The sequence below is a fragment of the Hetaerina americana genome, unplaced genomic scaffold (genome assembly GCF_022747635.1).
Source record: "Hetaerina americana unplaced genomic scaffold, ioHetAmer1.1.p SCAF_57, whole genome shotgun sequence".
Classification (NCBI taxonomy): domain Eukaryota; kingdom Metazoa; phylum Arthropoda; class Insecta; order Odonata; family Calopterygidae; genus Hetaerina; species Hetaerina americana.
In genome coordinates, this window is record NW_027287172.1 from 1912798 (window position 1) to 2018213 (window position 105416).

At 37.1% G+C, this 105416-nt stretch overlaps 2 protein-coding genes across 4 annotated transcripts; both read left to right on the forward strand.

The window, feature by feature from the left end:
- The first annotated feature begins 364 nt into the window (after positions 1–364).
- On the forward strand, positions 365–49059 carry LOC139694844 (serine-rich adhesin for platelets-like). 3 transcript variants are annotated; one of them, XM_071593366.1, is made up of 20 exons: positions 365–704; positions 2149–2310; positions 4113–4163; positions 5049–5117; positions 5210–5302; positions 6053–6121; positions 6214–6306; positions 8474–8587; positions 8751–8867; positions 13360–13440; positions 20291–20422; positions 21165–21275; positions 29670–30119; positions 33079–33195; positions 36987–37097; positions 38446–38523; positions 40254–40364; positions 41606–41716; positions 48103–48528; positions 49011–49059. In XM_071593366.1, the coding sequence occupies exons 1-20, from the start codon at positions 576–578 to the stop codon at positions 49026–49028; spliced, it is 2643 nt and encodes an 880-aa protein (XP_071449467.1). In that variant the 5' UTR covers positions 365–575; the 3' UTR covers positions 49029–49059. The 3 variants fall into 3 exon arrangements, with proteins under 3 accessions (XP_071449467.1, XP_071449469.1, XP_071449470.1); XM_071593368.1 differs by lacking the exons at positions 365–704; positions 2149–2310; positions 5049–5117 and having other exon boundaries at positions 4148–4163; positions 5284–5302; XM_071593369.1 differs by lacking the exons at positions 365–704; positions 2149–2310; positions 4113–4163; positions 5049–5117 and having other exon boundaries at positions 5272–5302; positions 6041–6121.
- Positions 49060–49309: 250 nt separating this feature from the next.
- Positions 49310–104762, forward strand: LOC139694847 (zinc finger protein 91-like). Its single transcript, XM_071593372.1, has 19 exons — positions 49310–49686; positions 60685–60810; positions 64737–65573; positions 69724–69918; positions 70931–70951; positions 71363–71524; positions 74182–74232; positions 79645–79713; positions 79806–79898; positions 80648–80716; positions 80809–80901; positions 83174–83287; positions 83452–83568; positions 84535–84666; positions 85356–85436; positions 89401–89532; positions 93963–94388; positions 98484–98600; positions 103722–104762. The coding sequence occupies exons 1-19, from the start codon at positions 49417–49419 to the stop codon at positions 104556–104558; spliced, it is 3942 nt and encodes a 1313-aa protein (XP_071449473.1). The 5' UTR covers positions 49310–49416; the 3' UTR covers positions 104559–104762.
- Positions 104763–105416: the final 654 nt, after the last annotated feature.

The window sequence follows — 105416 nt, forward strand, 5'->3', positions numbered from 1 at the left end:
TAAATGATATATCTTATATTTTATCATTGCGAAATAACGATATGAAATCATATAAAATAATGCTGTTCACTGTAAATTAGTCAGGTCGATTCACTTGTTACATTTAAAATTTGAAGAACTAAAGTAACTGCAGGCACAGGAAATATTGTCGCAAAACTATTTTAAGTGTCAAGCGAAAGCGGACTCGAAACATATTTCATTGACACGTTTTAGCCAAAGCAGAATATCAATTCCATCTCCAGTAGTTTCAAATATCAACTTGAATGTTCATTGGTCCAATCGGAACACGATATCCTTATTCGATTGGTCATTCGGAAAAACAGAGAGGCATGGGTTGTGCGCTTCTAATTCAGTTGCAAAACAAAACAGCTTCATTACCCATTTCAAAGTTATTTTCGGTAGACGCATAATTAATATAAAGCTGGTTTCGATTGCATGAGTTTTTTAGTCATTTGAATGTTTTTTGCGGCACGACATTGATACAAGACACTTAATTACTTCGAAATATGAGCCGATGGCCGTGAAGTGTACGTTTTATCCTGTTTCAATGTTTTATTTGGCGCTCAAGAAGTGAAATGGAAGATGACAAGAGATTTACTGTTTGTCGGCTTTGTTTGTGTCCTAGTGACTCGTTGATTAATATCTATGAATATTATGATGGATACACCCCGGCGGATGTAATCTCTGAATTGCTGGAATTCGAAGTGAGTAAAAAGCGTAATTAGAACGCTTTTTTCATTTATATGTAAAGTGATTACACTTCATACATAATATTCATAGTGTCTGGCCTATTTTAGTACTTATTTTCCAAGTCTGTGTATTGGTCAAAAACTTTCCAAAAAATAATGGAATATTTCTCTGGAGTAGACGAACCACCTTACTACTTCCAGAAATATTTTCTCTAAAAACAAAAACGCATTAGTGGTAGCTGTCTGAAATGAGATGAATACTGTCAACTTAGGCCAAAGTTTGTTTATTTGCTTCATGTCATTCATACCTTGTACAATAAAACTTGATGTAACAGTGACGCACAACTACAATTACAACTTCAGCTGTGAATAAATTATTAAATCATTATGAATTCACATCAGTCAAGTGTACTATTCAAAATTATGGAATAGTACATTGGGATATTGAGAGAGGGGGATCTTTTGAGTAAGTTAAGGGTGAAAATTGGTTGAATGTTAATGTGTTGGTGGACTAGACGATTCTCTGGACGAGTTTATTCTTTCTAATAGTCATCATCCTATTGGGCATGTACTAGTATACTGATTTCAGTGAATAGGAAAGTGGTAGAAGTAATGATAAATAATAAAAAGCTGTGAAAATTGTAAAAATCTGTAAAATTGTTAAAAAAATTGTTGTTGGTAGGTATAGAATATTTTCTAACTGCAATAACGTGGATATGTAGCAAAATCGCCATGCTACAGTTACTATTAAAAGAATCAAGGACAGCAGCACTGGTCCTTTCTCAACCATGTAAGTAATCCTTATAGGTGTGCCATTCTTTGAAGAAATCAGTTTTCACTCTGAATGAGTAAATAGTAGTTCTGGCCCCAGAATTAATAGAAGATGTGCAAAGCTTTTAATGCAAATGTATTTTCACACTGAGGTTAACTATCAAAAATTTAACATTTTGAGTGAGTGAAATGTATTAATGCTCCCTATCTTTTTTCTTATGTATGTTAGAATATCAATTTTTTTCTTCTGATTACAGATAGTGAATTGGATACCAAAGATTTGTTTAATCTGTTACTGTCATGGAAAATATGGATGATGTATCTTTTGAAAGTCAGATTTCTATAAAAAGTATACACATCTCCACCCTGTTGTGAGCTAAAGTTTTTTTAATCACTTAATGTTTTGTATCACGATAGTTGCTTATGAAAAGTTCAACATCATCTTTGTGAGGATACCATTAGAGTGTTCCAAACCCCACTTAAATATGTTACCCCTGCATGGTATTTTTGACATTTTGTTGTTGCTGAGTACTGACTGAAACTTACCAGGTGTGCCATAAGTGATAACTGAAATGCTTTGTATGGGGATCACTAAGGATGTCTTTGTAAATGCATATTGATTGGTCTGGTTCAACTGTGGAGGAAATGTACATTTTTGAAGTTTGTAAGAGACATTTTAAAATTACAGGTGTCAACCGGAGACATATACCCTCAATGTGTTTGTGAGATATGCATGAGAAAACTGAAGGACTTCAAGGTATTCAAAGAACTCTGTAAGGTCTTCAAGGCATCAATAGACCGTGCATATGCTGCCAGACGTGTTTGTCCTCCTGAAAGCACTCCAATTGTGGTAAGGAAAATGTTGAGATTCAGCTTATTGAGAAGTTTCAGGCCACTTGGTAAACCATCTGTGCACTTGGGTTGGGGTCCTCCCAAGTTAGGCATATGTGGATTGTCTTTGGTACAATTTTTTAATGGTAGAACAAATTAAGGTTTGCACATGCTGGGCAAGGACCTAGCCACATTGACAAACTGATTCCACTTGGATCACTGAAATTAAGCAATGATGGGCTTGTGCGGACCCTGGATGGGTGACCTCCATGCTATTACAGTGATGTGCTTGTCCCATGTCGGTATCTGGAAGCCAGGTGTTAAACCTGGGTTGGTACAATGGTCCAAGAGATCTTATTGCCCAGGGTTACTGTCAGTTGGTAGAACATCTAGGGATTATGGGGGATATGTAGGGGAGATGATGTTGTAGTTATATGATTTCATAGTCATGTATCATTTATTGCTGATCCTCTATAAATTGTAATTAATATTTGTTTACACTCTGTTGTCTTCCCTAAAGTCATGAAATATGAGTTGTTCCCATCTACATAAAGGATGAAAAATGCAACCCCTCAGAGCTATTTTCCTTACGATCATGCCTGATTTAGGTAATTTTTAAAAAATTATGATGAAATTACTGTTTACAATTTCCTGGAAAGCAATAACCTGCTTAGTTCCTTACGAAAGGGCTTTTGCTCAGGTAGCCCTATAACACAGACTTAACATCATGTTATCAGCATCATACTAAATGTTTTCGATAATTAGTCTAACATTTCATTGGTACTCTGTGACTTGACTAAGGCTTTTAATTGTGTTTACCATCCAGTTCTTTTGGAAAAACTAAAGTATCATGGATTTAATGGAGCAGGACTTATTATTTCAGTCTTAGCTATTGGGATGCTCACAGTGTGTTGCACTGGAAGTTTTGCAGTCTTTCTTGCGTCTAATACAATATGGTGTCCCTCAGGGCTCAGTTCTTGGTCTCAATCTCCAATGCTATTTTTTATGATGACTAATGACCTTCCCTGTAACACTGAGACCACTTACATCTTGTGTGCAGATGATGCAACCTTTGTACACGAAGACCCTAATCTAGAGGAATCAATTGGATATATGAATAATGGAATCAATGGATTTATGATTTACCCAAGGTCCATATGCTATGTTTTTTTTAACAGTTATCTTCGTTATGACCTGGAAATCTGAGGCCATGCTACATTTATGAAATGTCTTCATCCAACAAAAAAAGCCATCATGATAATTGCTAAAATTCTGCAACAGAACACTGCTCACCATTTTTTATAATAATGATTATTTTGATTGTGAAAAGCATGTACATCTATAAATTGTAAAATTATGTGAAATATAATTTACATTTATTTCCTACAAGATGTGAAATAATGATTATAACACCAGAGAAAAAATGATCTCTCCATGCGTAACTGGAAATGGAAAGAGGGTAAGGATCTTTGATGGAAGAGGGTTTGTATCTGTAGCAGTATTTGTGAATTTTATTTACCAAGAAAGGATGCTAGGTACCTATGTTAGAGAAGGGAGTGGTAAAGGTTATTGAAAAATTAATGTGGGTAATTAGGATTGCCCTCCCTATGTAGCACCGTGATGTTGCTAGATTTGTTAAAACGTTCTTATGATTATACTGAATGAATTGAATGTGGTTTTGGATAAAGTCAAATAGAAAAATCTCACTCCTTTGATGGGTAGATTGAGTCATGAAGTTATAACAAGAGAAATGTCAGAAATCACATGTATCTTTGTGTGTATATTTATATATCTACTCATGGTATGTTTTCTCTATTTCAGGCTGACCTAAGTCCTGTACCTTGCAGTATTGAAAAAATCCTTCCCATAGAGGTACTGTTGAATGTGTGTGTAAAATAGACAATTATTGCAGAATAACATGTGTTGATAGTTTTATTAATAATGTCCTTTGTTAATAGTTATAATTAGGATAAATACTTAATATGTGATCAGTTTTATTGTTAAATTAAAACCATGCATTTGATGGCATTCCATGATTTTTCCTTATCCTCTTTACAAATGAATTATTTTCTTGTCCTACTTAAAGTTTGGGTTCTTAGGGGGCTATTACGAACTGCACACTGCCGGTCGAGTTTGCCTGTCTGTGGTATGATAACGTTCGAACGGAGTCTCACTGACCAAAACAGTAACAAAAGGCAGAGTGACTCTGCCTGCTGGTTATACCATGCCATAATTGAGTCTCAGTGTGCAAAGCGATTATGAAGTAAGTTGTGAATGTTAGTCTATTTTTTCTCGTCTAAGAATTCAGTGCATTTTACTCTCTTCACCTTTGCATCCATTAATCAACAATTTTACACATTTTAATTCAGTATTCGTGTCACTTTAATGATTTTTGCCTAATAAATGTGTGTGCCTCTTTCTATGAAGGTTCCTGAATACCATTCCTCTGCTAATGAATGGGTAAAATCATTTTTGGGCCTAATGATTACGATAATTTTCATGCCTATAAAGCTTCCAGTTGCTCATAAAACTCTGATTCCTAGAGTAAACACGGTGACCGGTGGTGAGACTACGGTCCCCTCACTTGTAATAACAGTAGGTGGAGTTACAAAGTCTGACATCAGTTGAGTCCAACTGAGGAAGTGGCTGCGATCTCTAGTTCGTAATAGCCCCTTAGTATTTGAAAAGTATAGTGAATGTTTCTTAATTTCTTTTCTTACTGGTATCCTTATTTTTTTAACACATATATGTAATAAGGTTTCAGAGGAAGCCAAAGCTGACCATGGAGAATTGATAGTTCCTGATGATCCCATGGATTTTCCAATGGTAATTAACCATAAATTATCATTAAATGGAGAATGTTGGGCGTTACTTGTCCTCTGTCTGCTTTGGTCACATGGTATATCTGTCTATTTCAGTCAATGAAGAATTGTACCGTGAAATCACTAAATATTTCTTGTGTGAATGATAAGCAAATTATTTCACTCAACAGGAATCCACACCCTGGAGAGGTAAGCGTAGTCTTTTGTCATTAATTCATTATAGAGTAGAATATTGGTTAACCAAGTTCTGAGTAATCAAGGAACCTTATTGTCCACGGTAAAGATGTACCTAATCAAGTATGCATATACATAGTATTCCAATGCCTTTTGCTTTGACTGCACCCAGCTGGTTCACCATGAACAAATTATTAAAAACATTAAAAAGTTTTTATTAATTATACATTAATGAATTAGAAAAATGTAATTAAATTATTTATTATTAAAATTAAAATTATTTGAAAAAATTGTATGATATTAAAATAAAAAAAATTAATATTTATAATAATATAATTGGTTGATGGGAGGTTTATAATAGTTTAAAAATTAAAGCAGTCACCATGCAAATGGCTCAGAATTTTCCCTGGTGATGGAGAAATGTTCGCCAAGTATAGGATTTTACCGTTTTGGAACAAGGAATGGCCATGGGAAGAGTAATAGAGTTCTGCAGGAGACAGGGTTTAATCATATTGAAAACTTAATTTAAGCGTAACAGTAAACATAGGTATTTATGGAAATTTTCTGGGAGCTTACAGGAATATCCATAAGGCTATGTAATGTTAGACACTGATTTAAGGGAATACTTATATGACATTTTTACTAATTTTTTATTTTCTTGCATTACTTATGGTCTGAATTCGTAGCATTTCAAAAGTATAGTGAATTTTCTTTATTTCCTCTCTCTCTGGTTCCTTCACATTTTTTAAACAGTTCTGTAATTAGGTTTCAGAGGAAATCAAAACTGAGCGTGGAGAAGTGATTGTTCCTGATGATCCCATGGACATTCCAATGGTAATTAACCATCTTTTATCATCAAATGGAGAATGTTGGGTTTTACTTGTCCTCTGTCTGCTTTGGTCACATGGTGTTTCTGTCTATTTCAGTCAATGAAGAATTGTAGCGTGAGATTACTAAATATTTCTTGTGTGAATGATAGGCAAATTATTGCACTCGACATGAATCCACATCCTGAGGAGGTAAGCTTAGTCTTTTGTCATTGAGTCATTATTATTATTAGGTAATCTACCAGTTAAGGTAGGTTTTTGGATGGGCACAGCTACCAAATAAATATTTTGTGACTCCTAACAAAACACAATCCAGCAACCTAGACTACATCAGGTCCCACTTCATCTCTGAGTACTTCCTTCCCCCCTTCATCTTGTCCAACATCTCTATCCTGTTCCTTCCCTTTCCTTGTTTTCCTATCATTCTCCCCTCTATTACAGTTTTCAACATCCCACTGCTGATCAATACGCCCTTCATCCATTTTTCCTGCCTCCATAGGATTTCTCCCAACAAACCCCTCTCTTTGCCCACCATACCAAGTACTTGGTCATTTGTTTTCTTCTCGGTCCATTTCACCTTCTCCATTCTTCTCCACACCCACATTTCAAAAGCCTCCAATATACGTCTATCCTTCTGCTTCAATGACCATGTTTCCGCACCGTACATAGCTACGCTCCATATCAAATTTATACGAGTCTTTTATTAATATCCTCACCCAACATCCCTGTGATCAACTCCATCCTCCTTGTGAAAGCCTCTTTTCCTAGCGCAATTCTTCTCCTTACGTTCTTCGTCCAATTCTTCTCCTTACTTCTTTGACCGTGCTGGTCCAAAACACTTCCGAAATGGGAAACCACCTCAATTATCATTCCCAAGACTAATATGATGGATAATACATTAAGTCATTACAGAGTAGAATATTGGTTAACCAAGTCCTGAGCTATCAAGGATCCATATTGTCCAAGGTAAAGGTGTACCTAATCAAATGTGAATCTACATAGTATTTCAATTCCTTTTGCTGTGACTGCATCTAGCTGGTTTGCCTCAGGCAAGCTAATCCAAGACATGTATAAGATTCAATAGTTAAGTGCATTGAAGTTCATGACACTATTGTTTTTCATTCTTAGAGTGATGCCATTTTTAACAAGAATGAAACTACATCACCACACCCTAAAAGTCTTTTTGTGATGAGGTCATTTGGTACTGTGATTTTGTTTCGAGCCCATACCATACCAGTTATAGAATGAAATGTTTTCTGTTTTGCACCAAGATGGTGAATGCAGGGGGAACATGAGTGAATAAATTGCATTAAGCCGAGAAACCTATCCCAAGGAGGAAGAATTCGATGACAGGATTTTAAGAAGAGACTCGTAAGTTTGATGGGAAGCTTGATTTTGTAAGGCCCTAAATATGGTCATAGGCGGAGGATGACAGGCATAGGCATTAGAAGCTTTTGATATGTGGGTGTGGAGAAGGGTGAAAAAGGTGATATGGACAGAAAGGAAAACAAATAAGTAAGTTCTAGGCATGGTGGGGAAGGAGAGGGGATTGCTGGGAGAAATCATAAGGAGACAGGAAAGGTGGATATGGAGCTTATTGATAGGGAAATGTACCAGCCCCTTACATTACTTTCTTTGGTTTCACCCACTAATCCTTTCTCCTGAGGCATGACCCTAACTTCAATGCTTGTTTTCCTTTCCATCTCTTTTACCTTTTCAATTCTTATTAACACTGGAATCTCAAAGGCCTCAAAATTATGCTTATCTTCAAATTTCGAGCCCGAAGAAAAAAATTCTTCATATCCAAATTTTCATTAGTTTTTCCGAACATCCTCGCTGTACTCATTATTATTACTCTATCTCTGTCATTAATTCTCTCTTCCTTGTGAAAGCTTCTTTCCTTAATACAATTCTTCTTCTTACATCTCGACTGCATTGACCATCTTGGTCCAAAATACTCTATGATATGTAAACTGTTCCTTGTGCTCTTGTTTATGGCTGCCAATTCAACATTTACACTTAGTCTTCCTCCTTGTAACATTCATAGCCTTTGTTTTGTTAAATTGATCCTAATACTTTTTTCTCACAAATATTTTTTAATGCTCTGTTCAGTGATTGCTACCCCTTGGCTGAACGTATAATTGATTATATATATTCCTCACCTACTTGCTCTTCTGCCTCCAGCTCTTTCTATGTCTTCCTAACCATTACCTCGTCATGTGCATTGAAAATCATGGGTAATAATGGACAACTCTTTCTATGCTAATACTTCACTAATTGTATTATGACCCTATGTAATGAATTCCAACGTGTATGATGAATGGATATTCAATATAATTTGTGTTAATGTTTTTTCCAGCTTCATGGTGATAATGCAGCAACTGAAGAAATCAAGGAAAAGTTTTCGTGTGATGATAATGGAGTATGCATCAAGGAAGAAGACGATTCAAGCAGCGAGGATTATAGCACGATGGTAATTTATTGCAACAAACTAGGAATATTTTTGGCAGTACTCAATAATTGTTGTATCTATAGTCTATTTGATGTTCCTCAGTGAATCATCTATGGTGCTCTTGCTAGAAGCATGTGCATCTTAGCGTATTGTGCTGTTGAAGTAAAGTTGAATTGAATTTCAGGATGAAGAGGGAGACACATGTGGAGCAGATGAAGAGAATGTTGAAAATGAGAAGCAAATCCACAAAGGGGAACAGTTGCCTGTCAAAACTCATGTTGTCCTGCAAGGAAATTCAGTTGTGAGTTATGAATTGGTCACATTATCCTAAGTTCCATGTTTCTGTGATTTATCAAAAAATAATTGGGGGAAATGATTACAACAAATCACAAATAAATATATTTGACAATATGTTGCATGCTCTTCCTAGTTATCTCTAAGTTTTCATTTGAGTCATCCTGGGGGTATGAATGCTGTAATTAGAGTTCTGTTTTTCGCTTTCCTAAATTTCCATTTCACTAACCAACCCCTTACATCAAAATCCAAGTTACTGAAATACAGTAGAACCTCCCTTAATAAGTTTCTTGCGCAGCGAGTTATTTGCAGAATGAGCAAAACTATTGGTCCGTAAAATGACTTGCTTGACTAGCAACTCATCACATAACAAGTAATGAGTAGAGAGTAATTCCTGAATGAATTTGCATCTGCTAATTCAGTTTGTGTTTAGCACTGGTTCCCTTAGCATCTTAGTATCGCTAGCGATCATATATTTTTCCAAACTTGTGTTCAGACAAATTATCAGTGATTTTTTTGTGGAAAGTCAAATATAATTTTGTGCATATTTTAAAAATGACCTTGAAGAAAAATCCATAGAAACTCATAAGAGGATAAAAATAACAACAGGAAAGAATCGTTGAAAATCAGGAAAAAGGTATTAGTGTGGCTGTTAGTCTAGGAAAGTGATCAAAGATTTGCATTTTCTACCAGAACAAGGACAAAATGAAGGAGCTAGATGCTTCAAAGAGAGTAACAAGATTATCAACACTATGGGCACTTATTCTCAATGATGTTGAAATGTTTCATCTCCAATGGGTAAACGAAAAGCAATTGCATTGGGATACTATTGACAAGAGTATTATTTATGAAAAGTGTCATTGTCAAGTCACTGTCATCAAATTGACACTATGTTTATGACAGACAATATCCTATAGCACCAGTGTCAGGATACTTCTTAGTTGCTTTTGTGATGATGTTCTATTTTCCATCTTTATGAGGACACTGTTTCTCAGATTCAGGTGAAATGATGTGAAAGTTTATCATTATGAGAAAAACAAATTTGTACTTTTCCATAGATTTAGTTGTCAGGTACCAAACGTTTCAGTTCATTGAGCCATCTTCAGGTGCAAGATAAGATTCTCATTGTGATACATCATAATTATACCTAAAATATGCTGGAGGGCTTCTGATGATACATCACTCTTAGCTAATCATCTACTACAATCATCCCACTCATGTAACTTTAATCTGGAGATTCTTTGCTACGAAAATAAGGGCAAAAGACTTGATATTTTAGAACAGCTTGAAATTGTGAAATGAAATATTGATGTTCTTTTAAATGACAATATTTTTTAAACCACTCTTTTGTCCTCAGAATCCCATTTCTACAGTGAATAGTAAAACTCCCTCTCTCCTACTGACTCCACCCTCCACATATTTCCCATCTAACCACCCTATACCCTTCACTCTCAGTAAGTGTCAAACAACCCCTCCCTGATTATGCCCCTCTTAGAATCACTTACATCTATACCTCATCCTCAGGGTGAAATTGGTGCACTATGCAAGAAGGTGAAAACACTATCTGGAAGTTTTAAGGGAAAATCTGTGTTTACAGTCAAAGATGATTTGGTTAAATCATACTTGAAATAGAAAAGATCGAAGAGAGATGGAAGAAATGTGTAGAAGAACCGTATGGTAAAGAACGTAGGCCAGCATGGTTAGAAAGGGAAAATGATGTAGACGAAGATAGCTTAGGTCCAGGCATGCTCGATAATGAGATAGAAAGGACATTAAGGGAGATGAAGTCATAAAGGGCTGTAGGGTTAAGCAGCACTCCTGTGAACTAATAGAAGGTTTGGGAAAATGTGGGGGGAAGTGTCTTTAAGGACTAATACGTAACATCTACAGGAGGGAATCTAGCTGACTTTGTGAGAGCAGTGTTAGTTCCTATTCCAAAAAAGGTAAAGGCTACATCATGTGAGGACGACAGAACAGTAAGTTTGATTTCCCACACATCTGAAAACAAAAGGATGGAGAGCAGGGCAAAAGATAATTGAGGTGATGATCAGTTTGGATTCAGGAAGGGTAGAGGCACATTAGGACTGGCAGCATCTAATTGCATTGTATTTTTATCAACTGTGTCAGGACACGCTGGTTTTAAACCAGGCCAGGAGAAATGTCGATGCATCACCTACCTCGAAAACTACAGAGATTAAGGAGGCTTTGAGCCCCAAAGCACGTGATAGTGGTGGAGGTGCTCCAAGAACACGACAGAGAATAAGTGAGGAAGGTTCCCATCATGCACTCACTTTCATATATTGTGACCTTCGTAATTTCAGTTCCTTGATCCATGTGTAATAAATTCAAGTGAATTCATTTTACGAGGGTAAGTCTATGAATAATCCGCAAAAGTGGATAGAGGCAATAATAATCAGACTACCTTCTTGAAATTAATTTATGTTTTATACATATTCACCATTTACATTCGCACGCTTATCCCATTCCTTTATGAGTCAATGCTAGCTGTCAGCAAAGAAGTCTTTCTTTGCTGTTACAGTCAATGAGTAACCTCTTGGACTATGGCATCATCATTTTCAATATGTTGGCCATCAAAATAATTTTTTAGGGATCCGAAGCTCTCTTCTCTCAAAGCATTGAAGGGTCTTTTGCATAACGCATTTACATCTGTACTGCATAAGGCTATGGTGTGCTTTTATGCATGTGCTTTGAATTCATTAGTTATCAAAAGTGGAGAACATTTACCAATAGGTGATGATTATATTTATAAAAAATGCAAAAACCTTACGTTAGGTATATGCTTTTGGCATTTGGAGCCCTGGAAGTAGAATTAAAGTGTATTCAAGGCCATTCCTTTGTCTATGCATATCAATAATCATATTGATTGTTTAGTGTATTAAGGCTGTAATGTTGTTATGTTTAGTTAAAGTGGAATAACTGCATGAGTTCAAAAGAGAAAAGATTGTCGTACTAGGAATTTAAACTTGAAGATGGGAATTATGCTTCAGAACACAGAAATAGGGCAGCTGAAAGGCATGTTGGCCTACCTCCAACTGAGGAAATGACATGAGAATGGAGGAAGCAAGAAGTTAATTCAATGAATGCAGATAGGAGTAAAAAATTAAGGTTTGTGTGCTTAAAAGGGCCAAAGCTCAAGGGACATATTAAGAAATGGATAAAACACAGGAAGAATTGGATTACTGTTTTAACAAAATTTATTTTAATTGAATTAGAAAATTATTGATAGGTATGTCTATTGCCAATTTTTTTCTGGGACAGCATTATGGTGCAAAGGAGTCGAGAAGAGAAATGGTTTCTTCGTGCATAACGGAACTACACTTGCATAGAACTACCCTTTGACTACACAAGGAAGGTTATAGAATTCCACGGTAAAAATAACTGCATGTATGATGTTGAAAGCAGTGATGACAAATATATAAGGGTGTCTATGATGAGTAAATATTTGTTTAGTTGCTAATTTTTTGTGTGAAAATTCTCTTTTCTTCCTATAAAGCGTTAAAATTAAAATACTATTTGGTCTGATCCAAGTATGTTTCATCAATTCTAATGTGGAAAATCATAGTGTATATTATGGGCTGGGAAATACGGTACTTAGTGTTTGTGATTTAAAAGCAGAATAGTTTTCCTGGCAAATGAAGCTCTGCTTATTCATGGAGCTCCATTCAGCTCCCCTTGCTTTTGCATTCTCTTATTATTATTCTTATTTTCCAAATGCATTAATGGAATTGGAGAACATACACTGGGTGTAATATTCTTTTAAGTTTTGTATGCTATATCCTGTATGGCATTGTCAGGCATTTCCACTCCCATGTGATTGTTTATACTCATGCTGATTGTGGATGTCCTCTTGTTGTCTTTAAACTTCCGTTAACATACTTTCCCAAATCCACCTTTCCATTTTGTGGAAATTAAATTCAAACCTAAGAGGAAATAGGTGAGCTTTAAGTCCTCTTCATTTTCAGATGGAATAGTGTGCCAAGTGATGCCGAACACCCAACAGAAACCTCCACATCCAATTCTCATGGGCAGGATCTGTTTAAAATAAATGTATTGCATCTGCAAAACTTGTGGCGTGTAGATAAACGTATGAATTATTTCATGTTGCAATACAATAGTATGAATACAATAGCTAGTCGTTGTATCAAATTGTCAGTTAGAATATTTATTGAAATATTTAAATTATTTTTGACCACTTTCATGACAACTTACAAGCCAAATGTATATTTTGGCAGAATATAGCATTGCTGCTTTTTGTGAGCCCTTGCTAAGCCACCTGAAGTAAATGGCTAAACTGTCCAGATTAGGAAGATCTGGATCAGCAAGGGTTTACTGTGGCTTGAAAGAGGTCAAGATTTATCCTTAATCAAAATGAGGCTCTAATCTTTGTAAATGATATTATATTCAGTACACATGAAGTTAATGTCTTATGATAGCTGGAAAAACACTTATGATGTCTTCCATTCTGAATTCTTTTGCAGTTAACAAGGAGTATGGCTGCTGCTGCTGGCAAACAGAGTAAAGGGAAGGAAAACAAGCCATTGTACTGTGCAGATCCAGATGTAAGAAATATTTATTTTCTTATTCCATCATCCATTTATTTCTTTTGTGTTTTTATTATCTTACAAAACTGCATGCATGAACAACACTTTGGTTTAGATGAGTAGAGCTTGTGGAAGTATGAAGTTTTGTACTATAATCTTTTGGCCATTCACCTGTTTCTTAGGTATTTATTTTTTTCTCCATTTATTTATGCACCTAATTGAATGAGCATTGAATTGTTTCCATTCATTGTTGCAATCATCTGCTAAGACTAAGTTAGTCACCATTGTTGATGATTATGAGCACCCTCTAACCAAATGAAGTTGAATGATGTTGTTTGACTGATTAGTTATTTATATATTTTATTGGTAATTACCCTTCTTTATGTTCCTGCTGCCAGCAATACTAGTGGGAAATGCAAAAGACGATTGGATTAAATGTATCATCTTTGGAAAAAAACGCCTTTGAAGTTATTGTTTTAGATATCCATACTTTCCAAGGTTTTCTTAAATTTTATATTAAATGAATTAGCTTATATTGATGGTATTCATATACATTCTCCAAATGATAAATTTACATATTTTAGTGTAGTAAAGTTTTACGATCTTTTTTGCAGTATGATTTCACTTTACAGGCTCGACAGTTATTGTTTTATGACCTTTTCGAATTTAACCACTATTTTCACATAAAATAGATAATTAATAAGGCATATGGAAAAATCTCCTTTCTGTGCTCTTATTTTATTTCTCTTCTCAATTACCTGTTCACCATATCACATTAATGAGATTGCAGAATTAAACAGAGTTTTAGTTATTCTCCTTCCTATTGACTACGACCTCAATGTGCTTGGGAGGGCTTGTGCATTCTGATGACTCCTAGAGCTGTGGTGGTGGAAGCAATGATAATTGCTCCTGGTAGGGTTACCCATGACAGATAGGTTGAAGGTTAAGAGCCAGATGAAAGGTATTTTTCACAGTATCTGCTCCTAGATGAGGTGGCTGCAAAGGCATCTGACCCTAGTGGGGTAGCCATTTGAGTAATGGTGTCACGTTATAAATGCTACTGAGAAAGGAAATGGGAAACCACCTCAGTTATTAATAGCAAGATTTTTTTATAATGGCCAATATGGAGAAAATGTGTCCTAGTAACTGCAGGACTCAGCCCAATAGGCTGTGTGTCATGCACTTCAGTGGGGGAGGCAAGACTGCCGCAGTTGTCATGTCACAAAACCCTTGCCAAGCAAAAGTGACAGCAGCAGCACAGAAGATGTAAAAAAAGGCCAGATAACTTAGAGTAGGAACTTGGAATGTTAGGAAAATATTGGGGACAGGAAATTTGGAGAATATAAAGCAAAAGATGGAGAGAGGAAGCATAGATGTGTTAGGGCTCTGTGAGTTGAGATGGAAGGATAGCGTGGATTACTGGAGTGATAGTTATAGAGAAATGAACAGTAGGTGGGAAGAGAGTCAGCAGGAACTGGCTAGCATACTGAAAATAAAGGTAGGAAGAAGGGTAATAAACACAGAGCAAGCGAATGATAGAATATTATTAGTAGAAGTAAAAGCTCAACAAACAAACTTGGTCATTGTTTAGGTATAAATAACCCAGGAAATCATAGAGAGGAAGAAGTCGATTGGGTTTATAGCCAGTCATAGGAAATAATATTGGGTAAAAATAATAGGGGGATTGGAATATGCAGGTAGGTAAAGTTAGAGAGGGTGATTAGGTGAGGAACTACAGTTTAGGTACAAGGAATGACCATTGGGAGAAATCTATTGAGTTCCGCAGGAAACAGCAGTTGTTGATCACTAACACTTTTTTAGATACCACAAAAGACATAGGTACACGTGGAAAATTCCGAGGAATCCAGGAAGGTATCAGTTAGTCTATATTATTGTTAGGCAATGATTTAGGACCTAATGCGATCTATTGGCACAGTTTTCCCGAAGCAGATGCAGACTCCAACCACATTTAGTAATTATGAAGTGCAGCATTTGACTCGGAAAGATAAAGCAGGGAAGACAGTTTGGGAATTAGAATGCGAAAGAATTAACTGGGTAGACTTGGAAGGAGTATCAGCAAGCTGGGATTGGGCCGAGCCCCGTGGTTGCCAGGACTCAAAATATCTCTATTGTCCATCATATTTTTCTTGGGAATGATAATTGAGGTGGTTTCCCGTTCCCTTCCGTCAATAGTGTTTTTAACGTGACACCATCACTTACTGGCCGCCCCACTGGGGTCAGATGCCATTGCAGCCGCCTAACTGAGGAACAGACGCTGCGTGGACTACCTTTCGTCTGGATCCTAACCTTCGACCTTTCTGCCATGGGTGACCCTACCAGGAGCAATTTTTATTACTCCCGCCAGCACAGCTCTAGGGGTCATCGAAACGCACAAGCCCTTCCACCACGTCAAGGTTGTAGTCCGGGGAGGGGCCTGATGCAGATGCAGACTCGAATCACATTTAATAATTATGAAGTGCAACATTTGACTCGGAAAGATAAAGCAGGGAAGACAGTTTGGGAATTAGAATGCGAAAGAATTAACTGGGTAGACTAGGAAGGAGTATCAGCAAGCTGGGTACTGGGAAGGCCTGCGACGGAGTCGGTACTATTTAGGAAAAATGAGAAAATATAAGTTTCTAAAATGGATTACAGATAAGATGATTGCAAAGGTAAATGAGAAAAGAAAGTATAAGTATACACACACTTAGTTTAGTAGATAGAAGTATTCAGAGTTAAATAATAAACTGAGGTGGGAAACAAATAGAGAGAAAGAAGCGTGGTGGAAAATGTAGTGTGAAGACATGGAAAGTCTAGAGAGAAAGGGTGAAATTGGTAAGCTATACGGGGAGGTTAAAACCGTGTGAAGAAGTATAAGGGGGAAATCATTTCAAACACTCCAATATTAGTCAGGAAAAATGTTAGTTGAATCAGAAAATATATGAGAGGTGGAAGAAAAGTACAGAATTGTATTGTAAAGAAATCAGAGATTAGAAATTAGAGATAAAGAGAGAATATGATGATGGTGAGGCTAGCTTGGGACCAGGCTTATTTGCAGTGGGATAGAAAGGGCATTTAGGGAAATTAAATCAAATAAGTATGGGGTGGACAACTCGATGGGGAAGCATATGATGAACTGAATTGTTAGGATTAATGAATGTGTTGGAGAAAATATTAGTTGATTGGAGGGATAGGAGACTTATCTATAACCTATGCATGTCTCAAACAGCTTAGGTATAAGTGTTGGATGGAGAGTCCGGATGGGCAGTGTTAAGAAGAGGAGTGAGACAGTAGTGTCCATTGTAACTGTTTTGATTGGCAAATGGGATATTGAAGACTGTGATTGGGGGAGGATGTTATGCAAGGGGGGAAAGGCCAGGAGTAGAATAGGGATGTTGGAAGGAATACAAGGAGGCTGGTATGCAGATTTGAAGAGGGCTTTATTGTAAATTTGGATATTTAGTAGTGTTTATTGAGAGAGACAAGGGCATTGTCACTGTATTGTTTCATAGCTTATGTCCATCAAAAACCTACCTGAACTGGCAGATTACCAATAAATAAATTAGCTGTACATAGTGGATAGACAGAAAATTGAAAAAAAAAACAAATAAGATATATGCGTAAGGAATAGTACTTAAAATTGATGAAAAAATAACAGAGTCATATTATATGAAGCAGAGAATTTCCACTTTTAATAAGAATATATATTTATATATAAATGTGTATATATATATAAATGTGTGTGTGTGTGTATATATATATATATATATATATATATATATATATATATATATATATATATATAAATATTTAAAAAACAGATTTAGATTTTTAGAATATAGAAACACAAAGAAAGGACACTCACAATTTGTTATTTTATGTTTCGACAGCACGGCTGTCGTCTACATATATATATATATATATATATATATATATATATATATATATATATATATATATATATATATATATATATATATATATATATATTTTTTTTTTAAAGTAATCTACCGGTTAAGGTAGGTTTTTGGATGGACACAACTACCAACAAATATTTTATTACTCCTAACTGAACACAAGATCCATCATCCTACTCTATATCAGGTCCCTCTTCATCTCCGAGTACTTTCTTCCTCCCTTCATCCCGTCCAACAACCCTATCCTGTTCCTTCCCTTTCCTCTTTTGCCCAACATTCTACCCTCTATCACAGTCTTCAACATCCCACTGCCGGTCAAAACCCCCTTCATCCACTTTTCCTGCCTCCATAGGATTGCTCCCAACAAACCCCTCTCTTCGCCCACCATAACAAGTACTTCCTCATTTGTTTTCTTCTCTGTCCATTTCACCTTCTCCATTCTTCTCCACACCCACATTTCAAAAGCCTCCAATCTACGTCTATCCTCCTGCTTCAATGACCACGTTTCCGCTCTGTACATAGCTACGCTCCATATCAAAGTTTTTACGAGTCTTTTCTTAACATCCTTATTCAAAGTCCCTGTCATCAACTCCCTCCTCCTTGTGAAAGCCTCTTTGCCTAGCGCAATTCTTCTCCTTACGTCCCTACTACTTTGACCGTGTTGGTCCAAAACACTACCGAGATACGTAAACTGTTCTACCTGCTCTAGTTTTTGCCCTCCTATTTTAATGTTAAGCTTGGCCTTTTTCTTTCTAGAAAATCGCATAACCTTTGTTTTATTAATATTGATTCTCATCCCATACCTGTCGCACTGAATTTCCAATTCACTAAGCAGTGCTTGCAGCCCCTTCACTGACTGACAAACTAAAGCTTGGTCATCGGCAAACCTAACTGATTTTACGAATTCCCCGCCCACTTTCATTCCTACCTCCAGTTCTTCCCATGCCTCTTTGATCATTTCCTCTGCGTACAGGTTGAACAGCAACGGTGATAATGGGCAACCCTGCCTTACACCCCTTCCTAACACTGCCCATCCTGACTCCCCGTTTCCCACCCGCACCTGAGCAGTCTGAGACATGCACCGGTTGCGGATAAGCCTCCTTTCCCTCCAATCTATTCCTATTTTCTACAAGAATACTCATTAGTTTTTCGCAATTCACTATATCAAAAGCTTTTTCTAAATCTACAAAACAGGCAAATACCTCCTGGTTGTGTTCTATATTCCTCTCGATTAATAATCTCATTACTGCAATGGCATCACGCGTACCTCTCCCCTTCCTGAACCCAAACTGATATCCCCTAAGTAATCATTTGCCCCACTCTCTATCCTTTTGTTGATAATCCTGAGAACAACTTTAGCTGCATGGGATATCAAATTTATTGTCCTGTAGACCTCACATGATGTAGCCTCCACCTCTTTTGGGACAGGAACTAACACTGGTCTCACAAAGTCTTCCGGCCAGGTTCCTACCTCATAGAACTATGAATCAGCCTATATAGCCTCTTCCCCCTACATTTTCCTAAAAATTTCAGTAGTTCTGCAGGAATGTTGTGTATCCACACGGCGTTATTTGATTTCATCTTTCTAAATACTATTCTAACACATCGTGGTGTATGCTTGGACCAAAGCTATCTTCCTCGTAGTAATGTTCCTTTTCTATGTCTTACTTTGTTGGTCTAAGTTCTTTTCTATACAGTTCTTCTTTGTATTTCTTCCATCTCTCTTGGATCTTTCCTGTCTCAACTATTATCTTACCCACCTTATTCCTTACCCACTTAACTGTTAGCATAGATCTTCCCTTTTTACTTCCCGATAGCGATTTAACCTTGCTGTAGAGCGCATTAATTTCATCCTTCCTCTGCAAACTTTCCATGTCCTTGCATTGCATCGTCTACCATGCTTCTTTTCCATTATTTGGTGCCCATCTCAATTTGATATTTAACTCTTTATACTTCATTATACCAAACATTCTTGTTTAAATTATTCCATGTACTTCTCTCATCCGTCTTTGCATTTGTCTCATCCATTATCCATGGTTTCTTAGTCCTTTTCACGTTAAGGGTTTCAATAGTGGATGGGGGTCCGCCTATAGTTCTAATGCTGGTCATTTGACACGTCAAAATAAATTGCTATACTATCCACTGTATGGTATCACAATGCAACAATTTGAAAGTGTAGAAACCATTGCTTTGACCGGGATCCAGGTTCCAATCATGGTCAAGGGGAATGGTTTTTACTGACTTTTAAATGTCATGGTGTATTTTTCTTTAATAAAATCATCAATGTCCCAGATCTGGCTTTTTGTTCTCGAAACTGAAGAGGCCCATGAAAGGATGACGCCCAGCTATGATTGATGAGACCATGACTGCATCGAAGGAGGAGCTGATCAAGATCACAAAAAATGATTTTTTAAGTGCTTCGAGAATTGGAAAAAACATTGGCACTAGTGTATAATATCTAATGGCGATTGCTTTGAACGGGGCAAAATAGATATTCATGAATAAATAAATACTTGATGTAAAAACACAAAAGTCACGATACTTTTTGAACAAACCTCGTGTATAATAGGAGATGCTGATTGGCCCAGAGCTCTCTGATTGGTTGGATTGGTGATGGTTGAGTCCAGGAATTCCAAAATATCGGACTTCTAATGGGCATGTGGAGTCGTGAGTTCTCACCTCTATATTGGTGGCTAAATCGGGTTAAGATTCTAGAATGGTTTGGGAGAAACCCTGGTCGAAGGAAAGGCTGTGGGAAGAAGAAGGTACCCAAGTAGAAAATGCAGCTTCACGCTTATATTTTCAAATGAAGGATATAAAGATCTAGAAGTGTCCCTTTCTACTGAAGAAATTATTTGTAATTCTTAATAACATAAGTTTCATGATATGATTTTTCCCCTGATCAAAATAAAAGAATAATCTCTGAATTTTAATGTTCATATTTTTTGCAGGATAATTCGGATTCTAATAATTTCCTAGATGATATAGAAGATGATTCCTCAAGTAACCTCAGCATGGATGCAAACAGTTCAGACAGTAACTCTGATGATGAATCTCTCCTTCCATCAGCGAAGAAATTCAAGGTATAGTGCCATAACAGTTATTTTGAAAAATAATTGGTACTTCCGTGAAACCTTTTGTGGATTTGTCATATTTATGTTGTAAATTGATGTGGAGGGTGTTGAAAGGTGTAATGAGAGCATTTCAATTTGATAAACAATTAGGAATCTCTGTTCATGAGGATAAATGATCACATTAATATGACTGGAATATAAAAAGTATGGAATTTGGCAGCATAATTGTATAATTTTGTGAAATTAAGAACATTAACTGCCTCAGTTTAAGAAACTTTCGTTCATTCTTCCACAAAGCGAGCTTTGATTGCTTTCCAACAGGATTTCATTTGATAAGATTAGTTTCCATGTTTGAAGTTGCATACAGAATGGAAACAAAGATGACAAGTTAAAATTGTGAGCTAGGTTAACTACGTAATTGGAGAAAAGCAGAAGAAATAGAGGAAATATAATTGATTACATTGAGTGTGCCTGTACCTTATTTACGTACACTTTACATATGTTTGGTGTTTCAGATTGTGGTAAGCAAAACTTCTACTGAAACAAATCAAAACGACACAGTGGAGATGGTCAATGTTTAGTTATGTGCGAATGTTAACATTCCATGGTGTTTGATTCCAATGTAATCAAGTAGAAGTGAGAGTTCGATATTTCAAATGACACAACACAGTTGGAACATTAGCTAAATTGTAAAAACCTGTGCGTATGTATTTCCTTAGATATTTTAACCCATGTTATTTTCTTAATGTAGGGAAAGGGAACACTGGACAATTCCATTAGAACGTCAGGGACCTCAAAAAGATCAAAATTTCTTGTCATACTTGACAAAAGGAAATGCAAAGGTGTGATTATAAAAGCTGAGGTGAGTACAACCTAAGTTATTTCTTAGCCTGTGGGTAATAAATTTGTCTATAGTTTGATCAAAAAATATGGGTAGCGGTAGTCCAAGGATAGAGCATTGGACTACTGATTAGAAGTCCCGGGTTTGTTTCCTGGGCTAGCATCTACGGGCACCCTCAACTCCAGCCAACCTGTGTGGAGCACCAGATCTTCCTGGGAATCCATAGCCGGCACAGGGAAAGGAACTGGCTTAAACCCTGGTAAAAGGGATCGAGATGGTGCAGGGGCTAACACACTGGCTTCCCACCCAGAGGGTGCGGGTTCATATCCTGGCGGTGTTGAATATTTTTCAGAGGTATCTCGATCCCTACTTGAGGTGCTTTGTGGAGGGCACTTTGAGTGAGTACGCCATCCGTCGGATGGGACGTTAAGCTGCGGACCCCTTGGCGCCTTTCGTAAAGAGTAGGCTAATGCCGACGCTGGGTTTCTGTCCACCATTCATCCTTTCCTGTCCATCCCCCATGGCGCAAATGACCTTAGCTGTCGGTCGCCCCCCTTAAAAACTACTACCAAGCATTCATAGGAAGGAAGAAGTAGATAGGCTATATGATCAGTTACAGGACCTAATCACATGTGTTCCTCCAGGGAAGCGTTTGATAGTGACAGGGGATTGGAAATGACCTCAGCTGTGGGTCGCCCTCCCTAAAAACTACTACTAGGAAAGATCCAAGAGAGATGGAAGAAATACAAAGAAGAACTGTATAGTAAAGAACTTAGACCAATAAAGTTAGACATAGAAAAGGAACATTACGTGGAGGAAGATAGCTTAGGTCCAGGCATACACCACGATGTGTTAGAATAGTAATTAGAAAGAAAAAATGAAATAAGGCCATGGGGATGCACAAAATTCTTGTGGAACTACTGAAATGTTTGGGGAAATTCAGGGGGAAGAGGCTATATAGGCCAAATGACCTCAGTTGTCGGTCGCCTCCCCTAAAAACTACTACCCCCTGGTGTAAATTTCTCATGCTGTTTGGCGTAGTACTGGGTGAGCAGTGCCATCACCTACCAAGCTAACCTTCAGGGGGTATTACTGTGTGAATGGTTTTTTTATAAAAAAATTGAAGTATTTGTTTAAAGTACTATGTGAAACAGTCTTGTTCAGCTTGCCATGCTGTGCTGAAAAGGATAAAACAAGCATCGCCTAGGATGTTTTTGGTCATCTTATGATGGATTTGGGTGGACTTTTATAATCACTTTTAATCATTATTTTCATATTTTTATTGTATTTGTCTACTAGTTATAAAATATTTGACCTGATTACCTTGGTCTGCCTTGAGTTAATGAAATATGTACATGAGGGAAAATGTAGTAATTTTATTAGCCATTAATTAATGAATTAATCTGCCAGTTTTACCCAACTTATGACTTCCAGAAAAAGTTAAGGACCCTAAAACAAAAAGGAATGAGCGGGACTTCTGATATATTTGCCAGGCTTTATTTTGTTGGTTTCATGATAAAGTCACCAATGCTTGTGGTTCAGTTCAAAGGAATAGAAAGTGTATGCCAAAATTAGATGAAAATGTGAAGAAAGTAGAGATTCAGTTTAAGTGTTGTAATATTCTTCTTGCATTGAAATGTGTGAGAGGTGAGAAGTGCAGATGCTCTCCACATGCCATAATTAGGGAGAGGCAGGTTTCTCAAAAAAATTATTATTATTATTATTATTTTACAGTTACGTTGCAAATAGGAGATTTTCCTGGTGGCAATGGTCAAGTATGGTCGCTTACAATGAAAATTACATACATACACTCACTATAAAAACAGATAAGAGACAATATATATTTACATGCATTGACACTTCTACATCACATACAAAATGCCGTCCACATCACCTACAGACAATATTTTAACAACTACAATGAAGTTTATTACCCAGTGGCTGCTTTACATTTATCCTTAAAACTTCTAAAATTGGATGGAAAGGGCTAAACAAACCTCCAGACAGCTGGTTCCAATCAATAATGGTTGTATTTAAAAAAGAGTGTTTTTCTTATTTGTTTTTTGCGTCCTTATTTTTACTTTGAAACTATGTTCGTTTTTTCACTTAAAGTTAGGCTTTTCTATCCCTTGCCATAAATCTTCCCAGATAAATCTTCTGTGACACTATAGGTTCTTTTGTACCTTCCGAGTACATATCTTGCTGCCCTTCTTTGAACTTTTTCTATATTTTAAATATGTCCCACCTCTAATGGATCCCATACTATGGAGGAGTATTCTAGGATAGAGATACCAGTACCTTATATGCTTTTTCTTTTGTGGCTACGCTACTTCCTTTTATATTTCTCATCAACCAGTGCAATACTTTAAATGCCTTCCGTGTCAAATTATCTACTTGGACTCCCCACCCTAGATCCCCAGTTAAATAAATGCCTAAATATTTGCATTGACTGGTACATGGGATTCTTTCCCCAAAGAGGGTGTATTTACTTTTTGAGTTCTGCCCCTGATAAAATTTTTTATTCATTGTTTTACCCTCAAGTCCAATGGTAACGAATCTAACTTTAACAATAATTTATCGTGAGGCACTCGGTCAAAAGCTGCCGAGAAATCAACAGTTACTGCATCCACATCCTTTCCTTCATCTATTGTGTTGCCGATATATTGACTTAATCCCAAAAGCTGCGTTTCATATGAGTATCCCGTTCTAATCCCATGTTGGTGTTTGAATAGCCATCTATCTCTTGCCCACCATTCCCGAATGTAGTCAGCGATTCTTTTTTCAATTATTTTGCAAACAACTGAGGTTATTCTTACCGGTCTATAATTGTTGGCTATTGTTTTATCCCCTTTCTTGAAAATAGGTGTAATATTTGCTTTTTTCCAATCATTGGGCAAGGCATCATTATTTAAAGTTACTTTGAATAGATGACTCAGGTACAAAGGTATTGCTGTATCAATCAGTTTTAGAATGTCAATTGAGATATTATCCGGTCCCACTGACTTATTTTTCCTCATCCTCCTTATTTTTTTCACAAAATACGAGTCTTCCATGATAATGCCATTTGTCGAGGGCAGTAAGCTATTTGGTGCTTTAATGCTGATGAAGTTCTCTGTTGTTTCTGAGCTATTTAGGTAAGCCTTATTTTCCTTTTTGTTTTCTATTCCCCGAAAAACATCCGTAAAGCAGGAGTGGAACATATTTGCTATTTCTACAGTATCTGTTACAATGCCATTTTCCTTAGTTTTTAATATATTCACATGTTCCCTGTTGTCTTTCCTCATTCTCATGAATCTATAGAATTTCGTTGCATTGTCTTTTGAAATTGCATGTATAAGAAATTTTTCCTTTGCCCTCTTATTTTCCCTGGTTCCGGACCAAGGTCCTATAATGGTGTGACATTTCTTTACTTTCATTCTTTAATCGGTTTGCCTTTCTTACCGCTCTCTTGAGTTTTTAATGGTTTTGTTGCAGTACTCCGGATCCGTGTTCTGTTTTAATTTTTTTATGGGAACAAACTTCATTTGCCCTTCAAAAATTATTTCTTTGAATGTTTCCCATATTTTCTCCACGGTTGCTCCACTAGCTGCTCATCCAGGAAACTTGCCCCTTAAAAATTCCTGGAACCCTTCCCTATCTGCCCGGGTATATTGCCAAATTTTCTTTTCATCCTCCATAGCTCCCTTTGTTGATCTATACCAGTCCATTTGAACACACACTGCTGCGTGATCACTTATTCCTGGAAAGACATCTATACTAATGATAGGGTTTGGAGGTCTAAGTAGAAAAACGTCGAGGGTATTTTCTCCCCTTGTGGGCTTATTTACTACCTGGGTAAACCCTTCTTCGTTAATGGGGCGATTTACCAGATCTTGTGCCTCCCCGCCACCCGCTGTTTTGCCCCCCCCCCCCACCCTATTTCTGGAAGGTTTAACTCCCGGGCTATGATGATGTTATCTTGGGGTTTTTCAGAACAATAGTCAGCAAGGATGTCCAGCGAGTGCATATTTTCGCATGGACTTCTATACAGAGCAATTATTTTTAACCATTTGCTACTTTCTGCTTCTCGTATCCTTACACACATCATCTCACAGTTACTTTGTTTCCAATCTGAAAAGCTTATTATGTTGCTGCAAACACAAATGAATACTCCTCCGCCCCTCCCACCTTGATCCCTTCGATAGACATTGTAATTTGATGGAAAAATTTTGGCCGATGTAATGCTATTGTTAAGCCAAGATTCTGTGCCAATTATGATGTTGGGATTACACGCATCTATTACAGTCTCAAATTCTCTAGATTTGTTGAGGATACTTCCACAGTTTACCTGGAGGATATTTTAGCCCTTTGCTTCAATTTTACCATCTTTACCGTGCACACTCTTAGGTCTGCTTTTAGAGCCACTAGGCGACACTCTGCACACGCTCGTCGAGTGTCCTCCGCTCTCCGCTTCCGGTCCCTGCTTCAGTTCTTCTTCGTCTGACAGACTCTTCTGTGAACTCTCCCCCGTTGTATGAGACCGTCGCTCAGAAAGTGATTTTGCCTCTGAGGTGACTGTTGATTTCCACTTCCAAATCACCTCGGCTGACCCCTATAAGTTTCCCTGCTTCTTGTATGTGTTTATTAAATTGCCTAGTAGTCTTCTGTGCTTATGGGAGCCCCTTCTATTAAGATGGACACCATCTATCCCCAAATGGCCGTCGTTAACCCAGCAGTTTGTATCAACAAAGAATAAACCTAGTCTTTGATACACCCAGTCTATTCCCTCGTTAATATAGTCGATTTTGCGGTCCCAAATATCTTTTCTTCTTATAATCCCACCAATCACTATGTTTCCGTTTTAAATTTTTTATTTGCTGCCATGTGTAAATCCCACACCAATCCAACTACATGGTCACCTGTTTTAGCCCCTCGGACATCATTTGTGCCAACGTGTTGGATCACCACTTCCTCTTCCCGCTCACCCTCCATCTCCTCAATTTTGTGTTACAGTTGCTCCGTTCTTATACCTGGGAAACAATTTACCATTGCCCCACCTTCCTCGCAAACTTCTTCGCTGACTCTTATGATAGAATCCCCCATGATTCTAATCTTTGTGTTATTCTTCTTTGGTTCACACATTCCTTGTGGATGTGATTGACCTTCCCTAACTGAATTTCCTTCTCTTGTGCTGCCTTCTCCACACAAATCAGCACTGCGGCGTTTTCCTGGTGCTCTCATTTCAGTGCGTCTCTTACATCTGCTGTCTCTGCAACAACAGCCTCGAAACGTTCACATTTGTTATCTAGTTGACATTTTAACCTCTCATTTTCATCCTTTAGGGCTGCTATTACTTCCTTAGCCGTTTGAAGTTCACTCCTTAGCTTTTCTATTGTAGAGTCTTTCTTGCCTAGTTCATTTGAAACACACTTTTCGCATTGTTCACACTTCCACCCTTCTTGAATACACTCCTTCATGGTCTTCTTACTGCACTTGAAGTGAAACCAACATCCACAATCCGTGGATTGGGCACCATTTTTTTAAGTTCCTTTTACAGACCTTGCACTTAATCACCACTTTACTCTCCGGAATGACCTACCCAGGCATTTTGGCCACAAACTTTCACTTCCTCGGAGCGATGAGAAAACACGTCCACCCTCGTAGACTGCATGCAAGTGCAGAACCAGAAAAATTTTGAAACCAAAAAATTTTATGGATTAGAAAAATGGGATGGGTGCAGTTTATGAGTAAGACTTGTATTGACTTCTGTTGAATCCATGGGAAAGATTGTTAGAAGGTATAAAAGCATTTAATCATGTAGTGGATATGTGCATCTTTTTTTGTTTATATTTGTGAATTCAATATTTTAAAGTGTGTTGCCAATGACACCAAATTATCTGCGGTAAAAATTTCATAACTACCTCATTGGGGAAATAGTGGGAAAATTTGCTAGTGATAAGGGAGGAGCAGTGGTGGTAAGTCAGGTGGACATGCTCCAGTAATACGAGGGTGGTTTGAAACATTCTCAGCTTCACCCATAGAAAGCATCACTACTTGCATGATTTTTCCTCTCATGTTGGTGCAGTGATGAGTAGGCATGGTTTGAAATTGCAATCCATTCCATCCAGCAATTCCCTATAGACTGTTCCTTGAATCAGTTGTAGTGTTGTTAAGAAGTGAAAAAATAGGGTCTTGCGTGCTGATAAAATTCTGCATAAAAGAAGGTTCAATGCTGATCAAAATTCATTCGAAGACATTAAATGTGTTTTGGGACTCTTTTCTTTCAACTTCCACTGTGGAGAAATTGGTGACCAAGTTCAAGGATTGCCATGAAACTCTCCGAGATGATCCAAGTGAAGGGCATTCCAAAAGTGCAACCACACTCAAATCAATGAAAAGGAGCACGATATGGTTGTGGAAGAGTTGCGCATGAAGTTATGTGAAATTGCTAATGCTGTAGGGATATTAAAGAAGGAATTGGTTACATTTTGCTTGAGGAATTGATCATGATAAAGCTATAAGCAATATGGGTGCTGACCAAGTGTTCACTGTGGATCAAAAAATACATTCGAATGACACTTTCATAGCGGTGCTTGGCACACTTGACGACAATAAGAGTGATTTTCAGCATATATATGTAACAATGGATGAAAAACAGATAGGTCATTACTCACCAATCAAATCACTATTTTCACCATTAGCAATGTGTGCTTCTTCAATGACCTTACTTTTCAAAGACTTAAATATTTGTCGCAGAGACAACCATTACAAATCAGAAAATGCCGTATCTACTTGTCCAACATGAAAGGACATGGGGAAAGAGGGGCACACAGTTCAGCGTGAACTCTCACCAACATGAAAGATTGTATGCTACTGGCCCTAAGGTAACAAACAAATACAGAAGAACTTATGAGGCAAACATTATGCACACAATCAGCATATAGCTTGAGAATAGGGGGAGACCAATTTAATAAGCAGCAGAATTAAAGAACAAGCCGTAGAAATAGACAGAAGCCTTTGACTGGGACATGTATCATGAAGTAATATTAAAGGTGATTGTGTAGAAAAATCAATTATTTTTGAAATCATAAACTGCCATTTTCATCATCTGGCCAAGAATCTTTCAGATCGTCCTCGTATTGACTTTTTGATTTTGATTGACTCAAAAAAAAATGAAAATTCAGAAGCATGCAAAACTATTTCAAACTAAAAAATACATGTGGTGCATAGGGAAATAAAAAACATACAGATGTGAGGTATATGTGAAGAGTGTGATGTGGGTTTACATGTAATACCCTGTTTTGAGTTATACCAGTTGCAAAATAATTTTTTAAACATTTTTTTAAATTATTTTTTAAAATAGTTTTATTATTATGAAAATATAAAGTGAAAGATATATTTAAAAATCAATAATTTATTTATTTTTTTGTATTGCAATGGCATTTCATGTTCAGTTCTGGAAGTACGGACCGGAGGTACATAGTTATAGATACCAGGAAATAAATATAGACCTGGAAAACCCTTGCAGTAAAGCAGAAGGACGGTTGAATTGAGTTTTCATAATATATCATTTAATTTATTTCATGATTTTGCTGATTCCTCACGATGCTGAGAAGAAAAAAGACTTTCTATAAAAGTTACAATCTTAGGCCCTCTCCTGTATGCAAGGCAGCGTCCATCTATCTTTCATTCAATTGCTTTTGATGTCCCTTGCATCACTGCCTCACTATCCTCAACGAAATACATCTTCCATTCATTCGACATCGCTTTCCTGTGTGGAAATGGCTGAAGGGTGGAACATAAGAAACAAACAATAGTCAACTGAGCCATTCATCCCTAAAGATTGACACAAATAATCACAACCTTTTGCTTTTAATATTTGAAAAAATTGATGGAGTGGACAGTATATTATGAAATGTGCAATTGGAAACGACATAGTGCTAGAATAATTTTATTTCATTAGTTAATTTAAATGTGGTGCAAGTGATTGCGATTCCAGTGCATAGTATTTGAATGAAATTACCAGTGTTATATTTATGAAAAAATTGTTTTTTTTTCATTATTTTGTACCCATTTCAACTGATGATATTTTTGGGTTGTTGAAAAATAATTGGCTAATTCTTGATTTTTATTTGAGTCCAAAGTTAAATGAAAATTGTCTGCAGATTCTTGTCAGAGATTCCTGGACAGTGGGAGGGACTCAAGAGTCTTCTAAATGTTGTGTTCTTGGTGCTCATACGAGGGTTGTATTCGATATCACGGTCTTAAAATTGATATTTTGCTTCCATTTTCTGGAATTACCTTTCCTTTAGCAGTGTATTCTCCCTTGATTTAGACTTCTGTCATCTGTCCCGTGCAGAAGAATAAAAGAGGGGCTTCAGTGTATTTTGAAAATTTGTGTGGTATTTGTGAAATGATAATTTTTTTCTTTCATAGGGTGATTCTTCTGATGATCCAAAGAAACCGCACCTCTCGTCAACCCTTTCCACTCTGCCTGAGTCTGTCAGTGAGAAAGAATTGGAGGATCCAGCTTCCAAAGAGGATAAGGACTCAGTTGATCTTAAGCGATCATATGAAATATGCCAAACTGCCTCTATGAAGTGTCCTGAACCTAGTCAGCTGGAGGATAAACTAATACCTCCCCCACCCTCCTTGTTAGGTGCTCAACAAAGTAATGATCCTGTTACACTTCCAAAATGTGTGTCTCCTGCTGGAAAATCATCAAGTGGATTAGGTTTGAAAGGGGAAGTTACACAGCCATCAGGAAGAAGCTCAGTGGAAGACAAATCTGTAAATCACATGGCGTCCACTTCTGAAGCATCTGGAAGAGAGGACAGGAGCTCTGGTCATTTGGCACCTAAACCACAGACATCCATGGGAAACAAGGTACTTTTTTTTCTGTTGAAGTTAGAAAATCATCATTTTTTGTTACTCTTCCTTGCTGCAACCCTTGCTTCATATGCGGCCTAAAGGTGGTGAACGAGTAGTATTAATAGATGTTTAAAGTTTAATCATCTACATGTTGATTTATATTTACCTTGTGCTTGTCAAGCAGAAGTTCCACTTTATTTATTGAATAAAATATAATATATTGTAAAGATATTTGATTAGGAAACTTAAATAGAGAGAGAATGTGAAATAGATGGGGATAGCTTTGATGGAGGCTTACTCGATGATGAGATAGAAAGGACATTAATGTAATTGAAATCTGAAATGGCAGTGGGAGTGCATACCATTCCCATGAATTTATTTAATGGTTAGGAAAACATGGGAGGAAGAGTTTTTTTGGGCTAATTTATGGCATTAATAGGGAGGAATTTTGCTGGAAGATTTTGAATGATCAGTGATGATTTCCATCTTTAAAATAGGAAGGCAGCCATGCGTGAGGGCTATAGAAAAATAAGTTTGACAATGAAGAGGAAGGCAAATGATTGTTTTTGATCCTATATTAATGGCTAAGGCGGACTCTTTGGCTTTCAAGTTAGGAATCCCATTTCTATTCCTGGTCGGTTGGAATGGTTCAAAGTGAGGAATGGAATTTATATTCAAAGGTGTTTCTGGTAAGTCAGCATTGGAGTTGGCAATTTACACTTTGCCTATATTTTATGAATTTTTTTCATCAAAGGACATTTTTAAAGCTGATTAAATCAGCATATTTTTACCACGCCCTCTTAGAAAAGGCTTAACCACTTAAAAACTAAATGTGTTCTGGGAGATAAAATGTAACTAGTGGATCACTTAAATTGCTGATGGGTCTGATGTTTCATCCATGTTTGGTATCAGTGAAATTTTTAATCCTTTCATCTTCAAAAATATTAAGAAGTTGTTGGAATTCACAGCATATTAAAAACATGAATATCAGGAACAATGCAGCCCTTTAATGGGATGAGAGGGACAGCTATTTTTTTATTGGAAAGAATAAGAAATCAAATTAGCACCTATGTTTGTGCTCCGGTGAGAAGATTCTGTTTTATTTTCTGAGGAACCTCGTTGTTATCTTAACCCTTTGACGCTTAAGGTCCTGATATATCAGCTTCCCATATTTACCTTCAAAAGCTCAAGGTGCCAATGTATAAGCTCTAGTTTTAAGCTAGTTAAAAATTAATTATTCAACACATATTAAGTGTTAATCTCTGTTAAACTATAATGTATTTGTTTGTTCATTCTTTCAAAATGGGAGTACTTTTTATAAATTTTGTATTTTACACTAACCAAATTAATTGTAAGTATCTTTTTTCATCCCAGACGTAGGTAATCGGCCATGAATCGTCGGGTAAAATTATTCTTCTGTTCACGACTTTTGGTTTTGTGATATACATGTGGATTACCCTATCTCTTTCATTCTTTTTCTGTAGTTTTGTATGAACTGCCTGCCATGCACTTCTGCCATAATGTTGTCATTCATAGTCGGATACTTAATGTGAGACGAAATGCTAGCCGAAATTTTCCGTTCTTTTTTGTGAAAAAGAAAACAGAAATGTAGAACACTCAAAGCAAAAAATATAAAAGCGTTATTCCAGTATTTACTTAACAAGACACATCATCGATGAAGATCAAATTCGGAATGCTGTGCCATTGTGTCCAGTTATTGCCTTGTGGTCTTCACAAACAGAGGAGCCAAGATTAAAACGGACCAAGCTGAAATACAAGGGAATGAATTGGCATATACGGTGGTAATCAAACTTTTGCAAAGAGGGAATTATTTTCAGAAGGGTTATCATGTGTTTGTTGGCTATTTCTTTATGTGTATTCCACTTGTTTGAAAAATTAATTCTCTTGGAAGCTATGCAACCTGTACTGTAAGAAAAAAAAGGAAATTTCTTCCAGAAAATTAGAAGGGGAAATTTTTAGCTGGGCAAGTTAACTGTTGGTCAGGACCTGTTCTTTCCTGTAGTTGCTAGGAAAAACAATCTCTAAAATGGACTTCTATCAAATCGAGCAACTGTGATAGATGAAGATATAAAGTCTAACATATGTGCGAATGATAAAATTATGTAGAAACCTGAAACTATTTGGCATTATAATAAATTTATTGGGGGACGGAAACTTCAGTTATGATGCTTTAAACTAACATGGATGAAAAAAGAGGATGATTTGGATAGTTGTATTCTAAATAAGGAAAATTACAAAAGACCTGGGAAACCTCCACCAAAGCTAGCATTTGTTATCAGTATCATTGAGCAGTTGGGAAAAGAGTGGATTTTTAATTTGAGGCAGTTCATCAAAAGTAGGAGTGCAAAAGCTGGACGCAAACATGAAGCTAATTGTTGTGTACGCAACTCTAAAAAAAATATATATATATATATATATCCAGAGCTGTCTGCATTAGATGTAATAAAGGCAAGCATGAGAAGTGTTTGGCTGAACGCATATGTGCTGACAGTGTGAAAGGCACTAATTCAAATTATGCATTGTATCTCATGAGCAAATTGGAATATAAGCGTCAAATGTGGATGTAATAGAGTTAAATATGTAAAATATTATAATACATGATTCAGTATTAGATAAATGAATATATTTTAATAGTTATAATATTTATGAAAACATTTGTTTCATTAAAAATTTTTTTACCAAAATTATTTAATGAAATTACTTATTCTTTGCTCATCCAAAGTATTTTTAATTATAAACTAATATTTTCAGTTAAAATTTCAATATCTTTGACCTAAAAACACACTAACAAAAATTATTCGAAAAAAAAAGCTTTAAAAATGCAGAAAAAAGGCATTGGATTTCTGGGCTTAAAAACCAAAAATTCTGTGAGAGCGAAAGGGTTAAGAGAAAATCTGTATCATCTTCAGCCTTCTTCTCTCTTTGCTATTTGTGATGCTTGCTTTTTTTTCAGGGTGAAGTAAAGAGAAGTGAAGTTCCTCCCAAAAATGATGACCCCTCTTCATCCAGCTCTTCTGATTCTAAGGAATCTGACTTGCACTCAAATGATGATTTAATGGAGGAGGAAAAGGTGAGAAAAACTTTCAGCTTCAGTGGAACAATGTATGACAAGCATAATTCTTTCTGCAAAATTTCTCGTAAAGCAAAACACACGTTTAGTGAAACAGTTTTTTGCGTCTAAATTAATGAAAATACTTAATGCGTTTCATGCTGGAAAAAATAAATTATATGCATGATTTTTCAAAGAAAATCATGTGTTAATTGTTTAGAATTGTACATATGTTCATCTTTTCTTTTATCGTGGAACGAACAAACCCAGAATGCGAACTTGATTTGTGAAAACGAAAAATGAATTGAAATAATTAGCGTATTTATTAGGATACATTTCTTAATCTCTTTTACCAGAAATATCCCTGGAGACATTTGTTCTTGCCAATGATTCATAATTTTGTGAAGAATGACTCGGTATTATCATTAAATAAATTTCTGTCATGCATTGCCTTTGCCTTATTAGGGTGATGCTTCATATGGATGGTATGATACAAGGGTTTCCCATAACCTCCAAATCGCATTCAGCCTGCTCCTCTGGATTTAACACTCCATTCAAGGTTCATGGAATTTCTGAATTATAAGCAAGCAAGGGTTTCACTTTCAAATTGCTGCTTGCATTGGCACAAAATAGCAGCGTGAGATGGCCTTTCATTGGCTTGTGTCTGGGAAATGCATTGTCCTCTGTAGTTACTCGTACTCCTCTAGGTGTGTTTTGGCATCACCTTCCAGGAGTTACCCGTATCATGAAAATTAAAAATCTGTCGCTGCCGGTAACCCTCAACTTTTGTGAGCTTCTTGAAGTCACCGAATAAGTTCATTGCTGGATTTCAGTTGGAGTTCGCTTCTTTACCATGCGTCACAACGACGTGGATGACGGTTGTTCTCTAAATTTAAGGAGTTATTTAGGTATAGGATTAAATTAATCATTAGGCTTTGGTGCCATCTGATGAATCCATGCTGATTTCCGGGAATTACTGTCACGTAGTTTAGTTGGTAGACAACTGTTTTGCCCCCAGTCCTGGAGGCGTCTTCAGGTCGAAGTGATGTGCGTTGCATTTTGGCCGCTATTTATAGGAGATGCTGGCTGACCAGCAGCTCTCTGATTGGCTCTTTCTTGATGGCAAATGGGACTTACCCTTTTCCAAGTGGAGGTCAGGGTGTAGCCGTCCTCACGGTTGAAGTTGTATGGATTTTTTATTATTTCCACCCCTTATCTGATGAGTCGTGGAAAATATCGCCTTTCTCCTGCCAGCACTCTAGTCTGGTCGAACTTTATAGAGTGTCCGGGTTCCGACCACGCATGTTCGGCAATTGCCGAAAGACAGAACTGTTTCTTATCTGTGGCTCTTTGGTGCTCCTTGGTCATGCATCTGATGGACCTTCCTGTTTGACCGATATATGACTTCCCACACGTGCACTTTATCTCATAAACACCTTCGTGCATGAGATCGGGGATTTCGTCCTTTGCCTTAGATATTATGTCGCTGATTTTTCTGGCTGTGGAGAACCTAGTGGTTATGTTATGCTTCCATAGTAGCTTGCTTATCTTCTCAGCCTTATCTAACGCACATCACTTCGACCTGTCGAAGGTCGAAGTGATGTGCGTTAGGCATCACCCATTCGCCCATCACCAGTTAATGTGGATGGAAGAGGTTACAAATAGTGTAAGCTCCCTAATTATGGATTGATTTCACAAAAGATAGTCAACCTCTTTCCTAGGGAAAAATATCAAATATCTTTTACAATACGGATAACTTAAAATCATTCTTCAATACTAAATATTGAATAAAGTAGGAAAACAAAATAAAAGTGGCATTTATAAGTTAGTCCCGTTACCAATGCAAAAATATCAGTTTCACTTGTGAGAAAGAACAAAATAATAAACTAAATTTTCTATATATCACAGTGTTGAGAAAGGGATGGGGCTTTGAATTTTCAATTTTCCGGCAAAGTACCACCAAAGACCACATCATCCCCTTCAACTCCTGCCATCAGATATCTCACAAGCTTTACGCTTTTCATTTCCTACTAAACATAGAGTCACTTGTAAGGACTTGAGTGCTATATATTAGGGCGATTCGAAAAGTAAGCTCCCTTATTTTTTTTCATGAAAAATCAAATTTATTCTCAACTTTGCGTGCATCGCTAGAAAGGATGATCATTAAGCTATATTTCTGCATAGTGGCCTTGATAGTCAATCACTTTATGCATCCTTGTAAGCAGCTTTATATTACCGGCATCGTACCTTTCTCCCCCCACGTCGTGAAACCAACTGACGACTGCTTCTCCTATATAAATTCATCACTATTCAGTGGAAGTGTACGGTAATAAGTGTATGGGCATCAAAAACGTGCGGAAGTGGTGCTGGGAGTTTTTTGATGGCCGGGAAAACGTCCATGATAAGCAGCGGTCGGGGCAGCCGAGTTTGCCGGAATCAATGGTGGCTCCAATTGACAAAATGGTGGGCAATAACCGGAGAATTACCCTTCATGAGATAAAGGAAGGCCTTAATGAAGAGAGTGGATACTTCTCCTTGCAGGATATTGTGTTGGAGGTCCTCGGTTACAACATGGTGTCTCACCAAAGGAATGTGTTTGCATCATGAAAATGCACGTCCACATGTGTCACATAAAACAACCACCCTACTCAATGAATTTGACTGAGATATCATTGACCACCCTCCTTACAGTCCGGACATTGCCCCCAGCGACTACCACTTGTTTACTGCTCTCAAAAAACACCTTAGAGAACAGAAATTCAAGTCAGGCGAGGAAGTGCAAGAAGCCTTCGTCAGTTGGCTTCATGACGCTGGTATTCAAAAGCTGCTTATATACACAAAGTTGAGAATAAATTTGATTTTTCATGACAAAAATATAGAAGACCTTACTTTTCGAACTTCCCTCATACATAGGCCAAACGGGGATATGATTAAAAACACAGGTGGAGTAACATAAATGCTGTTTTAGAATTTGTGACCTCAGGCAATCTCACTTCGGCAAGTATCTAGGGGAAGAAAATCATGGGAGTGATTTCAACCTGGAAGTCAGAAGCCAGATGGACAAAGGAATGAGGATAGACAAGTGGGAAGAGGTGGACATCAGAAAGAATTAAAAAAAGGTTCATTTGATTAACGATTTATTGTTTGAATACCTCTCCCCAATCCTGGAAGTAACCCTTTCCTTCACAGAAAGACCCAACAACCCCCCACCCCCTCACTGTAAACCAACCAATTACCTTCCATGATGCTTAACACCCCTCTCCTCCTTCCCATCTACGCGGATCGCTACCCGACTTTTTCCCTCCCCTCCCAATCTCACCCCCTCCCCCCCTCTCCCTCGTGAATGGTATGTAAATGGACCACGACTTGATTAATTTGTTCCTGATGATGACGGCTAAGTGTTGTAACTAGTTGTACATAAATAAAGAACATTGGAAATATACATTGTGTTCCTCATTTAATGAACATGGACTTCCACATATCTGAGCCTGGAACAATTGAATACGGATATTGTTGATTAAATTTAGTGTCCCTGAACCTTATTTACCTACACTGTGGATTTGTTTGGTGTTTCAGGTTGTGGTAAGCAAAACTGCTACTAAAACAAATCAAAACAGAACAGTGGAGATGGTTAATGTTTAGATGTGTGTGAATTTTAACATTCCATGTTGTGTAATTCCAATTTAATCAAGTAGAAGTGAGAGTTTGCTATTTCAAATAACACAACACAGTTGAAAGACCAACTAAATTGTAAAAACAAGAGTGTATGTATTTCCTTGGATATTTTAACCAATGTTATTTTCTTAATGTAGGAAAAGGGAAGACTAGACAATATCATTGGTGCATCAGGGACCTCAGGAGCATCAAATTCTCCTGTCGAGCATGGCAAAAGGAAATGCATAGTTGTGATTAAAAGGGCTGAGGTAAGTAAAACCTAAGTTATATTTTAGCCAATGGGTAAAGGATGGAAATTTTGGTACAGTTTGATAAACAATTAAAATATTTGTATTTAAATTGAACTGTATGCGGAACTGTTGGTCTCATTCTGCTGAAAAGAATAAAACAATCATCACCCGGGCTGTTTTAGGGACCTTAATGTGGCTATGGCTGGGCAATTATTATCGACTTATTTAGTTATTTTATGTAGTTATTGATATCCTTGTGGTTTCTGTCAGCTGTCTCATTAGCATGTCTGATACATTATTCAATCCTGTTCTTGGCAGTTTGGTTCAAAGGAGTGCCAAGTCCCTGGCGGGAATCTCATGTTTCTTTTATCTATCACCACTGGGCTGCCACTGATTTTTTTTTCACCTTAAATTATTACAGTGTTTGTATCCAATACACCTGCTCCTCTTTTGCCATCAGTCATCTTATAGAAAAGTTGCTACTGGAGCTCCAGGGGTAGCTCAATTCTCTTTGCAGAAACAAAAAACTGGCCGGTGCACATCTGGTAGGGTCCTGGGGTCTGGTTGAAGATGATATTGAAAAGTTGAATCATTGTGTTCCATATTGTTTGGTTTTCATAATCGTGTATCATGTGATCAAACTTCATATTGAATGCTTCAGTGTGCGTGAGATGTGTGATATAGGGCCAATCAGTGTTCTGTCCCAGAATGATAGCATAATTCCTCTAATATTTTTGATTGAAACAAAGGGGCACTTACAGAAAGAATGCTCTGAGGGATCCCAAAACTCCCGAACTGAAAACCAAAAAATTGAAGATCTCTGAACTCGTTGTGGCCACTGTTTTCTGTGCTTCTTCTCTTTTTTCCTGTAGTCACGAACACAATTATGGTGAAAGCATCAACTGCCACCAATTTCATGAAATTTCCACTTTTTGATCCCTTATTTCACCAACATGGCCAATAAATGATCGTTCTGTGGGTTGGTGTAAACTTCACCTTAATGGGTAGTCAGGTTTAAATTGTGAGCTACGTAATTGGACAAAAGCAGAAGAAATAGAGGAAATATAATTGATTACATTGAGTGTGCCTGTACCTTATTTACGTACACTTTACATATGTTTGGTGTTGCAGATTGTGGTAAGCAAAACTTCTACTGAAACATATCAAAACGACACAGTGGAAATGGTCAATGTTTAGTTAAGTGTTAATGTTAACATTCCATGTTGTGTAATTTCAATTTAATCCAGTAGAAGTGAGAGTTTGATATTTCAAATGACACAACACAGTTGATACATTAACTAAATTGTAAAAGCCAGTGTGTATGTATTTCCTTAGATATTTAACCCATGTTATTTTCTTAATGTAGGGAAAGGGAACGCTGGACAATTTCATTGGAACTTCAGGGACCTCAGTAATATCAAATTCATGTGAGGACTACAGGAAGGTAAGTTTGATATCCCACACAGCTAAAGTTGTTCTCAGGATAATAAACAAAAGGATAGAGAGTAGGGCAAGTGATTACTTAGGGGATGATCAGTTTTGGTTTAGGAAGGGGAGAGGTACGCGTGATTCCATTGCAGTAATGAGATTATTATACGAGAGGAATATAGGACACAACCAGGAGGTATTTGTCTGTTTTGTAGATTTAGAAAAAGCTTTTGATATAGTGAATTGCGAAAAACTAATGAGTATTCTTGTAGAAAATAGGAATAGATTGGAGGGAAAGGAGGCTTATCCGCAACCGGTGCATGTCTTAGACTGCTCAGGTTCGAGTGAGGAACCTGGTTGGGCAGTGTTAGGAAGGGGTGTAAGGTAGGGTTGCCCATTACCACCGTTGCTGTTAAACCTGTATGCAGAGGAAATGATTAAAGAGGCATGGGAAGAACTGGAAGTAGGAATGAAAGTTATAAATCGTAAAATCAGTTGGGCATGCTAATGACCAAGCTTTATTTTGTCAGTCAGCCAAGGGGTTGCAAGCATTACTTAGTGAATTGGAAATTCAGTGTGGCAGATATGGGATGAAAATCAATATTAATAAAACAAAGGTTATGCGATTTTCTAGAAAGAAGATGGCCAAGCTTAACATTAAAATAGGAGGGCAAAAGCTAGAGCAGGTAGAACAGTTTACGTATCTCGGTAGTGTTTTGGACCAACACGGTCAAAGTAGTAGGGACGTAAGGAGAAGAATTGCGCTAGGCAAAGAGGCTTTCACAAGGAGGAGGGAGTTGATGACAGGGACTTTGAGTAAGGATGTTAAGAAAAGACTCGTAAAAACTTTGAAATGGAGCGTAGCTATGTACGGAGCGGAAACGTGGTCATTGAAGCAGGAGGATAGACGTAGATTGGAGGCTTTTGAAATGTGGGTGTGGAGAGGAATGGAGAAGGTGAAATTGGCAGAGAAGAAAACAAACGAGGAAGTACTTGGTATGGTGGGCGAAGAGACGGGTTTGTTGGGAGAAATCCTATGGAGGCAGGAAAAGTGGATGAAGGGGATAATGACCGGCAGTGGGATGTTGAAGACTGCGATAGAGGGTAGAATGTTGGGCAAAAGAGGAAAGGGAAGGAACAGGATAGGGATGATGGACGGGAGGAAGAAAGTACTCTGAGATGAAGAGGGACCTGATATAGAGTAGGATGATGGATTTTGTTGGGAGTAATAAAATGTTTGTTTGGTAGTTGTGTCCGTCCAAAAACCTACCTTAAACGGTAGATTACCTAATAATAATAATATCATTTGATCAAAATTAATATTGAATGGTTTAGTGTGCATGAGCTGTGTGTGATACGTGGGTGTAAACTTCACCTTTATGGGTAGGCAGGTTTAAATTGTGAGCTACGTAATTGGACAAAATCAGAAGAAATAGAGGAAATATAATTGATTACATTGAGTGTGCCTGTACCTTATTTACATACACTTTGCACTTGCTTGGTGTTTCAGGTTGTGGTTAGCAAAACTGCTGCTAAAACAAATCAAAACAGAACAATGGAGTTGGTTAATGTTTAGTTGCATGTGATTATTAACATTCCATGTTGTGTAATTCCAATTTCATCTAGTAGAAGTGAGAGTTTGCTATTTCAAATGACACAACACAGTTGAAAGACTAACTAAATTGTAAAAGCCAGTGTGTATGTATTTCCCTGGATATTTTAACCAATGTTATTTTCTTAATGTAGGGAAAGGGAATGCTGGACAATTTCATTAGGACATCAGGGACGTCAGGAACATCAAATTCTCCTGTCGAGCGTGACAAAAGGAAATGCATAGTCGTGATTAAAAAGGCTGAGGTGAGTACAACCTAAGTTATATTTTCGCCAATGGGTAAAGGATGGAAATTTTGGTACAGTTTGATAAACAATTAAAATATTTGTATTTAAATTGAACTGTATGCGGAACTGTTAGTCTCTTTCTGCTGAAAAGATGAAAACAATCATCACCTAGGCTGTTGTTAGTGACCTTAATGTGGCTATGGCTGGGCAATTATTATCGACTTATTTATTTATTTGATGTAGTTATTGATATCCTTGTGGTTTCTGTCAGCTGTCTCATTAACATGTCTGATTCATTATGCAATCCTGTTCTTAACAGTTTGGTTCAAAGGGGTGACAAGTCCCTGGTGGTAATATCATGATTCTTTCATCTATCACCACAGGGCTGCCACGGTTTTTTTTTACCTTTAATAAATACAGTGTTTATATCCAATATGCCTGCTCCCCTTTTCCCATCAGTCATCTCATAGAAAAAATGCCACTGCAGGTCCAGGGATAGTTCAATTCTATTTGCAGAAACAAGAAACTGGCGGTTGCACACGTGGTAGGGTCCTGGTGTCTAGGTAAAAATGATAATGAAAATTTGTATGATCAAACTTCATACTGAATCATTGAGTGTGCGTGGGCTGTGTATAATACAGATTCAATGTGTGTTTCATTCCAAAAATGAAAGCATAATTCCTCAAGAAAAAACTTGAGATCTTTCAACACATCAGCGAGACTTTTTTTTTGGCATCTTTCCTTTTTTCATTGAATCAAGAACACAAATATTGTGAAAACATAAACCGCCACCAATTTCATGAAATATCCACTTGTTTTCCATTTTTTGGGACCAACATGGTCAATGAATGATCTCTTAAGAGCAGATGTAAACTTCAATATCAAGGGTAGCCAACTTTAAACACTGAACTGGTTCAACTACGTCATTGGACAAAAGCGGAAGAAACTGAAGAGATATAATTGTTTACATTGAGTTTGCCTCTACCTTATTTATATACACTGTACATTTGTTTAGTGTTTCAGGTTGTGGTAAGCAAAACTTCTACTGAAACAAATCAAAACGTCACAGTGGGGATGGTCAATGTTTAGTTATGTGTTAATGTTAACATTCCATGTTGTGTAATTCCAATGTAATATGGTAGAAGTGAAAGTTTGCTATTTCAAATGATGTAACACCGTTGGAACATTAACTAAATTGTAAAAACCTGTGCGTATGTATTTCCTTAGATATTTTAACCCATGTTATTTTCTTAATGTAGGGAAAGGGAACACTGGACAATTTCATTAGAACATCAGGGACCTCAAGAACATCAAATTCTCCTGTCAAGCCTGACATAAGGAAATGCACAGTCGTGATTAAAAAGGCTGAGGTTAGTAAAACCTAAGTTATATTTTAGCTTGTGGGTAATGAATGGTAATTTAAGTAAAGTTTGATCAAAGAATTAAAATATTTGTATTTAAATTGAAAGCATAAAACAATCATCGCCTAGAATGTTTTTAGTGACCTTAATGTTCATTGTGCTGGGCATTTATTAATGACTTATGTAGTTATTTTCTTATTTCATTATTTTGCGTAATTGTATCGTTCCGCTAGATATGAAACATTTCACCTCATTAACTTGGCCTCCCTTGAGTTTGTGAAGTATGTAGTTGAGAGAAATAGTAGTAATTTAACCTACCGTTAATAAATGAATTAATCGGCCAGTTACACTCAACTGATTGACTCCCAGAAAAAGAAAGGACTTTAAAGGAAAATCAAAAAGGAAAGATCAAATGTTTCCAATCTTTAACCTAATTCAAGACATTTAACTCTGACGGGAAATTTTAAAAATATTTACAGAGCTTTCAAAATGTGGAATGTGAACCTGAGGTATTCCTAGTTGAGCAATTTTATTAGACTACTAAGAAATCAGTCGGGCTTTTTTTTGTTGTTTGATGATAAGGCCACCAATGTTTGTCGAGCAGTTGGAGGGAATAGGAAGTGTATTTTAAGTTTTGTTGCCAGTGACACCTAAATTCCCATGGAAAAATTACATAACTACCTCATTGAGGGAATGGTGAGAAAATATGCTAGTGATTAATGGAGGAGCTGTGGTAGTAGGTCAGGTGAACATGCCCCAGTAATATGAGGGTGGCTCGAAAAGTTCTCTGCTTCACCCACAGACAGCATCATTACTTGCATGACTTTTTTTCTCATTGTGGCACAATGAGCATGAGTAGACGCACTTAAAAATTACCAACCATTCCATTTAGAAATTCACTGTAGGTAGTCGTTTAAACAAGTTGTAATGTCGTTAGTATAGGGAAAAATAAAGTATTGTTCGGTAATAAAATTGTGCATAAAAATGGTCAGTTCTGACTGAAATTCATACAAGGGCTTTAAATATGTATGGGGACTTTTCTCCTTCAAATTTCACCGTTGAGAATTATGTGGCTGATAGCAAGCATTGATATAAAACCTTCCAAGAGGAGCCAAGTGAAGGACGTCGAAAAAGTGCCACCATACCAGAATAAATGAGCAAGTGTACGATATAGTTTTGAAAGATTGACATACAAACTTGTGTGAAATTGCTAATGTAAATAAAGTAGGTATATCAAAAGACTGAGTTTGTTACATTTTGCTTGACACATGGTGCATGACAAAGCTTTAGGCAATATGGGTGCTACACGTGCTCACTGTGGATCCAAAATGAATCCAGACAACACTTTCCAAACAGTGCTTGGCCCACTTTGCGAAAAGTAAGTGATTTTCTGCATCGATAATGGCAATGGATGAAACATGGATTTTCCAATATGCATCAGAATCCAAACAACAATTCATGCCAGGGGTATGGGCTGGATCTTCAGCCCTGAAGAAGGAGAAGACCTTGCCATTGGCAAAAAAGGTCATGGCATTGTTTTTTTGTGATGCAAAAGGATTTCTGAAGGTAGATCACCTTGAGAAAGATAGAACAGTAACTGGGGAGTTCTATTATAGCCTTTTAATAATACTGGATGCACAAATACATAAAAGCAGACCTAGTTTGCTTGGGGATAATCCATTGGCCATCAGCGCAAAGCGCCTGCCCACAAAAGTCTCTTGGCAATTGGATAATTGAGGGATTTGCACTCTGAAGTGGTTAAACATCCAGGATATTTCTGGCATTTGACTCCCTCAGCCGACCATCTCTTCTGAAAGTTCAAAAATTTCTCCTGTGGTCAGCATTTCCCATCCAATGAAGAAGTTTTAGTGGCTGTATAAGAGTACTGTGCTGCACTTCCACAAGAAATCCGCAGAAATGGGACAATGGCGCTGTGACACCACTAAACACACTGCATTAATATTATAAATCAAATTAAGTTGAAAAATCGATCAATTTTGGAATCTTAAATTGTCATGTTCATCATACGGCTGAGAAACTTATCACCCTTCTTTGACAGACTTTCCAAAATAGTCGAACTTCAGAGGGGTGCAAAGCTATTTCACCCATTGGACGCATTCCTTATGTTGACTGTGGCATATGGAGAAGCTACCTTGGACCGAAGCAGCGTGTATTGTTGGTAGAAAATGTTCTCAGAGGGCCAAGGAGATGTGAACGACAAAGAGTGTGCTGGACCCCCGAGCACGTCAACAACAGACGATAACATTGATGAAGTGAAGAAAATAGTGTTGGCCAATAGTCGAATCACCTTTAGAGAAGTTGCTGAGGACCTAAACATATTGATTTGCTCGTAGCATTTGATTTTAACCAATGATTGGGCACGACACGGGTTGCTGCATAATGCGTACAAAAATTGCTCAATTTCTACCAAAAAGAGCAACTCATTAACATTGCTAATGACTCTGTCCCCAACCACCCAAATTTGCTCCAGAGGGTCATGACTGTTGACGACTAATGCCCAGGCTTATGGTTATGACGTGGAAGCTAGAGCTCAATCATCCCAACGGAAGCTGCCGCATGAGCCAAGGCCCAAAAAAGTGTCCGTTGAATGTGAAAGTTTTGCTTACAGGTTTCTTTGATTGCAGGGGCGTGGTGCATCATGAGTTCTTGCCACAGGGTAGAATGGTAAATAAGGAATATTACCTGCAAGTTATGCACAATTTGCAGGAAGCAATCCGCCACAATCGCCCAGATTTTTGGGAGAACAAAAATTGGCTTTTGCATCATGACAATGCCCCTGCTCACACACCATTACTTGTGCGCAAAATTTTGGCCAAAAACAACATACTAATGATGCCACAGCCACAGTATGCCCCAGATCTGGCCCCTAGTGACTTTTTTTTGCTCCCGAAACTGAAGAGGCACATGAAAGGACGACGCTACGCTACGATTAGCGAGATAGAGACCACATCGAAGGAGGAGCTGAGCAAGATCACAAAAAATGATTTTTTGAAGTCCTTCGAGGAATGGGAAAAACATTGGCATAAGTGTACGATATCTAAATGGAATTACTTTGAAGGGGACACAATGGATATTCATGAATAAATAAATAATTTTTGAAAAAACACAAAAGTTGCGATACTTTTTTGAACAGACCTTGGATATTTTTGAGTTTAACCACTTGCAAAAAAATTAAGAATATTTTGCTATGCTAAAAATAAAAGCTGTTGTAATTTTTTTTGTAATGCAATGGCATTTCATGTTTCATGTTCAGCTCTGGAAGTACGGATCACAGGAACATTGCTGTAGATATCAGGAAATAAATATAGACCTGGGAAACCCATGCAGTAAAGCTAGAAGCACCGTTGAATTGAGTTTTCATAATGTATAATTTAATTTTTTTCAAGATATTGCTGATTCTTCATGATGCTGAGAAGAAAAAGCTTTCTATAAAAGTTACAATCTTGGGCACACTCATGTATGCAAGGGAACGTTCATCTATCTTTCATTCAATTGCTTTTGAAATCCCTTGCATCACTGCCTTGCTATCCTCAACAAAGTATCTCTTCCATTCATTCGACATTGTTCTCCTGTGTGGATATGGCTGAAGGGGGAACAAAATAAACACACAATAGTCAACTGAGCCATTCATCTCTAAAGATTGACAACAATAATCACAACCTTTTGCTTTCAATATGTGAAAAAATTGATAGAGTGGGCAATATGTTTAAAAAATACGCAATTGAAAAGACATGGTACTTAGATAATTTGATTCCATAGTTAATTTAAATGTGATGCAAGTGATTGCTAATCCAATGTATTGCATTTGAATGATATTAACTTGTGTTATATTAGTCTGAAATATTTTTTTTCTATTATTTTGTACCCATTTCAACTGAGGATATTTTGGGTTTTTGAAAAATAATTGGCTAATTTATGATTTTTATTTGGATGTTTTGTCGGTTATAAGAGGGTTGTCATTTATCTTTTAATAATCGAGTATTATCTTTTAGTATCGAGCAAAAAACAAGTAAATTTATAGTTGGAAATTGTATATCTAGTCCATGACACAAGAGGGTCAAACTTTCTGATGGCGTCTCAAGGAATTAGTGTTGTCAAGACTCAAAATATAAATAGTAACCCTCATAATGAAAACTTCGTTGCAATTTTCCACAGTTAAAACTTTATTGTCGACCATGGTTTCGATACACTGTATCATCTTCAGGTGAGGAAAATACAAGGAGAAGGGTTATATATACAAATTACAAGAAGGGGTGGCAGGGGAGGAGGGAGCGGGGGGGTAGGGGGGGGTATTGTCATAAAAAGAGAAAGGCAGGAAAAAACCCAATTGAACCCCCGAAGTGCGGGCAGCTCACTCTTCGGGGGGAGGGGGGGGGGGAAAGGTGTCGTCATGAAGGGCACTGAGGGAAGTTAATGGACAAAAGTGGGGAGGGGCAAGAGAGGAACTGAATGTCGTTAAGTAGCTCTATCTTCTGATTTCTCCGTTGGATAATCTCTAAACTCTCGAGAGCGTCCAATTTCTTGCTCTTTTTGAATTTGTGCAACGGCTTAAATTCAAAATCCGGGGAATGGTTCTTCTCCAAAAGGTGGGTGGCAAAGATGGATGTGGTGTGGCCTAACGTATAACATTTCCGATGCTCCTTGATTCTTGTGGCGAAATTTCGTCCAGTCTGTCCCACATAAGTCGCATTACATTGGCACTTTAGTTCATAAACACCACACTGTTTTTCGATGTCAAATTTATCTTTGTTTAAGCAGAGTGATTTGGATATGGAAAAAGGGGTGTAAAATGAGACACGGAATTTATCCTTGGGTAGAATGTTGGCAATTCTATAGGACAAAGAGTTTGAGAAGGGGATTTTGCACCATTTACGCGAGGGGTTGGAGTATGGCAGGAGGGTTGTGTGGAGCTCGACGGCACTTTTTCTCAGTTTTTTCCTTAATAGGGAATCAATGAGGTCGTCATTGTAGCCATTCCTCTCTGCGATGAACTTGATGGTGGTGAGTTCTCGGTCAAAGGAAGTTTTAGGCATTGGAATGCTAATTAATCTGTGAAGCATGCAGTGGAAGCTTGCCAGCTTATGGGAAATGTGATGGCAAGAATCAGAAGGAATCACTAGGTCCGTATACGTGGGTTTCCTATAGATGGAAAAGACATGTTGGCTGTCTTTGATTTCAATCCCGAGGTCCAAGAAATTTATTGACTGGTTCACTCCCATTTCCATAGTGAAATTAATTGAATTATGCCTGTTGTTTAAGAACTGCACAAATTGGCACAACTGCCTTTCACTACCACACCAACAACATAGTATGTCGTCCACATACCTATACCAATAGACGATGTTCTTAATGAGTTTTTCATTGGAATCAAACAGCTTTTCTTCAAAAAAGTCCATAAATACTTCGGCTAACAGGGGAGAGAGAGGGGAGCCCATGGCAAGACCGTTTTTTTGCTTATAGTATGTACCATTGAAAAGGAAGTAATTTTGTTCCACACATACGTTGAGAAGCATAGAAATTTCTTGGATGAGGAGTTGGTTGGCTCCGGCCTTGCACAGTATGTTCTTGGCGTGTTCTAAAGCTTCCTGGGTCGGGATAGAAGTAAATAAGCTGCATACGTCGAAGGACACTAATTTGGAGTTCGGAGGTACCGTTATAGTTTTTAGGCGTTCCGTCAAGTCCACAGAATTTTTGATAGCATACTTGGGGCTAAAATTTGACAATTGGCGGAAAATTGTATTGAGTTTGAAGGCATGATACAGTGTATCGAAACCATGGTCGACAATAAAGACCTCCCCTGCCACCCCTTCTTGTAATTTGTATATATAACCCTTCTCCTTGTATTTTCCTCACCTGAAGATGATACAGTGTATCGAAACCATGGTCGACAATAAAGTTTTAACTGTGGAAAATTGCAACGAAGTTTTCATTATGTCTCGATTCCACAATATCACGCCTGACTCTTCACAGTAACCCTCATAGTTCTTGAAATGTAATACATGCATTTCATCAATTATTTTAATTTAAATGCCCCCAACACCAAAGTGATGTTTTTGTAGCTATAGAAGGAAGAGCTTAGCAGTCCAAAGTTAAATGCAAATTTCAGCAGATTCTTGTCAGAAAAGCATTCCTGGACAGTTGGAGGGTCTCAAAGGAGGATTGCATTCGATATCACGGTCTTAAAATTGATATTTTGCTTCCATTTTCTGTAATTACCTTTCCTTTAGCAGTGTATTCTCCCTTGATTTAGACTTCTGTACTTGTCCCATGCAGAAGAATAAAAGAGGGGCTTCAGTGTATTTTGAAAATTTGTGTGGTATTTGTGAAATGATAATTTTTTTCTTTCATTGGGTGATTCTTCTGATGATCCAAAGAAACCGCACCTCTCGTCAACCCTTTCCACTCTGCCTGAGTCTGTCAGTGAGAAAGAATTGGAGGATCCATCTTCCAAAGAGGATAAGGACTCAGTTGATCTTAAGCGATCATATGAAATATGCCAAACTGCCTCTATGAAGTGTCCTGAACCTAGTCAGCTGGAGGATAAACTAATACCTCCCCCACCCTCCTTGTTAGGTGCTCAACAAAGTAATGATCCTGTTACACTTCCAAAATGTGTGTCTCCTGCTGGAAAATCATCAAGTGGATTAGGTTTGAAAGGGGAAGTTACACAGCCATCAGGAAGAAGCTCAGTGGAAGACAAATCTGTAAATCACATGGCGTCCACTTCTGAAGCATCTGGAAGAGAGGACAGGAGCTCTGGTCATTTGGCACCTAAACCACAGACATCCATGGGAAACAAGGTACTTTTTTTTCTGTTGAAGTTAGAAAATCATCATTTTTTGTTACTCTTCCTTGCTGCAACCCTTGAATCATATGCGGCCTAAAGGTGGTGAACGAGTAGTATTAATAGATGTTTAAAGTTTAATCATCTACATGTTGATTTATATTTACCTTGTGCTTGTCAAGCAGAAGTTCCACTTTATTTATTGAATAAAATATAATATATTGTAAAGATATTTGATTAGGAAACTTAAATAGAGAGAGAATGTGAAATAGATGGGGATAGCTTTGATGGAGGCTTACTCGATGATGAGATAGAAAGGACATTAATGTAATTGAAATCTGAAATGGCAGTGGGAGTGCATACCATTCCCATGAATTTATTTAATGGTTAGGAAAACATGGGAGGAAGAGTTTTTTTGGGCTAATTTATGGCATTAATAGGGAGGAATTTTGCTGGAAGATTTTGAATGATCAGTGATGATTTCCATCTTTAAAATAGGAAGGCAGCCATGCGTGAGGGCTATAGAAAAATAAGTTTGACAATGAAGAGGAAGGCAAATGATTGTTTTTGATCCTATATTAATGGCTAAGGCGGACTCTTTGGCTTTCAAGTTAGGAATCCCATTTCTATTCCTGGTCGGTTGGAATGGTTCAAAGTGAGGAATGGAATTTATATTCAAAGGTGTTTCTGGTAAGTCAGCATTGGAGTTGGCAATTTACACTTTGCCTATATTTTATGAAGTTTTTTCATCAGAGGACATTTTTAAAGCTGATTAAATCAGCATATTTTTACACTTTCAAAATGTGTGTCTCCTGCTGGCAAATCATCAAGTGGATCGGTTTTGAAAAGAATAATTACACAGCTACCAGGAAGAAGCTCAGTGGAAGACAAATCTGTAAATCACATGGCGTCCACTTCTGAAGCATCTGGAAGAGAGGACCGGAGCTCTGGTTTTTTGGCATTTAAACCACAGACATCCATGGGAAACAAGATACCTGCTGGAAAATCATCAAGTGGATTAGGTTTGAAAGTGGAACTTGCACAGCCACCAGGAAGAAGCTCAGTGGAAGACAAATCTGTAAATGACATGGCGTCCACTTCTGAAGCATCTGGAAGAGAGGACGGGAGGTCTGGTTTTTTGTCATCTAAACCACAGACATCCATGGGAAACAAGGTACTTGTAAGTTAAAGTTAGAAAATCATCATTTTTTGTCAGCCCTAGTGTCACTTGTGTATAGTAATAAGTCTAATCATATGAAATGCTGAATATTATTCTGAGATGAGGGTTTTAAATAAGTTGAAAATTTTCAGGTCATTGTTCATTTTCAGGGTAGACATTATTTAGGATCGTGGTTTACGTTAACCTTTTCTTCTCTCGTGGAATGAAAATGCTGGGAATTCGGATCCTATTCGTAGAAAAGAAAAAAGATTCAAAATAATTCTTTAAAATATGAGACATTCATAATTCATTTTTACCAGAAAAATATGGAGAGACTATTTTTTTAACCTACTCTTCAAATTTTTTGAAAATGCATCATTACATTATCATTACCAATTTTTAGCGAGCTCAGCTAATCTTAATAGAGTGATGCTTCTCAATATACGATGCAAAAGAGAACTATAGTGTTCATCTCTTTCTCTATCGCAGAATAAACCAATCAGGAATAGGGATTATATTTGGTAGAAAAAACTAATTATAATAATCAGTTTATTATTTATGATACATATCTAATTCTTTTTTCTATAAAACTGTCGAGATACATATGTTTTTACAGATTCTTCAAAATATTGCGATAATGTGACACATCATTATCATTATATAAATTTGTAGCACCTTAAACAACTGCCATATTAGGGTGATGCCTCTTAATGTGCTATGCAACAGTTTCCCATGTTTTAGCATTTCTCTTATTACACTAAATGATTGTTCCTTAGCAGTCGGACATAGTCACCTTCACAACTTCTTCCTGTGAAGTGCATTGTAACTCCATTAGCTAGCCTTCCTTTGGTTGTCAGCTCCCGGCTGTACTCCACCAGAAGCTCATCAATATCATTGGTATCTACCTCCAATCCCAGGAACTTGGCCTCAGTCAAAGTCTCGTTGATTACAGTCCCTATATCTGCTGTCTCAAATCCTTGAAAGTCATTTTGTCGACACTCTTCAGTCAAGTTTCTTCCAAGGTGAAGTGACAGTTTTGTTGATAATCCCTTCCGGTACTTTTTCTACCATCTTAAGGTAGTCAGGGATGTTGAAATGATATTTCCCAAACTCTCACAGATTAAGATGGTCCTTTCAGTCACCACATAACGATGCTCGAAAAGTGTTTTAGTGCTTTAGAGCTTCTTAAAGTTTGAAATAAACTGTTGGTCCTTGGGCTGAAGTAATGAAGTGGTGTTGGGAGAAAGATACTGGATATTGATGAATTTAAACTCTTCTAGGAGGTCATCTTGGTAGGCCAGATGGATAAGCAGGAGCATTGTCCATTACAAGCAAAACATGGAGTGGCAAATTCATCTGAAGCAAATACTTTTTCTCTAGGCCAACCACTTCATTGATCCAGTTGTTTAATAGGTCGCATATCACCCAAACCCTCTGGTTGGGCCTCAAAATCACATTTAGCCTGCTCTTTATGACTTTGCATTCTATAGTCCAGTAAGGTGAGGTTAAGGTCCAGGTAAATTGTATATGAATCTTGTATGACCGTGGAAGTACATACCATTCCCGTGGAACTAATTAATGGTTTAGGAAAACCTTATCCAGACAGTCTAAACATCTTCTGTGGGTTATTAATGAAGGGTTCATGAGAGGATATCCCTGAGAGTTTTTGTGGGCTAATTTGAGGCATTATAGAGGAGGAATTTTGCTGGTAGATTTTATCGGATCAGTGATAATTCCCACGTGGTAAAGGGGAAGGCAGCTATGCCTTAGGGATATAGAAAAATAAGTTTGATTTCTCTTTCAGCTAATGAGGTGTATAGAATCATCAATAAGAGAATGGCAAGATGGGAAAATGATTGTTGTTTCTGACCCTGTGTAAATGGCAAAGATAAATGCTTTGGCATTAAATATAAGGATCAATGTAAAATCCATCCCTGGTTGGTTGGAATGGTTTGAAGTGAGGAATGGAATTTATTTTCAAAGGTATATCTGGCGTGTCAGCTTTTGGGTTGATAACCCTGAGTATGCCTATATTTTGTGAAGAAACAGCAAAGAACATTTTTAATGCTTTTAATCCTTAGGCTTCAGTGATATTATCTGTTGAAGGATCCATGCTGCTTCGAGGAATCCAGGAAACTGTTTCGCCCCCAGTCCTGGAGGCATCTTCAGGTCAAAGTGATCTGTGTCACAATTTGGTGGCCATATATATACATATGGGAGACGCTGACTGGTTCGGAGTTCTCTGATTGGCTCTGTCTTGGCGGCGAATATGAATCAACCTTTTCCATGTGGAAGTCTGAATGTAGCCATCCTCACAGTTGAAATTGTTAAGATTTTTCATTATTTCTACTGCTTCTCATATGAATCTTGGAAAATAATGCCTCTTACTTGCCAGCTCAGCCGTTCCGTCGATACACGGTATGGTAGCATTTGTGGTTGGTTTTAATTTTCCAGGCTTCTCCTTGCTGTGTTTCTTGGCCAGAATCCCGTCTCCCTTCAACTCCATTTGAGTGACGAAAAGCAAATGGCGTATGCTACCATACTGTATGTCACCAAAAGGCCAAGGACATGGGCCCGACGTGAATCATACTGTCTGCGTGGGCCACGAGACCCTGACATTCATTACTAGCCCACAGGGCAATGGTCAATATTTGGCTCGCAGCGACGTCACTCCTTGAAGATGACTAACGGGTCCCGTACCTACGAAGGACGGTATATAAGGGCCCAATGCCTAAGGGGAGGCCAGTCTTGTATCTTGCCTCAAATAGGATCGTTGGTTAGGGCGTGCTACCAGTGCGACCAGCGGGTGACCGGCAAGACCAAGCAAGGGTTACTGAACGGCTGCGCCCCCGACTTATCCGGTGAAGTGTCCGCTGGATTTTTATATGTCATGCAAGGGTTTATTGTTCTTGTTGTATGTCGTGTGGGTCTCTTTACAATAAATGTATTTAAAGTAAGGTTGCCTTAATGAAATTAAGAATGCAAAGTAACTTTCCACTGTCCTTTATTAGCGTACAACGGGTTTCAACGCTCGTTGAAACCGGTTGTAGTAAGGTTGTGAAAGTAACTTTCCACTGTCCTTCATTAGCGTTGAAACCGGTTGTACGCTAATAAAGGAAAAAGGAGATGATTTATTTTGTACCTGATGATGACGCTTGAGCGTTGAAACAGGTTGTACGCTAATCAAGGACAGTGGAAAGTTACTTACTATTCTTAATTTCATTAAAAGAATTTTCACAAGGTTGAGCCAGGAACAATTGAATAAGGTTGCCTTCATACATTATCGACCTGACCTTCCCCATGTCCATATGTCCCTAGCAACATATTGGTGTCAGGTGTCCCGGTCTCTGTCAATGTCTGGTAGCACCAGAGAGAAAATAATAATAAGGAATACGGTATATATAAAATTAAGATTGCTCTTTCAGTAATTCGAGGACTGTTTTCCACTTCCTCAGAAATGGGTTTCCGCTAGAATGGTTCTCTCTGGCGTTGACCGCGTACCGCGACTTGAATCCAATAACAAAAACTCAAGGTCCTTTCCAATTGTAACCAATGATCTAGTCTCTTTTAGTGAATCTGATCCCCAAACACATAATAAATTTAATTTTAATCCATGTAGTTTGACTTAGCCTGATGGAGATTTTAATTTATTTGAAGCAAAATTAGATAGCATTAAAAGCAAAGCGACTGTAATTGTCGATCTGTTAGGACCCATTGAAGAGGGGTTCAGTGAGGATAAATTAGAAGCCTCAGTGCATGTCATGGACATTTCTGAAGGGAACACTGATGGCGAAATAAATGGAATCACTTGCGTTGGCGGGACAGATTATAGGGTTTCCTGTATGCCACAATTAAGGTATCTGTTTAGTGGGGCACCCGAGGGTCTTTAGTTCACACTAGACGTAGAAAGTGGTTGGATTGTAGTGGAAGAAGAGCGTTGTAGCAGGTTAGATGATGGGATTTCCTGTACGCTAGGTTTTGAAACCCAAAGAGCCACTACCTTAAGAGCAATTAAAGTACCTCCTCATTGAATCGTGGAAGTACAATTAAAATGTTCCAATCTATCAAGCAAAGAGATTTCAATTTTTGGAGGGGACCATGATGTATGTATTTTACCTATTCTAGCCTTCGTTTGTGATGATGGTACAAAAATTCCCATTATAGTATATAGTGGAGTCAAGCGATGTTGAATTATGGCCAGAATCGCCCAAGGGCGGTGAATTGATTTCCTTGTGTGAACTAAACACTGTGCATCCCAATACCGTCGAACCTTTGAAGAAACTTTTAAGTGAATTTGCTGACATATTTGTCCACGGGGACATTAAATTACGCCGTGCTGATGTTATTAAATACACCATTAATGTAGACCAGGCCAGCCCAATTAAAAGGGCGCCCTACCGCGTCCCACATGCCCAAAGAGAAAATTTAGATAAGGCAATTCAAGAAATGTTGGAACAAGGTGTCATCCCGCCTTCATCAAGTCCTTGGTCTGCTTCAATCATACTAGTAAAAAAGAAACCTGTGGAAGGAAAACTCTTGCAGTATAGACCATGCATTGATTATAGAGGCCTTAATAATGTGACGAAAAATGAAGTTTTTCCAATTGCCCAACATGGACGAGACCTTCGACCAATTAGGCGGAGCCCAATATTTCAGTTCTCTTGATTTATGCAGATATTGGCAGCGATATTGGCAAGTGGAAGTGGATGAGAATTGCAGAGAATACACCACCTTTAGCACTCCCACGGGGCACTATCAGTGCAACAGAATGAGCTTTGGTCTCTGTAACGCCCCCTCAACCTTTATGCATTTGATGACACAGGTAATGCAAATAATGGTTAATAAGGGATGCATTTTTTATTTAGATGACATACTACGGTATGATGCATCCTTGAATGATCACATCTCTGGCCTTGATTTTTTTGCAGATTGCAAAATGCCGGTCTTGAGCTGAAACCTGAAAAATGTAGTTTTTTTCAAAAACGAGTAAAATTCTAGTGCTATTAAGAGGTTTCCCATCCCAACTAACATCACACAGGTACAGTCTTTCTTAGGATTAGTTGGCTACTATCGCTAGTTCATCCCTTATTTCGCACGAAGTTCAGCGCCACTGACCCAATTGACGAGAAAAGGCATAGAATTTGCATGGCGGGAAGAACAGCAACAAGCCTTCGAGACGTTACGAGACCATCTTATTGAATTCCCTATGCTGCAATTTCCCGATCTTACTAAACAATTTATTCTGACCACAGATGCCTTGCCAATCGCAGTTGGTGGCATCGTGTCACAAGAATTCGAAGACAGCGAGCATATGGTAGCTTGCGCTAGTAAACAAGTGAACAAACAACCACAGGCGTATTCAGCGACAGAACTCGAGTGCTTAGGCATCATAGAAATGATCAAAAAACTCCACATTTATCTTCTTGGCAGTCATTTTATTTTATATACAGATCATAGGCCCATGCGCTTGTTGCTTTCTGTTGCTGAACCTAAACCACGGCTCGCTTGGTGGATTATAAAATTAAATTAATACAATTTTACGGTGAAGTATAGGCCAGGGAAGGATATTGCACATGCTGATACCCTTTCCCTCATTCCCCCACCGATTGTGTCCATAATTCATTATAGCGAAGGGTATGAACCTTTGTGGGATAAAAGGCATATCGCGCAAGAGCAGAAAATGTGTCCCAACTTGCAGCCTCTTCTAGAGCTCGCTCGAAAAAATGACCCACGTTTATTTTTTTGATGATGATGAGGTGCTATATGGGGTTGAAACCAAGACTCCGGACCCTAGCTTTACCATCTGCGCACCTACCTCTATGAGAGCTCACATACTGCAACATTGTCATAATAATCCCTTAGCAGGCCATTTAGGGATAGGTAAAACCATAGAAATTGTCGCACGACAATTCAATGGAGCAGGACTATATACTGCTACCCGGGAATATGTGGAAAGTTGTATTCAATGCAAGAAAAGAAAGGGCTTAAAAAATCCCATCCCCCTTCAACCTGTCATCGAGACCGCCCTTCCGTTTGAGAAAATTGCCTTGGACATTATGGGTCCCCTGAGATGTTCCCGACGAGGAAACCATTACATTTTATCTTGCCAAGACCAGTTCACAAGATATCCTGAAGCATCTGTGATTTCCGATCAATCTGCGGTAACTGTAGCCAGTGTTTTTACAGAAAACGTAATCTGGAGGCACGGGGTACCTAGGTATTTATTAATGGACTGGGGATCTAATTTCACTTCCCAGCTCATGCACAGAATTTGCTCCTTACTGGATATTAGGACAATTTTTACCTCCCCCTCTAACCCGGCGGCCAATGGTAGATTAGAAAGGGCACACCAATCCTTTTCAGTGGTCATGTCACATTATTATGTCTCATAAGACCACCTAGATTGGGATGACCACCTAAATTTTGCGCTATTTTGTTACAGGAATAGTAAGCATAGGACTACAGGGTATAGCCCGGCCTACCTTGTTTATGGGAGAGAATTAACCATGCCGTGGGACGACGTTTTGACTCCGACCCGGCCCTCCTTCTCAGAGGAAACGCCGTGTGATCATGTTGTACAGCATAGGCTACAAATCGCCTACTCGCGTTGAATATAATGCTCAAAATACTGAGAATGAGCATAACAGGTATAATCGCAATTTAATGTTACCCAGTATAAATGTTGGGGAATTGGTATTGCTACGAAACATGGCGCTATCTCAAGGGCATGCTAGGAAACTCGTCTCCCGATGGGTGGCACGGTATATGGTCATTAAAGTGAGCTCTGTGACATTTGACATTGAAAATATACAAGACGGTCATAAATTCACAAGGCACCACAAAAACTTGCTCCCCTAACCCCCTGATCCTGAGTACGTTCCTCCCTTTGTTGTGTCTAATGAGAACCAAGACGTTTCTCACAAACATACCCAGAAGTATGAAATCAACTCCAACGGAAATCTGTCACGAAACATAGAAAACACATTAGATGGTAAATGTTTGCCTTCAGAACAGGAGGGCACGTCCTCAGCTGCTGGACCCCAATATGATCTCAGACCCTTACCGGGCAGGAAAAATAGGTAATTCTATTATGCATTTTTAGCATTGCCCGAACCATATCTGCTGGAACCATCCAGAAGATCATGGATATATTTTGAAGCCTGCTGCTGTCACTCGAGGAGGGAAAATCAGTTCCCGAGGACCACCAACACCAGGCAGGGGATTAAAACCTTCCTGCCTCGGAGCCCTTTTCTCTCCACCCAGAGCGACCCCCTTTTCTCGGTTTGGGAGGAAACCCCCCCCCCCCCACCCTACGCAGTGCCCATTCACGCCAGGAAGCGGGTTACCACTCGTGGAAGAAGAAGTTTTCTCGCCAAACAACCCCCGCTACTGCCCATCAAAGACTGGCTTTGGGTGCTTAGTGTATGACCTTTTCCCCAACAATTTATCAGTCCCTTATACACCTCAACCCATAGCATCGCCCCCCAAAGACCCTCGTACCAGACTCCATCTGTTACAACCCCCAAGGAATATTGTCCAGTTGAAAGTTATTCCTTCATTCTGGAAAGCCGCAATTGCCAAGTTTACCCCAGGTCTCTCTTTGCCGAAAACCATTTCTGCTAAAAGGAGGCATGATCAAAAACGCCGAGCACTTAACAAAGCACGGAAGAGGAAATACCAGGGGAACATCTTCTTTTGAGTGCATACTCAGCGTGTATGTATAGGCATAGTTACATTATTGTGTGTTAGACCCAGACGCTGCATGGCACCATGTGTATGGTAAAATATGTTAGTGATGAATTGTTCGAAATATTGTATATGTGAATACGGTTCTTTTAGAGACAATAGAAGGCCTTGGATATGGGCTCCCGACAATGGATCGGCTGTGTGTACTGCTATCAGTGAACTCAGTGAGAGCTGGACTGTTATTTGTACCAAGTAAACAGCTTCACCTTGCTACCGGAGAATGGATTGTGCACATCAACCTACACGTTCCACAACTGTATGAAGCCGCCAGTGCAGTGGAGGCTTCTACTGAATTGGGAGGGATTTCTTCTGAATACAAACGAAGGTTGAAGCACGAAATTTCCCTTTTGTCGAAGAAAATTTACAGGTTAAGATTAAAATTTCCCTTTTGTGGAAGAAAATTTATGGGCTAAGATTTTCTGAAAATAACCCATGCATTTATAGAGGTTTATTTGATGTTTTAGGTTATGGATTGCATTACTTAATGGGTACAGCCACCGATGATCAAACTAAATCGCTGTCTAAGCAGATTTCTAGAATGGCCAGCAAAACTGAACGTTCCCTCAATGCCAGATATACCTTTCTCTCTAATACCTCAGCCACATACAGAGACACGATATCATGTTAACGTAAACCTTAAAAGCTTCTCAAGCCCTTAAATCATCTTCTGAACAAAATAATAATGCCCTTGCTCACACTATGACACAAATAAACTCAGCCAATAAATTATTCAGCCTTCTGCTCATCACCTTCCTCGCAATTTCACGTCTCATTCGTGAAATCCATGATGATGGATATATGGGGTGGATGAATCCCCGATGGATGAATATCGGGGAGTTGGCTGAGATTGGTAAATTAATCCCGTCCAATCTCCTTCCTAAATGTCTGAGGGACAGTGTAGAGACGTAACCAAGAGACTGCCGTTGTACTTATCTTTCATTGGGTTCCGTAGCAGGGGTGAAGGGCCAGGAAGCCTTGAACTCTTGGTCATACTGCCATTGGTTCAGAAAGGGATAAGCTTTAATGTTGTCAAAGCCCAACCGTTCCCGACACGTGAAAATGGCTCACAGTAGCCATAATAATGCATCCCGACTCAACTTACTTAGGTGTGCCCGCAAATCGTGATCAATTTGTTGGTCTACCGGCTGGATACTCTTTGCAGTGTACGAACGGCAATACCCTGATCTGTCCTCCCACCTATCCTATCCTTACCCCTAGCGCCAACTCATGCAATATCACGGTGTTTCTCGGTGTCACCACTAAAAGAAAGCAACATTGTCAACTTAAGCTAGCAGCTCCTCCTTTTGCTGTGTACGTGAAAGGCGAGCGCCCCGGCAAATGGTACCATAGTGTAAGCAAGGTTACTAAGTTAACTGTCCAATGTCTTGATAAATATAACGTTCTTAATATCTCAGGGCAAGGGACCATTATACTGGCATGCAGGTGTTCAGCAAACGATGACACTCATTACTCTCCCCCCCCTGTGTCAGTAACATTCACACAAAACTCTTCACCTGCAATCCATGTGCCTACGTTTCCTGTTTTATAGATGTAGGTACCCTTGTTCCCTCTTTTTGTAAAAATATCTGTATTTGCACCCCAGCAAGTGGTTCTGTCCTTATTGTATGTTATATTTTTTTTGAATTCATGTTCATTGGTCTGTATTGTGTTCTGTATATTATCATGTATAATGATTAGTATTGCCATGTCCCTTTGAAAACCGGGGTGATGTCGCAAGGACATGGGCCGTATGTGCATCATCCTGCCTGCGCAGGCCACAAGAACCTGGCACTCAATATCTCCCCCCAGGGCAGTGATCAATGTTTGGCTCGCAGCGACATCACTCCTTGAGGATGACTAACGGGTCCCGTACCTGCTAAGGACGGTATATAAGGGCCCCATTCCTAAAGGGAGGCCAGTCTTGTGTCTTGCCTCGAATTGGATCGTTGGTTACTGCGTCCTACCAGTGTGACCTGCCAGCAACCATGAAGGGGATCGTTAGCTAGGGCATGCGACCAGCCGGCGACCGGCAAGACCAAGCACGGGTTACTGATCAGCTGCACGCCTGACTTATCCCGTGAAATATCCGCTGGATTTTTATGTGTCATGCAAGGGTTTATTGTTCTTGTTGTATGTCGTGTGGGTCTCTAGACAATAAATGTATTTAAAGTAAGGTCGCTTTCATACATTATCGACACGACCTTCCCCACCTATGTCCCTCGCGACAGTGTAACAAGTAGGTTCTCCACAGCAAGGAAAATCCTTGACATCATCTCTTAGCAGGAGGACTGAATCCCCATTCTCATGCACAAATGCGTATATGAGATCAAGTGCACATGTGGGAAGTCCTATATTGGCCAAATAGGGAGGTCCATTGGATGCAAGACCAAGGAGCACCAAAGGGCCACAGACAGTAAACAGTTCCGACTCTCAGCAATTGCCGAATGTGTGTGATCGGAACCCAGACACAACATTAAGTTCATTCAAACTAAAGTGCTGGCTAGGGAGAGGTTTGATTTTCCGAGACTCATAAGAGAAGCGGTAAAAATAATGAAGAATCCCAACAATTCCAACGGTGAGGACGGCTACACCCTGACTTCCACATAGAGAAGGGTGATTCCTAATCACCACCAAGAAGGAGCCAATCAGAGAACTCCAGGCAAGTCAGCGTCTCCTATTATTTACGAGTATAGAAGCCAAATCATGATGCAGATCACTTCGACCTGAAGATGTCTCCAGGACTGGGGGAGAAACAGTTGTCCATCAACACGATTGTAATTCCTGGAAGCAGCATGAATCCTTCATATTTAGTGCTGATAAATCAGCATATTTTTACCCAGTCTTCACAGAAAAGTTTTAAGTATTTAAAAATTAGCAGTGCTCAGGTAAATAAAATGCAAATAGTGCATAACTGTAATTGCCAATGGCTCGGAAAATGTCTTCATGTTTGGTATCTGTAAATAGTTAAATCCTTACAACTTCAAAAATGTTAAAATATTGTTGGTGGAATACACAGAAAATAAAAGACTTGAAATATCAGGAACCTTTCAGCCCTATTGTTAGAGTAAGATGAGAAGTTTAGCTGTTTTCTCAGTGTGGTAATGTATAAGAAAAATTGTCTCATCATCATGGAGTTAGGTCCCATAGGAGTTGATTCCGTTTTATGTGTATAGGTTCCTTGTTTATATCTTTGGAGAAAATCTGTATTATCTTCAGGCTTATTTTGTTTTCTCTATCTGTGATGCATGCTGCTTGCTTTTTTTTCAGAATAAAGGAAAGAAAAGTAAAGTTCCTCCTGAAAAGGAAGAGTACTCGTCATCTAACTCTTCTGATTCTGAGAGTTCTGAGGATTCTGATTTGCTGTCAGATGATGATTTAATGAAAGGGGAAAAGGTGAGCAAAATTTTCAGCTTCAGTTTGTAGAGTATTAATTACATGTTGAGTGGAACCATGTAAGACAAGCATAATTTGTTCTGCAATATTTCTCTTAAAGCAAAGCACGCCTTCATTGAAACATTTATTGCACATAAATTAATGTAAAATACCTTTATGAGTTCCCTGCCAGAAAAAATGAATAATGAGCAAAATGTTTTTAAGAAAATTATGTATCCATTGTTTAGAATCCTGGGTCTTGCTCATATTTTCTTTTATTGTAGAATGAACTGATCTGGAATGTGCACTCTATTTGTGTAAACAAAAAAAGAAATTAAATAATTAGCTTATTATTTCTCTTATTATATTACTATTTGTCATATTTTATTATCTTTTACAAGAAATCATCCTGGAGACATTTGTTTTCGCTGACACATTTTGTATTGCATATTGTGATGTAACAGTTTCCCATGAAATCCACAACACGTCAAGAGTTAAAGACATCAAGAGTTGATGCCTTGCAAATATTCTTTTGTATTCAAACTTGCAGCTTTTGAACTAATGTTGTTCTCGTATGTACAGAACATTTCTCTTCCTGAATCTCTTGCTGCATTATGATTTCCTAGAAAAATTAGCAATGTTCATACCTATATCTAATTTTTGTAAGTTTAAATGCAGTGCTGTATTTCAATATTATCTCTTTAGATCTCCTGAGGCTGATCAAATTAAACTTTATGTTTCTGTTCTTATTTTGATAGTGCTGAAAGTTGTATCAAAGTCAAACATTTTCTATGCGTTTAGGATATGACACTCTCATAGAGCTTATGCTCGAGTTCCTGCAGACTGAGTTTATCTGAGTGATGGAAAATGGAAATATAGATATTTTAGGTTAATGTGAGGTGAGATGGAAGGATAGAAGAGATTAGAATAATATACAGTGGCAGGGATGAGAGCCAATGAGAGGTTGCCATAATATTGAATAATGAGGGAGGAAGAAACTTAGTCAACATAGAACAATCAACGGATAGAATATTACTTGGAGAGATAAAAGCAGAGCTGACGAACTTGGTCACTGTTCAGGTACACATTCTACCTAGAAATCATGAGGAGGAAGAAGTAGATAGGATATACCATTAGTTAGAGGACATAATCGCTTGTGTTCCAGCGGGGAAACATTTGATGGTGTTGGAGGATTGGAATCTGAAGATAGGCAAAGGGAGAGATGTTGATGAGGTGGGGGACTATGGTTTAGGCTTAAGGAATGACGGCGGGGAGAAAGCAACTGAGTTCTGCAGGAGATAGGTGTTAGTCATTACCAACACCTTGTTTTAGACATCCCCGGAGGCATAGGTATACATGGAAAAAATACATTTTATGTATATTTCTGATGTAATGAGGTAATTTGTGAGGTTAAAGATGAATGAGAAAATGATAAGGTCAACTAATCTTTATGTTTCTAACAAGCGTAATCTTTTTTCGAGATATGTACGAGTGTGATCCCAAAAGTACCTCACCCAAGTAAGTAAACACAAAAGTTATGGAAAAAAATGTATTTATTTTTCAATATAATCTCCTTTCAGCTCCTTGTACTTTTCCTGTGGTGAAGTGGGGGACTTGTACTGGTGATGAGGTGGGGGACTATGGTTTAGGCTTAAGAAATGACTGCGGAGAGAAAGCAATTGAGTTCTGCCGGAGACAGGGGTTAGTCATTACCAACACCTGGTTTAGACATCACCGGAGGCATAGGTATACATGGAAAATGCCAGGTGACTCAGAAAGGTATCATTTAGATCATATTCTGGTTAGGCTCAAGTTTAGGAGCAGTATGATCAAATCGCACGGCTTCCTGGGAGCCAATGCCGACTTTGACCACAATTTGGTTGCCATGAAGTTTAGCATCCATTTCAAAAAGATAAGGCAGGGGTAAATAAATTGAATGCAGAAGTATTAAATGGATTGACAAGGAAGGAGTAACAGCTGGCTGTAGAGAAAATCATAGATGAGGGTAAAGCGCTGAGTACTATTGAAGAAAAATGGGAATACATAAAAAAAAAGAGCGATATCAAAAACTGCAAATGAAACCATAGGAACCTTTAATGGGAAAAGGAAACCGTGGTTCATGGATGAGATGAATGCAAAGATGGATAAGAGAAGAAAATGGAAGAGGGTAAACACAGAATTTGGCAGAAGGAATTACAAAGAGTTAAATATCAAATTGAGACGGGCACCAAATAATGGAAAACAAGCATGGTAGAAGATGCAGTGCGAGGATATGGAAAGTTTGCAGAGGAAGGATGAAATTAAAGCACTCTACAGCAAGGTTAAATCACTATCGGGAAGTAAGAAGGGAAGATGTATGCTAACAGTTAAGTGGGTAAGGGAAAAGGTGGGTAAGATAATAGTTGAGACAGGAAAGATCCAAGAGAGATACACAACATTCCTGCGGAACCACTGAAATGTTTAGGAAAATTTGGGAGGAAGAGGCTATATAGGCTGATTCGTAGTATCTATGAGGAAGGAATCTGGCCAGAAGACTCTGTGAGATCAGTGTTAGTTCCTATTCCAAAAGAGGTAAAGGCTACATCATGTGAGGACTACCAGACAATAAGTTTGATATCCAATGCAGCTAAAGTTGCTCTCAAGATTATCAACAAAAGGATAGAGAGTAGGGCAAATGATTACTTAAGGGATGATCAGTTTGGGTTTAGGAAGGGAAGAGGCACTCAGGATGCTATTGTGGTAATGAGGTGACTAATCAAGAGGAATATAGAATACAATCAGGACATCTTAGCCTGTTCCGTAGATTTTGAAAAGGCATTTGATAGAGTAAATTGAGAAAAAGTCTTGAGTATATTGAAGAAAATAGCAATAGATTGGAGGGACAGGAGGCTAATCTGCAATATGTGCTTGTCTCAGACTGCTCAAGTGCGAGTGGGGAACGGGGTGTCCAGATGGGCTGTGTTAGGAAGAGGTGTGAGGCCGGGGTGCCCATTGTTACCGGTGCTGTTCAATGTTTATTTGGAGGAAATGATTAAAGAGAGGCATGGGATGAACTGGAGGTAGGAACGAAAGTTGTAAATCGTAAAATCAGTTGGGCATGCTGATGACCATGCTTTTTTGTTTGTCAGTCAGCCAAGGGGTTGCAAGCATTACTTAGTGAATTGGAAATTCAGTATGACAGATATGGGATGAGATTCCACATTAATAAAGTAAAGGTTATGCGATTTTCTAGAAAGATAAAGGATAAGCTAAACATTAAAACAGGAGGGCACTAACTGGAGCAATTAGAACAGTTTATGTATCTCTGAAGTGTTCTGGATCAAAATGGTCAAGGTAATAGGGAATAATGTCTGGGGGGAATTACGTTAAAGGGGACAACTTGAATATCAAGGAATAAATAAATATGTTTTCATAAAAATATAAGGTCACCTTACTTTTTTAACACACCTCGTATAACCTGTAATAATAATCATTTATAGAAAAGATGGCCACGCTGAAGTTAAATGTAGTTGTTGACACCTCTCTGAGGAACACATCTGGGAAAGATTACCTTTTGTCTGATTCCTGCCCTTCAACCTAACTGGCTTGGGTTATACTACCAGAAGCAGTTATCATCATTGCTCACATCAGCACAGCTCTCAGAGTCATCAAAATGCACCAGGCAATCCACCATATTAAGGTTTTAGCCCATGTGAAGAAATGTATGCTTTACACTATTAAAATACTGTAGAATGTGCAAAGTTAAGTTTTAGTGATATTATACTTGTCACTGATGGTTTATTTGATGGTGAATTTTGAGAGTATCCTCTTAGGGAATGATAGATAAAAAGAATCTCTTTAGGTGTGTTTGAGTATGTTACTAGAGTATTTTAAATATTATGAGGTATAATTGCTAAATAAATAACTTTAATGAGTATTCTAATCAAATTCATGGTCCTTAATTTCAGGTAAATGTTAGGGAAAAAGAGAGATATGCTGAATATGAAACAATGATGAACACTAATGGTGTCAAGAAATATGAATGCCCCGAGTGTGGGAAAAAATATCAAGATGTCAGGAAATTCAGGGAGCACATTGATGCTCACAAGTATGGAAAACGTTTTAAATGTGAGACATGTGGAAAACTCTTCAGCAATAAGAGTAATTTGAAATCGCACCTTGATGTTCACATTCAGACACGACAGTCAGTTTGTGACGTATGTGGGAAGACATTTAAGACGAATAATCATTTAGTCGCCCACAAGAGGACCCACGGTGAGAGGAAAATTGTTTGTGAAGTGTGTGGGAAGAAATTCATCACAGCGGGTCATTTGAAGAGGCATCAGGAGATTTCTCACAACAAAGAAAAAATCCATCCTTGTGAGCATTGTGGGAAACTTTTTGCAAATGTCATGTATCTGAAGAGACACATTATTCTTCACAGCAAGAAAAAAGAGAAACGGCATAGTTGCAGTGAGTGTGATTTTAAAAGTTACTCCCCAGCGAATGTTAGAATGCATTATATGAGGGTGCACTCCGGTGAACGTCCTTTTAAGTGCACCTTGTGTGAGAAGGGCTTCGTATCAAAAGTAAGCTTGGAAACACACATGAACACGCATACGAGAGAGAAGAATTATAAATGTGACATATGTGAGGCTGTGTTTACTAATATGTCATCTCTTGATAGGCACAAGAAAAGCCATTCAGGGAGGAAGGATTACAAGTGTGATATTTGTGGGAAGGATTACACTCAAAGCCACAATTTGAAGAACCACAAAAAGAAGCATGAACGTGCTTCCATGAAATGAGTCATGTGAAAAACATTATTTATAATTATGAACATTCATTATTATCGTAAAATTAAATGTGATGCTTATAAGTTAACAAAGAATACACACAGAGCAATAATTGGTTTATTCATGTTGCTCATTAGAACTTTTAATTTTTGTTTCAAAAATATCTTGCCAATTTTAGTATGGTTTGTATACATATTCATTCATTTTATCATAAAAGTTCCCTGTAAAGGGTAATGGTAAAATAATGGAATAAATGAATGAAATGAAAAGTCAAATATTGATAATTTCATAAATTTCTTCAAAGAGGGATTTTTTTTTCTTTCTTTTCTTTTAAAATTATCTAGGTATAAATATCGTCCTTCCTATTAAAATCTTAGGTAGACATTCTCATGTGTTATCTTCATTTATACTTATATATATATATATATATATATATATATATATATATATATATATATATATATATATATATATATATATATATATATATCAGAGTGTTATATATGTAAAAAAGAATACGGCAAATTTTATTAGGAACAATAGCTTTCATACACATGAAACCAGGGGATGTAAGGACATTCATGTCAAAATAACAAACCTCTCACTGGCATCCAGAGGGCCCCGGAGGTCATGTGTTCAAAATTGTACAATAACTTACCCGCAGATATTAAAAATATAGAAAATTTACATCTTTTAAAAAAACCGTATTAGCATACTTAATAGAGAAGTGTTTTTACAGTGTAAATGAGTATCTGAGCTGTGGGTTATAGCATTTCTTTTGTGATATTGTCATCTCTTTTTTTGTGAAATTGTTTTCTTTTCTATGACGTGCTCTATATACATGTATAATGATTGTATCATGATATATTGTGTCCTCTGGGCAAATATATAAAATAAAAAATAAAATAAAAATAAATGGGGTCCCCGTTACCACCACTACTTGATGGCCTGTACACGAATGAATTTGAAAGGAAAATATTCAGCAGCCCCTCAATTTTTACGAAGAATATTCACTGTTGGTTTCTTTACGTAGACGATATTTTTGCTATATGGGCAGACACTGTAAGACAGTCAGAAAATTTTATGAATTACCTAAATTCCCAATGCAAAAATATCAGTTTCACTTGTGAGAAAGAACAAAATAATAAACTAAACTTTCTATATATCACAGTGTTGAGAAAGGGATGGGGCTTTGAATTTTCAATTTTCCGGCAAAGTACCACCAAAGACCACATCATCCCCTTCAACTCCTGCCATCAGATATCTCACAAGCTTTACGCTTTTCATTTCCTACTAAACATAGAGTCACTTGTAAGGACTTGAGTGCTATATATTAGGGCGATTCGAAAAGTAAGCTCCCTTATTTTTTTTCATGAAAAATCAAATTTATTCTCAACTTTGCGTGCATCGCTGGAAAGGATGATCATTAAGCTATATTTCTGCATAGTGGCCTTGATAGTCAATCACTTTATGCATCCTTGTAAGCAGCTTTATATTACCGGCATCGTACCTTTCTCCCCCCACGTCGTGAAACCAACTGACGACTGCTTCTCCTATATAAATTCATCACTATTTAGTGGAAGTGTACGGTAATAAGTGTATGGGCATGAAAAACGAGCGGAAGTGGTGCTGGGAGTTTTTTGATGGCCGGGAAAACGTCCATGATAAGCAGCGGTCGGGGCAGCCGAGTTTGCCGGAATCAATGGTGGCTCCAATTGACAAAATGGTGGGCAATAACCGGAGAATTACCCTTCATGAGATAAAGAAAGGCCTTAATGAAGAGAGTGAATACTTCTCCTTGCAGGATATTGTGTTGGAGGTCCTCTGTTACAACATGGTGTCTTACCAAAGGAATGTGTTTGCATCATGACAATGCACATCCACATGTGTCGTCTCGAACGACCACCCTACTCAATGAATTCGGCTGGGATATCATTGAGCACCCTCCTTACAGTCCGGACATTGCCCCCATCAACTACCACTTGTTTCCCCGCTCTTAATACATACCTTGTGGGACAGAAATTAAAGTCAGAAGAGGAAGTGCAAGAAGCAGTCATCAGTTGGCTTTGTGATGCGATGGGAGAAAGGTACATTGCCAGTATTAAAAAGCTGCTTACAAGGATGCAAAAAGTGAATGATTGTCAAGTTGACTGTGTAGAAAAATAGCTAAATGCTCAGCCTTTCCTATGATGTACACAAAGTTAAGAATAAATTTAATTTTTCATGAAAAAAAATATGAGACATTTTTCAAATTGCCCTCGTATTATATGCATCTCGAAGATATGTCTCAAGAATGTAAATAATAATTTAAATAGGGATGTGAGATAGTGCTGACAAACACAAGGAAAAGATAAAAATGAAACTCAAACATATTCAAAATTTTCAGTGGCTATATAAATCCCCTCCCATTGACTACAACCTTGATGTGGTTGAAGGGCTTGTGCGTTTCAATGTCCCCTAGGACTATTTGGGCGGGAGCAATGATAATTGCCCTAGGTAGGGTCACCAATGCCAGATAGTTTGAAGGTTAGGAGCCAGATGAAAGATAGTATAAGCAGTGTGGCAGCTGCGATGGCATCTGATCTCAGTGGGGTAGCCATTGAGAGATGGCTACTGTGAATTGGTAATTCAGTGCAATAAATATGGGATGTGAATAAATTCAAATAAAACAAAGATTATGTGGTTTTCAAGAAGGATTAAGGTTAACATTAAAATAGAAGGGCAAAAACTAGAAAAGATGGAATAGTTTTGGTATCTCAGGAGTGTTTTGTACCAAAATGGTCCATAAGCAGTAGGCATGTGAGAAGAATTGCACTAGGCTCTCACGAGGAGGGAATTGATGAGAGGAACGTTTAGCAAGGATCTTAAGGAAAGACTTGTGAAAACTGATATGGAGCGTTGTTATGTATGGCGAGGAAACATGGTCACTAAAACAGGATGATAGACATAGATTGAAGGATTTTGAAATTTGGGTGTTGAGGTGTAATGGATGGAAAGGAAAACAAATGAAGAAATGCTAGGTATGGGGGTGTGGAGAGGTGATTTTTGGGAGAAATCATAAGGAGGCAGGAAAAATGGATGAAGGGCATACTGATCGGCAGGGGGATGTTGAAGACTGTGATACAGGGGTTTTATGGGTTTAATGTTAGGCAAACTGCGAAGGAGCAGGAGTCAGGTAGGGATGTTGGAAGGGAGGAAAGAAGTACCCAGAACTAAACAGGGTTTATTGTGGAGAAGGTTGTTGGATTGTGTTTTGTTAGGAGACAGGGGGAATGTCGCCACACGGTTTGGTAGTTATCGTCCATGCTTAACCTACCTTGACCTGTAGATTACTTAAAATAACAATAATTGCCGGAATTGAAGATACGAGATTTAAAACTTAAACAAAAAGAAAATAGAAATTTTGCAGATATCGTACTTCGTAACCATTTCGTACGCATGTTTTACTACATTCTGCTTCTAAACATATGACATCTTGAAAAAATTATAATCATTTACCAGGAGGCATAAAAAAATCAGATGTTTAAATCTAGGTTAAAACCTTCTTTAATCAAGAATTGGCTATGACCTAAATGGGCATTTCTCGTCAATGCATGACAACCTGTAACCATTTATATTTTATTATAACCTTGCATGAATAGCGTTTTTGTTTTTAAATGATATATCTTATATTTTATCATTGCAAAATAACGATATAAAATAATGCTGTTCACTGTAAATTAGTCAGGTCGATTCACTTGTTACATTTAAAATTTGAAGAACTAAAGTAACTGCAGGCATAGGAAATATTGTCGCAGAACTATTTTATGTGTCAAGCGAAAGCGTACTCGAAACATTTCATTGACACTTGTTGCCCTAAGCAGAATATTAATTCCATCTCTAGTAGTTTCAAATATCAACTTGAATGTTCATTGGTCCAATCACAACATGATATCCCGATTTGATTGGTCATTCGGAAAAACAGAAAGGCATGGGTTGTGCACTTCTAATTCAGTTATAAAACATAACAGATCCATTACACATTTCAAAGTTATTTTCGGTAGACGCATTTGAACATTATAAAGCTGGTTTCGATTGCATTTACTTTATAGTTAGTGGATAGTGGATTTTTTTGGCGTTACGACATTGATACAAGACACTTATTTACTTCGAAATATGAGCATATGGTGGTGATGTGTACGTGTTATCCTGTTTCAATGTTTTATTTGGCGCTCAAGAAGTGACAATGGAAGATGACAAGAGATTTACTGTTTGTCGGCTTTGTTTGTGTCCTAGTGACTCGTTGATTAATATCTGTGAATATTATGATGGATACACCCCGGCGGATGTAATCTCTGAATTGCTGGAATTCGAAGTGAGTAAAAAGCGTAATTAGAACGCTTTTTTCATTTATATGTAAAGTGATTACACTTCATACATAATATTAATAGAATCTGGCCTATTTTAGTACTTATTTTTCAATTCTGTGTATTGGTCAAAAACTTTCCAAAAAATAATGGAATATTTCTCTGGAGTAGACGAACCACCTTACTACTTCCAGAAATATCTTCTCTTAAAACAAAACGCATTAGTGGTAGCTGTCTGAAATGAGATGAAAGCTGTCAACTTAGGCCAAAGTTTGTTTATTTGCTTCATGTCATTCATACCTTGTACAATAAAACTTGATGTAACAGTGACCCACAACTGCAATTACAACTTCAGCTGTGAATAAATTATTAAATCATTATGAATTCACTTCAGTCAAGTGTACTATTTAAAATTAGGGAATAGTACGATGGGATATTGAGAGAGGGGGATCTTTTGAGTAAGTTAAGGATATAAATTGGTTAAATGTCAATGTGTTGGTGGACTAGACGATTCTCTGGACGAGTTTATTCCTTATAATAGTCATCATCCTATAGGGCATGCACTTGTATACTGATTTCAGTGAATAGGGAAGTAGTAAAAGTAATAATAAATAATAAAAAGCTGTGAAAATTGTAAAAATCTGTTAAATTGTTAAAAAAATTGTTGTTGGTAGGTATAGAATATTTTCTAACTGCAATAACGTGGATATGTAGCAAAATCGTCATGCTACAGTTACTATTGAAAGAATCAAGGACAGCAGCACTGGTACTTTCTCAACCATGTAAGTAATCCTTATAGGTGTGCCATTCTTTGAAGAAATCAGTTTTCACTCTGAATGAGTAAATAGTAGTTCTGGCCCCAGAATTAATAGAAGATGTGCAAAGCTTTTAATGCAAATGTATTTTCACACTAAGGTAAACTATCAAAAATTTAACATTTTGAGTGAGTTAAATGTATTAATGCTCCCTATCTTTTTTCTTATGTATGTTAGAATATCAATTTTTTTCTTCTAATTACAGATAGTGAATCAGATACCAAAGGTTTGTTTAATCTGTTACTGTCGTGCAAAATATGGATGATGTATCTTTTGACAGTAAGATTTCTATAAAAAGTATGCACATCTCCACCCTGTTGTGAACTACAGTTTTTTTAATCACTTAATGTTTCGTATCACGATAGTTGCTTATGCAAAGTTCAACATCATCTTTGTGAGGATACCATTAAAGTGTTCCAAACCCAACTTTAATATGTTACCCCTGCATTGTATTTTTGACATTTTGTTGTTGCTGAGTACTGACTGAAACTTACCAGGTGTGCCATAAGTGATAACTGAAATGCTTTGTATGGGGATCACTAAGGATGTCTTTGTAAATGCATATTGATTGGTCTGGTTCAACTGTGGAAGAAATGTACATTTTTTTATGTTTGTAAGTGACATTTTAAAATTACAGGTGTCAACCGGAGACATATACCCTCAATGTGTTTGTGAGATATGCATGAGAAAACTGAAGGACTTCAAGGTATTCAAAGAACTCTGTAAGGTCTTCAAGGCATCAATAGACCGTGCATATGCTGCCAGACGTGTTTGTCCTCCTGAAAGCACTCCAATTGTGGTAAGGAAAATGTTGAGATTCAGCTTATTGAGAAGTTTCAGGCCACTTGGTAAACCATCTGTGCACTTGGGTTGGGGCCCTTCCAAGTTAGGCATATGTGGATTGTCTTTGGTACAATTTTTTAATGGTAGAACAAATTAAGGTTTGCACATGCTGGGCAAGGACCTAGCCACATTGACAAACTGATTCCACTTGGATCACTGAAATTAAGCAATGATGGGCTTGTGCGGACCCTAGATGGGTGACCTCCATGCTATTACAGTGATGTGCTTGTCCCATGTCGGTATCTGAAAGCCAGTGGGTTGGTACAATGGACCGAGAGATCTTATTGCCCAGGGTTACTGTCAGTTGGTAGAACATCTAGGGGTTATGGGGGAAATGTAGGGGAGATGATGTTGTAGTTATATGATTTCATAGTCATGTATCATTAATTGCTGATCCTCTATCCATTGTAATTAATATTTGTTTACAATCTGTTGTCTTCCCTAAAGTCATGAAATATGAGTTGTTCCCATCTACATAAAGGGTGAAAAATGCAACCCCTCAGAGCTATTTTCCTTACGATCATGCCTGATTTAGGTAATTTTTAAAAAATTATGATGAAATTACTGTTTACAATTTCCTGGAAAGCAATAACCTGCTTAGTTCCTTATGAAAGGGCTTTTGCTCAGGTAGCACTATAACACAGACTTAACATCATGTTATCAGCATCATACCAAATGTTTTCGATAATTAGTCTAACATTTCATTGGTACTATGTGACTTGACTAAGGCTTTTAATTGTGTTTACCATCCAGTTCTTTTGGATAAACTAAAGTATCATGGATTTAATGGAGTAGGAATTATTATTTCAGTCTTAGCTATTGGGATGCTCACAGTGTGTTGCACTGGAAGTTTTGCAGTCTTTCTTGCTTCTAATACAATATGGTGTCCCTCAGGGCTCAGTTCTTGGTCTCAATCTCCAATGCTATTTTTTATGATGACTAATGACCTTCCCTGTAACACTGAGACCACTTACATCTTGTGTGCAGATGATGCAACCTTTGTACACGAAGACCCTAATCTAGAGGAATCAATTGGATATATGAATAATGGAATCAATGGATATATGATTTACCCAAGGTCCATATGCTATGTTTTTTTTAACAGTTATCTTCGTTATGACCTGGAAATCTGAGGCCATGCTACATTTATGAAATGTCTTCATCCAACAAAAAAAGCCATCATGATAATTGCTCAAATTCTGCAACAAGACACTGCTCACAATTTTTTATTAGAATGAATATTCTGTTTGTGTATAGCATGTATATCTATAAATTATAAAATTATGTGAAATATAATTTACATTTATTTCCTACAATATGTGAAATAATGATTATAACACCAGAGTAAAAAATGATCTCTCCATGTGTAACTGGAAATGGAAAGAGGGTAAGGATCTTTGATGGAAGAGGGTTTGTATCTGTAGCAGTATTTGTGAATTTTTTTTACCAAGAAAGGATGCTAGGTACCTATGTTAGAGAAGGGAGTGGTAAAGGTTATTGAAAAATTAATGTGGGTAATTAGGATTGCCCTCCCTATGTAGCACCGTGATGTTGCTAGATTTGTTAAAACGTTCTTATGATCATACTGAATAGTGCATCAAATATTATTAGATGAGATAGGTTGCAAATCAATCACAAAGTGGAGTTTAAACTCCAGATTAAAGTTCGTGCGTAAATTTGAAGGTCTCTTTAGCAATAATGTTGAAAATGTTTTATTAGCTTGATTGTTCTATGGTAGGAGAGATCATGTAATTAAATTCTGATGGATTAAGTATAGAACAGGTAAATTTAAGATGTCATTTTTACAACAAACAGTAAGGGAAATTAAGAGATGCGGTAACAGTAACTTTTGATGCAGTCATTCACTAAATGTCCATGAGTTCTACAACTGAAATTGTTGCATTGTAAACAATAAGGGGTCAGAATAATGTTATCTGACCACTCCAGGGGGGATACTATTTTGAGTTGTAAGTAATCTGGTGTGTTATTGCCCCCTGGCGATGGCTTGTAGGGTGCCATGTATAAATGTAGCATAATTGGTAGAGAATTGGCCTGACAATCAGTGGTGTAAGTTCTGATCAAATAACTGTTTATTCGGCTTGAAATTCACACCTTTCAAACTTCCCAACTTTAAGACATAGATGGGTCACTTTTTCACGATGGCTGTCAATTTAGGAATGCTCCTTAGGGTAATGTACATGTCTGATTTTGAGCTGACTTAAATATTTCAAAGTTGGCACATAGGTAGATCCTTGGTCCAGCTCAACAAAAAAATATTGAAATGTGTGACTGTATTGTAAGGGGATTGTTTCTACTGCAAACTAGTCAAATTTTAATTTGATAAGAAACAATTTAATTCAATGCAGAGATTTCCTTTTTATACATGATTAAATTACATGGTGGTCAAGTTTGTAGAATTTTCATATCTCAGTGATTGAAGTTTAATGTCTAGTATATTTTGAATGTGGTTTTGGATGAAGTCAAATAGAAAAATCTTACTCCTTTGATGGGTAGATTGAGTCATTAAGTTATAACAAGAGAAATTTCAGAAATCACATGTATCTTTGTGTGTATATTTATTTATCTACTCATGGTATGTTTTCTCTATTTCAGGCTGACCTAAGTCCTGTACCTTGCAATATTGAAAAAATCCTTCCCATAGAGGTACTGTTGAATGTGTGTGTAAAATAGACAATTATTGTAGAATAACATGTGTTAATATTTTTATTAATAATGTCCTTTGTTAATAGTTATAATTAGGTCAAATACTTAATATGTTATCAGTTTCATTGTTAAATTAAAACCATGCATTTGATGGCATTCCATGATTTTTCCTTATCCTCTTTACAAATGAATTATTTTCTTGTCCTACTTTGTTTGTTTGGGTTCTTAGGGGGCTATTACGAACTTAACACCACCAGTTGAGTTTGCCCGTCTGCGGTATGATACCGTTCGAACGGAGTCTCACTGACCAAAGCAATAACGAAAGGCAGAGTGACTCTGCCTGTTGGTTGTACCATGCCATAATTGAATCTCAGTGTGCAAAGCGATTATGAAATAAGTTTTGGACAGAGTGGTACGATGCACAAAGGGTGGAGTTACATCCCGGCCAGGTACCCTGCCTCTGGAACTCTGCCTGGGTATAGTTTCAATATGGCACCAGTTTGGTTACTTGGGTGAACTTTACCTGGTGTATTAAAATCGTTAAATTTGAGCGTAAGAGTGTGTGAAATGCTATTATTTTGCATTCAAAATAACCAGAACAGTTGTGTAAAAACAGGTGAAGCGAATTCGCGATATTGGTTCTTCAAAAAAGTATCTCGTAAGAAATATGCTGAAATTTTCCATTTTATCAATGCAATGTGATTATTAATTTGCTTTGGCGATACCTTTGTTATATGCAGCATATATTTAGTTAATTTCATCAATGAGATCTTTAATTTTTTATTGTAAAAACTTCACTCTCATTCGCATTCGTCATTTGAGAAAAATTGGAGAAGTAATCCATGAAAGGACATACTTATGAATGCTGGATGTAAGTAACCACTTTGAAATAAGTAATGAAGAATTCTTGAAACATTGTGTTCCTGTATATGATTCCTTAGGTAATTATTCGTGTGTACACAATCTATGGTTGCCAAATCTCTTCATCTATTATTTTGACATTCTTTGTTGATTATCCAGAGCTATTCTTATTGTTGCCCTTTCATTTTAATGCTATTATTAATACATATAATCCATTTTTCCTTATAAAATGAGGCAATGAAGAAAATGTGAACTACTTACGTGCTCCAATATATGATTTCTTAGGTAATTATTCTTTGCTACGCCATTGTGTAGTGCCAAATCCATTGCTTTTAACATTTTTGTATTCTTCAAATATTTAAATTCATTGGCAAAAACATTCAAGAAAACTGTGAAATAGTATCTTGTTGAAAATCAAAAAGAGGCTTATTGTGATCATGATGGCAATAGCCATAGGTACCTATTCAAACCATGTGATTACTGATGTGTTGATATTTATTTATGTATATTACCTTATGTAATATAAAACCAATGGCAATACTTGTACACTGATTTTTCAATATAATACACGAAGGGGTTTTTTGATATAAAATACCAAGCATTGAAGTTCATCGTTGTTTGTTGTTCCAAGCATTGTGTCGATAAGATTCGTTGCTGGTTACATACATTGTGCTATTAGATATTTAAATTAAATAGTTTGGTATGAGTCAATGTTATGTAGATTATTTTGTTTCAGTTTAATCTGATACAGGAAACTACTACCAAAACAGGCTCTTATGAAATACAATGTGCATTCATAAAAAACATGATGATGATGATGAGTTGAAGACTTAAATGAATATGATTGAAGAACATATATTGCTTGTAAACACAATGCTCTCAAGTGAGACTTATGAAGTATGACCTAATAATGGAAAATTACTGTATAAACATACTCAAAACATTGATAATTGGTTAAATTAACTGTAAACGAGAAAGGTATAACTGTGATATTTCGGCAACTTTGGTGGTGATAGAATGACTGTTATGATACCCAAATATTTTTAATGCAATGCCAAATCATCTGCATGATTGAAGAAAGAAATTAAAGAAGTATCTCCTTCAAAGGTAAGGCTTGATGACTACAAAATGTTTTTGTATTTAATCTAATTGATCAAAGCATATTTTGACTACAATGTGAAAATGTTGCCTGAGTCAATAGTCTAGCATTTACAAATATACGAGATCTGTTCTGAAAGTATCGCGAATTTTGAATTCCCACGGGTTACGTATATTTCATTTTGGATTTTTTTTTGAGACATTATGTTTGTACTTATGTCTCTCACTAATGCCGAAAAGTTCGACCATTTTGAATGTTCAGTTAATTGTTGACGGCCGTTTTGCATTTGGATGTGTTTTGGCTTGTCTTCGATTTTTGCATTGTTCCAAAAAAATGGATCAAAGATTTTGTCAAATTTTGTGTGAAAAACAAAATTAAGTGCGCAGACTCATTCCGAATGTTGATTGTGGCATATGGAGAAGCTACCTCGGACCGAAGCAACGTTTATCGGTGGTACAAAATGTTATCAGAGGGCCGAGAAGATGTGAATTACGAAGAGCGTGCCGGATGCCCGAGCACGTCCAACAACACACGAAAATATTGATGAAGTGAAGAGAATAGTATTGGCCAATCGTTGAATTGATAGAGAAGTTGCTGAGGACCTAAACATTTATCAATTGACCTGTGACATTTGATTTTTACCAATGATTTGAGCATGACACGGGTCACCACAAAATTCGTACCAAATTGCTCAATTTCGACCAAAAACAGGAACCCATTAACAATACCAATGGGCTTAAGTTGGACTTTGTCCGTGACGACCCATATTTGCTCCAGAGGGTCATAACTGGTGAGGAATCATGGGTTTATGGTTATGACGTTGAAACTATAGCTCAATCATACCAATGGAAGCTGCAGCACAAGCCTAGATTGAAAGAAGCACGCCAAGTTCAGTCGAATGCGAAAGTTTTGCTTTCAGTTTTCTTCGATTGCAGGGGCAAGGTGCATCATGAGTTCTTGCCATAGGGTAGAATGGTAAATGAGGAATATTGCCTGAAAGATATGTGCAATTTGCACTAAAAAATCCACCAAAAACACCCGGATTTATGGAAGAACAAAAAATTGGAAAAAACACAAAAGTCACAATACTTTTTCAACAGACCTCGTAATAAATACCCTTGTGAATAAGGCAGAAATTAGTACCACCTAAAGAGCCACTATCTGACTCAGAAGGACTTCTAACTTGACCAGTAGAGTTAGTGGATGGAATGCATGATCTCTTTGTAAGGAGTTGTCTGATTAATGCCAGTTCATTCAAATTCAATCCCAAATATATTTGTTTTTGCCATCCATAAATTTCATCTTAGGTCATCCTCTTTTCTCCAATGCTTCTAATCTTTTCCAATCGGATTTACATGAAATCTCATTGCCTTATCAGGTTTTGTTCTAACCTGTTGCTTCTACTTCAGTCAACTTGTACTTTTCCCTTAACCCGTTGATAAGTTCTTTACTGCTTGTTGATTTGAGCTAAGTATCATAAACATAGGCACAGGAACATTCCAGCAATCAAATTTCCTCTACTATTCTAGGATGACTAAGCTTTTAACCTAGCACAATACTAAAATTTTTGTGCTTATATGAAATTTTTCAAATTATATGTCTTGAGTGTTAAACCGGCCTGTTTATTCTGTTTTCTGTTGCTTCTGTTGATGGGTGCTTTTGTTAAACTGTTCAGTACTTCTTCAATGCTTGTTTAGCCAGGTAATATTCAATATAGGCACCTGCAAAATGAAAAATTTAAATTTTCTCTTTGTCTTTTCCTGGGATGGTCCAGCTTTCTACCCTCAATCTATGTATAGGTTTACATAACTGTTTCATGCTGGCTTCATTCCTTCACATGTTGACAGTCTGCTTTTGATATGAAGTGCTTGTTTGCCCATATCTACTGTTGCCTGTTTTAGATCTGGCCCTGGTACTTTACTGTACTTTTACTCCTCGAGGGCTTGGCTAAATTATGTTATGCTTATGATTTTTATAATTCTTCACCTGGAGCTGTTTGCTCTGCTTACAGGATACCATTTCCTAATTGTCCTGTTTAAAATTCCTGAATACAATTGTTCTATATATTTCTTCCTCATGCAATTCGTTTTAGCTCAATGCAAATTCCTCTTCACCAGTTATTACTTCTAGAATGTGCTTTGTCAAAGGTTTGTTCTCATTATGAATATGCTCCAGGTTAGGGAGGGAGCTTTTTCAGTGTTTCTCTTGGATATAATTTCCTCAGATCGCTACATTGTGCTCAGTCCATTTTCCTTTTCATTTCTTGTTTTCACTGTTTACGGCAGCCTGTATATCATCGTAGTCATCCGTTTCCTTTTACTATTTTCTGTATTAATCCTAGAGATCTAACTTGAGTCTTTCATAAGATATGTGTGTGGCATATAATGCAGCAAATGCCCTTTTTTTCTGTATTCAGCCTAAAATATTTGAATGTTTTTCGGTCCATATTTGTGTTCATTGTACTCTCTACTGTTTTATTTCTTTAACATTAGTTGATATCCCTTGTATAAATCTTTTGTGACATTTTTGTAAATGAAATAAACTAAAATAATAATGAATGATTGACACTGTTGTGTAAGACCCAATTCCATTCCTCTAATTGGAATGCTGCAGTAGACATTTCCTTTCTTATGCTCACCAAACCTGTATATTCAACATCTATGAAAAGACGTATTGAAAATGCTGCGCCTCTCTTAGATAAAAGATTTTATCCGTGATCCATGGTTTCAGCATTGATTAAAAATTTACTGTTATGTTTAATGTTTCATGAACCATATTTGTGTTGTTTTCTTGATTGATTCACCACATCAGTGGACTTTGTTAGTGGAAAAGCTTTAATAACACAACCTATTTTCTCCAGAGAAATTTTTTTAGGTGAAATTCATATGATGATACATATAAGGGGCAGTTGATGCTGCAGGATCATAGTTCACTTAACCTTTTTAAGGTTCTTTCGTCTGAAAATGAATGTTAGTCTATATTTTCTCGTCTAAGAATTCAATGAATTTTACTCTCTTCACCTTTGCATCCATTAATCAACAATTTTACACATTTTAATTCAGTATTCGTGTCACTTTAATGATTTTTGCCTAATAAATGTGTGTGCCTCTTTCTATGAAGGTTCCTGAATACCATTTCCTCTGCTAATGAATGGGTAATATCATTTTTGGGCCTAATGATCACGATAATTTTCATGCCTATGAAGCTTCCAGTTGCTCATAAAACTCTGATTCCTAGAGTAAACACGGTGACCGGTGGTGAGACTACGGTCCCCTCACTTGTAATAACAGTAGGGGGAGTTACAAAGTCTGACATCAGTTGAGTCCACCTGAGGAAGTGGCTGCGATCTCTAGTTCGTAATAGCCCCTTAGTATTTGAAAAGTATAGTGAATGTTTCTTAATTTCTTTTCTTACTGGTATCCTTATTTTTTTTAACACATATATGTAATAAGGTTTCAGAGGAAGCCAAAGCTGACCATGGAGAATTGATTGTTCCTGATGATCCCATGGATTTTCCAATGGTAATTAACCATAAATTATCATTAAATGGAGAATGTTGGGCGTTACTTGTCCTCTGTCTGCTTTGGTCACATGGTATATCTGTCTATTTCAGTCAATGAAGAATTGTACCGTGAAATCACTAAATATTTCTTGTGTGAATGATAAGCAAATTATTGCACTCAACAGGAATCCACACCCTGGAGAGGTAAGCATAGTCTTTTGTCATTAATTCATTATAGAGTAGAATATTGGTTAACCAAGTCCTGAGTAATCAAGGAACCTTATTGTCCACGGTAAAGATGTACCTAATCAAGTATGCATATACATAGTATTCCAATGCCTTTTGCTTTGACTGCACCCAGCTGGTTCACCATGAACAAATTATTAAAAACATTAAAAAGTTTTTATTAATTATAAATTAATGAATTAGAAAAATGTAATTAAATTATTTATTATTTAAATTAAAATTATTTGAAAAAATTGTATGATATTAAAATAAAAAAATTAATATTTATAATAATATAATTGGTTGATGGGAGGTTTATAATAGTTTAAAAATTAAAGCAGTCACCATGCAAATGGCTCGGAATTTTCCCTGGTGATGGAGAAATGTTAGCAAAGTATAGGGTTTTACTGTTTTGGAACAAGGAATGGCCATGGGAAGAGTAATAGAGTTCTGCAGGAGACAGGGTTTAATCATATTGAAAACTTAATTTAAGCGTAACAGTAAACAAAGGTATTTATGGATATTTTCTGGGAGCTCACAGGAATATCCATAAGGCTATGTAATGTTAGACACTGATTTAGGGGAAGACTTTTATGACATTTTTACTAATTTTTTATTTTCTTGCATTACTTATGGTCTGAATTCGTAGCATTTCAAAAGTATAGTGAATTTTCTTTATTTCCTCTCTCTCTGGTTCCCTCATATTTTTTAAACAGTTCTGTAATTAGGTTTCAGAGGAAATCAAAACTGAGCGTGGAGAAGTGATTGTTCCTGATGATCCCATGGACATTCCAATGGTAATTAACCATCTTTTATCATCAAATGGAGAATGTTGGGTTTTACTTGTCCTCTGTCTGCTTTGGTCACATGGTGTTTCTGTCTATTTCAGTCAATGAAGAATTGTAGCGTGAGGTTACTAAATATTTCTTGTGTGAATGATAAGCAAATTATTGCGCTCGACATGAATCCACATCCTGAGGAGGTAAGCTTAGTCTTTTGTCATTGAGTCATTATTATTATTAGGTAATCTACCAGTTAAGGTAGGTTTTTGGATGGGCACAGCTACCAAATAAATATTTTGTGACTCCTAACAAAACACAATCGAGCAACCTAGACTACATCAGGTCCCTCTTCATCTCTGGGTACTTCCTTCCTCCCTTCATCTTGTCCAACGTCTCTATCCTGTTCCTTCCCTTTCCTTGTTTTCCTATCATTCTCCCCTCTATTACAGTCTTCAACATCCCACTGCCGGTCAACACCCCCTTCACCCACTTTTCCTGCCTCCATAGGATTTCTCCCAACAAACCCCTCTCTTTGCCCACCATACCAAGTACTTGGTCATTTGTTTTCTTCTCGGTCCATTTCACCTTCTCCATTCTTCTCAACACCCACATTTCAAAAGCCTCCAATATACGTCTATCCTTCTGCTTCAATGACCACGTTTCCGCACCGTACATAGCTACGCTCCATATCAAATTTTTTACGAGTCTTTTCTTATTATCCTTACGTCCCCGTCATCAACTCCCTCCTCCTTGTGAAAGCCTCTTTTCCTAGCGCAATTCTTCTCCTTACGTCCCGTTCTTCGTCCAATTCTTCTCCGTACTTCTTTGACCGTGCTGGTCCAAAACACTTCCGAAATGGGAAACCACCTCAATTATCATTCCCAAGACTAATATGATGGATAATACATTAAGTCATTACAGAGTAGAATATTGGTTAACCAAGTCCTGAGCTATCAAGGATCCATATTGTCCAAGGTAAAGGTGTACCTAATCAAATGTGAATCTACATAGTATTTCAATTCCTTTTGCTGTGACTGCATCTAGCTGGTTTGCCTCAGGCAAGCTAACCCAATAATCTCAAGGAAGAAGATCCTAAGGCCAATAAAAAATAATTACGAAGAACTCCTATACCGGTATTTCGGTCACCAGGTTTCCATCAACAGGGAGAAAATCAAATAGGGAACTTGAACTTGGAGGAAGAATGTGCACTGTCCAAAGTCAAGTGATTCCCTATTTGATTTTCTCCCCGTTGATGGTCACCTGGTGAACGAAATACCGGTGTAGGAGTTCTTCGTAATTATTTTTTATTGGCCTTAGGATCTTCTTCCTTGAGATTATTTCTTTAACAGCCAATAGCTTCACATCCTCCAAGCTAACCCAAGGCATGTATAGGATTCAATAGTTAAGTGCATTGAAGTTCATGACACTATTGTTTTTCATTCTTAAAGTGATGCCATGTTTACAATGCCATTTTTAACAAGAATGAAACTACATCACCACATCCTAAAAGTCTTTTTGTGATGAGGTCATTTGGTACTGTGATTTTGTTTCGAGCCCATACCATACCAGTTATAGAATGAAATGTTTTCTGTTTTGCACCAAGATGGTGAATGCAGGGGGAACATGAGTGAATAAATTGCATTAAGCCGAGAAACCTATCCCAAGGAGGAAGAATTCGATGACAGGATTTTAAGAAGAGACTCGTAAGTTTGATGGGAAGCTTGATTTTGTAAGGCCCTAAATATGGTCATAGGCAGAGGATGACAGGCATAGGCATTAGAAGCTTTTGAAATGTGGGTGTGGAGAAGGGTGAAAAAGGTGATATGGACAGAAAGGAAAACAAATAAGTAAGTTCTAGGCATGGTGGGGAAGGAGAGGGGATTGCTGGGAGAAATCATAAGGAGACAGGAAAGGTGGATATGGAGCTTATTGATTGGGAATTGTCTCTGTCATTAATTCTCTCCTCCTTGTGAAAGCTTCTTTCCTTAATACAATTCTTCTTCTTACATCTCGACTGCATTGATCATCTTGGTCCAAAATACTCTATGATATGTAAACTGTTCCTTGTGCTCTTGTTTATGGCTGCCAATTCAACATTTACACTTAGTCTTCCTCCTTGTAACATTCATAGCCTTTGTTTTGTTAAATTGATCCTAATACTTTTTTCTCACAAATATTTTTTAATGCTCTGGTCAGTGATTGCTACCCCTTGGCTGAACGGCCAACTAAATGTTGATCATCCACAAATATAATTGATTATATATATTCCTTACCTACTTGCTCTCCTGGCTCCAGCTCTTTCTATATGTCTTCCTAACCATTACCTCTTCATGTGCATTGAAAATCATGGGTAATAATGGAAAACTCTTTCTGTATTAATACTTAATGAATTGTATTATGACCTTTAGTAATGAACTCCAACATGTATGATGAATGGATATTTAATATAATTTGTGTTAATGTTTTTTCCAGCTTCATGGTGATAATGCAGCAACTGAAGAAATCAAGGAAAAGTTTTCGTGTGATGATAATGGAGTGTGCGTCAAGGAAGAAGATGATTCAAGCAGCGAGGATTATAGCACGATGGTAATTTATTGCAGCAAACTAGGAATATTTTTGGCAGTACACAAGTAATTTGTTTATCTATAGTCTATTTGATGTTGCTCAGTGAATCATCTATGGTGCTCTTGCTAGAAGCATGTGCATCTTAGCCAATTGTGCTCTTGAAGTAAAGTTGAATTCAATTTCAGGATGAAGAGGGAGACACATGTAGAGCAGATGAAGAGAATGTTGAAAATGGGAAGCAAATCCACAAAGGGGAACAGTTGCCTGTCAAAACTCATGTTGTCCTGCAAGGAAATTCAGTTGTGAGTTACGAATTGGTCACAATATCTGAAGTTCAATGTTTCTGTGGTTTATCAAAAAATAATTTGGGGAAATGATAACAATAAATCAGATAGTAGTATGTTTAACAATATGTTGCGTGCTCTTCCTAGTTACCTCTTAAGTTGTTCATTTGAATCATTCTGGGGGTAAGAATGTCTTAATAAGAGTTATGTTTTTCGCTTTCCTAAATTTCTATTTCACTAACCAACCACTTACATTGAATCCAAGTTGCTCAAATAGAGAAGAACCTCCCTAAATGATTGCCTCGCACAGCAAGTAATTCGCATAATGAGCAAAACTCTTGGTTCCTAAAATGACTTGGTAACAAACAACTCTTGGCATAACAAGTGATGAGGAGGGAGTAATTTCCTGAATGAATGCGCATCTGCTAATTCAGTTTGTGTGTAACACTGGTTCCCTTAGTATCGCTAGAGATCACACATTTTTCCAAACTCGTTTGTTCAGACAAATTATTTGTAATTTTTTTGTGCAAAGTTTAATCAAATTTTGTGCATAGTTTTAAAAATGACCTTGAAGAAAAATCCGTAGAAGAAAGGCTCTGGCATGCATGACGATAAGGTAGAAAAGACATTAAGGGAGATGAAATCAAAGAGGGCTGTGGGAGTAGACCACATCTCTGCAGAACTAATAGAAGGTTTAGGAAAATGTGGGAGTAAGTGTCTTTATGGACTAATTCGTAACATCTACAGGAGGTAATCTAGCTGACTTTGTGAGAGCAGTGTTAGTTCCTATTCCAAAAAAGGTAAAGGCTGCATCATGTGAGGACGACAGAACAGTAAGTTTGATTTCCCACACATCTGAAAACAAAAGGATGGAGAGCAGGGCAAAAGATAATTGAGGTGATGATCAGTTTGGATTCAGGAAGGGTAGAGGCACATTAGGACTGGCAGCATCTAATTGCATTGTATTTTTTTCAACCGTGTCAGGACACTCGGGTTTTAAACCAGGCCAGGAGAAATGTGGATGCATCACCTACCTCGAAAACTACAGAGATTAAGGAGGCTTTGAGCCCCAAAGCACGTGATAGTGGTGGAGGTGCTCCAAGAACAAGACAGAGGGTAAGAGGGGAAGGTTCCCATCATCCACTCACTTTCATATATTGTGACCTTCGTAATTTCAGTTCCTTGATCCATGTGTAATAAATTCAAGTGAATTCATTTTACGAGGGTAAGTCTATGAATAACCCGCAAAACTGGATAGAGGCAATAATAATCAGAGTACCTTCTTGAAATTAATTTATGTTTTAAACATATTCACCATTTACATTCGCACACTTATCCCATCACTTTAAGAGTCAATGCTAGCTGTCAGCAAAGAAGTCTTTTCCTTGCTGTCATAGTCAATGAGTAACCTCTTGGACTATGGCATCATCATTTTCAATATGTTGGCATTTATCCTTTATGATTTATCCTTTATCAATTTGAAGCTATAATCTATGTAAATTACATTATGTTCTGTACACATCAAGTTAATGTCTTATGAATAAGTGGTCGTAGTGCTTTTTCACTTGATAATATTTATTTAATGATTGGGTTTCGATGTGTTACATCTACATCAGGGCCTGATGGTAATGCAATACCTCAACACCAGGTCGTAAATTAAATGTTATCAAGTGGAAAAGTGCTATGATCAGTTTTTCATAATGTTCAATGTCCACCCAATCATGCCTGAAACTACTAAATTTGTTATTGTCTTATGATTGTTGAAAAAATACTTATGATGTCTTCCATTCTGAATTCTTTTGCAGTTAACAAGGAGTATGGCTGCTGCTGCTGGCAAACAGAGTAAAGGGAAGGAAAAAAAGCCATTGTACTGTGCAGATCCAGATGTAAGAAATATTTATTTTCTTATTCCATCATCCATTTATTTCTTTTGTGTTTTTATTATCTTACAAAACTGCATGCATGAACAACACTTTGGTTTAGATGAGTAGAGCTTGTGGAAGTATGAAGTTTTGTACTATAATCTTTTGGCCATTCACCTGTTTCTTAGGTATTTATTTTTTTCTCCATTTATTTATGCACCTAATTGAATGAGCATTGAATTGTTTCCATTCATTGTTGCAATCATCTGCTAAGACTAAGTTAGTCACCATTGTTGATGATTATGAGCACCCTCTAACCAAATGAAGTTGAATGATGTTGTTTGACTGATTAGTTATTTATATATTTTATTGGTAATTACCCTTCTTTATGTTCCTGCTGCCAGCAATACTAGTGGGAAATGCGAAAGACGATTGGATTAAATGTATCATCTTTAGAGAAAAAATGTGGTGAAGTTATTGTTTTAGATATCCATGTGAAGGCTTTTTAAATTTTATATTTAGTGAATTTGCTAATAATTATACTATTAATATACATTGTCCAATGGATAAATTTAAATATTTTAGTGTAAGACTACAATATTTATTTATTTATTGTAGTTATACGATATTTTTTGCAATGATATTTCACATGTCAGGCACAACTTTAAATGACTTTTTCTAATGTAACCACTCTTTTCACATAAAATAGATAATGAATAAGGTATACCACTAGAGTAACCACTCTTTTCACATAAAATAGATAATGAATAAGGTATATGTAAAAACTAATAAATAAATAAGGCAAAACTAGTGAATGGCATAACTTTGTGTGATCCTCTGCATAGTCCCATTTTGTAGGAAAGTCTGATCTTAGAGTTTATCACAGTTTAAAATTAGAACTTTTTGCATATTGTTTACTCAATCAACTAGCACGTATGGAAGGTCAAACAAATGCTTTGCATACTTTTCTCACAGTTAATGCACACTGTACAGGACCTTTTTCTCAGTTGGCCATGTTTTCCTCTATAAACAACCTATTTTTTCTTTTCTCTCTGGAGGTAGTTTTCTCCTTGTCCAGTTAATATGCATTGCATCACATAAGTCTGAGTTAGGATTTTTGTCAAAAGCTATTAAGCATCATCATCTTGTAAAGGGGTTACAACCATTTGTCTCTCTCCATTTCCATTATCTTCAGTTAATTGTAGGTTGTTACTCTCATAGTACTTTTTATATCATCTATAACTTTCTTTCTTGGCCTTTCTTTTCCTTTTTTTCTATTATTTTCTCCTTCATTATATTTTCTGGGAGGTTATTGCGGAGGACATTTTCAAAAAATTTAATTTTCCTTTACTCCATCTCTTTTATTAAATTCCTTTTCTCTTTAATTTCCCTCTGTTTCTAGTTTCTTGTCCGTCTGTCTTGTTCTTATTATTCTTTTCCAGATCCACATTTCATTTGCCTCCAATGAGCCTTTCCTACTTACCAAGTCCAAGTTTCCATCCATTTCTCCAAATAAACATTTTTGCGAATGATTTTATAATATCTAGATTCATGTTTTTGTTTTCTGAAAGATTCTTTTTATTTTCAAATGCCTGCTTTGACAAGGCTGTACTTATTTTCACTGCAGAGGTGAATCTGTAGTCTTTTCTAATTACACTCCCAAGGTAGCAGAACTCTTCTACTTGGCTTATCACTGATTTCTCTTATCATTACATTTACAGGGGGTTCTGTCCTGTTTCTAGAAACTATCATAGCTTTGGTTTTCTTCACATTTATTTTCAGTTTCAACTGTTCAAAGCGGTGAACGGGGTTTTTAGCATCCTATTCATATCTTTGGCTGATTCTGCCAGGGTCACAAAACATCTGCAAACATAATGCAGTGTATTTTTCTTCTATTTATCTTTATATCGCTTGATTTCTCCATTATTGCCTATATAGCGTCTTTAATATATAAGTTAAATTTTTATGGCCAAAGTGGACATCCTTGTCTTACTCCTTTTCTTATCTTTGCTTTTTTTGTGCATCCTTTTACTTTTATGAAAGTGTTTTCGTTATGGTCAGGCTGACAAATAAGCTTCCTGCCTTTGTAGTCTATTCCTTTCCTCCTCATGGTTTCAAACATAAGTTTCCAATCTACAGTATCAAAGACTTTTTACAAATCAATGAAGGTAAGGAAAACATTCCTGTTCATTTCTAGCCTTCTCTCAAGGATGAAGCACAGTGCCAGTATAGTGTCTCTCGTTCCTTAACTTTCCGGAAGCCAAATTGATCTTCTCCAACAATTTCCTCCACTTTCTTTTTCATTCTGTTCCCTATTGTATGTAAAAGTACCTTGGAAGCATGTGATAGAATAGAAAATGTTCTGTAGTTCATGCATTCATTTGCTTTCCCTGCTTTTAGTATCATAATAGTTTAGCGTTTAAGGCAGCGTTGAGGTTTTATAAATTAGGTAAACCCCATTTTTTAAAATTCATGCACTATTTTTAAGTTTCTTTCTTTCATTTTATTTCCAAGATTTTTTAATATTTTAGCCGGTGCATTATCCTCATCCATCATTTTTCTAGCATTTAGCTCTTGGAGAGCATACTCAAAGTCCCTCTTTGTGATTTGGGGCTCACTTTCTGTTCCGATAGGCTAGATCTTGTTTTCCTGCTTGAATATGTTCTTATATTTCCTTCACCCATAGTTTTTTCCACCTCTCCTTTTCTTATCTATATCTGTCTGTTATCTTTTTCTTAACTCTCCTGTATTCTTCCATATCCTTCTTTGCTCTTAGCTTATTTCTCTTTTCAATTATCTTTTCACCATATCACATTAATGAGATTCCAGGCACTGTGACAGCCTTGGACGGAGTGGCTTCTGTCAAGGAAAAATGAGAATACATCTGGAAAGGGATATCAAAACCCGCAGACAAAACTGTTAGGAACTGTAAATAAGAAAATGATTAGGAAACCATGGATTACTGATAATATGATTATGAAGCTAGATGAGAAAAGAAAATGTAAGCATATAAACGGTTAAGTAGATAGAAGTATTAAGAGTTGAATAATAAACTGAGGTAGGTAACAAATAGAGTGAAAGAAGCATGGTGGAAAATGCAGTGTGAGGATATGGAAAGTCTGAAGAGAAAGAGTGAAATTGGCGAGCTATACAGGGAGGTTAAAACCCTGTGAAGAAGTATGAGGGGGAAATCATTGCAAACACTCCAATAAAAATCAGGAAAAATGTTATTTGAACCAGAAAATATATGAGAGGTGGAAGGAATATACAGAACTGTATTGTAAAGAAATTAGACCAGCGAGATTAGAGATAAAGAGAAAATATGATGAAGGTGAGGATAGCGTGGGACCAGACCAGACTGTGGGATAGAAAGGGCATAAAGGGAAATTAAATTTAATAAGTCTGTGGGGTGGACAACACTGTGGGGAGGCATTTATATAAATATAAATAAATATATATTTATTAATGTACCCCAAACCTTGCAGTCCTGAGGACTGGATACTCAAATCATAAATTTCAATATATAAAGAATGTATTACTTATCACATGCATATTTATAAAATAATTCCATTGTTTACCTAATTATCGGCAATCACTTTGTATCTTGACAACATGAAGTAATAACAATTCAGTCTCACAAAAATGAGTATAATGAAAAAGAGAGTACACTTTTGAAAAGGACTGTTGTTTTTGTTGTTATATAAAAATTATATTCCTGAATAAAAATAAGTCAGTTTTATCCTCAGATCTGACTTGATGTCCAATCTATTCCCATATTTTGTTTTTTGAGAAAATCGAAGTTCAGGAAAGAAAAATCAAAGCGGCTTCACAATTATAAGTTGAAATGAAGGACACAAAGATGTGAAAGTTTCCCTTTCTACGGAAGAAATTATTTTAAATTCTTAATAACAGAAGTTAAGTTGTATGATTTTTCCCCCCGATGAAAAGGAAAGAATAATCTCTGAATTAATACACATATTTTTTCCAGGATGATTCTGATTCTAACCATTTCTTAGATGACTTAGAAGATGATTCCTCAAGTAACTCAAGTATAGAGATGAACAGTTCAGAAAGTAACTCTGATGATGAATTTCAGCCTCCATCAGCGAAGAAAATCAAGGTAGAGTGCCATAACAGTTATTATGATACAATTAAAGTACTTTCATGAAATCTTTTGTGGATTTGTCATATTTAGGGTGCAAATAGATATAAAGAATGCTAGTTTGAAAGGTGTAATGAGAGCATTGCTATTTGATAATCAATTAGGAATCAATGTTCACGAGGAGAAATGGTCACAATAACATCACTGGAATATAAAAAAATATAACATTTGGCAGCATAATTGCATAATTTTGTGAAACGAAGAAAATTAACCGCCACACTTCAAGAAACCATCATTCATTGTTCAACAAAACAAACTTTAATGGCATAGGATTACTTTCCATATTTGGAGTTGCATACAGAATGGAAACGTAAATGCTCCCACTTAAGGTACTTAAATTAATACTATGCATACCTACAAGCAATTTTTGTATATTTCTTTGCCATTTCATGAGTTGTATAAATATGTAAACCAATCTCTCTGCACTCCATGTCATTCTTCACATCCCTTCTCTCTGCTATGTATCATATGAGGGTAGGCTGAAAAGTAATGCACAGATGCTTGTAGAGCCCAAACAAAAACATAAAGCAAAATTGAGTTAAAAGTACAATTCTTAAGTTTCAAAATTGTATATTTATTTTTCAACATAGTCAACGTTAAGGTTAACACATTTCTCCCAAGTTTTTTCATTCCGTCACTGAAAAACTCTTACGACCTTTCTCGAATCCGGGACCTGACAGCTGCTTTCACCTCATCGTCCGAGGTTTAATGATTACCCTTGCGGTGTCTTTCGTGTTGAGGAAGAAAAATCTCCAGGTGCGAAATCGGGGGAATAAGGAGAGTGTGGAGTTGGTTCAAATTTTAGGTTTCGCAGAGCCTCTCCGGCTGCGGTCGAGGTGTGTAGACGAGCGTTGTCATGTTGCAAGATTATTGGCGCCAGGCTGCCTTTAACAGGACAAACTCAACGAATATGGTTTGCGATATGCTTTTGAGTGATTCGCCGGTCATTTTGAATCAATTCTTTGATGTGTTTGCAATGTTTATCATCTGTGTCAGTGATCGGACATCCGCTGCGTGTTTCATCAACAATTATTACTTTTCCAGGCTCGCAACTGCTAAATTTTACCACCCATCAATTTACAGTAGGCCTATCAACAGAATCGTCACCATAAACAGCCTTTAAATAACGATGAATCTCTGTATTAGTCACTTATTCAGCCATTAAAAATTGGACAACAGTACAGTGTTTAACTTGCGTTGACATAGTAATAGTCTCCATACTTCCGCTTCTCAAAATACAATGGATGAATAAAACGACCTCAAACCTGTGCATGCATGTTGAGGTGGAATGTTACTTCCACGTGCCACTAGGAGTGCTTGTGAAGGTCATTTTGTTTGTGGTCTACTAGCATGTGTGTATTAGTTTTCAGTCTACGCTTGTACTTTTGTTGACTTCCGTTGAATCAGTTAGAAGGACTGTATGAAAATGAAAGAAGGTATGAAAATATTTAAGCATGTAGTGTATGTGCATCTTTTTATTTATATTTATGAATTTAATATTTTAAAGTGTGTTGCCAATGACACCAAGTTATCCATGGAAAAATTTCACAACTACCTCTTTGAGGAAATGGTAAGAAAATTTGCAAGTGATAAGGGAGGAGCAGTGGTAGTGTCAGGTGGACATGCTTCAGTAATACGAGGGAGGTCTGAAACATTCTCAGCTTTCCCCCATTGATTGTATTAATACTTGCATGATTTTTTCTCTCATGTTGGCACAGTGGTGAGTAGGCATGGTTTGAAATTGCAATCCATTCCATCCAGCAGTTCCCTGTAGACTGTTCCTTGAATCAGTTGTAGTGTTGTTAAGAAGTGAAAAAATAGGGTCTTGTGTGCTGATAAAATTCTGCATAAAAGAAGGTTCAATGCTGATCAAAATTCATTCGAAGACTAAGATTAAATGTGTATGGGGACTCTTTTCCTTCAACTTCCATTGTGGAGAAATTGGTGACCAAGTTCAAGGATTGCCATGAAACTCTTCGAGATGATCCAAGTGAAGGGCATTCCAAAAGTGCAACCACACTCAAATCAATGAAAAGGAGCACATTATGGTTGTGGAAGATTGGCGTATGAAGTTATGTGAAATTGCTAATACTGTAGGGATATTAAAAGAAGGAATTAGTTACATTTTGCTTGAGGAATTGATCATGATGAAGCTATAAGCAATATGGGTGCTGACCAAGTGTTCACTGTGGATCAAAAAATACATTCGAATGACACTTTCATAGCAGTGCTTGGCACACTTGACAATAAGAGTGATTTTCAGCATCTATATGTAACAATGGATGAAAAACAGATTGGTAATTACACACCAGAATAGAAGCAATAAACAATGCAGTTGATACAGGACAGTTCTTCAGCTACGAAAAAGGTGAAGATGGTGTTTTCGGCAGGAAAGGTCATGGCAGTGGTTTTTTGGGATGTGAAAGGAATTCTGAAGATAAGCTATCTTGGAAAAGGTAAAAAATAACTGAGGAGTACTAGTCTTAACATTCTACTGAAATTGGATGCTAAAACTCATGAAAGTAGAGAAAAAGTAACCATTCATGAAATCTTGCTGAGGGAAAAAACCATGTACCGTCAGGACAGAGCACATGTCCAAAAAAGTGGCTTGGCGATTGGAAAATTGAGGACTTTCCATATGAAATTTTGGAACATCCCTCTATATCCTGGATTTGGTTCCCTAGGACGTCCACCTCTTCTGAAAACTCATAAGTTTCCTATATGGTCAGGGTTTCCCATCCAATCAAGATGCAATTGCTGCTGTAGCAAGTACTTAGCAGCCCTAGTGGAAAAACACCGCAGAGATGGGATAATGGCACTGAAACACTGCTGGATGAGAGGTGTCAACCCAAGCACAGTTTCATAACCATTGTTGAAGTATAGGTCCATTTCTTTACACCCTAGACAAAAGAATAATGAAAACAATGGATTCAAAAGGTAGAACTGGCTCCAAAGAAGGCGAAGACCGTTTCATCTGCAGGCAAGGTCATGGCATCGGTTTTTTGGGATGCGTGTGGGATAATTTTCATTGACTATCTTGAAAAATGAAAAACTATCAACGGTAAGTAGTCTTATTTGAACGTTTGAGCAAAGAAATCAAGACAATGCACCAGCTCACAAATCTGTTATTGCAATGGCCAAAATTCATGAATTAAAGTTTGAATTGCTATCTCGTGCCCCCTATTCTTCAGATTTAGCCCCCTCAGATTATTTTCTGTTTGCAAACTTGAAAAAATGGCTCGGTGGTCAAAGATTTTCCAACTGTGAAGAAATTATGTCGGTAGTAAATGGTTATTTTGAGGAGCAAGACAGTTCTTATTAAAAAAAGGGTATCGAACTTATTGAACATCGCTTCGGAAAAGTTTATAGAGCTGAAAGAAGATTATGTTGAAAAAGAAATACATTTTTTTCCAAATTATTTATTTTCTTTGTTGGGTCAGGTGCTTCTGGGACCAACCTCATGAAGCAGAAGCACCAATGAATTTAGTTTCCATAATGAATTGTTTAATCCATTTCAAGAGTTAGATGAGAATTTATGAGGCTAAGAAGAAAAAAGACTTTTCATAACAGTTACGATCTTGGGGGCTGGGCAAGGCAAATCCATCTATCATTCATTCAACATGAGTCAGTTGAGAAGAAATGCATGAGGGTAGAACAGAAGATAACAAACAACAGTCAAGTGTGCTATTAATCCCTAAAGATTGAAACAAATAATCATAAACTTTTGCATTTATCCTGTTAAGGAATTGATTGAGTTGGTAATCCATAAAAAAAATATTTGTAATGTGAATGACAGTGCTAAGAAAATTTTTATTCATGAGTTAATTACAATGCTGTGCAAGTGACCTGTTTTCCCAGGTATTGTATTTGAATGAAATTAAATTGTATTATTTTATCTGGTAATTGTTTTTTTTCATTATTTTGTACCAATTTCAGCTGAAGATAATTTTGGGTCGTTGAAAATTAATAGCCGAATTTATGAGTTTTATTTGAATGTTTTATCAGTTATAGTTCATGGAATGTAATACATGTATTTCATAAATTATTTTAATTTAAATGCAAACTGTCAGAAGGTTTGTGTCAGAAAAGCATTCATTGACAGCGAGAGGGTCCAGGAGACTTTTGAAGTTAGTGTTATTAATGCTCAGAGGAGGAGCATTTTTTAGCAAGGTCTTATAGTTTAGATATTGCTTCCATTTTCTGGAATTAATTTCCCTTAGCGGTATATTCTCCCTTGATTTACATTTCCGTCCACTGTCCCGGTACAGAAGTATAAAAGGGGGTCTTCAATGTATGTGAAATGTGGATACATGTTGAAATCTCAAGTGTGGCCTTTGTGAAATAATAATTTTTTTCTTTCATTGGGTGTTACTTCTGATGATCCAAAGGAACCGCACCTCTCATCAGCCCTTTCCACCCTGGCTGAGTGTGTCAGTGAGAAAGAATTGGAGGATCCATCTTCCAAAGAGGATAAGGACTCGGTTGATCTTAAGCGATCATATGAAATATGCCAAGCTGCCTTAATGAGGTGTCCTGAACCTAGGAAACTGAAGGATAAATTAATACCTCCCCCACCCTCCTTGTTAGGTGCTCAACAAAGTAATGATCCTGTTACCCTTTCAAAATATGTGTCTCCTGCTGGAAAATCATCAAGTGGATCGGTTTTGAAAAGAATACTTACACAGCCAGCAGGAAGAAGCTCAGTGGGAGACAAATCTGTAAATCACATGGCGTCCACTTCTGAAGTATCTGGAAGAGAGGACCGGAGCTCTGGTTTTTTGGCATCTAAACCACAGACATCCATGGGAAACAAGGTACTTGTAAGTTAAAGTTGGAAAATCGTCATTTTTAGTCAACCCTAGTGTCACTTGTGTATAGTAATAGGTCTAATCATATGAAATGCAGAATATTATTCTGAGATGAGGGTTTTAAATAAGCTAAAAATTTGCAGGTCACATGGAATCTTTTTTTTTTTTGCAATCTAATCCTAATTCCCATCCAGTATGTGTTTGCAGTTACTTGTTTTGTGTGATGCTGATCATGGTTTGGCTTTGTAACGTAGCACATTGATTGGGTAAGAGTGTGGGGTTTTTTAAGCAAATAACATCCATGTTCATTATTTAATTTGATCCAGGCATACTTGACGCCAATATGGAAAGGATTTCATGGTAATTGAAATCTCATATGGCAGTGGGAGTACATACCATCCCCATGGAACTACCTAAGGGTTTAGGAAAACATGGGAGGAAGAGTTTTTATAAGCTAATTTGTAGCAATATTGGGGAGAAATTTTGCTGCAAGATTTTATCAGATCACTGTGATCATTCCCGCCCAGAAAAGGGGAAGTTAGCCATGTGTGATGGGTATAGAAAAATAAATTTAGATTTCTCTCGCAGCTAATATGGTACATAGAGTCATCAATAAGAGAATGGTGAGTAAGGCAAATGATTACTGTTTCTTATCCTGTGTTAATGGCAAAGGTGGACACTTAAACATTAAAGTTGAAATCATTTCAAATTTATTCCTGGTCGGTTGAAATTGTTCAAAGGGAGGAATGGAATTTTATTCAAAGGTGTTTCTGGCATGTCAGCATTCAGGTTGATGACTCAGACTCTGCCTAAATTTTATGAATACTTTTCAGCAAAGGACATTTTTAATGCTGATGAAATTGGCATATTTTTACCACACCCTCCCAGAAAAGACTAAAGCATTTAAAAATTAGCAGCATTCTGGTAGATAAAATATAACTTGTGCATCACTGTAATTGTTAATATAAAATGAACATACCCATGGTCCTGAAGCAATGAAAACGAGATAGCCGGGACCATAAACTAGATTGGCACTAGGTTGTAAAGGGGTGTGGATGAAACAAATTTACAAGTAAGGAGAAGGATAGGGAACACACTCTAGGTCACTTGGGTGTGTTTAAGAAACGGTGACCCACGTATATCTCAATCACACACCAAAAGGCAAAATAAATAATGAAAATTAAAACAAACTTACAACCACTCGATCACTAGGTTTGTAAAGGAATAACAGTCACTCTCGTGAATTGCATTCACTGACACACTCAGGGTTTACCAGGATCTCTCCTATACCAGTGTCAATCACAGAGATGAATGCCAAATTATAAAATGGATGTAATGAAACAGAAATGATTTATGTAAACACACGATCACTTGGGGTTTAAAAAGGATTCCCTCTATTCCAGGGACCCATCACTCAGACAAACACAAACAAAAAATAAGGAAATAATTCTGGATAAGGATGAGTACTATCAAAAAATGACCCAACCTATTGAAAATGGCCCTTACACTAAAGTCTCCAAAAACACTCTAAACCACATGATTTAGGACACTAAGGCAGCGGTAGCTGGTTTCTCACATCTAATCGACAAGTCTCTGCTTCAAACTTCACGTTTCCAACCTCACCCTTCCTCGACTCTATGGCCTTCCTAAAATCCACAAGAACGACTGCCCTATCCGTCCCATTGTCTAGACTATGAACTCCCCCACCTACCATTTATCAAAATGGTTAACCCAAGAGTTTTTGAATATCGGTTTCCAAAATGACTCCAGTATCGTAAACACTTCTGACTTAATCAATAAAATTCAATATGTCAACTTGAAAGACTCCTGAATACTGGTTTCCTTTGACGTACAATCACACTTTCCTAGTATTCCTATACCCGAAACATTAAAGTTCCTTGAAGATTGGGTTTCACTTAAACAAATCTCGAAAGAAACCATAAATGAATACTTTGTCTCAAAGAACTTAATCATGAACCAAAATTTCTTCACCTTCAACAACCACTTCTACAAACAAAATTTTGGCACTACCATGGGCAACTCTCTCTCCCCCTCCCTAGCTAATTTATTTATGTCCAATTTTGAGCAAAAGTGCCGAAGCAAATTTAAATATTTTCGCAACACCTGGTGCAGGTATGTAGATGACATTTTTGCAATTTTTGACACAAGCACCTACTCCGTTGACAACTTCCTCAATGACCTTAATTGCCAATACCCATCTATTAAATTCACATGCGAAGTTGAGAATCACAAGTCACTCCCCTTCTTGGAACTAATCATTAGAATTAATAAACAGGTTTCTTTTAATATTTACTACAAACCAATGCACACTAATAATTACATTATCAGTCCTCCTTTGATCGCCGCACCCACAAACCATCCCTCCATTCTCTTTTACTACATCTTCTAAATGTACCCTTGAACAAAGCAGACTTTCAAAAAGAACTAAACTTCATAAAACAGACCGCCATATGTAACGGTTACGCCAAACAACTTATTGACAAAATACCCAAGAAGTGTAAATAAAAAAGACTAATCAGAACCAGCACCACGCTATCCCAGCCCAATGAAAAGAACTACGTTAAACTTCCCTTCCACCAAAAGGTTACAAACCATTTTCAAGAAACACAGCTACAAACCCTCGTTCTCATCCAAAAACAAACTGAAACAATTACTTGAAAACCCTAAAGATCCCATAGAACCCCTTCTCAAATCTGGCATATACCAAATTTCATGTCCACAATGCAATTCTTCGTGCATAGGATAGACTAGAAGAAACCTCGTCACCTTTTTTAAAGAACATGCCACTTTCAACAAATCCTCTCTTGCCCAAAATCGACAACAAATAGCTCCTAAAACATGCCCCAGACTACATTCCAGACTATTATGAATGCATCCACATAAGAAAAAGAGTGCAAATATTATGAAAAGTGACCAAGGACCCATTGCATCTTGCCCTATTTTCCCTCTGCTGATGCAGTTGACTCAAAAATTTCCCCCTTTTTCCACCTCCAATCTCCCCCTCCCCACCAACTTTGGAACCCTTCCAATTGCCTTTTGAAATAGAGAGGCACCACCTTCGTTTTAGCTCCGAGCTCCCAACCACCCCACTTTCTCACCCCCTCCTATCAGTAAACCAACCTCCAAACTTCCCCTCTTCCTTACCCACCGTTATACTTCGCTGTATTCTTCCTCCACTACCCCCTCTGAACTTACAATACTCCCATTGAACCGTCTTTTCTCCCCGCCTGAGTGATTGAGCGATTGCGTGTTTATGTAAGTCCTTTCTGTATTTCGGTTTGATTGATAGGTCCCTGGCATAGGAGGAATCCTTGTAAACCCAGAAAGAGCGAGTACTTGTGAATCGCAAAGGTCACTGTTTTCAAAAACACACCTGTGTGATTGCCTACATCCGTTTTATAATTTGGTATTCAACTGTGTGATTTACGGGTCACTGGCATAGGAGAGATCCTTGTAAACCCTGAGTGTGTCCGTGAATGCAATTAACGAGAGTGACTGTTATTCCTTTACAAACCTAGTGATCGAGTGGTTGTAAGTTTGTTTTAATTTTTATTATTTATTTTGCCTTTTGGTGTGTGATTGAAGTATACGTGGGTTACTTTTTCTTAAACACACCCAAGTGACCTAGAGAGTGTTCCCTATCTTTCCCCTTGCTTGTAAATTTGTTTTATCTCCCCCCTCTACAAGCTAGTGCCAATCAAGTTTACGGTCCCGGCTATCTTGTTTTCCACACTGCAATTGCCAATGGGTTGGAAAATTTCTACATGTTTGAAATCAGTAAATAGTTTAATATTTGCAGCTTCAAAAATGTTAAAATATTGCTGGTAGAATGCACAGAAAATAAAAAACCTGAGTGTCAGGAAGCTTACAGCCCTATTATTAGATTATGATGAGAAGTTCAATGATTTGTTCAATGTTGCAAAGAATAAAAACAAATGGCCTCATTAGTTAGGTTCCATAGGAGAAGATTCTGTTTTATATGTATATATACCTTGTTTTTATCTTCGGAGGCAATCTGTATTATCTTCAGTCTTATTTTGTATTCTCAATCTATGATGCATGCTCCTTGATTTTTTTCAGAATAAAGCAAAAAGAAGTGAAGTTCCTTCCATAAAGGGGGAGTACTCATCATCCAGCTCTTCTGATTCTGAGGACTCTGACTTGTATTCAGATGATGATGTAACAAAGGAGGAAGAGGTAAGAAAAGCTTACATCTTCAGTTTTTGAGTAAGAGTTGTATGGTCAGTGGAACTTCATATAATGGACATTACTCATTCTGCGATCTTTATCATAAAGGGAAACACTCGTTAAGTGGGACAATTTTTTGCATATGCGTTAATGTAAAATATGACAATACATTCCATGAGGAAAAATATAAAATTAAGTACAGGGTGTATTTAAAGAAGATTATATATACATTACTCAGAATTGTAGGTCATGATCATCTTTCCTTTCATCTTTTCTCAGAATGAATGAACCAGGAATGTGAACTCAATTGAGGAAAACAAAAATAGAATCAAAATAATTTGTTAAATTATATAAGGTACATTCTTTATTCTTTTGTACAAGAAATCTCCATGTATATATTTGTTATTGCCAGCAATGCATAATTTTGTGAAAATGTGACTTAGTATTATCATTAAATAAATTTCTGTTCTGCGTAGCCTCTGCCTTATTAGGGCGATATCTTGTAAACATAGTATAACGAAACAGTTTCACATAACCTCCACATCACATTTAGCTTGCTCTTCTTGGCTTTACCCTCCATTGAATGGTAAGCAAGGAGGATTTTCAGTTTCAAATTTGTGGGTAGGAGTATGTTGAAAGCTACAATTTGAAGAATCACAATAAGAATCATGAATGTGCAAAGATATATGCGAATCGCTGTTGAATTCTTTTACGTTTAACTCAATGAATCTGCTTGTCACTTCACCAATTAGGGGCGATAACATTCCGGATTTGTTAGCAACAAATATTCCCAAAAAAGTCTTAACTATAGAAACTGTAAAAGGAAATAGTGACCACAGGGGGCATTATATGCTTCCTGGGGTCCGAAATAAGGAAAATTTACTTGTTTCAAGAAGGTGACTATAATGGCCTAAAGTGCATGCTACAGAATCAATTTGCTAGTTTTAAGAAAGATGGTAATCACCAAAATACTGAGGTTATATGGAATCACTTCCTTGAGACCACGCATTAAGCAGTCAACAAGTTCATTCCCAGTGAATTTATAAAAGATAATACGGAACCTAGATGCTATAATGCGGAAGTTGGAAGGGCATTACAATGTCAAAGGTGGAAAATATTAGGGATGATATCTCTAGCGACAAAAAGACCACTTATAAGATATATATATTTTGATATATATATATATTATATATATATGGAATATATATATATATAATATATATAATATATATATATATATATATATATATATATATATATATATATATATATATATATATATATATATATATATATATATATATATATATATATATATATATATATATATATATATATATATATATTATATATATATATATAAGTGATTTTTTGGATATATTATATATTTAGTGATATATAAGATATATCACTTATAAGATATGTAGGCAAATGCAAGAATGTATTTGGGAAAGCGTTAAGGGAATTCAAAAGGAAAAGGTTTTCAGAAAATGTGAAAGAGAATCCAAAAGCATTTTGGTCATACGTCAGAGAATTTCAGGGAAATATGTCAACTGTTCATTCACTCAAATATGATAAAGGCAAAAGAGTAACCAGCAGTTACTCTTTTGCCTTTATCATTTTTGAAAAAGGGTAACTTAATAAATTTCTTCTTTCAAAGCATCCTCACTAATATCTCACCGAATACCCCCGATAGCTTACCAAATTCTGCCAGTCCACCGATGCCCAAAATTGAAATCTCATGTAATGGAATAGAACGTTTGCTGAAAAATGTGAAGCCTAATAAATCCTGTATGAAGCAAACGGTAACTATGGCCCTATGAATATTAATTGGAAGAATCAACCCGAGCTGTGCTCTAACAAATGGGCAAAGGATGGGCGAGGAAAATCAGAGAGAAAAAAGAAAAGAAATGAATAATTCAAATTAAATAAAAATAAAATGATATAGGAGGGGTTTATAACAGAAAACCAAAGTATGATAACAAAAAACGCTCTGGCTAAGGTGTACTAGATGGCATTGACCCTTGCCCTTATCAAGCACTCACCAGTCAAGGGCTTACGAGAGAATTATCTCTGCACCAGTGGCCCACCAATCGCACATAATAAAATAAAAAAATAAAATAAATGCAAATTAATCATGCACTCTCTAGCCTAGATGTACAAAATAGCCTTGATCCATGCTAGTCTCAAGCACTCATACTCAATCAGGGCTTTCGAGAGGATTCCCTCTGCGCCAGTGGCCTGCCAATCTCTCACTTGCCTGGGTATGGGTAAACACCTTAACTCTTGCAAAAATCACTCACTCACTCTCAGGTATATGGTGAAATCTCTATGGATGTTAGTCCTGTGAGTCACACACCTTGGGAAAGGTAGGGGATGTGCCCAGAAGCTGACACAGTGTTTCGACTGCCAAGCAGATCTCTTCAGAGAAGGAATGATTGATTCTTCCCCTGATAAATCCTCCGAGCCCAAAGAAATACCTGCTCATATATTTAAGGTTCTAGCTTCAGAAATTGCCCCATATCTAGAAATAATATTTAAGAATTCGCTGGTAGATCACAAGGTTCCCAAAGATTGGAAAACGGTTAACGGAACACCAATATTGAAAAATAGAGACAAGGAAGAACTGAGCAATTACAGACCTATTTACCTCACATCCATTTTGTGCAAGGTTATAGAATATATAGTTGCTATTTTGATCGTGAGACAACTCGATAATCAGAAGTTTTTATGAAATATGAGCACGGTTTCCGAAAGGGTTGATCCTGCAAGAGACAACTTGCACTTTTTGTTCATGATATTTTTATTTCAGGATAGAGCAATGTTCCAGTGGACATGATTTTTCTAGATTTTGAGAAAGCCTGCGACAAATTACCTTGTAGTAAACTACTCGCAAAGCTACAAGCATATGGCTTAAATAAAAATATGCAGGGTTGGATTAAAGACTTTTTGAATGGTCAGGTTCAAAGAGTAGTGATGGATGGAGATAGCTCAAATTCAGGAGAAGTTACTTCAGGTGTTCCCCAGGGAAGTGTTATTCGACCTCTTTCATTCACACTTAACGTTAACAACATTGACTCTGTAGACACCAGTAAGACTTGTTTTTTTGCAGATAAAGCAGTGGTTTACCGTGATATCTGTGATCCTGAGGACACAGCAGCTTTGTCAGATGACCTTAATGCTATACAACACTGGTGCGACACTTGTCGATTAGAATTGAACCTGGCAGTTCACCTCCTCCTCTCCCTCCTTTCCATAAATATCCTTAAGTGCTTTCGTACTGGTATGTGATCAACATCCACAGCTTCCTTTTGTTTTGTTTACCCAACCCACCCACCCCCTACCCCATATGTGCACTAAGTGTTAGGATTTCACCCCTTCCCTGCTGACGTGATCGAAGACTGCTGCTAATCACCCAAGTGGTCTTCAAAGACTTTGTGAGAGCTGTTTGTAAAAATTTAAACTTAGTATTTCATACTCCTATGCCAGCCTTCTCTTCTCACCTCCCTCTTTTCCAGCAATTTCCTCCACCTCCCCCCTAGCTTCCTGATGCCATTCCTACTGCCTAAATGTGATTGGTGATTTACCCATGTGGACCTCTGAGACTTTGTGTATTTATTTATATATACCCTGCAAGCCATAGCTAGGGTGTGTGGCAGGGGTTGAATGCACACCAGAATAAATTTACCCAAGCATGACCCTACCGCAGTAGAACAATGTTATTATGATCCCCTATCGTTTATGGAAAATATGGTATCTAAAATATATCTGTTCTAAACTTAATTTCTCTAATTTTATAAGCATGATCCCTGCTACCATAGTACGATAGGGGTAATAATACATTTTCAACATCACGGCTTAAGAGACCACCTTCCAAATTATGCAAGAGCTTCAATCTTTAATTTAATCCTTGCTCCGTGAGGTATTTCCAGCGTAGCTGCTCTAATGTTTTGGATATGTTACTAAGTTTATTATAACAGCATTTTCAAATCCAGCTCTTCTACGCTGCATGGGATCCAATTCGGCAATTAATTTAACTTCATGGGGATCCCTTTTACTTGCATATATCTCTTTGACCTTTTCATCACATTTACCCCATTTATTTAATTTATATTAAATCCTAATTTTTTTGTTAGCTTGTCCACGTATTCCCCATATGTTTTTCACCCAGGAGAGATTGGAAGTCAGGGTAACGCCTAGGTATTCAATTGAGTCTACACATTCCATTTTGTGTACTCTTTCTTCAACATATTTCAAACGTTGTATTTTGCATCCTATTGGTTAGCTGGTTAACCTTGCTCTCCTTTGTGTCCCTCCTTTCCTTCCACATCCACACAGCCCCTTCCTGGGATGTGAAAACGTATGTAAGACGGCACTTGAATTCATTTTGTCACCTGAAGATGATGTGATATATCGAAACTGGGTCATGCAATTAAACTTATCCTGTGGGAAATTGTTACTATTTATTATGCTCGAATTCCAGTACATCACGTCTGAAACTACTCAATTTGAGATATTTAGGAAACTTAGAATGAGCTGATGGCAAAAAAATGTCCATACTAAAAAGATTTTGTCCTAATATACAAAAAAAATCTATAATAATATATATATATATATATATATATATATATATATATATATATATATATATATATATATATATATATATATATATAATAATGGCATTATTAAAAAAAATATATTAAGAAAGGAATCATAATGGTAATCAATATGTATAATTTAAGAGTTCATTGTGAGAGGCAATCTAATTTGCCTATAAATCAATTATTTAAGGGTACATAGCCCTTATACTGTAAGTGATCCCTTTCAGGCATGTTTGCTTAGGACAAAATATATAACCATGTGTGTATCAAATAAGTAAATTTACCAGTACTGAAGTAACAACATTTTACTGTAGAATGATTCTTGTCAGTGATGATTTAAGGAATGATATTTTATGAGAGTTTTATCTCTGGAACTGATAGAAACAATAATTATTGTGGGGTATTAAAATAGTTAAAATTATGTGTATTTGTTAAATTAAGTGTCATAAATAAAGTGAATCATACTCTAATTTTTTCCATTATTGTTGGTTGATTGTTTTGATGACTTATGGTCTAACTATTTCAGGATCCTTTTGGATTGAAAAATAATTTAGATAGTAGTCTGATGATGGATATTGATGGTGTCAAGAAATATAAATGTCCTGAGTGTGGGAAAAGATATCTAGACTTTAGGAAATTCAGGTACCATGTTGATGCGCACAAGTATGGAAAACGTTTTAAATGTGAGACATGTGGAAAACTTTTCGCCAGTAAGAATTATTTGAAGACGCATCTTGCAGTTCACGTTCAGACAAGACAGTCAGTTTGTGACATTTGTGGGAAGACATTTAAGACGAATGATCACCTAGTCTCCCACAAGAGGACCCATGGAGAGAGAAAAATTGTTTGTGAAGTGTGTGGGAAGAAATTCATCACAGCGGGTCATTTGAAGAGGCATCAGGAGATTTCTCACAACAAAGAAAAAATCCATCCTTGTGAGCATTGTGGGAAACTTTTTGCAAATGTCATGTATCTGAAGAGACACATTATTCTTCACAGCAAGAAAAAAGAGAAACGGCATAGTTGCAGTGAGTGTGATTTTAAAAGTTACACCCCAGCAAATATTAGAGTGCATTATATGAGGGTGCACTCCGGTGAACGTCCTTTTAAGTGCACCTTGTGTGAGAAGGGCTTCGTATCAAAAGGAAGCTTGGAAACACACATGAACACGCATACGAGAGAGAAGAATTATAAATGTGACATATGTGAGGCTGTGTTTACCAATATGTCATCTCTTGATAGGCACAAGAAAAGCCATTCAGGGAGGAAGGATTACAAGTGTGATATTTGTGGGAAGGATTACACTCAAAGCCACAATTTGAAGAACCACAAAAAGAAGCATGAACGTGCTTCCAGGAAATGAATCATGTGAAAAATATGTTATTTTTAATCATGGACATTTGTTATTATCACAAAGTTAAATGTGATGCTCATAAGTTAACTAAGGATGCACACAGCGAAATAAATGGTTTATTCATGTTGTTCATTGGAACTCTTAATTTTGGTTTTAAAAATATCTCACCCTGTTATGTTTGGTTAATGGTATTATCATGCATTTTTTCATAGAAGTGCCCTGCTCAAATATTAATTTTTGGAAATAGTCATGTATTAATAATTTAATAAATTTATTGAAAGTATGAATTTAATTATTTCTTTTTTCTTTCTTTTCTTTTAAAATTATCCAGATATAAGTATCATCCTCCCTATTCAAATCGTAGTTTGACCTTCTCATGTGTTGACTTGATTAACACCTGTTTTAATATTTTTTCCTTCCTTTCCTCCCCTACCATGCCCAGCACCTCCTTATTTGTTTTACTTTCTGTGCCTTTAACCTTTTCCTTCCTTTTCCACGGCTACATTGCAAAAGCCTCCAATCTAAACCAATTGTCTTATCTCTATGACCACACTTCATTGCCTATCACAACCACACGACCTCTAATGCTCTGCATTTTTAATTTTTCCTGTCCTCAAAATCAACCTAACAGTCAAAGACCCTATTCGATTTAATCTTATGAAATTTTCTATAACTCTGTATGAGACATGTTGCAACATGTTACATGGCTCAGTTTAGAGCACAGAACCATCAATGTACAGCACCATGTTAAATGAGGTGCCACATTTTTGAGAAGCAGGAAAATATTATTCTCATTTTCTTGAGCCCACAGAAGTCCTGTTTGCAATTTGAGGTTCAGGGAGTTGTGTAATAATTCAGCCATATAAA

Coding starts and splice junctions, on each gene's coding strand:
- LOC139694844 (XM_071593366.1), top strand. CDS start 576: ATGGAAGATGACAAGAGATTTACTGTTTGTCGGCTTTGTTTGTGTCCT. Junction 8,588..8,750: donor GCGAGGATTATAGCACGATG/GTAATTTATTGC, acceptor ATTGAATTTCAG/GATGAAGAGGGAGACACATG. Junction 8,868..13,359: donor TCCTGCAAGGAAATTCAGTT/GTGAGTTATGAA, acceptor ATTCTTTTGCAG/TTAACAAGGAGTATGGCTGC.
- LOC139694847 (XM_071593372.1), top strand. CDS start 49,417: ATGGCGTCCACTTCTGAAGCATCTGGAAGAGAGGACCGGAGCTCTGGT. Junction 69,919..70,930: donor CTGAATTGCTGGAATTCGAA/GTGAGTAAAAAG, acceptor TTCTAATTACAG/ATAGTGAATCAGATACCAAA. Junction 71,525..74,181: donor CTGAAAGCACTCCAATTGTG/GTAAGGAAAATG, acceptor TCTCTATTTCAG/GCTGACCTAAGTCCTGTACC.